Raw genomic sequence first — 144,179 nt, 5'->3', positions numbered from 1 at the left:
ACTTGATGTGAAGAGCTGACTCATTTGAAAAGACCCTGATGTTTGGAAAGATTGAGGGCAGGAGGAGAAGGGGACGACAGAGGATGAGATGGTTAGATGGCATCACCGACTCAATGGACATGAATTTGGGTAAACTCCAGGAGTTGGTGATGGACAAGGAGGCCTGGTGTGCTGCGGTTCATGGGGTCACAAAGAGTCGGACACGACTGAGTGACTGAACTGAACTGAATCCAGTCTGCAGCAAAGAGAAACGGAGAAATGTATGAAACAATAGGCAGGAAACATTTTATAGACTTGGGTCAAACCTTACCCCTCCCCTCTTCAATTGGCTTTCATTCCTCACATTCTCTAGATCACAGAAAAGCTAACACAGTTAACTTTAAACAATTTTTATTACACAAAGGTTGTCACATAATTGGGTATTTCTCTACTCTGTACACAATTGTTCTTACTCTCCACAGAAAGGCTGTTTCTTAACTTCTCATCTGGTGATAGCAAGCACTAAAATCCTGATTTTAACAGAATAGTAGTAAAAATGCCTCAGTGATTTAAGTTGAAAGCAGTACATTGGTACATGGCTCTTAAGCTCATTTATCAGGAATGTACAAATGTCTTTATTTAAAAATACAAAATAAATTATCTGTAGGCATGGACAATGACAGCAGTAAACCATTCTATGTTGTCAACTGAAACCAGTAACTGATGGTTATAGTTATTTTCTTAAACATCAGCCAGCCTTTTCTTCAGTCAGCTCCTTCAACTGACCTCTCCTGAAGTTATTGGTGAGGAACACTGCCTTGAGCTTCCTCTCACAGTTCATTAATAATGGCAAAGCACTATTCTAGGAGTTAGAACATGCCACCTCCCATGCCACCTCCCATTCCACCCATGCCACCCATTCCAGGATCCTTCTCTTCTTTAGGAATTTCTGTGACGACAACTTCTGCTGTTGTTAAGAGAGAGGCCACTCCGGCAGCATCCAGTAATGCAGTTCTTACAACCTAGGGAAAAGTTTTCATAAAATATTACTTTTCCTTAGTTAAAAAAAAAAAAAGAACAAGACTTAGCATTTTTAGACAGTGGTCAACTATTTACCTTAGTTGGATCAATGATTCCTTTTTCCACCATATTCACAAAATCTCCAAGCATAGCATCATAACCGACTTCTGAAGAACTCTGCATAATTTTCTCAACTATCAATGATCCTTCAACACCTGCATTCTTAGCAATGGTCATTGCAGGAATTTTGAGTGTTTTTTTAATTATTTCTATACCTATAAGGAAAATATATTTTAGCAAATTCTTTCCTTTTTAAGTATTATAGCACAGTTCTCCTTGTGAGAATAATGACATAGATAATTCCAATTGGGAGAACACCACAGGTCAAGTGATTCTTTCTGAAAGATCTCTGACAACAACACTGTTATTCTACTTCTGTTATTCTGGAAACTGCTTTGTGACTTCTTGTTCTATCTACTGGGGAGCAACAATACAACTCTAACAACTCTAAAATCGAGGTGCAAGTAAACTCATTTCTAAGGTAACTTTTTACCTGTTTTTTGATCTTCATTAGCTGGAGTTATTGACTCCAAGGCTGGAATGCACCGAAGCAGGGCACAGCCCCCTCCCAGAACAATGCCTTCTTCAACAGCAGCTCGTGTGGCATTAAGAGCATCTGTAACTCTGTCTTTCTTTTCATTCACTTCAACATCACTTGTCCCACCAACCTAAAAATCAAAAAAGAATTCCAGTTAGTATGGCTTCTCCTACTCAAGATGTTAAATGCCAAGAATCCTAGTTTACTTGGGCTCGGAACCCAAGCAGCTTATTTACAACAATGAACCTTACCTTCAACACAGCAACACCATCTGAGAGTTTTGCCAGACGTTCATTCAGTTTTTCCTTTTCATATTCACTAGTTGTGATATCTAACTGCTCAATGATCTCTTGGATACGCTTCTCAATTTGAGCCTTGTCACCTTTTCCTTTCAAGAGCATGGCATCATCTTTGGTCACAATGACCTCTCCAACTTTTCCTAAGTCATGAGGCTGAACATCTTCAAGATTTAGATTTAGTCCTTCTTCTCCAAATACCTATGAAAACATTTTTTTAAATGAACAAACCACAAAATAAAAAGAACAAATTACAGATTACAGGCATTTTTCATTATACCAAAATCATTAACATATGCTACAAGTGTTTTGATAAGAAAAGCATCTTGCAATACTGTTTCCTTGAAATCTGAAATTTCAAGACTATAGCTAGACCAAACAGAACTTGCATAGTTTTTCATTACATTTCCAACTTCCCACTTAATCCTCAATTAACATTAAGGTTTGAGAAACAAGTGAACTCAGAAAACTCATCTAAGGACATACTTTTGGTGAAACCAAGACTAGACCCTAGGCCTAAACTCTTAAATCCTGCCTTTTTCTATTATAATACATTCCTGAAAACAAGTTAAAAGACCACTCTTGGGCAAGACTCATGGCAAATTAAAGAAAGGGACCTTAGTGCTGTTTAAACCCAAACTCTGTCTTCTATTGAAAAGTAACCCAGATTTGTCAAAATGTGAATTCTACCTATAAATTTCAGACCTCGATGTATACATAACATTCAATAAACCAAAATCACATCTATTTTACTTACTGCACCACCAGTAGCAATAGCCATGTCTTTAAGCTGGTTCTTTCTATTGTCACCAAAACCTGGAGCTTTGACTGCCACAACTTGAAGACCAACTTTCAACCTGTTAAGAAGTTATTAATAAGATTTAAATTTTATAATAATGCCAGTCTACTTTAAGTTCTAGTAACTAAGGTTACTCGGGAAACTGCACTTTCTGCTTACCTTCTGACCCTACGTTCCACTTGAAAACATGTAAATTAAACAGTGATAACTTTTATAGACTGTGAAAATCAGAATTCAGTCAATTCAGTTCAGTTGCCCAGTTGTGTCCGACTCTTTCAACCCCATGAATTGCAGCACACCAGGCCTCCCTGCTCTTAAATTTGGGGATCATCTAATGAGCACTTACTCTTAACCATTTAGTATTAGATTAAGTTGCTATTAAAGTCAGTTTGACCAACCTAGATAGCATATTCAAAAGCAGAGACATTACTTTGCCAACAAAGGTCAGTCTAGTCAAGGCTATGGTTTTCCCAGTAGTCATGTATGGATGTGAGAGTTGGACTGTGAAGAAAGCTGAGTGCTGAAGAATTGATGCTTTTGAACTGTGGTGTTGGAGAAGACTCTTGAGAGTCCCTTGGACTGCGAGGAGATCCAACCAGTCCATTCTAAAAGAGATCAGTCCTGGGTGTTCTTTGGAAGGAATGATGCTAAAGCTGAAACTCCAGTACTCTGGCCACCTCATGCAAAGAGTTGACTCACTGGAAAAGACTCTGATGCTGGGAGGGATTGGGGGCAGGAGAAGGGGACGACAGAGGATGAGATGACTGGATGGCATCACCAACTAGATGGACGTGAGTTTGAGTGAACTCCAGGAGCTGGTGATGGACAGGGGGGTCTGGTGTGCTGCAAATCATGGGGTGGCAAAGAGTCGGACACGACTGAGTGACTGAACTAAAACTAAACTAAAGTCAGTTTGAGCAGTTTTTGCTTTTTTTTAGTGAGGGACAGTTGATTTAGAATACTATATATTTTGGGTGATTGACACATGACAAATTTTAAAGTTACGAGCTCCGTTTATAGTTATTATGTATTACTGCTGTATTCTGAGCAAGCAATGTTTTTAATTCAACTCCTTTATAAATGTAAATACTTCTGATATCATTAAGCTTACCTTCATTTTAATAAGGTAATGAATATTTAGAATATATAATTTTTAAAATACTCATTTGAAACCAGATTGAAATGGAAGTAATATATAAACTTTAAGACAGACCTGGTTTTATTGAGGAGCCAAATAAGAAGGTTAAGCTCTGATAATATGCCAAGTAAACTGGAGATCTAGCTTTACAGCAACCAGTAAAATGGCTCAATCAGAACTTTTCAGGCCTGTTGTTCTTCTATTTCTGCTTCACATCCCACTATCTCTAGGGCTTTTCATAACCTCAAAAGCATATCCAGGCTATAAACATTACAGGATAAGTAAACTCATTTAGGTCAGGTCAAAATATGCAATTCTGTAATATATACCTGATTATTTCATTTGTGCATTTCCATTATAATAAAAAGTGGAGAATCTCATTTCTGATTCACCCCAGCTGTAGGATTAGGAAGAATATGTATTTTAAAAATGCCCTCCTTGGTCTGGGAACTAAGATTTCACAGGCGCCAACCCCCCCCACCCAAAAAAAACCCCCTAAGAGTCTGTCTATAGCATTAACATTTTTGTCTTAAAGTAAAATATAATACATTATAGATCTAAAAAATTAATAGACCCCAACCTGAGTACCAATTTCTCTATTTTAGACTATTCATTAACAAAATTTTTCCTTTAGAAGATTATGTAAAATGCCAAATGCCAGATACATTTAGAATGGCAGTTGTTTACCTCTCCTCATGAAAAACTATAATTGTGAATATATCTTTTCCATAAATCTTTTTTTGTAAAAAATACAAAACCAAAAACCCATTTATCTTCAAAACAACTGTAAATACTTAGGCTATCTTATAAAAAGGTACATAAAACATTAAGGACTCAGGGACCCTATTCAAAAAAGACAGAATCATGACTGGACTAAAGGTTCATGACACCCACCAATATTATACAAACACAAGTGGTTCAAGGAGAATGTACATAAAGGAGATTTCAAACACCAATACAAATATCTGCCTTTCATCCAGAAATGTAAACCAAATACCACTGCCTATTACCTATTCAAAACAAGGGTACTTAGAGCTTCTCCGTCCACATCTTCAGCAATTATGACCAAGGGCTTCCGGTGAGCATTGGCAATTTCAAGAGCAGGAACAATGGATTGGACACTAGAAATTTTCTTTTCACTCAATAGAACATATGCATCTTGGAATTCACATTTCTGACCTGAAAAGCAAAGAACATTTCTCACCAACTTGAGGCCATTCTGCTGAAAATGTCTGCAGTTTAATTTAAATGAAAAACCACTAGAGCAAAGTTCCAGTACAGTTTTTTAAAGTGACTGATCAGTTCATGTTTTTCTTTCTCATACACACGAACATTTGGAACACATGAATTTACTTTTGAGGTATGACACTGACAAATGTCCTCAGGGTGTCACATATTAAACTATGCTTAAAAAAAAATTCAGTTACCCATTTGCTCTTACCTTTTGATGTATTAATAAAGTATGGAGAAATATATCCTCTGTCAAACTTCATGCCTTCAATAATTTCTAATTCATCATTCAGTGTTTTTCCATCCTATGAAAAGTCAAAGAATTCGTTATGTGAATTACATTACACAAAGACTAGTTTCAAACCAATTAATAAGTAATCCCCACTTCTCATAAGGAATTCAGATAGAATTATGCAAATATCCCAAGGCATCCAACTCCACTTTTGCAAGAATATGTATTTGAACTAATTTTTTACAGCTAGAAGCCAATATCATCTAAATCAGGACGCATTTACATCCAAAGCCATAGGTTAATAATTCACCCAAACACAATGAGCACATTATTCTGCACAGGTGCCAGTGTTACCTGCGAAGGAATGAAACAGAATACACTTTTGGAAACATATGTAGATCAAATTTTTGTACTTGTAAAACTCAGATTATCAGACATCTGTTTCCATCTATCATTAAAAACAAACTTACCTTTACTGTGATAACACCCTTTCTTCCAACTTTTTTCATGGCATCAGAAATGATGTTGCCAATTTCTTTGTCTCCATTTGCAGAAATTGTAGCAACCTGAAATAATCAAATTACTCTTTCAAATTAAAGGTAAGGCTATATTCCTCAATCACTCCCCTCCCTTTTCTCATTAACTTCCAACTGATATATCCTTGGTGGGATGCTAGAGGCAGGGTGATGGTGGTGGTGAGACAGGCAGAGGGGATTTTAAGCATAATAATTCTAATGAATAACTGATCCCATTGCAATTTTTAAAAAATTTGATTATTTTCTAATTATTTTTGAAAGAAATGAAATAAACACACAATTATTCTTTTAAACAAAAAGAAAAAAGAGGGAATTCCCTTGTGGTCCAGAGGTTAGGACTTGCCACTTTCATTGCAGGGGCCCAGATTCCATCCCTGGTTGGGGAACTAGGTCCCACAAGCCAGGCAGGGTGGCAAAAAAAAAGAAAGAAAGAGCCTAACGACCCGTTATCCTTTTTTCCCTTGGCAAATGTGGCAATATTAGAAAATTAAATTATTCATCTTTGATAAACAGCCAAATAACATTTTCCACACAAATGAGTTTTTACTCAGTCACGCAGAACTAAAATGACAACTCATTAAGACTCAAATTATGGGGACTTCCTGGTGGTCCAGGGGTTAAGACACCATGTTCCACTGCAGAGGTTCAATCCCTGGTGGGGGGATTTTTCAAATCTCTAGCAGTGAGAAAAATGCTTCAAATGTTGGTGACTGGGTAATACTGTTATCCTGACACTGTTGTGTAATTATAGGATAAAATCATGTTACTTTAAAAATCCATACCTGAGCAATCTCTTCGGGGGTTGTCACAGGTTTAGACTGCTTCTTAAGTTCAGCAATTACAGCATCAACAGCTAACATCACACCTGGTTCAAGAACACGTATTACAATGCTTATTCCCTCATGGCTCCATGTTAACTAAAATTCTGATTCATGTTAAGTGTATCAATGCCTCATGTTAAGTGTATCAATGCCTCAATGCTTCTGTACCAGTACTCTTCCTAATCACAAGGCAGTTGGATGGCATGCAATGAAACACAAACTTTAATAAATGAAGTACCACAATGCCAAAATTATTTTTAAAAACTGCATTAAAAAAAAAAGTGTACACTTTCAAGAATCTCACCATTCAACTCATTCTATGTAAACCTTTCCCGATTGAATCATTTCTTACAGGGTCATCCAGCAGACTTCCCCTCCACTGAAGGACACAAAGGACCAAAATGGATTACAGTCCCTTATTTTCAACAAGTGTAACTGTCAAGGATAAGGACTTTCTTGTGGCTATACCCCTGCAAGTTTTTAACTGGCTGAAATTTCCTCATTTAATATGTAATTTATGAACAACCACCTTTAACATTCAATGTCACCACAATACGGATTTATTTATGAGAGAATAGTCTTTTCAACTGAGACCAATGCTAGCTCTTTCCTTATTTTGAGAAACGTTACTTCGCAAAAATAATTGAGAGCAATTTGTAATAACAATGACTTTCTTTGGGTCAAACTGCTTTTAATGAGACACATTCATTTGGATCTCAAACACTGAAATAGATGAGATGATACCTCATCCCATTTTCGGAAGCCTAAGTCAGTTTTCACAAATTATTAATAGTATCTCCCTTTACTCTCATGTGCCTCCTAGTTTATGTCTCCTACATGTGGCTGGTAATACACCCCAGAAACAGACAGCAATTCCATGCTGAGGAGATCTTTAAACTGTGGCCTAACTCCCCCAAACAAGTAATAACAAACAAAATTCAGACTCATAACATAATATGTGCTGTTAAGAAGAAACTGCTTTATAAAAAATAAAAACCCATTCTGATATCCTGGGTGACATTTTCTTGAACTTATTGCTTTAGAAATACACAGTACATGCTGCAACTTACAATAAACTTGGTTTGGGGGAGAAATGAGCCAGGGGACAATGACACAGGGATGGATGACTGTGGACACAGGGCACAAGCATCTTAGTCAGTCTCCTCTTTGCCATCTAGCACAATGCCCATCCCATAGTCAGGAATTCAATCACTACTTAGGCATTTTTTTTTTTTAAAGATTTAAAAAAATTTTTAGGAGACAGGAGAAACAAGAAAGAATCAACTTTCTAATATAATTTAACAGATAACCTGACAGTTCAAAACACTGTGGTGACAATGAAGAGAGACATTCCTACCTCTCCTGATTTCCACTGGATTAGCACCTTTGCTAATCTTCTCGAAGCCTTCCTTGGCAATAGAGCGTGCCAGTACAGTAGCAGTAGTGGTGCCATCCCCCGCCTCTTCATTTGTGTTATTGGCAACATCTTGAACAAGTTTAGCGCCAATATTTTTATATTTATCTTTTAAATCAATAGACTTTGCAACAGTCACACCATCTTTTGTCACTTTGGGACTTCCCCAACTCTGTTCAATAATCACTGTCCTTCCCTATAATTGCAGAAGGAAAAAAATGCCACAGATTCACACGCTAAGTACTATTTAGCTTAAAATAAAAAGAGCATTTTTCATAATAGGCAATTACTTTAAAACCTCAATGCAACATCTGATCATTTTTATCAGACCTGCTGCATGAATCTCAAGGGCAAGTTCATCAATGTTCTTACAGACAAAATGACTTCATTGCCAAGTGCATAACCTTGGATGAGATGTTGTAAGAGATAAAATTTCTAAAGACTTAACCAACATTACCTTGGGGGATTATAATGAAATTCCAGACCACATAATTCATATTTAAGATTTGTTCAGTGCCTGCTATAATAATAATGTGAAAAGTCACTTTTGAACTTATTTTAAAATTTAGTTTCTAAAATACCAATGGCAAGACAAGAACAGTGCAGCCTTCCTGAGTTGTTCAACATTAAATCTTAAAATATGATGCAAACAGTACTGGTGGCTTGAACCAAAGCTGCTTCTTGTGAGGCATGCAAATGCCATTACTTTGCTCAGTTGGATCACTTTGATATTTGTATTGTCTTCAGCCTGAACTGAAGCATCGCTCCACCCAGTACGATCCATGAAGAGATCTCTTCAATTTACTTGTTACTCCTTATTCACCAATCTCTTCGTTAAATGAGACTTAAAAGCTCATACTTAAGGTACTGTGGATGTTACATTCTTCCACCTATGCCTAGTACTAACTACTGGGAAAGGATCCAAAATTTAACTCAAGCAGGCAAGGGAGATTAATTCTACCTTGACTATAACCATCCATCTTAAGCTAGGAGTTACCACTTGATTACATCACACTTTGTACAAAATAGTTTCACAAATTTGGCACAAGCAGTTTATGAATATCTAAGAACTGTTTAATAGCTTGGCGTGACTCTTGCCATCGGCAAAATGTTACTCCTTAACAATACTATAAATTACAACAAAATAAGAATACCTTTGGCCCCATAGTAACGGCTACAGCATCGGCTAAAAGGTCTACACCTTGAAGCATTAAGGCTCGAGCATCTGCACCGAATTTTACATCTTTGGCATAAGCCCGAGTGAGATGAGGAGCCAGTGCCCTGGACACTGGCCTCATTTGACGAAGGACTGCGGGTAATCGAAGCATTTCTGAAGGAAAAACAGACAGATCATCAGGACAATACTACCACTACCCGTGGGGTTACAACACAAACATGACACCCATGCAACAGAACGAGAAATATCAGAAATGAACTGGGCTGACGTCTGGCATCCACGATACCTGGGCCTCGGAACCCGCCACCGCCCCCACAACACCGGCTACTAGTGCAGTCTTTAAGAGGTCGCCCCATGCCTGACCTACAGAAAAAATGTACGCTCTTCTTCTTCCCCACGGCTATTACTTCCTACGCTAAAAATGAGTTAATATTTCACCGCTAAAATGGCCTTGAGAGCAAATCAGCTGCAAATGTCCCCTGGAAAACCAAGTCTACAAAAAAGGGGCAAGTTATAAACCCAAATGACCAAGGGAAGGAAAATACTCCTGACGCTGCAAAAATCCGTTTACTAAAATGTGTCTTCATGTATCCACTCGGGGCTACTGTATCAGAGCAGCGGGCAAGGCCACGATGCTGCGGGCGGCGGCCGGGCCCACTCCCAGTGGCCCCACGTGTCTTTCCATCAGGACAGCCAAGCAAGGTCAAAGGTGGAGATGCCATATCCCAGCAGTCCCCCAGGCCAAAAGCCGCTCCCACACGCTGCGACCACCCTCCCTGGCACCCTACACTCGACCACAAGCACAAAAGCCTTCACCGGAGGATCGATGTGAATACAATCGCCCGACTCCGCGCACACTCGTGGGCAAGCCTTCCCTGCTGTGCCCGGCTGGGCGAGCGATCCACGCCGCACGTGACGGGCCCCCGCGTGCACCCACGAGGCCTGGCTCAGCGGGCCCGGGCCTGCGGCGCCGGGGGAACCTCTGGCTCTCGCCGGCGGACCGGCTCAACGGAGAGGGGAAGGACGGCTCCGGAGTCCGAAACGCACGGGTGAGGCGGCGCGGAGCGGGCGCGTACCTGCGGGGCAGCGGCGCGACGTGCGAGTGACGAGACAGGCCGTCGGCGGCGAGTGAGGGACAGAGTGCAGGGCGCGCACGGCAATGAGCCCGTGTCCCCTCCCTCCGCCGCTCCCCCCGCCCCTCCGCAGCGCGCCTGCGGGCGGTGCCCACCCCTTCCCGGCCGCCTGGGCCCTGCAATCTGCACGCTCCGCGCGCCAGTCCCGCCCCTCCCTACCCGCGCCGGGCCAGGCCAGCGGGTTCAGCCCTCTCCGGCTCGCTTAGGCTAGTTCCCGGGCTGCGCGCCGTTCCAGAACGTTCCGGAAAGAGCCTGGCTCTATGTGGGTCAAGGGTCAAACGCGTCATTTCCGGGAGGGGGTGCAAAGGGTTAGTACTTTCACCTAGGCTGGCGGCCTAGAAAAGCCTAGAAAGAGTTGCTCTTTTCTTCCGCCTCCGGGTCCGCGCGTCAGTGGTCTGCGCAGAACCCAGGAAACGAATAGGGGTGCGCGCTGGTGCGGCCACCCCCCTTTCGCGGGGAGGGGCTGGGCGGGAGCGAGCGCGCCTGCGCGTTGGTCAGTTTTTTTTCGCGTTCACGTGTCCGGAGGGTCCGACAGCAGGTCTCTCCTTTTGCCTGTGGCGTGAGAGCAGAGTACGAACTGCGGCAGCCGGAGTCATGGTGAGTCTCGCATGGGCTGAAGGCCGGCGCACCCGGGTTGGTCTGGGGCTCATGGCTAGCAGGCGATTTCCTTTGGGCCTCGCGGGAGGAGTAGAGGTCAGAGACCCGCGCCCGCCCAAGCCCTGGAGAGGCGAGACCCCGCCGACCCTTTCCTCCGAGCAGGGCTCTCTGCACCCGAGTGTGAAGCAGCGCGTGGGTCGGGGGGCGGGAATCCCGACGCACGCCTCCTGCGGGACCTTGGTGGGTATGTAATGGTCTTGAAAAAAGCGTGGCCACAGGTAGAGGGACTTAAGTGTTTAATGACAATTTACAGAAAATCCTTGGAAGGATTGACCTTGGAAGAAACTAAGCTTGTCCTTGAAGCTTGTCTGGCTGCTGACCTGAGGAGCAACAACGACCCCTAACACTCATAGGAGTGGGAAATTAAACGCGGGATTTAGAACTGAATGTTCAGAGGTGTTTGCTTTGAATGGAAAATCTGAACATTGGCGTTATCTTTGAAAGCCACATGTGGCCTGTTTAGAATACATTGTGTTTCAAATTTAACGTTTTTCTCTCCAAAGGCAGGACAGGCATTTAGAAAGTTTCTTCCCCTCTTTGACCGAGTATTAGTTGAAAGAAGTGCGGCCGAAACTGTAACCAAAGGAGGGATTATGCTTCCAGAAAAATCACAAGGAAAAGTATTGCAAGCAACGGTGGTAGCTGTTGGATCAGGCTCTAAAGGAAAGGTAAATGCGGACTGAAATGGAACTCATTTTTATGTGAAATGTGGGGGGCGGGCGGTAGGGAGCCTTGGTTATTATTAAAAAGATCATTCCCCAGTGGGTTCACAACTAATCTGCTTTCAGCAAAAATAATTGTAATCAGGGAAGAAAAAAAAAAAAAACCTTAGTGTATATGATGGAGAAGAGTTACACGGCATTAAAATCAGTAGGTATAAATTAGAACTTTTAGTCTGACCTCTAACACACTGAAATTGCCCTAATCCTTTAATCCTAATCACTTTGTCTTGCGTGTAAGAACTGGCCTTCCAGTTAGTCTCCAACTGAGGGTTAGACCTCAGACTTCTGAAAGTGTCAGCTTCATTGCATTGTTCCAGGTACCGCTAAGAAAGTTCTAGCAAGGGGCTATTCTGGAGTTAGGAATTGGAAGATTTTGGGCATTCTACTTCAGTCCCTCTTCCCTAAATCTGCTTTGGAGGAACAGAAACTGAATCGCAAAAGTAAATGAAGTATATATTCCAAAGTCAGAAAATTAAGTTTTTAAGTGTTGAAAGAAGTTGAACATGACCATTGTACATACGGTTTTAAAACTGGTTTACCTCACTTGGTTGTGAAGTAACATATTACTTCAAGTATGTTAATATTTAACGATTAAATAGCTTAAAGTTACTTTTCCCAGTATAATTCTTTGACCCTTTAAACTGAAATCATGTTTTAGTTGAAGCCACTGTGTGTGCCTTATTTCAAAGTGTACCTCTACAGTGATATTTTTGAGTGAAGAACCATGACTATAAATTATACCACTTGGCCACCAAAGCCCTTTTTAAACATCTGATTGCAGTGCGCAGTTGATTAATAATAAAAGTGTAAATATTTGGTTTGATTAACTAAACGTCTTTACTAATAAACATCCTTGTTTTCTTAAGGGTGGAGAGATTCAACCAGTTAGTGTGAAAGTTGGAGATAAAGTTCTTCTCCCAGAATATGGAGGCACCAAAGTAGTTCTAGACGACAAGGTGTGTAAACTTCATAATATTAAGGATAGGTTAAATATTTGCTATTAGTTTTCTTAACTAATGGTTTCTCTGTTTGCAGGATTATTTCTTATTTAGAGATGGTGACATTCTTGGGAAATATGTCGACTGAAATAAGTCACTATTGAAATGGCATCACGTGAAGCTGCCCATTCCACTGAAGTTCTGAAATCTTTCATCATGTAAATAATTTCCATGTTTCTCTTTTATAATAAACTAACGATGTCCAAGCTAATGACATCCAGTGTCTAAAATTTAGTTTCACTGTACTGGTATAAACATTTCCAAATAAAAATACATAAATCAATGGTTAATTTTTATTTAGTGATTTAAGATGGTTCTTGGGCTTCCCTGGTGGCTCAGATGGTAAAGACTCTGCTTATAGTGCAGGGGACCCAGGTTCAATCCCTGGGTTGGGTCGGTCCCCTGGAGAAGGGAATGGCTACCCACTCCACTATTCTTGCCTGGCAAATCCATGGACAGAGGAGCCTGACAGGCTACAGTACATGCAGTTGCAAAGAGTCAGACACAACTGAGCAACTGACACATGCTTTACAGTTGCTTTAGGGTTCATGGTTTATGTGGGGCCAGATAGAGGTAACCTGCAGAGAACTGGAAAACAAGGTTTTCAATTTTCACGTTGAGGTTAACTTTACTAAGTATATAGTTGATGCTGATTCAAAGCCATGGATTTATGCTAACAACATTCTAAGGAGAAGACAAGTAGCAACATTCTGACTTCATATATATCAAATTTAAGTATAGTTCTTCACTTATGCAAATCTAGTATCATATGTCTTATTTAAGTTATATTTTGAAAACCTTAATGAACATTTTCACTACATAGTTAGAAATCCAAGCAAGGTAGGGTGTAATAGCTCACATTGGCTGAGTACCTTGTAAATTCCAGGCTAGGCACCGAGTGACAGTATAGCTAACACTTAAGGATCATTTTCTAGGTGTGAGCTACTGTTGTAGGTACTTGTCATATATCACATGGCTTAATCTTTCAAGAGCATATGAGTCAAGTACCATCAGTCACATCTTGCATATAAGGAAGGTGAGGCACAAAGGGGGTTAAGTAATAACAGGAAACTGCTGCTGCTGCTGCTGCTGCTGCTAAGTCGCTTCAGTCGTGTCCAACTCTGTGTGACCCCACAGATGGCAGCCCACCAGGCTCCCCTGTCCCTGGGATTCTCCAAGCAAGAACACTGGAGTGGGTTGCCATTTCCTTCTCCAATGCATGAAAGTGAAAGTAAAGTCGCTCAGTCGTGCCAGACTCTTAGTAACCCCATGGACTGCAGCCCACCAGGCTCCTCCATCCATGGGATTTTCCAGGCAAGAGTACTGGAGTGGGTTGCCATTGCCTGATTTGGAATAGGTAGTCTATATACATTTACATGCTGTCTAAACCATTAGGGCCTCTGCTTTGTCAGCCCGTTCTAAGCACGTGATAGACATTATTTCAGATAACAACTGGAAAAAGGGAAGGGGTACCTAAAAGTGTCTGACAGTTAGGTTATCTAGTATACAGTTGATTGATTTTAACAAATAGGAAACAGAACTGGACAAATAGCTTGATTTAGGAGCCAGGAGAATTAAGATTTGAACCCAAACAATCCTACACTGGAGTTCAGTACCAACTCCTAATCTTGTCTGTCTCTCAGCTACCAGCAATTTTGCCTTGCAGTCAAATCTGTTTTCTAGTTTTGGTTGCTCATAAGCTAGTCTATGATAATGTCTTTTAAAAGTTGTATTCCATATTTGTCTTGTGGAATCAAAGTCTAAATTTTAAGTGATAAAGGAATAATCTCAACTTTTGATAATATCCTCATCAATAAAATAGTATGTTTGTGTATTTATGATTTCTTTGGAAGCAATGATGCTAAAGCTGAAACTCCAGTACTTTGGCCACCTCATGCAAAGAGTTGACTCATTGGAAAAGACTCTGATGCTGGGAGGGACTGGGGGCAGGAGGAGAAGGGGATGACAGAGGATGAGATGGCTGGATGGCATCACCGACTCGATGGACATGAGTTTGAGTGAACTCCGGGGGATGGTGATGGACAGGGAGGCCTGGTGTGCTGCGATTCATGGGGTCGCAAAGAGTCGGATATGACTGAGTGACTGAACTGAACTGAGTATTTATGAAATGTTAGTGACATTTTGCTGTATAAGGCTTTTTTGTCATATTTAGGTTAAAAAAAGGAATGCCTATTTTTACAGAACCCATATGGGCCATCAGTTTCCTACTGTGTGCCAGGCACAGCTAATGTGCACTGTAGATTGTAATCCTGTAAGCACAGATTTGTTTTAGCAATGAGAGAACTCACAGAGGAAATGAAGAAACTAACTCAAGGCCATGTGGTCGGTAAACTGTAATTAGGAATCCAGTCCAAGGTCTACGACTTTCTCATTCGTGATTGTTTTCCCAGGACCCAAGGAAATACGAACGTTTTGAGATCTAAGAGGAGTTTACAAACCGTATTCATCCTCGGAATTACTTGCTATCTTAGAATTTCAGGGCTCTGTCCATAACCTAAATCAGAAGGATGGGAGGATTCTTTTTGTACCAGAGAAGTTGTCCTTGTCTAGCAGAACTGCTAAAGAATCACTTTATAGATTGTGAGATTATATTAAAAATTAATAGGGAAAAGAATTTTGGCATGAGAAATTTGGGCCCAAAATCTGGGAATTGGGGATGTGGACCCATGTGTTTTAGAGAGGTGTGTTGGCATTTACTTTTTGTTCAACAGGAAAATAGTAAGGAGAAAGGTAAAACAGGTAAAATTCTGACTGGAATTTTAATGATGGCCTTACCATTTTTGAGCTCTTGCCAGGCATTGTTCTAGTGACTTAACATAAAATCCTACTTACCTCTGTAATCATAGCAATACTGTTTGATGTTCTTTGCCTCACAGGAGAAGGATGCAGATAGGTAGAGGAACTTGCTCAAGGTAACATAAATTTTAAGTCATAGGTTGGAACTGAACTCAACCTTGTCTGACTTCGAAGTCTGCATTTCACTATTCTACACAAAAAATTTTTTAAAAAATTGAGAATAAAATTACCAGGGTGCTATTCTGCTGTGGAAGTCGTTACCATTATCAAGATTATGATTTTTTTCCTCTATTGCTCCAGAAACTATGCTTTACAGAAAGTTAATTTTAAAAATTGACATTATAAAATAGGTATTTTTTTCATTTTTTTATTGTAGTAAGAACACTTAGTATGAAATACACCTTAACAGATTTTTAAGTGTACATTAAAATATTGAATAAATGAAACTTTATGCCCATTGATTAAAAACTCATTTTCCCCTCCCCCTAGTCCCTGGCAACCACTGTCCTAGTCTCTGCTTCTACAGCTATTTTAGATACTTCATGTATGTATATACATGAATACAAAATACAAAATACAGTATTTTGTCCTTCTATGATTGGCTTATTTGACTTAGCTTATTGTCCTCAAGGTTCATTTTGTGTTGTCAAGTATTTAAAGCTGAGTAATAATTCCATTGTATGCAATACCATGTTTTCTCCATTCATACAATAGGTGGACATGATGCTTCCACAGCTTGGCAATTGTAAACAGTGCTACAAATTCAGATGAGGGTGCTAATATATCTCTCTCTGAGATTCTGATTTCACTTCTTTCAGAAAAATACTCAGAAGTGGGGTTTCTGAATAGAAAGAACTATGGTAGTTCTATTTTTAACTTTTTGAGGATCCTCCAAACTGCCACAGTGGGCACACCATTCTGTTTTACCACCAACATGGATTGTAAGGTTTTAGGGCTGTGAATCTGTCACATGTTTCCTAATTTGTGCAGTTTTTGTTTCTAGTAAAATCTCATTCTTCTAGTACACTTTTTTTTTTGAAATATAAGTAATTCATTGATCCATTTAGTGTACAGTATATGTGTCTGACTTTTTTTTTAACCAATGGTTAACTTTATTGGATTACCCACTCTTCCCACCTCCACTCCCCTGCCCCCAAATTTGAGATGTCACGTTTATCATACATTAAATTTTTAAACAAACATATTCCTGGATTTTGCAGTCTGATCCATTGATCTCTCTATCCTATCACAGTGTTTTCAATATAAACATATATTTGTTTGATACCCTATATGGCAGTTCCTCCCTGTACTCTCAATAGTGCACTTACCTGGCTGTGAGCATTTTTAACTTCTGGGTAAGGGCTGCCAGCGGAGAAGGCAATGGCAACCCACTCCAGTACTCTTGCCTGGAAAATCCCATGGATGGAGGAGCCTGGTAGGCTGCAGTCCATGGGGTTGCTAAGTTGAACATGACTGAGCAACTTCACTTTGATGCCCTGGAGAAGGAAATAGCAACCCACTCCAGTGTTCTTGTCTGGAGGATCCCAGGGACAGGGGAGCCTGGTGGACTGACGTCTATGGGGTCACATAGAGTTGGACACGACTGAAGTGACTTAGCAAAGGGCTGGCAGATTGCTCTCCAGCATGATACCAGGTCATGCCTCATCCAGCAAGTTAATTGCTGTTTTCTCTGGACCTACACCAAAATGGACTTTAGAACTTTTTATTTATGTGAAGTCTATTTAAATGCCTTTTTTTTTTTTTTTTAACCCTTAAGCAATCTGTATGAGAGAGCTCAATCAAACCTAGGTTCTAGACTGTGTAGCTTACATAGTCATTCAGTCAGTTCAGTCGCTCAGTCGTGTCCAACTCTTTGGGACCCCATGAACCGCAGCATGCCAGGCCTCCCTATCCATCACCAACTCCCGGAGTCCACCCAAACTCATGTCCATTGAGTCGGTAATGTCATCCAACCATCTCATCCTCTCTCGTTCCCTTCTCCTCCTGCCCTCAATCTTTCCCAGCATCAGGGTCTTTTCCAATGAGTCAGCTCTTCGCATCAGGTAGCCAAAGTATTGGAGTTTCAGCTTCAACATTAGTCCGTCCAATGAACACCCAAGACTGATTTCCTTTAGGATGGACTGGTTGGGTCTCCTTGCAGTCCAAGGGACTCTCAAGAGTCTTCTCCAACATCACAGTTCAAAAGCATCAATTCTTCGGCCCTCAGCTTTCTTTATAGTCCAACTCTCACATCCATCCATACATGACCACTGGAAAAACCATAGCCTTGATTAGTCAGACCTTTGTTGACAAAGTAATGTCTCTGCTTTTTAATATGCTGTCTAGGTTGGTCATAACTTTCCTTCCAAGGAGTAAGCGTCTTTTAATTTCATGGCTGCAATCACCATCTGCAGTGATTTTGGAGCCCAGAAAATAGTAGTTATGTGATAGTTGACAAATCATCTCAACCTCTCAGGGTTTAAGAATTAACTGTAAAAAAAAAAAAAAAAGGGCCACTAGATGTTCCTTAACATTTTGAGTCAAGCCTGATTTTTTTTTTCTTAAACTTTAATTGTATTAATATTTTTTTTTTGTTGTTGTTGTTTCATCTCCTGATTTATTAACTAGTCATAGACCCCATCAGTGACAGAGGCAGTCTCACTCTTGTAACAATAGTTTTAAAAGTATGATTTTAACCCAGCTATAGACATTAACATGCTGCTGCTGCTAAGTCACTTCAGTCGTGTCCGACTCTGTGTGACCCCATAGACGGCAGCCCACCAGGCTCCCCCGTCCCTGGGATTCTCCAGGCAAGAATACTGGAGTGGGTTGCCATTTCCTTCTCCATGTATTAATATTTAAAACTAGATAATCTGTTTGTGGGCTTCACAGGTATCTCAGTGGTAAAGAATCTGCCTGCCAATGCAAGAGATGTGGGTTTGATCCCTGGGTGGGAGAGATCCCCTGGAGAAGAAAATGGCAACCCACTCCAGTATTCTTGCTGAGATAATCTCATGGACAGAGGAGCCTGGGGGGCTACAGCCCAGGGGTCACAAGTCAGACATGACTGAAGTGACTGATCATGAACGCATGCAATGTGTATGTAGGTAAAAATTCAAAAGGATGTACATTGAAAAGATTCCTTCTCATCCCTGTGTAGTAGCCACCTGGTTCCATCCCTCGAGGCACTGGTATTACAGTTTCTATTCTTTCTTCCAGGGGTGTTTTATGTATACATATGTATTTGTGTGTGTATACATACGTATCTCATGCATATGAAATATATATATACTTTTCAAAAGTAAAATATTCTGTACACACCAATTGGCACCTTGCCTTTTATTTTTATTTTTTGTATTAACAATTTTGTCTTAGGAATTAATCTATAAAGTACATATAAAAGTTTTCATTCTCCTTATAGCTGTATGATGTTTCATTATATGGATGAACCTAAATTTAAGCATTTCCTATTGATTGATATTTAAATTCTAAACTTAGGCTCCTAGAAATAATTCTGAAATAAATAAAAATTTGCATAGATTTTATATCTTTAAGATAAACTGCTGGGCATGAAATTGCTATGTTCAAAGGGTCATTGTTACTTAGTTGCTAACTTGTATCTGACTCTTTTGCAACCCCATGAGCTATACAGCCTGCCAGGCTCCTCTATCCATGGGATTTTCTAGGAGTGGGTTGTCATTTACTTCTCCAGGGGATCATCCTGATGCAGTTATTGAGCCTGCGTCTTCTGCATTGACAGGCAGATTCTTTACTATTGAGCCTCCTGGGAAGCCCATGTCAACAGTTATGTGAACCTTAATCATATACACACACACACACACACAAACATGTTCAAGTTGCCCTTCAGAGAAGTTCTACCGATTAATAATCTTACCAGCAATGTATGAGATTGTTGATTTCCTCCCACTCTCAATAATATAGGATGTTATGAATTTTTATTTTTCCAAAGAAATCATTTTAATTTATCTTTATGGATAAGGGTGTTCTCATGTGTTTAAGAGCCATCTCTATTTTCTTTCCTGTTAACTGTTCCTATTGACTGTTAATATTTGCTGCTCACTTTCCTACTGGGTAACTGGCCTTTTATGATTTGATATCCTTATCATTCACGGAAATTGGTTCTTTGTGGTAAGTTTTTTCCTTCAGTTTATAATTTGACTTTGATTTCTTTTATGCTTTGAATTTGCAGGAAGTCATTTTGGTATAGCTGAATAAATAAAATTTTCCATTATAGCTTCTAGTTATTATTTCAAACTCTGAAAAGTCTCCAATAGAAGGTTCTTCCATAGTTTCTTTAGGTATTTTTATGGTTTTTGGTTTTTGTATTTTTTCAATCTTGAGATTTTCCTGTTATAAGAGATAAGAAATGGATCCAAACCCTTGTCTTACAAGTTAAGCCTCTTTCTTTAAGATGTTAAAATTTAGCCAAACTCTTAGAAAACACTTTTCAGTCTCATTTTGCCTAGAGATTTGACTTGGAAAAAACATCAGTGGGTACTTACTTTTCTGACTTGTTATTTCAAAAGACCAATTTATTATAGTATTTTTAAGTCATTCATTTAAAAAAGTTTTTTTTTAATTTATTTGGCTGTACTGGGTCTTAGTTGCAAGTGCAAACTCTTAGTTATGTCATGCGGGATCTAGTTCCCTGACCAGGAATCAAACCCAGGCCCCCAGCACTGAGACTGCAGTCTAAGCCACTGGACCACTAGGGAACTCCCCATTCACTGTCTTAGGCACTAGAGATACAGGGATGAATAAAATCAGTACAGTTCAGTTCAGTCGCTCAGTCATGTCCGACTCTGCGACCCCATGGACTGCAGCACGCCAGGCTTCCCTGTCCATCCCCAGCTCCTGGAGCTTACTCAAACTCATGTCCATTGAGTCGGTGATGCCATCCAACCATCTCATTCTCTGTTGTCCCCTTTTCCTCCTGCCTCCAACCTTTCCCAGGATCAGGGTCTTTTCAAATGAGTCAGTTCTTCACATCAAGTGGCCAAAGTATTGGAGTTTCAGCTTCAGCATCAGTCCTTCCAATGAATATTCAGTACTGATTTCCTTTAGGATGGACTGGTTGGACCTCCTTGCAGTCCAAGGGACTCTCAAGAGTCTTCTCCAACACCACAGTTCAAAAGCATCAATTCTTTGGCACTCAGGTTTCTTTATAGTCCAACTCTCACATCCATACACGACTACTGGAAAAACCATAGCTTTGACTAGACAAAGCTTTGACGGACCTTTGTTGGCAAAGTAATGTCTCTGTTTTTTAATATGCTGCCTAGGTTGGTCATAGCTTTTCTTCCAAGGAGTAAGCATCTTTTAATTTCATGGCTGCAGTCACCATCTGCAGTTATTTCGGTCCCCCCCAAAAGAAAGTCTGTCACTGTTTCCACTGTTTCTCCATCTAATTGCCTTGAAGTGATGGGACCAGATGCCATGATGGTAGTTTTCTGAATGTTGAGCTTTAAGCCAACTTTTCACTCCTCTTTCGCTTTCATCAAGAGGCTCTTTAGTTCTTCTTCGCTTTCTGCCATAAGCACAGTGTCATCTGCATATCTGAGGTTATTGATATTTCTCCCTGCAATCTTGATTCAAGCTTGTGCTTCAGCCAGCGCAGCGTTTCTCATGTACTCTGCAAAGAAATTAAATAAGCAGGGTGACAGTATACAGCCTTGACACACTCCTTTCCCTATTTGGAAACAGTCTGTTGTTCCATGTCCAGTTCTAACTGTTGCTTCCTGACCTGCATGTAGGTTTCTCAAGAGGCAGGTCAGGTGGTCTGGTATTCCCATCTCTTTAAGAATTTTCCAGAGTTTGTTGTGAATAAAATGGGCAGAAGTAAACAATTAAATTAATAACATAATTTTAGAAACTGGTGTCATCTAGAAAATAAAGGTAGAAAATGCTCCTAACTTCATGAAAGACATTAGGTGCCCTATGGAAAAAAGGAAATGATAACTATCTGTTGTGACTTCTGTCTTCTGATCATATCTTTCCTTCCTGAAGATTCAGGAACTACTGTATTAGTTATCTACTGCTGCTTAACAAATCATCCCAAACTTAGTGGCTTAAAACAACAGTATCTCACACAGTATCTGGACATCAGAAATTTGGGATCTGCTTATCCCAAATTTTAATGAGGCTACCATCGGCCAAAGGTTTGACTGGGATCTGCAAGTTATACTTCCAAGATGGTTACTCTTGCTGGCAAGTTGATGCTTGCTTTTGGCAGGAGCTTCAGTGGATCCCTTGTGGGCAACTTGAGGATCCTCACACATGACAGCGTCTTAGCTTACCCAAGGGAGGTGAGCTGAGAGAGCAAGGCACAATGTCTTTTATGGCCTAACATCAGGAGTCACACAACATCATTTTCAAAGTGTCCTATTTTGATTAAACAGGTCCGCCCTATTCAGTGTGTGAGAGAACCAAAGGTGTTCTTCATTTGGTTGTCTCTCACACTGAGGAGATGATAATCACTGGAGGACATCTTGGCAACTGGCTACCACAACCACTAATTGGTCAAATATTCTAGAGATAAAAATGAAGTGCTATGGAAGCTGAGTATCTCACTTATTTGTAGTCAAAATTGTCTTGTTTGAACTTTATAAATTCAAAAAATTTTGTCCATAACAATTTTTATGAAGAGAAATGAATTTTCAAATAATATGTTAAAAATGTACAAAACTACATATATAACTACTTTTTGTTCAGCTGTGAACATACATCTCCATACTTCACTGCTGCTTCAATTTTGCTTGGCCTGGAACGAAATTGCCTCTATGAAATGCCCTCAATAAATGCTATTTCATGGCACATTTCAAGTACTTCATGCATTGGTCAGTGCATCAGCTTTGCTCTTAGGCTGGCTTCCTTCAAGTCAAGAGGGTTGATGCAGCCCCAGACTTGACAAGGTTCAGCGGCACAAAAAAGGGACTATCTCTTTTACTGTCTCCTCAAGAGCAAGAAAACCTTTCCCCAAAGTGCTCCATCAGGTATCTTTTCATAGCTCCTTAAGCTAAAATGGAGTCATATGCTCACCCTTCAAACATTGGCTTAGGCCAACAAGGATTTATCCCTCAGCTAAAGATGGGTTTACCTTTCCCTGCTCAAATTGGGAGAGATGAATACCGAGCAACAGTAAAGTCTCTTCGCAAAGAGCATGTGTCCAGGAGTGTGGATAGCAAACAGGCAACCATCAACCAAAGACATTTTGTCTGTAGTATAGTAATTTACATATCCTCCTTTCCTATTCATTTTTAAACTTTTTGAAGAAAGGAGCTTATACATCTTATTCATGGTTCTCAGCTCTTGCTCAGTGCCCAAACACAATGGGCATTCACTATTTTAGCTGGATTTTAAACCTCCCCAAGGAGGATTTCATATTGCATAGATGGTTTTGAAATTGCTTATGATTTTTGGATTTACAGAGTATTTTCTTCTAAAACTTTTGAGAGACTTTAAAATTAATTAATTTTTGCTGCAATGGGTCTTCATTGCTGCAGACAGGCTTTCTCTAGTTGCGGAGAGCTTCTAGTTGTGAGCTTCTCACTGCAGTGGCTTCTCCTGTTGCAAAGCACAGGCTCTAGGGTGCCTGAGCTTCAGCAGTTTCAGCTCACGTGCTCTAGAGCACAGGCTCAGTATTTGTGCTCCACGGGCTTGGTTGCTCCATGGTATGTGAGATCTTCCGAGACCATGGATCAAACCCATGTTCCCAGCGTTGCAAGGTGGATTCTTAACCACTGGACCACCAGGGAAGCCCCCAAAAGAACATACTCTTATGTGCACTGGTTTCATTCCCCCCACCCCCGCTACAAACACACAAACCCTTTTATTTGATAAACTGTTCAAAGTCTTACAGTCAACAAGGAAGAGAATTTAGACTTCTTGAATCTCGGTCCAGAGTTATTTTCATTTGTTCATCTTGCCTTTAAAAAAAAACTACTTCTTTAACCAAAATATTCAAGTAACCCATTTTTACATGTTACTGTTATTACTGATCATGCTCTTTTCTTCTTCCCCCCACTCCCTAAATTAATTGTGGTTATAGAATTATTGTTGTTTGGAGGTCTGCAGACCTCCAATCTGCAGACTGACAGATTAAACGTCAGATTAAAATGTGAAGGTTATGAGCTAGAAACATTTCAACCATAAAGACCAAGGTTCTTCCTGTAAACAAGGCCAGAATTGACATCACAATGTAACACAATTAGACTTTTCAAAGAGATGAATATGCATTTTGTTCCTGAATTTAACACCTACTTACTCCCATTTTCTTTTGTTCTTTTAAGATGGGTTTAAACAGTATTTAAGTATTACTACCAGCCATGAAATTAAAAGATGCTTACTCCTTGGAAGGAAAGCTATGACCAACCTAGATAGCATATTCAAAAGCAGAGACATTACTTTGCCAACAAAGGTCCGTCTAGTCAAGGCTATGGTTTTTCCAGTGGTCATGTATGGGTGTAAGTTGGACTGTGAAGAAAGCTGAGTGCCGAAGAATTGATGCTTTTGAACTGTGGTGTTGGAGAAGACTCTTGAGAGTCCCTTGGACTGCAAGGAGATCAGTCCTGGGTGTTCACTGGAAGGACTGATGCTGAAGCTGAAACTCCAATACTCTGGCTACCTCATGCAAAGAGTTGACTCACTGGAAAAGACCCTGATGCTGGGAGGGACTGGGGGCAGGAGGAGAAGGGGACGACAGAGGATGAGGCACCACCAACTCGATGGACATGAGTTTGGGTAGACTCTGGGAGTTGGTGATGGACAGGGAGGCCTGGCGTGCTGTGATTCATGGGGTCGCAAAGAATCAGACACAATTAAGATAATGTTAAGATGAGCCCCTTCAACTATAGGTAACTGATATTTACAGCTTGGGGACTACCACACAATCCGGGAAATTATAACTGAATCCTTGGAGTAAGGGAGGTGAGGTTGTCCACAGACCTAAGAATCTGCTCTCTACAGATCCACCCATCTCTCTCTCAGGGTGGCAACATTTAGGGGCTGCTTGTCTTAGATTCTCACTGTATTTATTAAGAGAACTGGTGATTTGCACGGCTGTCTCCATTGCTAGACTCTAATCTAATCTATCCTTAAGGATGGGGCCTTTTTATACTTTTACCTCAGTGCCAAACACACAGTGGGGCTTAATAAACACTTGTTGGATGAATAAATTTTTAGCACTTATAAGTTAGTGATGGAGTTGTCCTTTCTCTTGAAAAGTTACCAGTCTCTACATCTTCCAGAAAGAAGAAATCTTTATTTAAAGGCAAATAGGCTTCCCATATTAAATGCTTCTGAACGAAATTCCAAGTCATGACAGTTATTCAGCTTTGCACTAATTTTAACCACCCTCTCATCCACTCCTGGCTTTCATCTTTGGAGACTCTGTTACATGTCTCAGCATTCTTAATACACCTTTAGGTGTACTTGATGGATGGGATATCTGATGCTTTCCTCTCTTGGAAATTACCCTACTATATGCATTGTTTACTAATTTAACTGTCTTCCCATCTGATAACCTAAGGCCTCCCTCATCCCAGATCAAACATTTTAAGATATCCAAGCAGGAACCAAAAAAAAGTTTGCTAATACGTCTGTGATTCCATGACTTAAGAGAAAACTTAAAACTTGCAACAAAGAAAAACTGAAATTCTGGGATGTACAACACCCACCGTCGATGAAGGGGCATTCATTTTCTCCTCCTGCTTCTGACTTGCAAAAAAATACAAGCTAATTTTGTCTGCTTAACACACAATACCCGATGTCCCCTCTACCCCCAGATAATTGGAATCTGGGTCTCTTATCTACACAAAGTGGTCAATGAAAGATCCTTGGCTTTGAAGTTAGCGGATGGCGGAAATACCGTTTTACACTCTAAGCCCGAGTTTGATTTGAAATTGGTCGATTTCATGCAGGGTCTGTGTAATTTTCCAAGACTGCTGACCTGTTTTTCACTTTGCACATCTAGGCAGATTTCGGGACAGACTTACGCTTCTCTAGTATTTGCTTGCACAACGGACAACTGAAACGGTCGCCATTGTGCAAGCTCCGTTCTTCCAGTTAACTAACGTAAGCCCAAGGAGATGCACAACGCGTTACGCCGAATTTGCACATTCCCACTTGGGGATGGTGGCTCTCTGCGCTGGCCGGCGGAATTCCCTTTGCTACTCACTCTAGTCCTTGGCAGCCGGGTCTCTCCCTCCTTCCACTTCGTCGTCAGTGAGTCGTCGGCTGTTCCTTTTCTTGTCCCCCTCCCTCCGCCAGCTGGCCCTTTCAGGGACTCCTCCGGTTCCTCCCACCCTGCCCCGCGCGGGCTACGGCTGTGCCGTCAGCAGTCGCCCCTCCCCGGCGCCCGGGCCAGGAACGCCGCTCCGCCCCGCCCCCCGCGCAGGCAGCCGTCCCCTACATCCGGGTACCGACTCCAGCCGCCCAGACTCTGGCACTATGGTCATGGCGGAGGGGACGGCTGTGCTGAGGCGGAACAGGCCGGGTACTAAGGCTCAGGTACTATCTCTGCACCTTTAGTGGAGGGGGAGGGGGCTCTTGGTGCCGAGCAGAGTCGCACTTTGAAGCTGGATACCTCTGAGAGGAGGATGGGCCGGGGGCGACCGGCGGACTGGCGAGGGCACTGGTGCCCGGCCTGCTCTTCCGGAGCCTCAGCCCCTCGGTTTGGCTGAGGCGGCGGCGGCCCGGGAGGCCTGCGTAGCTCCGACTGGAGGGTGGGCGTGAGGGGTGCGTGGGGGCGGCCGAGACCCGGGCTGGAAAGCCTGTTAGCAGCCACTGCTTGTTGTCGCCTTTTGCCTGATCTCCAGTGACCAGTGTCTGAGGGGTGCGGCCGGCCAGGTGGAGACCCTGAGGTTCTATGAGGGTCAGCTAGGGTGGGAGGGGTGTAAACAGCCTACCTTGTCCTGCCTTCCAGTTCCTATCTGGCTTGTGACGTGCCCGACTCCTGACATCCAGCTTGTCTAGCCGGCTCCGGGAGTCCATAATTCACTTTATCCTCCTCCTGCTGTTTGCTTTTGACCACTTCTCACTCTAGCTGTTCTCTGGTCCAGCAAGTTTTCATCATCAGGCTGGGACTTGTTAGATGTCATTCCTTGTGAATTTCTTTGTTATTATGTGTGAAGCATAAGGAAGGAACTGATTATAATTTTATCAACTTTTAGTAGGGCGGTACTTGGGGTGAGTTGGTCCTTGTGTCAGTATTGATTCTTGGGATTTGCAAAAGACGAGTGCTCTTCACATTCCTAAAACAAATCAAATAGGGTAGTTAGACCTCATCTGATTAACCTGCCAGGTGAAATGGTTTGCAATTGGGTACATGCTCCAAAATCAGAAGAGATGTTATAATGTGATTTTAAAGAAAAAGAGGTAAGTGTATGTGTGGGGTGGCGAGCAGGGTAGGGGACCAGATGCAACCGTGCAGCTACTACCTTATGCCAGATAATAGATTTTTAATGCCTTGCACAGAATTTGGGAAGGGATGTCCTTTCAAAGGGAACTTTTAGATCCAGGCATCTTCCCAGATCCATGTTACAGATAAGGAAACTGAAGCCCAGAAATTAGACTGCTTTTGCTAAAGGTTACAGTCTCCATATTCTATTTGTACTTAGTTCACTAGTGACCTTTTCTTTTTCACAAATTGCTTCTAGTACTGAATTTTAGAGAGTTCAGTTTGAAAGCCTTTTGTTTTTATAGTCATGTTTTATTGTGTCAGTTTTATTGGCAGTTTTATGGTCATCCTACTTGGAATTTGTATATTATTTGTGCTTTTTACTGTTTCCAAAATTTCTTTCTTTATAAATGATCTTTTCTCAGATGCTTTTAATTCTCATTCTGTGGAAACATTATTTCTGATTGTTTTAAATGATGAACTTTTATATTTTTGTATTTAGAAGTGAATTTTTTGTACTCACATAAGAATCATCCATTTTTACTGATTCAAAAGTTATTAATTTTGAAAGGATAGACAATCATAGATTTTAACTCAGTATTGTAACACGCCTATTTGCTATGTTATGAATAAGTCACATATAGAAAGCTCTTTTGCTTTTTTCCACATAGTCATAGATCACAGTTGTTAAATAAAATGTAATAGAAAAGGTTAGGATTTTTTAAAAAGAACTACTTAAGCAGCATTCTGCCTGTCTTTTGTATATCACACTGATTTCCTTCCTGAAATGGGTCTACTCTAAAATGATATATTTAGAATTAGAGTATCTTTCTACTTTTTTTTAAATTGGTTAGGTTGGATTATAGGCACATAGTTGTTTTTCAGTAAATGTTTTACTGAATTAGATGAGAATGTTCATTAAGCTGGATTTTTGGCTCCTCTTTTAAGTGTTTTAAGTATGAGGCAAGCATTTAATTCTTAATTAACTTTTTACATCTTTTCTATGTATTACTATATGTGTTTTCTAATATTTTAAAAACAGAATACAAACTATTTTTTATTTTTTTAAAAATGAAAAAATTTGCAAAGTGTAGTAATAGAAACATTTGTCACTACAAATCAGGAAGAATTTTAAAACTACTTTCTAATAATATGTGGATAATATCTAGGAAGAGACATCCTAAAACAATTTCCAGAAAGTCATTTTTATGTCTTAACTTTTAAAATAAATTTAGTTCATTTTCATTCAGAATAGGCAAATATTAAAAAAGAAAAGATATGAAATGCTTAAGACACTTAAATGGTATACCATACCCATCACGTACTCTCAGAACTAGGACATTACTAATATAGTTAAATCCTTCTGTATCACATTCTTCTGTCTTCTACCCACTCCTAGTCAGTAATGGTGATTATCATTCCTTTTTTTTTTCTTTAAACTTTTTACTGTTACATGCATTATATTTATAAATATCTTTTGCAATTAAACTTTTATTAATGTGATATCAAACACTGTATTCTTCAGTTTGCTCCAATTTTTAGAGACTTATTCACATTGACTGATGCAGGGTTATAGATTTTTGGTTTACTACTACCTTTTCCCAGACATTTATTGAATACCTACAATGTGTCACGAACACTTCGGTGAATGTCTGTGAACTGGGCTATCTATAGAGCAGTTCAGAACCAGTACAAGGTGATCCATAAAAATATTCCCCTTAAAAGAAGATTGTTTGGACTTTTCTGGTAGTCCAGTGATTAAGCCTGGCTGCCGGGCTTCCCTGGTGGCTCAGTGGTGAAGAGTCCACTTGCTGATAATGGAAGAGACACAGATTGCATCCCGGATTCAGGAGAATCCCACATGCTTAAGAGCAACTAAGCCCACGTGCCACAACTATGGAACCTGTGTGCTAGAGGCCCAGGATCTGCAACTCCTGAGCCCACCTGTGGCAACTACCGAAACCACAGCCCCCGCTCTCTGCAATTAGAAAAAGCCCGAGTGCAGCAACGAAGACCCAACACAACCAAAAAATAAATAAAATTTTGAAAAGTAGGTTGTTCTTTTTAAATGATTCATTTTTGATGGTGCTCACATTTTGATTTAGAAATTTAAAACATCATTTGCAATTAGAATTGTAATTTATTATAATATCCGTCTTAAATAATACTTAATGGAGTAGTAACTGCTATTCTAGCTATTCTCTTTGGGGTAAAAACTGATGAAGTTTTTTACTGCCTGGATATTTTTTTTCATTAGAACTTTTGGAAAAATATTTAACCACCACAAACAAAGTTGTGCTGGACTTGTCAATTAATAACACATGAAAGGTTTCTGAGAGCCATATTTGAGGGGTCTATGGTTGAGAAAACTGTAACTTAGAATTCAGTTAAATAAAATCTTGGTGTTCCTTTAAAACATTGAATAAAATTTCTTTTACTTACTAATAATCACATTGTTTAAAATATGAGAATTTTTCTTCTCCCCTGGTATAACTTTGGATCTTTATTAAGAATTGAAATTAATCATAATAGTATTGCATCTTCCTTGTAACTTTGTATATGCTTTAACCATGACATTTTTTCTTATAGGATTTCTATAATTGGCCTGATGAATCCTTTGATGAAATGGACAGTACACTTGCTGTTCAGCAGGTAATAATAATAGTTTCTTTTGCAACTCCAATAACCTAAGCATTTTATCTCCCTTGGCATAGTTAAGTATTCCTATATCTTTTAGCACAAACCAGAATCCATGGAATTATTGGGGTGCCTGCTTAAAACTTTTATCAAACCTCATTTTGTTTTAAGATGGCATATTAAACTATCATCAAACTTAAATACATTTTATTATCTATTAAAATATACCAAATTAGGGTATAAAATTTGACTTTGCTGCTGCTAAGTCGCTTCAGTCGTGTCCGACTCTGTGCGACCCCATAGATGGCAGCCCACCAGGCTCCCCTGTCCCTGGGATTCTCCAGGCAAGAACACTGGAGTGGGTTGCCATTTCCTTCTCCAATGCATGAAGTGAAAAGTGAAAGTGAAGTCACTCAGTCGTGTCCGACTCCTAGCGACCCCATGGACTGCAGCCCACCAGGCCCCTCCGTCCATGGGATTTTCCAGGCAAGAGTACTGGAGTGGGGTGCCATTACCTTCTCCGAATTTAATTCACAAATAATTGAATGCTTAGTAGAATAATATAAGTATAAAGAAGTAAAGTGTACTCATTATTCATTTGGTAATTGAACATTAGAGAACATGCTTGGCTTGCAGGATCTTAGTTCCCTGACCAGGGATTGAATCTTGGACCCTGGTAGTAAGACTACCACGTCCTAACCACTCTCCAGGGAACTGTCAGGGAATTCCCATAGTTACTACTACTACTTTTGTCTCCTTCCAATATATTTGAAAATTTGTTTCCACTACCAAATAGCTCACTAAGACTGTGATTATCCAGCAGGTGATAGCATGTTTGGTTTGAAAAACCCCTCAGGAGATTTTTAAGCATTTTTACTGAGAACCGTATTGTATACTATGTTGGGTTTAAAAAAAAAAAAAATTAATCCCAAATGAATAAAATCTGGAAACTGGGAGAAAAAAGTTTCCATAGCTAATTCTTAAAAATCACATTAAAGGTTAATAAAAGGATGACTGAAATTGGCTGTGCTAGTATATTAGTCAAGGCTGTTGGATTTTGATAGCTAGATAGTTAAAGTAGATAGCTATTTGGATTTATTGTGTTGTTTTAAAATATTGGAAAACAAAATAAAAATACAGTTGAATTCTTTGAGTAGTAAAAATTTGACAGGGATTTCCCTGGTGATCTGGTGGTTAGAACTCGGTGCTTCCACTGCGGAGGGCATGGGTTTGATCCCTAGTCAGGGAACTAAGATCTTGAGAGCCGTGCTGTGAAGCCCCTGCCCCCAAACATTTAATAATTTTAACAGAAACATTAAAAACCTTTAGAATGGATTCAGTATAGTATTTAGATACTTAGCACAGGAAATAGAAGAGTACTGATGATTGAATGGCTTTGCCCTTTGCCTTTTAAGAATGTATTGTTTAAAAAAAAATGTGTTGTTCAATAAACAAATATTTAATAGGTTAGTAAAGAGGCCTTATGGAGGATTTGGAAATAAAATCTGGAGTTCTGTGTGTGGAAATTGGCAAAAGTTAAGAGGAAAAATGTGCAGATATTTTTCCCTTTAAAGTAGAGTTTTGTTCTGATGCTATGCTGAATTTATTAGTCCTAATAACAATTTTTTTTGTGAAATCTTTTGGGTTTCTACATATGAGATTATTTCATTTACAAACAGCTTGTTCCTTTCTAATCTAGATGCCTTTTATTTCTTTTTCTTGCCTAATTACTCTGGCTGGAATTTCAAATACTATTTTGAATAGAAGTGGCAACAGCAGGCATCCTTATCTTATTTCTGATCTTAATGGAAAGCTTTCAGTCTCTTCCACATTAAGTATGATGTTTGCTGTGTGTTTTTCATATTTGGCCTTCATTATGTTGAGTTAGTTTCCTCTTATTTTAAGTTTTTTAGTATTTTTATCATAAAAAAATGTTGAATTTTGTCAAATGTTTTTCTGTACCAATTGAGATCATTGTGTTGTTCCCCCCCCCCCCATTCTGTTAACATGGTGTATTGTATTGATCAGTTTTTGTATGTTGAACCATCCTTCTGTTCAAGGAATAAATCTCATTTGATTATGGTGTATAATCATTTTAATTTGCTGCTGAATTTGCTAGGATTTTTGCATCAGTGTTCACAAGGAATATTGGTTTCTAGTTTTCTTAGAGTATTTTAATTTGGCTTTGGTATCAGGAATGCTGCTATAATGGAGTTAGGAAATATGCTGTTGTCTTCAATTTTTTTGAAAGACTTTGAGAAGGATTGATGTTAGTTCTTTTAATATTTAGTAAAATTCGCCAGTGAAGCCGTTAGGTCCAGGGCTTTTCTTTGGTTGCACGATGTTGTGAATACAAGAAAGCCACAGAACTGTATACTTAAAAATGACTATCCTTTCCTCATTGAATGGTTTTTGACACTCTTGTCAAAAATAATTTAACTTTATGTGAGGGTTTATTTCTAGTTCCTCTGTTCAATTCCATTGGTCTATAAGTCTGCTTATGTCAGTACTAGACCTTTTTTTTTTTTTTTCCATATCAACACCTACTTTAATTACTTAGGCTGCACTGGGTCTTAGTTGCGGCTCACAGGATCTTATTTGCAGTATGCACAATAGTTAGGGCATGAGAACTCTTAGTTGCGGCTCACAGGATCTTATTTGCAGTATGCACAATAGTTAGGCATGAGAACTCTTAGTTGCGGCTCACAGGATCTTATTTGCAGTATACACAATAGTTAGGCATGAGAACTCTTAGTTGCGGCTCACAGGATCTTATTTGCAGTATGCACAATAGTTAGGGCATGAGAACTCTTAGTTGTGGCATGTGGGATCTAGTTCTCTGGTCAGGGATGGAACTTGGTTCTTCTGCATTGGGAGAGCAGAGTCTTAGCCATTGGATCTCTAGGCTGTTTTGATTACTGTAGCTTTGTAGTAAGTCTTGAAATTGGGAAGTGTGCATGCTTCAATTTATGTTTTCAGGATTTTTTGACTATTTGGTGCCCCTTGGAATTACATATAAATTTGAGAATCAGCTTTTCCATTCTTGCAGAAAGACTTGGAATTCTGGTAGAAATTGCACAGAATCTGTAGATTGCTTTAGGTAATATTGATAACAATATTAAGTCTACCTATGGATGTAAGATAGCTTTCATTTAGGGCTTCTTTAATTACTTTTAACAATGTTTTGTAATTTTCAGTATGCAAGTATTTAATCTTCTGATTTAAATTAATTCTTCCATATTTTATTCTTTCAGGTACTGTTGTAGACGGAGTTGCTTTCTTTTTTTCTTCATATTTTTTATTGAAGTAAATAGTTGATTTACAATGTTCAGGTGTACAGCAAAGTGATTCAGTTACATATAGGTGTGGATATATATAGGAGTTGCATTCTTTTTTTTGCTTTCTTTTATTTCTTTTTCTTATGCTGGGTCTTGTTTGCTGGGTGGGCTTTTTCTCTACTTGCAGAGAGTGGGGGTGACTCTGTAGTTGCCATGCATGGGCTTCTCATTGCTGTGGCTTCTCTTGCTGTAGAGCATGGGCATTTAAGGTCCGTGGGCTTCAGTAGTTGCTGCATGAGGGCTGAGTAGTTGTGGTTCAGTTGTTCCACAGCATGTGGAATCTTCCCAGGTCAGGGATTGAACCTGTGTCTCCTGTGTTGTCAGGCAGATTCTTTACCACTGAGCCATCTGGGAAGCTCCAAGAGTTTCCTTCTTAATTTTCATTTTGAATTGTTCATTGAAGGTATACGCAACTGATATATATATATATATATATATATGTTTGTTATTGTGTTTGGTTGCTCTGGGTCTTTGTTGCTATATGCAGGCTTTCTCTGAGTTAATAATGCATGCTTGGTAATTGTGGTGCATGGGCTTAGTTGTTCCAAGGCATATGGAATCTTCCTGGACTGGGGATGGAACCCATGTCCCCTGCATCGATAGGTGGATTCCTATCCACTATACCACCAGGGAAGCCTGAAACACAACTTATTTTTTATATTGATTTTGTATTCTGCTACTTCATTGAATTCATTTATTAGCTTTATGAGCTTATTTTCTGTTTAATTGTTCTGGCTAGAATTTAAGTATAGTGTTGAATAGCAATGGTGAAAGCAGGCATTCTTGTCTCATTTCTGGATTTTTTTTGTTTTTGGCCTTGTGGGATCTTAGTTCCCTGACCAGGGGTTGAACTCTGTCCCTCAGCAGTGAAAGTGTAGTGTCCTAACCATTGGACTACCTAGGAATTCCCTCGTGTTTAATTTTAGAGCAAGGGAAACCTATCAGTTTTTCACCATTGAGTATGACGTTGCCTGTGGGTTTTTATAAAAGCCCTTCATCATTTTGAGGAACTTCTCTCCTATACCTGATTTTCTGTATTTTTATTATGAAGGATGTTGGATTTTGTCAGAGGCCTTTTCTGCATTAATTGAAATGACTGTGTGTTTTTTCCCTTTTAATATTAATGTAGTGTATTATATTGGTTAATTTTTTTTTTTTTAGTGTTGAACTACCTTTCATTCCTTGCAGCTTTCTTCTGATTTGTTTGTATGGTGTATTTTTTTCCATCCTTTTACTTCTAGCCTACCTATATCATTATATTTGAAGTAAGTTTCTTGTAAACAGTATAGTTCGGTTATATTTCTCTGTTCTTTCTGACAATCCTTGTCTTTTAATTAGTGTATTTAGGCCTTTTAACCTCAATATAGGCTTCCCTGGTGGCTCAGAATTCACCCGCCGATGCAAGATACATGAATTCAATCAATCCCTGGGTTGGGAAGAGTCTCTGGAGAAGGAAATGGCAACCCACTCCAGTTTCCTTGCTTTGGACATCGCATGGATAGAGGAGCCTGGTAGACTACAGTCCAAGGGGTTACAAAAAATCAGACACAACTGAGCAACTAAAACAACAACAGTGTTAATGTAGTTATTGATAGATATGTTTAGATGTAAAGTTACCTTTTGTTGCTTTTCCTTTGTTTCTTCTTTTTTTGTTTACCCTTTTCTGCCTTTTTAAGGGTTATTTGAGCATATTCTATTTTATTCTAATTTTGGCTATATTTCTTATAATTTTTTGATGATTGTTCTAGAAATTACTAAGTACATGCTTACCTTTTCACAATCTATTTAGAGTCAGTATTTTATTGCTTTGATTGAAATGCAAAAACTATCATTAGTTAGACTTCTTTACCCTCCTCCTTTATACTATAGCTGTCTACATTGCATCTATTAATATATACCTTGAAAACCCTATTGGAAAATGTTGCATATTTTGCTTTCATCTGCCAAATATATTTTAAAGATCAGAGGAAAATAGTCTAATATATATTTATACCCAGATATTTGTAATTGCTGTTGCTTTTGATATTCTAAGTTTCTTCTGGTATTTTTTTTTTTCCTTCTATCTGAAGAACTTCCTTTAGTAATTCTTTTAGAGCCATCTGCTGGCTAGGAATTCTCCTTAGTTTTCTTTACTCTGAGAGTATCTGTATCTTTATTCTTGAAGGGTATTTTTGCTAGATATAGAATTCTGAGTTGACTGTGCTTTTCTTTCAGCACTTTAAAAGTATTGTGCCATTTCTTCCTGTCATCTGTGATTTCTGATGAGAAAGCTGCACTCATTTGAATTCTTATTCTAAGGTCATGTCTTTTCCTCCTGGCTTCTTTATATATATATTTTTTCATTTTATTTTTTTTTAATTGAAGGATATTTGCTTTACAGAATTTTGTCGTTTTCTGTCATACATCAAGAATCAGCCATGTACACCCATGTCCACTGCCTACCGAACCTCTCTTCCATCTCCCTCTCCTTCCCAGCCTTCTAGATTTTCACAGAACCTGTTTGAGTTGCCTGAGTCATACAGCAAATTCCCATTAGCTATCGATTTTACATATGGTGTTACAAATTTCCATGTTACTGTCTCCATACGTCTCACCCTCTCCCTTCTCCCCTGCCCCTGTGTCCTTAGGTCTGTTTTCTGTCTGTTTCTCCATTGCTGCCCTGAAAATAAATTCATCAGTACCATCTTTTAAGATTCCGTATATATGAGTCAGATATATGATGTTTATTTCTATAATTTATTTCTCTTTCTGACTTACTTCACTCGGTACAACAGGCTCTAGGTTCATCCATCTCAGTAGAACTGACTCAAATGTCCTCCTTTTTTATGGCTGAGTAGTATTCCACTGTGTATATGTACCACAGCTTCTTTATCCATTCATCTGTCGGTGCACATCTAGGTTGCTTCCATGTTCTAGCTATTGTAAATAGTGCTGCAGTGAACATTGGGGTACATGTGTCTTTTTCAGTTTTGGTTTCCTCAGGGTATATGCCTAGGAGTGGGATGACTGGGTCATACGGTGTTTTTTTTTTCTATATGAAACTTTTAGTATTTTATTCATTTTCATAGTTTTACAATATTAGTAAAAATAATGACCCATTATAAATAAGTATAAAATGGAAGTCGATGAAAAAATAACCCCAAGTCTTCCTTGACTCCCATCCTCCCACCAAAAAACTAGCTAGTATATGGCAAATATCCTTTCACACATTATCTTTAGGCATATATTCACTTTGTAGTGGTGGATGGTTTACTCGCTAAGTCATGTCTGACACTTGAAATGCCGCGGACTGTAGCCTGCCAGGCTCCTCTGTCCATGGGGTTTTCCCAGGCAAGATTACTGGAGTGGGTTGCCATTTCCTTCTCCACATATGGTGGTTTTATTCCTAGTTTTTTAAGGAATCTCCATACCGTCTTCCATAGTGACTGTATCAATTTACATTCCCACCAGCAATGCAAGAGAGTTCCCTTTTCTCCACATCCATCCAGCTTTTATTGTTTGTAGAGTTTTTCATGGCCATTCTGACTGGTGTGAGGTGGTACCTCGTTGTAGTTTTGATTTGCATTTCTCTAATAATGAGCGATGTTGAGCATCTTTTCATGTGTTTGTTAGCCATCTGTATGTCTTCCTTGGAGAAATGTTTGTTTAGATCTTTTTCCTACTTTTTGATTGGGCTGTTTGTTTTCCTGATATTGAGTTGTATGAACTGCTTGTATATTTTGGAAATTAATTCTTTGTCAGTTGTTTCCTTTGCTATTATTTTCTCCCGCTCTGAGGGTTGTCTTTTCACCTTGTTTGTAGTTTTCTTTGTTGTGCAAAAGTTTTTAAGTTTAATTGGATCCCACTTGTTTATTTTTGTTTTTATTTCCATTACTCTAAGAGGTGGGTCATAGAAGCTTTGATTTATGTCATCGAGTGTTCTGCCTATATTTTCCTCTAAGAGTTTTATAGTGTATGATCTTACGTTTAGGTCTTTAATCCATTGTATCTTTGTGTATGGCATTAGGAAGTGTTCTAATTTCATTTTTTTGCATGTAGCTGTCCAGTTTTCCCAGCATCACTTATTAAAGAGGCTATCTTTGACCCATTGTATATTCTTGCCTCCTTTGTCAAAAATAAGGTACCCGTTGGTGTGTGGGTTTATCTCTGGGCTTTCTATCTTGTTCCATTGGTCTATATTTCTGTTTTTGTGCCAGTATCATACTATCTTGATGACTGTAACTTTGTAGTATAATCTGAAGTCAGGAGGGTTGATTCCTTCAGCTCCATTCTTTATCAAGACTGGTTTGGCTATTCGGGATCTTTTGTGTTTCCATATGAATTGTGAAATATTTTGTTCAAGTTCTATGAAAAGTACCATTGGTAATTTGATAGGGATTGCATTAAATCTGTAGATTGCATTTGGTAGTATAGTCATTTTCACAGTACTGATTCTTCCTGCCCAGGAGCATGGACTGTCTCTCCATCTGTTTATGTTGTCTTTGATTTCTTTCATCAGTGTCTTATAATTTTCCATATAGGTTCTTTTGTCTCCTTAGAGATAAAAGGAGATTCTCTTTATTCGTAGATGTTTTATTCTTTTTGTTGCAGTGGTAAATGGGATTGATTCCTTAATTTCTCTTTCTGATTTTTCATTGTTAGTATATAGGTGTGCAAGTGATTTCTGCGTATTGACCTTGTATCCTGTGACTTTGCTGAATTGCGATTAGCTCTAATAATTTTCTGATAGTTTCTTTTGAGTTTTCTATGTATAGTATCTTGTCGTCAGCAAACAGTGAGTTTTACTTCTTCTTTTCCCATCTTGATTCCTTTTATTTCTTTTTCTTCTCTAATTGCCATAGCTAGGACTTCCAAAGCTATGTTGAATTGAGAGTGGTCACCCTTGTCTTGTTCCTAATCTTAGAGGGAATGCTTTCAGTTTTTCATCATTGAAAATAATGTCTGTGGGCTTATCGTATATGGCCTTTACTGTTTTGAGGTAGGTTCCTTCTATGCCCATTTTTTGAAGCATTTTTATCATAAGTGGGTGCTGAATTTTGTCAGAGGCTTTTTCTGCATCTATTGAGATGACCATATGATTTTTATCTTTCAGTTTGTTAATATGGTGTATCACATTGATTGATTTGTGTATGTTGAAGAATCCTTGCATCCCTGGAATAAGCCCAACTTGCTCATTGTGTATGAGCTTTTTAATGTGTTGTTGAATTCTGTTTGCTAGAATTTTGTTGAGGATTTTTGCATCTATGTTCATCAGTGATTTTGGCCTGTAATTTTCTTTTTTTGTGTTGTCTTTGCCTGGTTTTGGTATCAGGGTGATTGTGGCCTCATAGAATAAGTTTGGAAGTGTTCCTTCCTCTGAACACTTTCTGGCTTCTTTATCTTTAGTTTATGTCAGTTTGATTACCTCTGGGCATGGATTTCTTTGGATTTTCTTGTTTGGTATTCACTCTGCTTTTTCTTATTGTGGCAAAAAATGCATAACATAAAATTGATCATTTTTGCCATTTTTAAGTGTATGATTTTGTATCCAGTACATTCACATTGTTGTGCAACCATCTCTGTCTCCAGAACTTTTTCATCTTTCCCAACTGAAAGTCTGTACCCATTAAACAATAACTCTTGTATGATTTACTGTGTAGTATGATATTTTAATTAACTGTAAAACTTGTTTGTTTGTAGTATATTCAACAGAACATAAGGGCAGATTGTTCCAATATTGACAAAATTCTTGAACCACCTGAAGGCCAAGATGAAGGTGTGTGGAAGTATGAACATTTAAGGTAGGTCCTCATGATATAGCAAAATAATAGTAGTACTTCTATTAGTAAAAATAACCTTTAATATTAATTATGATTATGAATCATAAATTATTTAACTATAGACCAAAAAGCCAGATTCTAAAGCTTTTATGTTTTCAGTGTTATAAAGTTTTCAACATTGTTATTTACTGATTGTTTTCTGTATTTATGGATTTGGGCCGTCTTATCATTTTACACAGTTTTCCTTAATCATATCCTTTAATCACAGATGCAGTATTTCCAAGTACCTACTCATTTTTACTGCCTACTACCTGCCTACTTTATTTCTCTCTAGAGGGCCTAGTCTAGACTTGGTAGCTGATGTGTCACCTGTCAACGAGTATGAATTTCCAGTCTTCTCTTTGTAAATGAAGATTAATTGTAATCCTGAAATAAGTTTTAGAGCTTTTAATAATAGTCTTTGAATGAAAAAATTGATTTCTAATGAATCATGAGTCAACTTTATTTATTTATTTATTTTTTTATGAGTCAACTTTAGAAGCAGCTGTAACCTGAAGTTACTAGGTTCTTTCTTTTTTTAAAATTAGGTTATTTCTTGAAGTTAAAAACTTCCCATTGTAAATGGGAATTGATAAGTTAGAGAAGGCAGCATGAAATACGTGTTCATCCAAGTTTGTTACTTTGAGTTGATTTTTAAATAATAAAGTAGAGATATGAATTTTCCTGCATAAATTAGACCACATTTCCTCTGATGAGTGCCTTAATTTGTAGATAAGGTACTTTTTCTGTTTTGTTTTGATGCCATAGGTTTGTCTAGATATTGTTAAGACAGTGTCTTGTCATAACAGTTCAGCTGTTTCAGGGACTTCTTTGTAAGCTGCCAGTTTTTTGGGCAAGTCACTTGACTACTTGATTGGGTTTTCTTTTTTAATACATCTTGATGGATGATCCTTGAAAGCTGATCATTGAAAGCATGATGGATGATCATGAGTATGTAGATCTTATGCCATTCTTATAAATATAGAAAACACTTTAGAATGATATATACTCTGCCTTATTTTAATCTATTTTGAAAATAACTACTTACTTACCTGTGGGATTAAGGATGAAAATAAGCAAGGGTTTTTTTTTATACTATAAGCCTAATTTCTAAAAAGTTAGGGTTCATTTTAATTTACAAGGTTTTTATTTCAGATCTAAAAAAACTTTTTCCTCCCTACTTAATTTAGACTGTGAAATATGCATTATACAAAACTTGTAAAATCTTTCTTATGCATATTCCATTTGTCCTGGTGCTATTGTTACTACTTTTGTTACTTTTTAATATAATTTTTTTGGTATAATTCACTTATTTTTGTTTTGTATAATTTAAATATTATACATCACATATATATTGTTTTGTGTCTTTATTATAGTGTATACATCTTTATAGTTAACCAAAAAGAGTTTTCAAAGTAGTTTGATTTTTTTGCATGTGCTTAATGTTACTGATTTGAGGCTTAATACTTGCTATTACTGATTAATGTAGTTGATTATATGTTAATGGGGATTGAATCTTGATCTCAGTGAAATCTACCAGTACTTCTCACTGAATATTTGTAATCAGGAAAAGATGCTGTTTCCTTTGAATGGCTGCAATCCCATGCCAGTGTATAGGGCTTAGTGACTAGAGGGGTAGTCAGCTCTGGTTTGACCCTTCAGCTGCATAACTATGTATGTGAGCCCTGTGTCGAATTAACTTGAAGCTGTTAAGTTTACACTGTTTGCCACAGATTGTACCTATAACACTGCCAGATCAGTTAGCTTAATTTTCCTGTTGGCTGTAAGTAGATTGGACTAGTGAGAAACTTTTTTGTCACCACTTGTCTTTACTACTTAGTGGAAAACAACTCAGAAACATAAAACATGTAACTTACAGATATTGAGCAGTATAGATTTACGTGCTGCTGCTGCTGCTGCTGCTAAGTCACTTCAGTCATGTCCGACTCTGTGCGACCCCATAGACAGCAACCCACCAGGCTCCCCCGTCCCTGGGATTTTCCAGGCAAGAACACTGGAGTGGGTTGCCATTTCCTCCTCTAATGCATGAAAGTGAAAAGTGAAAGTGAAGTCGCTCAGTCGTGTCCGACTCTTAGCGACCCCATGGACTGCAGCCTACCAGGCTCCTCCGTCCATGGGATTTTCCAGGCAAGAGTACTGGAGTGGGGTGCCATTGCCTTCTCCAATAGATTTATGTAGTGATTCAGAAATAGTGTTATTTGTGTACTCTTAGAACAACATTATTATTAGGCATCTGAAGTGGAAATAGATAGCTGATAATTTGACCTTTTTTGTTTTTTAATTTGCTTTCTTCTTTTAAAAAAAAATATTTCATTTCATTGCTGGCTATGCTGGGTCTTTGTTGCTGCATGGGCTTTTTTAGTTGTCGTGAGTGGAGGCTACTCTGTAGTTGTGGTGAAATGGGTTTCTCATTACCGTGGCTTCTCTTGTTGCACGGCACGGACTCTAGGCACACTGGCTTCAGTAGTCATGGCATGTGGGCTCAGTAGTTTCAGCTCTCAGTCTCCAGAGCACAGGCTTACGAGCTGTGCTTAGTTGCCCCAGCAGCATGTGGAATCTTCCCTGACCTGGGACAACTGTATTCAGATATATACACACATATAAGTTTTTATATAACTGGAATTGTACTGTGAATATAAGTATATATCTTTTGTATGTTTATGTAATATCAACATTTTACTATTTTCTAATTGCTAATTTATATTTCAAAGAAATTTTTTATGTATAGAGTTTAAGTGAACATCTTTGTACATATATCTAGATTGCAGTTCTGATTGTTTCATTAGAATAGATCCTTAAGAGAATGACTTAGTCAAAAAATACACACTTTGTAAGGTTCTTGGTAAATATTTTCAAATTATTTCTCAGAAAAATTATACTAATTTCTAGTGTTTAAAGTGATCAACTCACTGAAAACTGATATTGAATGTTATTATTAGGGTCGTTGGTTTTGGGTTTTGTTTACTAATGTGTATGTCTTTGTAAGGAATGTGCCATGTGAACTCAAGTGGTGTTGATAATAGTGATGAGAAAGGATGGTATTTTTTTTTTTTTTACAATTAATATTCTAAAAATAATATGGAGAATAGATAAGGCTTTTTCATTTATATTTTACCTTTTTAGGCAATTCTGTCTTGAGCTAAATGGACTTGCTGTCAAACTTCAGGTAATATTTTCTTTAACTTAAAACTAATTGAAAGTTCTGGTTTTTTTCCTGTTTTTATAAATTAATGTGCTTACAAAGACATCCAGAATTTGTAATTTATTCTAGAATTTTGCACAAAATGTAGCAACTCAATTGATAAACTTTTTCATTGTTATTTTACATGTTAATAAGTGTAACAATTTTTAACAGAGTGAATGCCATCCAGATACATGCACTCAGATGACAGCAACTGAACAGTGGATTTTTCTTTGTGCAGCTCATAAAACACCGAAAGAGGTGAGAATGTATAAAGTTGAATGACTAATAAATTCATTATAACCTAAATCTCTTCAAGACAATGATAGACAAATTTTTTTTGAGTTTTTAGGTCACTGTTTATTTTGCTCTTTGGTTTAGAGTTCTTTGATGCAAGGTTATTGTCACAGTGTTACTTTAGGATTTCTTTTGATTAGTATCTTTTGAAAATTTTTTAATTAAAATACCATTAACCTACACTATGTTAGTTTCAGGAGTAAAGCATACTGATTTGATATTTCTCTAAATTACAAAGTGATCACCGTGATAAGTTTAGTTTACCATCTGTCATCATACAGAATTACTACTGTATTATTGAGTGTTTCTTATGTTGTACATTTCATGCCTAGGGCTCATTTATTTTGTAACTGGCAGTTTTATACCTCTTAATCTTCCTCATCTATTTCATTCATTTCTATGTCCCCTCTGGCAACCACCTTTGTTCTCTATATCTATGACTTCTGTTTTATTGTTTCTTTACTTTTGTTTTTTTAGATTCCACTTGTAAGTGAAATCATATGGTATTTGCCTTTCTCTTACTTTTTTTCACATAGCATAATACCCTCTAGGTCCATCTACGCTTTTAAAAATGGCAAAATTTCAATTTTATGCCAGTGTGTATACATACCATATCTTCTTTATATGGACACTTAGATTGTTTCCGTATCTTTGTTGTCATTGTTGTTTAGTCGCTGTTGTGTCTGACTTTTATGACTCCATGGACTGTAGCCTACCAGGTTCCTCTGTCCGTGAGATTTCCCAGGCAGGAATACTGGAGTGGGTTGCCACTTCCTTCTCTAGGTGATCTTCCAGACTCAGAGATCAAACCTGCATCTCCTGCATGGTCAGGTGAATTCTTTACCACTGAGCCATCAGAGAAGCCCTGCTTCCATATCTTGGCTACTGTAAATAACGCTTCAGTGAACATGGGCATGCATGTATCTGTTTGATTAGTGTTTTTGTTTCTTTGGGCAAGTACACAGGAGTAAAATTGCTGGGTTGTATGTCGGACACGACTGAGCGACTGATCTGATATGATGGCAGTTTCTATTTTTCAATTTTTAGGAATTGCTGTACTATTTTCCATAGTGGTTGTACCAGTTTACATTCTGTCCAGCAGTGCAGGAGGGTTCCCATATCTCCTCAACAGTACTTATTTTTCGTCCTTTTTTTGGGGGGTGGGCCATATTGCACAGCATGTGGGATCTCAGCTCCCCAAGCAGGGATTGAACTCATGCCCCCTGTAGTGGAAGTGCAGATTCTTAACCACTGGACTGCCAGGGAAGTCCTTGTTTTTTTGATGGTAATCTTTTTGACAAATGTGAGGTAGTATCTCATTCTGGTTTGATTTGTATTTCCTTGATAATTAGTGATGTTGAGCATCTTTACATGTGTCTGTTGGCCATCTGTATGTCTTCTTTTGAGAAAATGTGTATTCAGGTCTTCTGCCCATTTTTTAACCTGATTGTCAAAGAGTGTACCCTTTTTTTGTTCTAGGAGTTTTATGGTTTCCCATCTGACATTTAAATCTTAAATCCATTTTGAGTTTATTTTTGTATGTGGTGTAAGTAATCCAGTTTGACTCTTTTGCATGTAGCTGTCCAATTTTCCCAGCACCATTTATTGAAGAGACTTTCTTTATCCCAGTGTATATATATTGCCTCTTTTGTTATAGACAACTGACCATGTAAGTGGGGTTTATTTCTGGGCTCTCTATTCTCTTCCCTATGTATCTGTTTTTGTGCCAGTACCATACTGTTTTGATTACTATAGCTTTGTAGTATAGTTTCAAATCAGGCACTTGGTATCTCCAGCTTTGTCATTACTTCTTAAGATTTTTTTGGATATGTGGGGTCTTCTGTATTTCCATACAAGTTTTAGAATTATTTGTTTTAGTTCTGTTAAAAATGCCATAAGTATTTTCATATGGATTGCATTGAGTATGTAGATTGCCTTGGGAAGTACCGTCATTTTAACAGTATTAATTCTTCTAATCCATGAACATGATAAATCTTTCCATTTGTTTGTATGGTATCATTTCTTGTAACTGGACAATTAAATTGGCTAGAACTTAACGATTCATTGACTAGGACATAATAACACCTGTCATATTGTGTTGATATCTAATGTGTAATGGACGAAATACACTTGTTTAGATATTTTGGTTTAGTTTTAATTTCTTTTTGTAAGAATAACTGTTGGTGATTACTAGTTGATACTAAATGATTACTAGATTACTAGTCTATCAAATAGAAATGTTGAGTTTTATAGGTCAGTGTTTTTTTTCTACATTAATATTTCTTACTATTTATTTGAAAGTGAAGTCGCTCAGTCATGTCCGACCCTCAGTGACCCCATGGACTGCAGCCTTCCAGGCTCCTCTGTCCATGGGATTTTCCAGGCAGGAGTACTGGAGTAGGGTGCCATTATTTGAAACCCAACATAATGATTTTCCTTCCATAATTGGTCTTATTGAAACCCAGCATAATGATTTTTCTTCCATAATTGGTCTTATTGAAAATCTCATTCATGTTGTTTTTTCCTTATTTTGCTTTTGTTAAGGTGAGAGTATAGGAAGTTGCAATTGTTTATAGAACATTTTTTGTTTTAAATAATTCATGTCATCTGACATGTAGTACACATTCATTTTTCCTTAGTTGTCTCAAAAATGTCCTTTATAACTGGTTTGCTTAAAAATATGCATTGCATTTCCCTTGATCTGCCTTCCCTTTTAATCTGTGGTAATTAGTTTTTACATGACATCGACTCACTGAAAATAACTGAGTTAGCCCTGTGCTGTAGGATTATAGACCTTTGATTATTATATTGACAGACCACTAAAGCTTAAAGCTAGTTAATTCTTTAGTTGGAAAATCAATATTTGATGCCCTTTTGTTTGAAAAGGTTAATTCTCCAAAATAAGAAGTATTTGATACCTATCTAAGCTAGTAGTACTTATTTTTCAATATTGACTTCACTCATGATATTACTTTTTTTTTAGTTAATAAGTTGAAGCAATATTAAGGTTGTGTATCATTCTGTATCTGGGGAAATCATAGCAGTTTCATTGATAATTCACTGGAACTGACTCCATAGCATAGTACATGATGTGATCATTCCTATTAGAAAATTGAATCCAAAAAGCTAGTGTCATTTTGGCAATAGTAAAGATGCATTACCCTCACTTTAATGTGGGAAGGCCATCCAGTGTGTCTTGTATTGTGAGACACATATATACCAAGTCATTACTACATGTACTTTTTTCTTTGTTGCTGTTGTTTAGTTGTGTTCAGCTTTTTTGAGGAGGACTAGAGGAGGAAGCCTGTGAGGCTCCTCTGTCTATAGGATTTCCCAGTCAAGAATAGAGTGGATTGCCATTTCTTTATCCAGGGGATATTCCCGACCCAGGGATTGAACCTGTGTCTCTTGCATCGGCAGGCAGATTCTTCATCACTGAGCCACCAGGGAAATTTTTTTCTTGAGTTATGTTAAATGTAAGATAGAATAATCATCAGAATTATATCCTGTGAGTGAATCTTAAAAGTGCAACACTGCTTGCTGAAGACCAGCTCCACTAGATTTTCCACGTTTCAAGGGATGGTGGTAGTGTATTTTCCAAATGGTAGTTTTGAGGGATGCTACTGCTACGTCTAAGTTGCTTCAGTCGTGTCTGACTCTGTGCGACCCCATAGACGGCAGCCCACCAGGCTCCCTGGTCCCTGGGATTTTCCAGGCAAGAACACTGGGGTGGGTTGCCATTTCCTTCTCCAATGCATGAAAGTGAAAAGTGAAAGTGATGTTCTCAGTCGTGTCCAACTCTTAGCGACTCCATGGACTGCAGCCTACCAGGCTCCTCCATCCATGAGATTTTCCAGGCAAGAGTATTTGAGGGATGGGATTATTGTAAAAATACAAACAAAAGAAAATCTTGAGAGGACACTTTTTGAATCCTTTCGAAATAATTGTATGTAGTTAGAAAATAATAGCAACAGAGATTAGTAGCTAAGAAAGGTGCTCTTACGAATTAAAAGCACTGGCAGATTCTGAAGTGGAAGAGGCGCAGAGTACTCAGCAACAGTGATGATTTAATCAAGGTCCTTCAAAATTACAGAGAGGCATTGCAGCAAATAGAGTTAACTATACAAACAGTGATTATAAGCAATGAAGATTATAACGTGTTATTATCCATTAGTCCTTTCAGTCATATGCAGATTGTGATTACTTACAGTAGCATTATAAATATATATTTGGTAAAATATAATTTATAAAAGTTTGAACATGTTACTTACTACTTGTAACATACTATTTTGGCCATATTTTGCCAAATGTTTGCTGTTGTATATGAGCAGAGTAGGATCAGTTAATTGAGAATTAATTGGAGGAGATGGAGGGAGGCAGCTAAATTAAGGCAAAACTCTTCCTCTTATTCCAAAAAGAAAAAATTCAGAAATCAATTAAATATCTAAAGTTATGCTGTTTGAAACAGTAGCCATAAAACATGTAGCTGTGGAGTACTTAATGTGGGTAGTCTAAATTGAGATGTTCTTTAAGTATAAAATACATACCGATTTCAAATATTTAGTACAAAGGGACAATGTAAAATATCTCATTGAGAGTTAACTGGATAACTACATACAAAATAATGAATTTAGACCCCCTACCTCACACCGTATACAGAAGTTAGCTTACAATGGAAATCAAATACCTAAATGTAAGAGCTAAAACTGTAAAACTCGTGGGGGAAAAAATAAATATAAATTTTCATGACCTTGGACTAGGCAGTGATTTCTTAGATATGACACCAAAAGCTCAGTGGTGGAAGAAGATATGTAAGTCAGATTTCGTAGAAAATAAAAATGGTTGTGCTTTAAAGGACACTTGTCAAGAAAATGAAAATACAATGTATATAACTAGAGAAAATATTTTTGTAAATTATATCTCTATTAAGGGTCTGGTGTCCAGAATATATAAAGAGCTATTACGAAACAACTAAAAGACAGCTTAATATTAAAATGAGCAAAGAATTTTTTTTTTCTGCTTGCTCAGTGCAGCTTATAGGATCTTAGTTTTTGAACCAGGGATTGAACCCATGCCCATGGCATTGAAAGCATGGAGTCCTAACTACTGGACTGCCAGGCAAGTCCCTAAAATGAACAAAGGATTTGAATGGCTATTTCTCTAAAGAAATATACAAATGGTCAGTAAATACATGAAAAGGTGTTCATCATCATTAGTAATTAGTAAATGCATATCAAAACAACATGAGAATGGAGAAATAAAAATGTGATGGATATAAATACATACAATGGAATATTATTCAGCCATAAAAGGGAATGAAGTTCTGATATATGCTGTATGTAGCATGAATGAACCTGAAGGACATTATGCTAAGTGAACTAAGCCAGACACAAAAGTACAGTTATGGTATGATTTCTCTTATATGATATATCTAGAAAGGACAAATTCATAGAGCCTGAAAGTAGATTAGAAGTTGTCAGGGCTGGGGATTGGGAATGTGGGGAAATTACTACTTAAATGGTTATAGTTTCTATTTGGAATGAGGAAAAACCTTTGGTTTCAAACAGATAGTATAGATGGCTGCACAATAGTGAATGTAACTAATGCCACTGAATTGTACGTTTAAAAATGTTTAAAATGGAATGGGAATTCCCTGGTGGTCCAGTGGTTAGGACTCTATACTTCCATTACAGAGGGCATGAGTTCAATCTCTGGTTGAGGAACTGAGATCCCATATGCCCATATGTGGCACTGCCAAAAATAAAGGTTAAAATGGCAAATTTTACATTTTACCACAGGTTTTTCAAAGTGGAAAAAACATCCACCCCTACAATGATATACACTTTACCCGCTGAAATGACTAGAATAATAAGTATTGGCCAGGATGTGAAGAAGATGGAACCCTTATACATAGACAATGGATTTGTAAAATGCTGGGTTTGGAAACAGTTTGAAAGTTCCTCAAAATAACAGGTATAGAGTTACTATATGGCTTACCAGTTCTACTCCTAGGTTTATACTCAAATGAAAAACATAGATCCAGACAATACTTGTGTACCAATAAAGCTCACAGTCACGTGAATCACAATATCCAAAAATGGAAACATCCAAATTTCCATCAACTGATGAGTAAATACACAACATGTGGTATATGTATATAATGGAATATTATTTAGCCTTAAAAAAGAATGAAGTCTGTAGAGGGAGAAACATTTTCAAGTATTTTGTATATATTAAAAGCCAAGTCTAAAAATGTTTTGAATTAAGAAAATAATGAGTACTGATTCATGCTGCACTATTCATGAGCCTTGAAAACATGCTGAATGACACAAAAGTCCACATTCTATTCCATTTTTAGGAAATATTCAGAATAGGTAATTTCAGAGAAGATAGAAGGTAGATCAGTTGTTTAGGATTAAGGGGAAGAGAGAAGAAGTAACTGCTAATTAGTATTGGGTTTCTTTTGGGGATGATGAAAATGATATGGAATGTAGTTGATAATGGTTACACAATTTTGTGAATATACTAAAAACTACTGAATTTTACACTTTAAAAGAGATTTTGTGGTATGTGAATTATATCTTATCTTTAAAATATCCCCGTTCTCCTGGGAACAGGCCCCTAAAAGGAGAAAGAAAGCACATACACTACTTGGACTTTTTTGTGACCTTAAGGGAGCAGCAGTGACCTGAGCACAGAAATTCTACCTCGTGACCTGGCATCTTGGAATGTATGTGGGGAGAGTCTTAGCAAATTTTAAGACTCTTCAGGGACTTTCCGTATATCCTCATGAATCAGGAAAACAGATTTCTTTCTTTTTTGTCCACCATATTCAAGAGTCAACATGTTATACTTTTGACTCTGCTGTGAGTCTTTAGGCACGTCTTTAATTCATTGCTTCAGTTTTCTCATCCGCAAAGTGGGAAACATAACCTACCTTGTAGGGTTGTTGTGAAGAATAAATAAGAGTTAATACATATAAAGGCTTTAAACAGTGCCCAGAGCTAAGTAGGTGCTATGTACGCCTTGGCTATTATCATCATAGTGTCTCCATTAAATCTTTCTCCTTTCCCAGTGCTATTTAAGCTGCGTTAGCAGTCAGGTCAGACTCTGCTGAATAGCTTCCTAATTTATTTCCTTATTCTAAATCCACATCTCCTCCAGGGCATCACTTGAATCTTTGAAAAGTTTACCTTTGGTCTTGTCCCTGTCTTATTCAGTGGTCTGTAGAGTTCATCAAATAAAGTCTAAACCTCTTCTAAAAAAAAACCACACAGAAGCTCATTAGCAATTTTTCTATCAATTATATTAAAATGATAATTTTGGCTATATGGAGTTAAATAAAATATATCATTAAAATTAATTTCACCTATTTTTTTTTTACCTATTTAATGTGGATACTAGAATATTTAAATTAAATATGTAGCTTGCATTGTATTTCCATGCTGACTTAATGATACATCCAAGTGACCGATATGAATGAGAATTACAATGACTTGGGATGTTTGACCAAATCACCTTGTAATCATATATATGGATAAAGATACTTTTTTCAATAAATACTGCTCTTGTTACTGTTTTAGGCAGGGAGTCTACTAGCCATAAAATTCCTGTGGATGTACATTTTTTTTCCTCTGAGGCATTTTATTTGTGTGCATTACATCGCTGGAAAAGAATCCAAGGATATTCCCTCCTGTGTGTTTCTGTCTTGCTTCTTCATGGTCAATGATGCCAGCCGAGGTGGTCAGTGCAGTGAAACCAAACTGACGGGACGGGCGCAGGTTACTCTGCCATTCTTCTAGATCTTTGAGTTGCACATCAAATCTGAGGCTGATCGCTCCACACTTATTTAGCCTGCCTGTGAGGTTCACAACAATTTCCCCAGCCCTGTTATCGTCGATGATTTCAAATTCTCCAGTGTAACCATGCTTCATCATCACAGTTAGAATCCTGACTGTGACTTTGGAGCACCTGGTATTAGCCTCTCCTTTTGGTATTGTTCATACTCTTGAGAGCGTCAGCCAGGACATACATGCACACCATTACGGTGGCACGGAAAGATGGCTGAAAGAGGATGTACCTTTTCTTTGGTTTAGATTCATCTGTATTTGCCATGTACTATACTTAGCCGTGTTGAGTAGTTACTTCATTTTAAAATGTAACTGATTAATGCTGCACTATTTGTGAGTAACCAATTTCATTCTCAGCACTTGAAAAATATTCTAATTACCGAGTAGAATTAGAGTCATTTTTCTTTCTTTCTCTAGTCTTATTTGTTTCTTTTTGGTTCCCTGATTCACTCTATGTCTTCATTTCTTTTGATGCTTCTCACTCCCTGCCCTCAGAAGAACTGAATGAGAATAATTACTTTGCAGTTTTATCTTTCCTTTGATTGATTTGCTGTGAGACAAATCAGTTTCATTTTCTGATAAATGGAATAGAGTAAGACAGGTTTATTAAAATGTAAAGAAACTTCAGATTTCATATTAAATTGCAAAGGAGGTTCAGGGAGAAAAATTTTTATAGAACTACTAGATTGGAATTAGGGTACCAGCAACATAGTAAGGCATACTTTTTCTGTTCAGTTCAGTTCAGTTGCTCAGTCGTGTCTGACTCTTTGCGACCCCATGAATCGTAGCATGCCAGGCCTCCCTGTCCACATCACCAACTCCCGGAGTTCATTCAGACTTACATCCATCGAGTCGGTGATGCCATCCAGCCATCTCATCCTCTGTTGTCCCCTTTTCCTCCTGCCCCCGATCCCTTCCAGCATCAGACTCTTTTCCAGTGAGTCAACTCTTCGCATGAGGTGGCCAAAGTATTGGAGTTTCAGCTTTAACATCATTCCTTCCAAAGAACACCCAGGACTGATCTCCTTTAGAATGGACTGGTTGGATCTCCTTGCAGTCCATGGGACTCTCAAGAGTCTAGATTGGAATTAGGGTACCAGCAACATAGTAAGGCATACTTTTTAGGATGTAAGAAGGCAGTGATCTTTGGAGGTATTTATGAAGAAGATGGCTGCTGGGCCACTTGGTAAAGTATAAACCAGTGGACTAGGAGTCAGTATATCTGGGTTATGGTTTTTAAATCCTTCTTCCTAACTATATCATCTAGTATAAATCATTGACCAAAAGTCAGGGGTAGTCCCTGTTGCTGTGCATCATTCTTCACGTGTTGTGTCTCTCATCCTTTAGAGTTGGGATATTTGCACGCTTGTTCACTTGAATTTCTGTTGTACAGAGTCCCCCTCTTCTTAGCATGCCTGAACAAGACTTTCCTAAGTTGGTCTCCTTGTTTTGAGGAATTCCTTATCCTTGCCTATAGATTTTTTTGTTTTATTTTGTTTTTTATGGCTGCACTGTGCAGCTTGTGGGATCTTAGTTCATTGACCAGAGATTGAACCTGGGCCCTCAGCAGTGAGAGTGTGGAGTCCTAACCAGTAGACAGCCAGGGAGTTCCCATAGATTTTTAAGTTCTGCTAAGAATCCTGTGCATCATTTACAAACTGACCAGTTTCCTCATTTGTAAAGGCAGAGAGTTAGATTAGATAATCAGGTGTTCTTCCTAACTTGACGGAAGCATTGTTTTCATCTAGGTACAATATTGAGAGTGAGAAATTGGGAGACTGATTCACTTATTTACTATAAGCTGGGTATTATAGTTGAAGGGGATAATAAAGCCTTATTTATTGACATAACATTGAATTTTACAGTCATTCTGATATTGTAAGGAACATTTCCTTAGAATATGCTTGGAGGTTTTGGATTAAGACACCTATCCAATAAATATACCTAATTTTAGAGGTAGAAGTCGTTGTTTATGCATTTTTATATCCTTTCTTTTATAGTGTCCTGCTATAGACTACACTAGACACACACTTGATGGTGCTGCATGTCTTCTGAATAGCAATAAATATTTTCCCAGCAGGTAAATAAAACCTTTAAATGTGGTATTAAACTTTTTGGATTTAAAGACTGATGTTTTTAAAACTAAAACTAGTTTGCTCATTAATGCATTGTATTCTGTAAACTTTATTTTTTATCTGTTGTATATTTGACTTGTCCAGAATTATTCACGTTTTGAAATTAAGATTGTGATTAAAGGCATCAGGGCTCAGCTCCCAAAGCTCACTGGCAGTTCAGTCATGGGTCGTTCCTGCTGCTGTGTGTCATTTTCCAGGGCTCTCCCTCTCAAGCTTCAGGCTTGGGATATTTACACACTTGCTTACTTGACACTTTGGTAGAGTGAGCATCCTCGTAGATAGCATGCTAAAGAGCAGACTTGCCTAAGTTGGACTGCTTATTTTTTTTTTTAAGTATGTTCTATGTATTTCCAGCCTGTTTTTTTTTAATTGAAGTACAGTTGATTTACAGTGTTGTGTTAGTTACTGCTGTACAGTGAAGTGACTCAGTTTTTACACACACACTCTCTCTCCTTCATATTCTTTTCCATTGTGGTTTATCACAGGATTCTGAATATAGTTCCCTTGTGCCATGCAGTAGGACCTCATTGTTCATCCATTCTATATATATCAGTTTGCATCTGTTATTCCCAAACTCCCACTCCATTCCTCTCCAATCCTGCTCCCCCTTAGTCTGTTCTCTATTGGACTGATAATTTTTGAAGGAGTCCTTATCCTTGCTTTTAGATGTTTAAGATCGGGGAGGAAGCCTGTGCATAACTGTAATATATTATTGGTGAGGTTTGTGACTGGTCTTTTATTCTCTTAAGATATTTGTTACCGAGTGGATAGATTTGGAGACTTTTTCACCTAAATATCACTGACTTCAAAGAGCTCACATAAAATATGTAAAAAATAATGGGTTTTGCCTTAGTATCCTGTATACATTTAAAAAAAGAAAACAAATAGGCAGTTTTTATTTCTCATACACACATTAAAAAATTGAGTTCTATAGAATAAAATGACAATTCCTTTTAGTGGTTTTAATTTGCTCTAGTGGACATAGTGTAAATATCAAAAACCTGTTTTTAGTAAGTTTTGCCAAGGTTTGTTTCAGTTGCATTGAACTTTAACAAAGTCTCAGAATTATAATTCTGAATCTCTTGGGTGCTATGGTTGTTTTGAGGAATTCCTTATGAATTCCTAGTGAATTTAGGAGTGAAGAACAAGAGTTTTGGTCTTGCCCTTGCCACTTACTAGCACTGTGAACTGGACTGGTCACTTATTTTCTCTGGTGTCAGTTTCTGCTCTTGTGAATTGAGAAGATTGGACTATATTGTTCCTAAGATCTGTGTAGCTCTATGAATCTATGATTTCTTTTCTATTTCTAGAGTTAGCATAAAGGAATCATCTGTAGCAAAACTAGGATCAGTATGCCGTAGGATTTACAGAATATTTTCACATGCTTATTTTCATCACCGGCAGATATTTGATGAATATGAAGTAAGTATATTTTACTAATTGTCCTGATACAGTCTTATGAGAATGACAATAATATATGTTGATATATGTCTCATTTATTTGGTTTTGAGTAGTAAGTTGAAATAAGTTTTTTTTCTCTCTACAGAATGAAACATTTTTGTGTCATCGGTTTACTAAATTTGTGATGAAATATAATTTGATGTCCAAGGATAACCTGATTGTACCAATTTTAGAAGAAGAAGTTCAGAATTCAGTTTCTGGGGAAAGTGAAGCATGAAGGGAATCATATAGAAAAAAACGTACTGATCACATAATTAACATTAATTATGTACTGTATATATATCATTTTAGACACATCAATCATGTATCCATATTATAGCTTCTTTGTTTAGTATAGGTTTTTGTATGCTGAGTGTTGCCTTTTAAAATGGGAAATACTTTTTAAGTTATTCATGAGCTGTATATTCACTTGTGTGGCACTCATGGTTTTTAAATAAGATTAGTATTATGTTTATAATGCCTGTTAATAAAAGAATTTACAGTTTGGTAAAATTGCTGCTAAACAATCATTGGATCACAATCCTCATCAAATAAACGCATCTAGAAAAAGATGAGTGAGCTTGAGGTTTCACACAAACCATTTATACTAAAGACATAGTAATGTTTTCCTTTGGTTTTATACCTGGGATTCTAGGAAATTCTGTAGCACATAGTTCTATCTTAATAAGTTTTCTAAAATGAGATAAAAGTTTTTAAATTCTGTTTATAGTTTTTGATATACATATAATTATGTGTATATCCAAGTATAAATGCAAATAAAGCATCAGTAATACTTAAGTAATCTTACTATGCTACACAAAGTATATTCTAGACCAGCATACTTAGAAAGGATTTACCTTTCTGCATCAGTGGATAGTTACATACAACATAGTGATAACAATAAAGAGTGTAAATGATGTTCCCAGTGGAAACCTGCCCTGTCCTTCCCTTCTCTCCATTTCCCTTACTCCCTCCTCAAACTACATACCTGAGAAGCTTTTCGCCAGACTGTGATTTAGTGGTGACCTATACCTATTTATATTTGTATTAATTGCTTACAGATTATACCTCATATTAGCAATTACATTACACTACAGGAAAAAATGTATTGGCATAGGCTCTTGCTTATCTTTGCTTTGCAAAATTGTTCTCACTACTTGGAAAACAGTCCTTGAAATAGTTTGACTAATAATGTTAGTAATATTAATCTTCACATCTAACCATTTAGGCAGCACTTAAATAGAGTTGGAAAATACTATAGTATTTATTTTACACCCCTTCTCCACAAAGTTTATGTTTGAATTATATGGACATGTAAAATTTTTTTGCAGTAATTCACAGGTTCTAAAGGTATTGTTGAATGCTCATACATTTTTTGGACTTGGTTATAATTCAGTGTCTTAAGAAGGATTCAACCATAGATTTTACAGTCGTACCTACTGAATGCAGTTTTCTAACAAAGCACTAGAGGTCTTATTGCTGAGCTGGTTGTAATGAGACACTTAGGTTAAAAAAAAATTGTACATGTAGTGAAGAAAATATTTAAATCCATCTTTTGAACAGAATTAACAAATGAACTTCTTTTTCATTTGAATGAGTTATTTTGAAATGAAGATTAAAATGTAGTATTCTTTTTTTTTCAAGTTAGAGGAAATAATTCATACCATACTATAAGTATGTATTGCAAAAACGTGGAAAACAGTAGCATCCTGAGAGTTTGTATATATATTTATGCTTTCTGATCCTGCCAGTATATTTGGCTTTGAACAGTGCTATCCCAGCAGCCAGTCATTATTTTGTCCCAATCCACACTCTCTTTAAGAAGTTTTATATTCACAGTGAAAGGAATATTGGCTTTGAAATTATGCATTTATATTAATGTAACTATGAACCAATGGGAATAGTCATTTTTATGCAAACTTGCTAAATATCGAGAAACTAAACCAAGTTAATAAATTATATATAGCAATGTAGCTCTTCTCTCTGTATAAAAGTCTCAGTGGATTTCTGTTGCTTGACTATTAGTGGACATTTGAACTAAGGCAGTGGCTGGGATTTGGTGATCTGGCTAAGTATTCTGAAACACATTTTGAATAATATGACTTGGTGTTAATGGGGAAATAAAATTTTTTTTTCTTACTCATTCCATCTTCCCTGTACTATGTGTTTGGAATTGATCATAAAAAAAAAAATACCCCAAAGAAAACATCAGTTTGTAGTGTTGCTTTTGTATTCATATTGACATTCATATTCTTGCACTGTAAAGTTGAGTCACTGAATCAGGTAAGACAGAAGTGAAACAATTACTGATTTTCCTTAAAAAAATTCACAGAATTTTGAAAATTTTATTCACAGAATTTTGAAAATATAAATGTATATGTGCTGTGTTATGCTGTGTTAGTCGCTCAGTCATGTCCAACTCTATGCGACCCCATGAACTCTGGCCCACCAGGCTCTTCTGTCCATGGGGTTTCTCCAGGCAGGAAGACTGGAGTGGGTTGCCATGCTCTCCTCCAGGGGATCTTCCCAACCCGGGGATCAAACTGAGGTCTCCTGCATTGTAGGTGGATTCTTTACTGTCTGAGCCACCAGGGAAGTCCATGTACGTACTTCAGTTTAGTTCAGTCGCTCAGTCATGTCCGACTCTTTGCGACCCCATGAATTGCAGCACACCAGACCTCCCTGTCCATCACCATCCCCCGGAGTTCACTCAAACTCATGTCCATCGAGTCGGTGATGCCATCCAGCCATCTCATCCTCTGTCGTCCCCTTCTCCTGCTGCCCTCAATCCCTCCCAGCATCTGAGTCTTTTCCAATGAGTCAACTCTTCGCATGAGGTGGCCAAAGTATTGGAGTTTCAGTTTTAGCATCAGTCCTTCCAAAGAACACCCAGGGCTGATCTCCTTTAGGATGGACTGGTTGGATCTCCTTGCAGCTGTACTTAGGTGGTACTAAAAAAACTGATGAGCCCAGCAAACCATTGATTTATAAAGTAATTGTTCTAAGAAGAGGGGAGTAGAAAACTACAGTTCTGTGTAATAAAGAAGTTAGGCTCCACTTACTGTTTGAATTATACAATATAGATCCAAAAATTAAATTTTTCTTTTCATGAAATTATTTTGACCATATAGTCAACTCATCATTTTTCTCATATCATATCTAAGAAAGTACCTAATTTTTAATAATTTATGTTCCCATAAGTATTACAGTTCTTTTGTGTGTGTCCATTTTCTTCTCTCTGACTTGAGGTATTAAATTTGCATTTCTAGAACAGTTTCTCAATTAAATTTAGAATGAATTTTTGTGTTTGGTTGTGTCACATGGCCTGAACCTAGGTCCTCGGCAGTGAAAGCATGGAGTCCCAACCACTGGACCACCAGGGGATTCCCTAAATTTTTAACGAGTTAATATTTTTAATATCAGAATAAAATTTTAAATCTGTGATTAATTGCATTATTAGCAAGAAATGTTAAGGTCTCAAACATGTTTAGTGATGTCAAAATCATTGTAATAGAACTAATTAATTTTTCCCTGGGTACTTTGCTCTATTTTTGCCCAAAGGTTTCCTATTTTATTGTACAGTTAAATGCTACATTTTATATACTTTTATTTTTAAATACTTCTTGAATGTACAAAGGTTTCTTGGTGTGGTTCTTCATGCTAGGCATGAAAGATTCTCATTTTTTGAATACAGCTGATTGTTAACTAAGCAGACACTATGGATATGTATTAGTACAACACATTTAGCAATTTATTTGAGGTTGTCAAAACATCCAAATGCATTTTCTGAAAAAACAGGCATTGTTAGTGTAGGGCACCCTATAAAACCAGATAACTTCAAGTAAATTCACTAAATGGTTAGATTACTCATCTAAAAGATTTAATTAGAAGCCTTTTAATATTTGGGGATACACGGATATTTTCTGTGGGCTAAAAATCAATTATAGTACTTTATTTGATTTTTTCTTCTGTTTACATTTCCTTTTATAGTACACAGAGCTTCATATGAAGTGTGAGAATCTAATTAAGCAAAGAGAATACTAAATTTTCATAAAAACAAATTTCCAAAAAAGAAATAACAGCTGACATCCTGAACTTCTATCCATGAAGACAGTATGTCAGTTGTGTTGTGTCAGTGTTTCTATGATTAATTACAGCATCAGCATTCAAAATTAGTAAAATACTCATTTTAAAATGAAATCATTTTATCCTGATTTGGACTTCAGCTATAAACCTTGGTAAAAACAGTTTATAATTCCATAAATGGTGTATTTACCTTAAATTTTTTTAAAATTTATTTTTGGTTGCACTGGGTCATTGTTGCTGTGCATGGGCTTTCTCTAGTTGCAGTGGGTGGGGGCTACTTTTCATGGAGGTGCTTGGGCTTCTTGTGGTAGCTTCCCGTTGCAGAGCACAGGCTCTAGGCAGTTGGACTTCAGTAGTCGCAGCACTCTGGATCAGTAGTCGCAGTGTGCAGCCCTCGGGCATGTGGGCTTCAGTATGCAGCACGTAGGCTCAGTAGTTGTGGCACATGGACTCAGTTGCTCTACAGCATGTGGAATCTTCCCAGACCAGGGTTGGAACCTGTGCACCCTGCACTGGCAGGCAGATTCCTATCCATTGCACTGCAAGGTCAGTTAGTCCTTTACCACTTTGTTTTGAATGGACCTCATGAAAGTCTGGAGGAGCCTGGTAGGCTGCAGTCTAAAGAGTCGGACACGACTGAGCAGCTTCACTTTCACTTTCCACTTTCATGCATTGGAGGAGGAAATGGCAACCCACTCCAGTGTTCTTGCTTGGAGAATCCCATGGACGGAGAAGCCTGGTGGGCTGCAGTCCATGGGGTCGCACAGAGTCGGACATGACTGAAGCGACACAGCAGCAGCATGAAAGTCTTACTCACTTAAAAATTGTAGTTTGTCACAGATAATAGGATTTTCTCTGACTTTGTATAACAGTGTCAAAGGAACATTCTCATTTAACATGATACTTTATGTAAAATAATTTTCTACATCTTTATAAACATTTGCTAATTTTAGTATTTTTGGTTTTCCTTAGTTATTCGTGAATGAAAGAAAATGTTAATTTCTTTTAAAAAACAAAACATTTAAAATATCTTGTTATAAAAATCAAGAGTTAAAAAAAAAAAATCAAGACTTATATGAAGCAGGAATGATAGGATTTTGTGCTATTTCCCCTACTTTCCTCAGAGATAGATTGAGGGGAGTCAAAGGAACAAGGCAATCTCCGAGATGAAGAAACACTGGATATAGTCATTATTGCACTAGCAATGACATAGCCGCTTGACCCAATTTCAGAAATTCAATAGAATCTTTTTTCGAGGGTAAATTTTATTTAACTCCCCTAGAAAGTGTGATTTTATTTTAAAACCACGTGTATATTTATAGACAGAAACTGTTCTTGCCTTGATTTGAATTAATATTTAAACCACTTTTAAAAATGTTTGGTGCTTTTAGATTTTTAAACATTTTACAAAACAAGTGCAGATCTTGGATTCTGATGGTTGAGAACCATGTTAGTGGTTATATTAGTTTTCAGTGTCTGCTGTAGTAAATTACCAAAGACTTAGTGGCTTTAAGAATACAAATTTATTATTCTCTTACAATTCTTGAGATCAGGAGCTCAAAAGTTTTACTGGGCTAAAATTAAAGTCCCCATTTCTTTCTGGAGGCTCCAGGGGAAATCTGTTCTTTTCCTCTTTTAGCTGCTGGTGGCTGCTGGCATTATTTGGCTTGTGGCCCCATCATTCCCGTCTCTACATCATTTCATTGTCTTCCCTCTGTGGTGCCATTTCTCTCCACCTCTCCAAGGAGACTTGTAATTGCATCATCATGCTCACCTGGATATTCCAGGCTAATTTTCCCATCTCAAGATAATCATATTTGCAAAGCCCCTTTTGCCATATAATGTTATCGTCTCGAAACAAGTGTGAAAGTATTAGTTGCTTAGTCATGTCCGACTCTTTGAGACCCCATGGACTGTAGCCCACCAGGTTCCTCTGCCCATGGAATTCTCCAGGCAAGAATACTGGAATGGGTAGCCATTCCCTTCTGCAGGGGATCTTCCCAGCCCAGGGAACAAGCCTAGGTCTCTTGAATTGCAGGCAGATTCTTTACCATCTGATCCACAGGGGAAGCCCAATGTAATCATCTTAGGGAGCCTTTATTCAGTCTACCATAGCAGTCCTCTTGAATTCACTCTGTTAATCTTAAAAAGTTCTCCATGCTATCAGTTCAGTTCAGTTGCTCAGTTGTCTGACTCTGTGATCCCATGGACTACAGCACGCCAGTCTTCCCTGACGATCACCAGCTCCCAGAGCTTACTCAAACTCATGTCCATAGAGTAGGTGATGCCATCCAACCATCTCATCCTCTGTTGGAGTAGAAGGATGTGTGCTCAGCTTCTAAGAGGACTCCAAAATTACAACGTGTTGCTGAACAACCATTGGCAGAATGTTGGATCCCACCAAAAAAAGATACCCCACGTCCAAGGGCAAAGAAGCCCCAGCAAGATGGTAGGAGGGGTGAAATTGCATTTAGAATCAAACCCCATACTTGCCAGAAGGGCTTGTGTGCACCAGAACCCAGAGACCCCACCGAGATTAGGCCAGAACTGTGTTTGAGTGTCTCCTGCGGAGGTAGAGGTCAGCAGTGAACTGCTGCGGGGGCAGGGGCTCTGGGTGCAGTAGACCTGGATGTGGCATAAGCCCTCTTGGAGGAGGTCGCCATTAACCCCACCATAGAGATGCCAGAACTTACACAGGACTGGGGAAACAGACTTTTGGAGGGCACAAACAAAAGCTTGTGTGCACCAGGACCCGGGAGAAAGGGGCAGTGACCCCACAAGAGACTGACCCAGAATTGCCTGTGAGTGTCCAGGAGCCTCTGGTGGAGGCGTGTGTTGGCAGTGGCCTGCTGCAGGGTCGGGGGCACTGAGTACAGCAGTGACTGCATGGGACCTTTCAAAGGAGGTCGCCATTATCTTCATTACCTCCACCATAGTTTGGCCTCAGGTCAAACAACAGGGAGGGAACACAGCCCTCTCCATCAACAGAAAATTGGATTAAAGATTTACTGAGCATGGCCCCGCCCATCAGAACAAGACCCAGTTTCCCCCTCAGTCAGTCTCTCCCATCAGGAAGCTTCCATGAATCTCTTATCCTTCTCCATCAGAGGGCAGACAGAATGAAAACCACAATCACAGAAAACTAACCAATCTGATCACATGGATCACAGCCTTGTCAAACTCATTGAAACTATGAGCCATGCCACGTAGGGCCACCCAAGACGGACAGGTCATGGTGGAGAGTTCTGACAAAACGTGGTCCACTGGAGAAGAGAATGGCAAACCACTTCAGTATTCTTGCCTTGAGAAGCCCATGCCATAGACTTAATGTTTACTCCAACACTGGTTCTTTTTATTTCTTGCATGTTATCTACTTCTTTATGCCTCCCAGGCACACATGCTTGCTTCATTTAAGTCTCTGACTGAAAAAGTTGAACTTGAGACCATTTTCTGTAGATTACCATTTACTACATCCTCCTGAGATGCTTTGCCCTGAGCTTCTGAAGACCTTGTGTGCTTAGTCACTGAGTCGTGTCTGACTCTGCAATTTGAGATCTTTGTAGGCACCAGAGTCCACCTCACATAACACCAAATATATTAAAATGTATCCCCATTTCATATTAAATATAATTTTTATATTAAAAATAAAAATTTAAGCAGCTTTTTGTAATTGATTTTGAAAATTTATCTCAGGTCTTCCCTGGTGGTGCAGTTCTTAAGAATCCAACTGCCAGTGTATGGGCCACAGTTTCGATCCCTGGTCCAAAGATCCTACGTGTTACAGGGTAGCTAAGCCCATATGCCACTGAGGCCATGCTCTAGAGTCTTCGAGCTGCAACTACTGATGCTGTGTGCCACAACTACTGAAGCCCGAGAGCCTAGAGCCTGCGCTCCACAACAGGAGAAGTCATTGCAATGAGAAGCCTTCACACTGCAACTAGAGAAAACCTGAGCACAGCAACCAAGATCCAGCTCAGCCAAAAATAAATAGATAAATCAATATAAAAAAAAAAGATTGGTTACTTTTTACAATTGGCTGTGGTTTCTCATTGGTCATCTCATATACCTTGGAATTGAGAAAAGCTAATCTACAAATTGTGTTCAAAGTTAAAAACATTTTTATGAATAAGAAAGGAAATAATGGTTTGATATATATTATGTCTTACAGCTGTTTAAATATTGCAGTTTTGCAGTTTTCATAGTTTAGGGCCAATATATTTTTTAACAGGTTTCAAATGTTTTGGGGGACCCCTGAAAAGTTCATAGGTCCTCGTTTTTAAAATGATCTGCTTATAATTTGATAACACAAACGATCTATTATTAGAATATTATTGCTTATCAACTATTTGCTCAGGGAAGTCTTCCCTGACCTTGAATATATTAGGTTTGTCTGTCATATGCTCTCCTAGCAAACTTTGCTTCCCATCAGTATTTCCATCAACTGTAATTACCTAATTATTTCTATTGTTATTTATCCACAATCTTTTTTTTTCTGCTAGCCTATTGAGAGCATACCTGCATCTTCTCACAGGAAATCTGTTCCAAGAGGAGGGTTTCATCCTGATGAGAGTCTGAATGCCAAAAACTAAAAAGCATTCTTAAAACATATCCTCCCTCCTCCACGTTTTATCTGGAACATCTGCCTTTAACATCGTATGTGCCTGTAGTGACAGTAGCGTGGTCTTCTGAAGACACAATTTGTTCTTGGCTGCTCAGCATCTGGTCTTGGGTCTCTGGCCCTTCTGGAGACCCTGTGAGCTACCTAATTTACTTGGCAAAATCGTGATGAATCTTTTTATTTACCACACAGAAATACATTTAAATGTTTAGCTGTTGTATTCATATGGGGTGGGGGGTTTGGGGGAGGTTCAACAGGGAGGGAACATATGTATACTTATGGCTAATTCACATAGTTGTATGGCAGAAGTCAGCATAATATTGTAAAGCAGTTATCCTCCAATTAAAAGTAAATTTTTAAAAAGGATGCTTTATATTTATTTATTCTGGAGTTTCCCCAGGTGTAAGGTTGTTCACCACACTAAACAGAACTTTGCAAACTTAAAACTAGACCTTTGGGTTGGGGGGGGAAAATGGTTTCAACTTATTGAGCACCTAACCAGGTGTCAGGAACTGTGGTACATTTCCCACACCATTGCACTAAATCCTCATACAATTAAATTCATTTGTTACCATCCCCATTTTACCAGGAGTAAACTGAACCTCAGAGCTTCCCTGGTGCTCAAATGGTAAAGAATCTGTCTGCAATGCAGGAGATCTGGGTTTGATCCCTAGGTTGGGGAGATCCCCTGGAGAAGAGAATGGCAACCCACTCCAGTATTCTTGCCTGGAGAATTCAATGGACAGAGGAGCCTGGTGGGCTATAGTCCATGAGGTCACATGACTTCCTGACTAACACTTTTTTCTTAAACTGAACTTCAAAGTAGCAGTTCAGTGTCCACAGGAACAAGCAAGCAGGGCCAGGGTCTAAACTCCGTCCTGGCTCCAAAGCTCAGATTTCTTCGTTTGATATCCTACCTCATATGTTTCTGAGCATTGCTGCTACCTATCCTGGAAGACTTCTTTCTTATAGGATTGTGTTAGGCAGGGTGCTCATAACCAAGAAATGGTGTTGAGGAAGGAGACCATGCCCCAGGGATGGTGGGATGGAAAGTCAGGAGGAGCCTGGGACACCAAGGAAGATGCTACTCAAGCCCAGGTCTGCTGATTTCTGGTCTTGTTACACAGAAAAGCAAAACCTTATTTGGTTAAGCCACTCCAACCCCACACATGCTGCCTAACCCACATCTATTACAGTGCCGGGAGTGGTTCTACTTTTGAAACTTTGAGGTGTTGAAAACAATTCTTTCCCTGAGGATTAGTATCCCCTTTATGACACAAAGGAGTTGAAATTGTGTTTCTTTTTTTTTTTTCGTAACCAACCTAAGAAATTCTTACATTAGAAAGCCTGGACTGTGCTCGCTTCGGCAGCACATAAACTAGAAAGCCTGGACTTCAAATTTCCCAGATGTCCGTGTAGGTGGTTCTTGGCTGCCCTGCCCAGAGCCAGGTCTCCCGCTGGCCAGGCACAGCAGTGATTAACGGGGAGGGCACAGTGAGTGCGTGATTGAAACTTGGAGGGTCAAACTTCCTTTGAAAGAAATGAAAAAAATTCAAAGTTTCTTTCCATGTAGGCAAATCTTCTACTTCCCCCAGCTGTTTTAGGGTTTTTTGGTCTGTGACATTAGCATTTCTAGATTGCTGGTTTCTTCAGCTTCCAAGTCTGAGATATATGAGCCAAAAATAAAACCAAGAAGTTCACCACTGGTTGTCTTATATTTGTTTTATGTCTAATCATGTCAGAACTGGCTTTATAAACTTTGGGCTCTTGCACAAGTAAAATTCAGTCTGCTAAGTCACTTCAGTCGTGTCCGACTCTATGCGACCCCATAGACGGCAGCCCACCAGGCTCCCCCGTCCCTGGGATTCTCCAGGCAAGAACACTGGAGTGGGTTGCCATTTCCTTCTCCAATGCATGAAAGTGAAAAGTGAAAAGGAAGTCGCTCAGTTGTGTCCGACTCTTCGCAACCCCATGGACTGCAGCCTACCTGGCTCCTCCATCCATGGGATTTTCCAGGCAAGAGTACTGGAGTGCGGTACCATTGCCTTCTCCGAAAATTCACTCTAGAGGTATGATAAATTGCCACGATTAATACTATTTAAATAGATATGGTTCTGATGGTTTGCATTTAGCTTGTTTTCCTACATATCCACCAGTGTATTTAGATTTAACATTCTTGGTTAGAGACTGTCCCCGCTGTTACCACCTACACCATTTCAGTGCTCACTTGAAATTTAGTCATCCCACACAGGGAATTGCTGGGGCCCTAGAAGTTGAGAGGAGGAAACCCTTCTTAATCATAATGCTGAAAGAGCCGTGATACTTCCAGCCCAGAGGAATGGTAGTGAGATGTCCAGGTAGTGAGGAAAGGCTAGGAAGGAGACAGCTCCTGAGCTCTTGCAGTACGAAAGAAATGCAAATGCATCTGGTACATTTATAGTCAAATACATAAACACCTGGTCCTGGTAAAATAAACAATTTGGAGATAGTTGTGATATGGACTTACCATAGCTTGCCTCCTGCTTCTATGGGTGTCTGAAGGCCCCTGAAAGCCCTGAGTCTCATAAAGAGAGTGATGTTTCTGTTGTCTTTAAGTGACATTGATAGAGCTGCTGCTTAGCTCAGTGGCTATTTCTCTGGTGTTAAATGCTGTCCATGGAAATAACAGGGGGATATTCAACCCAAATGGGATGGAACTAACAGGTGGCTGTGGAGACCTTAGACAGAAGTGCACATATGCTGTACCAAAGGGGGATGGCAAAACCTCCCACCAACATATATGATCTCCATACTTTCTCATCATTATAACTTATGCTAAGTCGCCTCAGGCGTGTCCGACTCTGTGCGACCCCAGAGACGGCAGCCCACCAGGCTCCCCCGTCCCTGGGATTCTCCAGGCAAGAACACTGGAGTGGGTTGCCATTTCCTTCTCCAATGCATGAAAGTGAAAAGTGAAAGTGAAGTCGCTCAGTCGTGTCTGACTCTTAGTGACCCCATGGACTGCAGCCTACCAGGCTCCTCCGTCCATGGGATTTTCCAGGCAAGAGTACTGAAGTGGGGTGCCATTGCCTTCTCCGATCATTATAACTTACAAGTATTAAAAAAAAAAAAATCACATGCCAGAGCCCCTAAGGAATTACATAGCATTATGAAAAGAACTGACTGTGCAACTGGCTGATAACTATAAGGTTAGTCACACGTAACTCCTTAGGCATATACAGTCCAAGTTTTGTTACTTTTTGTTTTTTAAAAGATAGAGTTACTTACTTATAAGGCTCTAGAACCACCTGGTAATTATTTATTCACTATCATACAAATTTGTCACATAACTTATGGGTGAATACTGGAGTAAATGCTTATAGGCTTTCAGGGTACAACTACTAAGACTATTCTAATATTTAAAAAAAAATAAGAACAGATTAAAAACAAACTGTGAAAAGAAAGCATTCTTATGCAAATTTAAAAAAATTAAAAGCAAGATTTCTGAGTTTTTCTTTAGCCAATATAAATTTCTATCTCTGTCTTTAATACATCAAATTCCTTCTGTATACTGACAGAATATATACCAGAATCTCTGCCTGTTGTAAACCCTGCCTTTGGGAAAAACGGTCCCATTTTCTTGAGTTTATTACCTGTGTTTCATAACTCATGGCATTTTGTGGGCTCCAGCAGCAGTATTTATTTCTACCAAAAATTCACCAACTCTTAAATATGGAACTCAGTTTCTCTAAAAGTAAAAAAAAAAAACATTTCTGCAAACAATATTAGTAGCTGTTTCCACAGAATAGTACTGAGCAGAATATTCTATGTTCCTTTATACATACAAAGGTAATGCTTGTGCATGGTAGAAGCAGAATAATTGCACATCAATCTTACCATCAATTCACGGAGATCAGTTACACCATATATTTGATAACATGTAATACATACCTGTCATATGTGTAAAACATATTATGAGCATTAATGTTCATTAAGACAATAGCCCAATAACAAATGACATTTTGTTATTCAAATGATCTTATAATGTCAACACCAATGCTAATAAAAATATATAATAGGCTGAACTCATCAACGGCACAGTTGTAATTCATTTGAAGTTTCCCACATTTCAAAGTCTTTCATAGATAAAATGAAATTCTTCTATTTTGTAAAATTTTAATCTTTACCTGTTAAAGGTTTGGCAAGGCAAAGGTTCCCCTGTTAGCAGAGGAAAAAAAGCAGAGATGGAACAAATAGGTCACCATACATTTCACATATGTTGTGAGCACCTCTTTACTCCTGTAGGACTGAAAATTCTGGGTTTCCACATTTTTCATGCTTTAGCAATCAAAATAAAAGCATAATTTACATCTAGATAGATGTAAAATGCTTCAGTTTTCATTTAAAATTGGTGTTTCCCTTTTCAGCTATTTACAATTTTAAAAAGAGAATTAATTCTGTCTACTAAGGTTTTTAAACATGGACATTGTAAGTTCTTTTCGTATTGAATTTTTAGGGATGAGGCTCCACTCTATTTCTAGACTATTAGATGCAAGAAAGTTTAAGCTTGATGAATCAGTACAATGTTGGTAACATGGTGACCCTTTTTTTAAGGCGTTAAAAAAAAAAAAGATTTTTTAAAGGATATTTTAACAAATAAGGATTTGCTTTGTTTATACATGCCATACTTAAAGACAAAACTTGGATTAATTGTTATATTCAGGAAATAGGTATTTTATTAATTAGCCCTTTATATGTGCATGAGAGAGATAGGGAAAGAGAAAATTTTCAGCTTAAGTAAGACTCTAACTTCCTGAGAATTTTCTAATTAGGTAAAAATACTGATTGAGATATTTAGTTGTCTTACCAGCAATGGTAAGAAAAATATACTTTGCATATTCATGAGAAACTGAAGTACATTATCGGCTAATATCCTAATGAGGCATCTGTTTAAACATGTTTTAGTTGAGAAAACTGTGAAACATGCTTCTAAATTTACAAACATGTTGGTTACTCTTCCTTGCCTAGGAGGTTGAACCAAAGTTTACGTAGATTAGAGGAAAGCCTGAGTCTGGAAAGATTCAAAGTATCCCATAAATGCAGATAAAGAAATACAGTAAAGTAACTTGGGAATTACTTTAATAATTATTTACAGAACGTCTGTCGCTTTCCTTCTTTGCTCACATACAAGTGACCTGAGTTACTCCGTCTTCCTGGTCAAACTGTCCATCATCTAGTTCCCGCAGGACGCTGTCACTGTTGCTGAACCCGGAGAAGCTGCTGGGCTGGGCTGGCCTCTTCTTCATCCAGCATTCTCTAGAAGGGGCGAGTAGGCACTCCTCAGGTGGGCTTCTGCTCTCTGCAGGCTGTAACAGGTCTGTGTCCAAGCTGACGCTCCTGCTTGGGACTTTACTCCTGTCTTCACCTTTCACGTGCCGACTGCCTTTCCTCTGAAACACAAGAGATTAGCAACTAGGAGTTAGTAAAAGGCTGGGTGTCGTCCTGCCCCTCTATTCTAGCTCTCTGCCCGCTTATCTTCCAAATCCTGCTCCTCTTCAAGGACCAGCTCAGCGCCACCCTCCGGCCAGGTGAAGGTGTGCTCCCCTCTCTGTTAATAACTGTCTGTGGCTTCCTGGCCCACCATTCTCCTTGTTGTCAGGTTGGTTGTATGGCCCTATCTGGGCCCTCAACAACACCTCTGAGGAGAGAGACCTGTTGAGATCATACTTTGGGGAACAAAACAGATAGAGATATACTTGAAGCTTCCATTTTTCATCTTGGTATTTGCTGGGATCTGAGCAGCAGAAAAAGTGCCTTAGAGGCCACCTCACCCCCATTTCTATAGGAATAGTCTGCACAGATAATTCAGATAGAGATCATATTGGAAGAAGGGGTGCCTTTCCAGGTGGGGTGGACCCCTCTCCTTGTCCTGCTACAGACCGCTTCTGCCTGGCATGGTAGGATTGTTCAGCGACAGGACCAGCTCATTCTGCAGGCTGTCTGAGAAGCTGTAGATATTTTCACTATGAAATATTACTGAGGCCTGACCACGCCCTTGGTGTGGTTCAGAATAAAAGGACATGGTTTTCCTGCCAAGGAAACGAAGTCAAACAAAGATATCTAAGTCAGTAGAAGAAGAGCTCAGGGAGACAACTTTCATGTTCAGACTTCTGATGAAATTTTCTTATGGGGGTTTCTTTAATACTGACAACATGACATATATTGGATCATGTGCATATACTTAGGCACAGAAACTGAATAAAGATACATAATAAAAGAGTGAAAAGTGAAAGTCACTCAGTCGTGTCTGACTTGTTGCGACCACTATATAGTCCATGGAATTCTCTAGGCCAGAATACTGGAGTGGGTAGCCTTTCCCTTCTCCAGGGGATCTTCCCAACCCAGGGATCAAACCCAGGTCTCCCGCATTGCAGGCAGACTCTTTACTAGCTGAGCCACCAGGGAAGCCCATAAGATAAAAAAATTTTAAAGCCCAGTATTTTCCATATATCAAGAGTTTATTTTCTTAAAGCTCATTTACATGTTAGCTGAGAACTGGGATTACATTTTCTCAAATGTGAGAGGTAAAATTACTAAAATAAATCAAAAAACCCTTAGGAAAAAAATACAGAAGTCAGATTCCTAGGCTAGTCTTACAAAAGTTTGTTAGACCACAGATTTGTTGAACTACCATGTATAAAATACAAAAGTATTTTCTACTGGTTTTCATGGCAAATACACAATACAAACAAGCAGCTGTATTGAATAGAATTTTATGCTAGGGAATCTAACCACGGTTGACGGTGACTGACAGCATTGTTTATATAGGGAGATGAAGGCTGCAGTGTGCTGTCTAGAAAGGAGTGTGTTGGCAGCTCATCATTTTCTTGGCTGGTTACCTGAGTCCTTGGGCAAGTTTAAAGGAACAAATCTGCCGTGGGACCTGCCTCAATAAAGGCCCACCCTCATGTCTCAAGTCAGATATAACTTGATGGTGGGGACATTTTCATTTGCATTCATCAAGTGCAAATATTAGATCTCAAATCTTTTTCTTTTTTATTCTCACTCACCAGATGTACCGAGTTTAACACAAGCAGTTGAACCTGACAGATTTACCCTTAAGGTACAGAAGTTGAGAATGGCATGTTCTCCCTGGTGTTGGAATGCTGCTGGGTGAGGACAGAGCCTTTTGGCTGCAAGCAGGCCTGATGGGTACTGCTCCTTTCTCAAGCCTGGCTGCTGGCTCCTTTCCCATATGCACAAAGGATACACTCACTCCGGAATGACCTCTCCTGTTGCCTGAATGAGACGGGAAGGAGGGGTGCCTGGGAGCACTTGGCAGTCTGGATCTTTCCTTCTTCATAAGCACCGGGGCCAAAGGTAAATTTTGCAATAAATTCCTTATTGTGTATCAGCCAATAGAGGCCTACTCTCACATGCTCAATGAGAAATTTCTTAATAAAAATTATGTATTAGTCAGGATAATAAGATAGAGTAATTCACTTTTAGATAAGAATTAATAAGTAAACAACCACCAAATACAAATTTCAAATATTAGAAGATAATTAAATACCTAACTCTAAAAAAGATTAGAAAAAACTCTGATCCTCAGAAAGGCTGAGGACAGGAGGAGAAAGGAGTGACAGAGGATGAGATAGTTGGATAGCATCACTGACTCAGTGGACATGAGTTTGAGCAAATTCCAAGAGATGTTGAAGGACAGGGAAGCCTGGTGTGCTGCAGTCCATGGGGTCACAAAGAGTCAGAAACAACTTAGTGATTGAAAAACAATAACAAAAAATGTCACAACAAATGCTTTTCTTTTTTTACTAAATGACTATTAATAAATACATCTTCAGCAATGATATTGGCTCCCTTACTCCACATGAGAAGACTCTTGAGAGTTCCTTGGACAGCAAGGAGATCAATCCGTCAATCCTAAAGGATATCAGTCCTGAATATTCCCTGAAAGGACTGATGCTGAAGCTAAAGCTCCAATACTTTGGCCTCCTGATTCGAAGAACTGACTCATTGAAAAAGACCCTGAAGCAAGCAAAGACTGAAGGCAGGGGGAGAAGGGGATGACAGAGGATGAGATGGTTGGATGGCATCACCGACTCGATGGACCTGAGCCTGAGCAGCTCTGGGAGATGGTGACGGACAGGGAAGCCTGGCGTGCTGCAGTCCACGGGGTGGCAAAGAGTCAGACACAACTGAGCGACTGAACAACAACTCCACATGAAATAATAGCTTTTCCAACAAATCAAATTGCAATGTTCTTATAACTTACAGTGTAGGAGACAGAAACCTGACCAGTCCATGAAGATCATCCACTCGAATTCCTCCTTCTACCAACATGGGACCCAGAAACAAGATGGTATTTGTCCAAGGTCAAAGGGTAGTTGGCTTTGAACTGGAACCTGAGTGTCTTATCTTATTCTTTTTACATTATTCACTATGCAAAAATGTGAGTAGATTTACGGTCAAAGATTTGTATGTTTCTCAAAGATTTCCAATTACAAAAATAATACATGCTTAGTGTAGAAAGCCTGGTAAAAACAAAGAAAAAAAGCAAAGCCTATCCACAATCCCATCTCACAGAGATACCACTGTTAATATTTGGCATGTTTTACTATGTATGTATGGGCTTCCCTGGTGGCTCAGTGGTAAAGAATCTGCCTGCCAATGCAGGAGACACATTTGATCCCTGGGTGGGGAAGATTCCCTGGAGAAGGAAAATGACAACCCACTCCAATATTCTTGCCTGGGTAATCCCATGGACAGAAGAGCCTGGCGGCCTACTGAAGAACTGATGCCTTTGAACTGGTGCTGGAGAAGATTCTTGAGAGTCCCTTGGACAGCAAGGAGATCAAACCAGTCAATCCTAAAGGATATCAACCCCAAATATGCATTGGAAGGCAGATGCTGAAGCTCCGATACTTTGGCCACGTGACACAAAGAGCCGACTCTTTGGGAAAGACTCTGATGTTCGGAAGGAATGAAGGCAGGAGAAGAGGGCAGTAGAGAATGAGATGGTTAGATAGCATCACTGACTCAATAAACATGAATTTGAGCAAACTTTGGGAGATAGTGGAGGATAGAGGAGTATGGCATGCTGCAGCCCATGGGGTTGCAAAGAGTCAGACATGACTTAGCGACTGAGCAACAACACTGTGTATTTGCATATGCACACAAAGAGATGTATAGCTCACTTTTGCACTTAGCACTCACTGTATTTTTAGTATTTCCCTATGTTATAAAGAGATTTTTCATGCTACATTGCTAGGCTTATTCCTATAGGTTCTCAGAATTCATACGGGTTCTCTTTCTTCTGATATTTCACTATAAATTTGGGGAGATTCTATCAAGATTTGCATGCAGATCTAATGCCACCATTGATAAAGTCAGTCAGTTTTGTTTTGGTTTTTTCACTGTGCTGGGTCTTAGTTGTGGTATGAGGGACCTAACTCCCTGACCAGGAATTGAACCCGGGCCCCCTACATTGGAAGCACAATCTTAACCTTTGTACCACCAGGGAAGTCCCCAACTGATCAACTTTTGAGAATCATCCTCATTTACTAAAAATGAGTTACCTGTTTCAAATACATGAGACTCAGTGACAAAGCAGTTGCATTTAGGGTGCCCTATCAGTCTACCTTTCACTTTCCATACATGATGTCTTAAAAACATAAGCAGAATTATACCAGCAATTATAAGATATCGCATGCCTTGTATAGTGTCATGATGGATAGAGTGGAAGAGTACCTAAAAAATATGATTTATATAGCAATAAAAACATGGAGTGGACATTCAGGATTTCTCCCCTTTGTGTGTTTCAGGCTTGAGGGAGGATTAGAAAGCCACTGAAAGGCTAAGTGTAGCTCTAGTACCAGTTAGAAGAGTCAGAGGCTTTGAATCACACAGAGAAACCCCACAGAATATGCTTGCTCACAAAGTATGTTTCTGGGTCAGGTCATCCAAGCTTGGTGCTGTAAAAATCAGTCAAGCCTGGGAGAGGAAAAGGTGTCGTGGACAATGACTTTTCCAGCCAGTTTTCTTATCCACCTTCTCTACTGCAGTGTAGGCCCATGACCCAATCAGATCCAATCAGAGTCCTTCTCTGGGATTGCTATATTGACTCCAGGATAATGAAGCTCTTTCTGGACTTCCCTGGTGGTCCAGTGGTTAAGAATCCATGGGTTCAATCCCTAGTACAGAAGAATTCCACATAGAGCAGGGAAACTAAGCCTGTGTTGCCACAACTGCTGAGTCTGTGCTCTAAAGCCTGCAGCATGTAGGATCTTATCTCCTTGACCAGGGGTTCAACTCAGGTCCAGGGAGTAAAAGTGCCAAGTCATAACTACTGGACCAGCAGAGAACTCCCTGAGACTGGCTTCCTTTAGTCAGCATGCTTTTTGAGATTGCTGTAGTTGTTCAGTCACTGAGTCGTGTCCTACTCTTTGTGACCCCATGGACTGCAGCATGCCAGGCTTCACTGTCCTTTACTATGTCCTGGAGTTTCCTCAGACTCATATCCTTTGAGTCTGTGATGCCATCCAACCATCTCATCTTCTGTCGCTCCCTTCTCCTTCTGCCCTCAACCTTTCCCAGCATCAGGGTCTTTTCCAATGAGTCAGTTCTTCACGTCAGGAAGCCAAAGTATTGGAGCTTTAGCTTTAGCATCAGTCCTTCCAGTGAATATTCAGGGTTGATTTCCTTTAGGACCAACTGGCTTGATCTCTTTGCTGTCCAGGGGATTCTCAAGAGTCTTCCCCAACACCACAGTTCAAAAGCATCAATTTTTTGGCACTTAGCCTTCTTTATGGTCCAACTCTCACATCCATATAGTATCGCTGGAAAAACCATAGATTTGACTATAGGGAACTTTGTCAGCAAAGCGATGTTTAGGTTGGTCATAGCTTTTCTTCCAAGAAAAGAAAGTGTCTTTTAATTTTGTGACTGCAGTCACCATCCACAGCGATTTTGGAGCCCAAGAAAATCTGCCACTGTTTCCACTTTTTCCCCATTTTTGAGATTAATCCACGTAATTGTGGCTATTAAGAGTGTATGTGGGGACTTCCTTGGCAGTTCAGTTAAGACTCTGGGCTTCCACTGCAGGGGCCGCAGGACTTAATCCTGGATGGAGAACTAAAATCCCACATTCTGCGTGGCCAAAAAAAGAAAAAGGGCACATATGTTTTTATTTCTAAGTAGTATTTCGTTGAATGGAAATACCACAGCTGTTTATCCATAAATCTGTTGGAGACATTTGGATTGTTTCCAGTTTTGGGAGATGATGAATAGAACATTCAAACTTTTATGTGTAGCTTTTTGTGTAAACAAAAGTTTTTCTTTCTCTAGGGCAAATGTTCATGAGAGGGATTGCTGGGTCATATCTCAGTGCATGTTTAACCCCATAAAAAGCTGCGAAATAATTTTCCAGAGTGGTTGTACTACATGGCATTCCCACCAGCAGTGTTTTATAGTTCTGATTGCTCCTCATTCTTGATAGTCCTAAGTGAGGAGGGAGGAGGGTTCAGGATGGGGAACACATGTATACCTGTGGCGGATTCATTTTGATATATGGCAAAACCAATACAATATTGTAAAGTTAAAAAATAAAATAAAATTAAAAAACAAACAAACAAAAACCTAAAAAAAAAAAGAATTGTCAATGTTTTTTTAATTTTAGTCATTCTAGTAGATGTATGGTTTCATCATGATTTTCATTTGCATTTCCCTTGACCGATAATTTAAATGTCTTTTTATGTGTTTACTTCTCTTCTACATATCCTCATTGGTTCAAGACTTTTAACTATTTTTTTAAACTGCATTGTTTATTTCTTATTTTTTAAGTTTTAAGATACCTTCTGGATACAAGTCTTTTGTCATATATGTGATTTGCAAAAATTTTTTTTTCTCCCAGTCTGTGGCTGTCTGTTATTTTCTTAGTGTTATTCACAAAGCAAAAGTTTAAATTTTGATAAAGTCTAATTTATCAATTTTTTAAAATGAATTACGCTTTTAGAGTCATATCTGAGAACTCTGCTTAGCCCCAGTTCATGAAGATTTTTTCCTATTTTTTTTTCTAAAAGTTTTCTGATTTTCCTAAAATAAACTGTCTCTCAATGCTAGTGCTAGTGCCAGGTTGCTTCAGTCGTGTCTGACTCTTTGTGACCCCATGATTGCAAAGGAGTGTAGCCTGCCAGTTTCCTGTATCCAGGCCTATGGATTGTAGTCTCCCAGTTTCTTCTGTCCACAGGATTCTCCAAGCAAGAATACTGGAGTGAGTTGCCGTTCCCCGCTCCATGGGAGCTTCCCAACCCAGAAATTGAACCTTCTTGTCTCCTGCATTGGCATGCAGGTTCTTTACCACTAGTGCTACCTGGGAAGCCTCAATAGCTTAAAGAAATTGAGGCAGAAATTGGGAGTATAAATATTTGAATTTATATTGACCATATTTTAAAATTTCTCAAGCTATCTAGAATATTGTATAAAACATCTGTGAAACAAACACATTCCAAAAGTAAAGGTCTTTATAACTTCAGAAGAAAAAATTCCTATGATATGTTTTCTTCATTATGCAATTCTCAATTCCCTCCTTTATAACAGAGGCATGAAATGGTTTTGCTTAACATAAAAGTACTGTTCCATGTTGAGTGCAATTGAAACAAGAAGTTTTACATATCTTAACATTAGTCTCAGTAAAAGAAACAGAAAATCTTTTTTCAAGAATTAAACCCTAGATCAATTTCCAACAGCCCATGAAATTTATAATTTTATTGAAAACTCCTTGACAATCATAAGGCAATGTTTGTAATGCTTCAAATTTTCACCAACTGGTTTTTAGAACCAAATACCTTTGAAAAAGTCTTCCCTGGTGGCTCAGATGGTAAAGAATTCACCTGCAGTGAAGGGGACCCAGGTTCAATCCCTGGGTTGGGAAGATCCCCTGAAGAAGGGACCCACTCCAATATTCTTGCTTGGAGAATTCCATGGACAGAGGAGCCTGACAGGCTACAGTCCATGGGATCACAAAGAGTTGCACAGGACTGAGTGACTAACAATTTTCACCTTTGAAACAATTATTTGAAAACCTGTATAAATGAAGCAATCCCCCATCAACCCTTCCCCAACAACAACTGATTTCAAGGTACAAGCAAAGAATGGTGCCATTATGGTCTTAAAAGTATATAAGAATTTTTTTAAGGCATGTTATAAATGTATATATAAGATTCCACTGCATAGCTTGTGGGATCTTACTATCAGGGACCAAGGATCGAAACTGTGCCCCCTGCAATAGCAAAGGCTTAACCACCTGACTGCCAGGGAAGTCCGACAGAATATTTCTTGTGAACTTGTTTGAGCCATTCTCCCCAGGACTGGAAGGCACTGCTCACTTGTGGGCTCTAATTCAGTCTTTCTGAAATCTTTGTTAACTTGATCACTCTGCTCTCCTCCTAAGGGAGTTATCATCCTATCCACCTACAGCCCCTCTACTTGCTTGCCTGTGGAACCAGCTAGAGTCTGTTCAAAATCAATGTGAGACAACAGCATTAATAGACTAACAGCTATTACATATACTGTTAGTCTATTAATAGCTTTGCTAGTTTAGAAAAACTTTGAAGTTTTCTAAAACATTATTTTCTTGATAATATGGAATCACTTTAAATAATTTTCTGGTCCATTTGCAAACTTCCTCTTTTGAAAGTTAGGCCTTAATTAATTGAGATTAATTAGGCCTTAATTACGAAGAAGGCAATGGCATCCCACTCCAGTACTCTTGCCTGGAAAATCCCATGGACGGAGGAGCCTGGTAGGCTGCAGTCCATGGGGTCACTAAGAGTAGGACATGACTGAGCGACTTCACTTTCACTTTTCACTTCCATGCATTGGAGAAGGAAATGGCAACCCACTCCAGTGTTCTTGCCTGGAGAGTTCCAGGGACAGGGGAGCCTGGTGGGCTGCCATCTATGGGGCTGCACAGTCGGACACGACTGAAGTGACTTAGCAGCAGCAGCAGCAGGTCTTAATTAAGATTAGTTCATTCAATGATACTATTCTAAGTGTGCATCTACTAGGAATCTAGTAAGAATAAGGTGACTTGAGACTCAGCAGAGCCCTTCAGCAAAGAACTGAAAAAATATGACCTTGAGGAGACAATACAAAAGTGCCGTCAGAAGTCAAGACTGCACAGATCTGTCATAATATCAGGCACATTCACTTATGAGGCTTATAACTGTAGGAGCGGAAAATCTTTTCCTCTGTCATCTTAGGTTCAGCATCTCAGACCTGCAAATTAAACTAGAAAAAGATTAATAGGAGAAAAGGTTTATTTTGGATGCACACGAGGGCTGCACAGAGAAGTAAAAACCCAAAGAGGCAGTTAGACCTGGGAGATGATTTTCATTTTACAAAGGGTGATACACTGTGGTGAAGTGACCAGACAAATAAAAAGGGATTTGGGGTTTTAGGGGCAGTAAACTGTGGGAAGTTAAATATTTGGGAATAGCTTAGTGGTAAAGAATCCAATCCACCTGCTGTGCAGGAGACCCAGGTTTGATCCTTGAGTGGGGAAGATTCCCTGGAGGAGGGAATGCAACCCACTCCAGTATTCTTGCCTGGAGAATCCCCTTGGGCAGAGGAGCCTGGCAGGCTACAGTCCACAGGGTTGCAAAGAGTCTGGATGTGACTGAGCATGTATTTGGGGAAACTAATGCAAGAGAGGGTTTAGTAAGTTGTGGGGACTACAGGCATTGTTCCCAGTGATGCGTCATCTTTGCGTTGTCTCTGGTACAGGAGAGGGAAGCAATTTTACAAAAGGAAATTTTTGTCACATTGGCATAAGGAAAATTTATGCCCTGCTTTTGTCAGAAAGGGAGAGGTTCTGTTTCATTGCCTTTAGCTCAAAATAGTAATCCTTACACCCAAATGGCATACTTTGGGGTCATATTCTGATTTCCTTCAGAACTGTCTCATGTTCCGGTTTGCTGGCACATTTCTCTTGTTGTATGTTGGTTCAGAAGGCTGTTTCCTTATCAAGTTCCCACTTCCTCATCTGTTCACCGTTTAGAATTACAGTGAGAGATTAAGGATTAAATGGTTCAGTTTAACAGTTCATAAAGCATCACTTTTACTCACTTCTGGTGTCTGAGCAGCTGAATTCCACATAACTGGTCTCTGAAGGAATACAACCTGCTTTGTAGCCAAATTCCCCTCACTGAAAATTAAAACAACAGCGTTAGCATTTCTAAATTAGTAATTCTCTATATTTCACACTTGGCTAGAATGTTCCACATGTATTCTTTGTAAAATAATCTGATCCATTAATAATTATGAAACAGTCTATATAAGTTGCAGCAGATAAAACAAGGGGAAAAAAATCCTAAAAGCTAAATATGGTCCTTATAAAAGAAATTCTTAATGTTTAAAACTTGTAATCTCACTGTGCTAACATACTTGGTTTTGCATACATATTTGCATTCTGTATTCTATGCTTATCTCTTTTCTTGTTTGTATATTATGGTCATATTCTTAATAGCTGCATGATATCCCAAAGAATTAAGATACCAAAATGTACTAAGCCTTTCCATTATTACTGGAAAATTAGGTTGCTTCCGGCTTTCTGCTAATTATAAATAATGCTGTTATAGAAATATGTATAGTCTTCTTTATTCTTTATGACTTATTTCCTTGAGATAAATTCATAGGCGTGGGATTATTAGGCCAAAAGGGTATGATTTAAGCTTCTTGGTATGCATTGTCAAATTTGTCTTATGAAAGAAAGAGACCAGTTTGGACTGCCACGTGTGAGAAATTTATATACATTTTCCACTGAGGGACTTGAGCCATAGCTAGTCTCATTTTCAGATGCTTCTTTGTAGTCAGCTACTCAATATTCTCCTTATTTAACTACCATCATGGCAAATTACCCCTTGCCAAAGACTACTTGGGGTTTGGATTTCTCTGAAATGCTTTTCACAGAGTCTCCATGGATTTATGGGGAGGAGTGTCTGTAGCTAATGTTGCTCAGTTACGACTTTTATTATGCAAAAAACCCCAACAAAACCTCACTATTAGCTGCATTTTATGCTGAGCTCTTTTTTCTGGAAAACAAATGAAACATTGAAACTCTGGCCCTAGTGGTCAACACCACACAATTTGAAAATCCCAAACTTACTGATACTGTTGAATTTTGAGAAAGAGCAAATCTTCCCACAAAGTGGTAATGAGAGATTGCTTCTTTTTTTATTAAAGACTGCTTTTAGTCTAATCTATTTTAGTTTGACTGTATCTTTGAAAAAAAGACATGATGTGAAATATCTCCTAGCTTTGGGGAACAGCTTGAGTCATCTGGAGACGTCAGCATGAGACAGGAAGGGACTGGCGGTGCACAGAACAGGCTGGCTATTTGGGCGGCAGGGAGAATACTGGAAAGGGCAGTGGCTTTAGAAGCAGACGGTCCTGGATTCAAGACTCAATTTTACTGTAAAACAAAGAATGTTGCTCACCATCTAGTTCTATAAGAATCAAGTCATTAGCCAATGCAACCATGGACTTATAATTCACTCTAAAAGGAATTCAGGTGAAGATCAGAATGAAGCACTTGGTGCTCTGAGAAAACAGGCCCGCACATAGCTAGAAATATTTTAGGATTTTTTTAATGAACCTGGTGACTTATATCTTCCCATACTTAGAAAAGATCTAAGGTCATGAACTGAGATACCTGTTCCTTATGACTAACCTTTTACCAGGGTGTGTGCTTGACTGCACGTAACCCTTTTCCAAAACTATGTACATGCTGACCTGTCTGCCTCACCTCTTGGGAGCATTCCTCAGAGCTCTCTGAAAGATTGTATCCTGCACTAGAATTCTTAGTAAGTCCCCCAGAACTCACAGCTCTCAGGTTGTGCCTTCCGCACCACCCCCTGCACCCGAGTTGACAGTACTGAAATGGCTGATGATACCACCTAATACCTGGTGACTTTGGCAAAGTTTTAAAATTCTCTTTCATTTCCTATCAAGGGCTTTGTGATAGATAAATAAGTCAGTGGGTATGAAGAGCCTCCACTGTGCCTGCCACTGGAAGGAGCACAGAAAATGGGATTTCCTCCCAGTTCCCCCATTCATTTAATGAAATGTGGGGCAGGGTCGAGTGGGAGGAAAATATATTAGAATCAAGAACATCTTCCAGAAAGAACAGTCAAGGGAAAGGGGGCACAAGAATAGAGCAAGAGGTTTCTGGATAATGTTCAAGGTATGTGATGCAGGTAGAGAATCACATGCAGGAACCAGGCCTAGAACTCTCCAAAGATGAGGAGTCAGGGGACAATTAATCTTCTTGAATGGAAAGCCTCCTGGAGCCCCGGGGTAGGGACTGGGGGTGACCCTTGATGAGTTTTTCCCAAAAGATTATAGGATGGGGCAATCTGAGTATACTAAGGTGTGATGTTTGGCCAACAGCAGGCTTCTCAACCTTTATGAATGGGGTAAAACAGTAAGTGTGGAGACAGTTACTCAAAGGCTGCCTATCTTAGGACAGTCTTTGGTTGCCCAGGTAAGACTTTGGAAGGTCTTTAGAGTTAGACTTAATTTGAAATATGTCTGAGACCTCACTGTCTCTGGTTTTCTAAAGGACATTCTGATTTAAAATAGGTCTTGCTGGGACTTCCCTGGTGGCGCTGTGGATGGGAATCCACCTGCCAAAGAGAGGTCATGGGTTTGATCCCTGGGCCAGGAGGATTCCACAGGCCTCAAAGTAGCTAAGCCCAAGTGCCACAACTACTGAGCTTGCGCACTAGAGCCTGTGCTCTGCAACAAGAGAAGCCATTGCAATGAGAAGCTATTTCATGGCCAGGAGGAATAGCTCCTGCTTGCTGTAACTAAAGAAAGCCCAAGCAAAGCAACAAAGACCTAGAGCAGCCAAAAATTAATTAATTAGTTACATGAAATAAACTGCTTTCTGTTAAAAAAAAAAAAAAAAGTCTTGCTATTTTTGGGCTACCCAGGTGGTGCCAGTGGTAAAGAACCTACCTGCCAATACAGGAGATGTAAGAGATACAGTTTTGATTCCTGGGTCTGAAAGATTCCCTGCTATTTTCAGAACATCTGTGAGATGTGGAATGCCTTTTGGTTTGGAGAATGGTGATCATGGTAGAATGAAAGGGAAAGAGGTCTGAAACCATACAGAAGGACAGCTTTATGACAGGGCAAGTGAGTCCTTCAGAGTCTCCAGGAGCTCCAGAGGTAACTCTGTTTACTGAGCTTGGATAGGACATTTGCTCTGTAGCACAGGTTCTGAAAGGATTTGACTGGTAAAGTCATTATGGAATCAGAGAGATCTCTAAATGCTCTCCTGCAAGTTCCTGGACAGAGCCTACACCTGCTATTCCCTACAGAAATTTTTTACCCAGAAAGTACTATTAGTTAACTGAGTAACTTAATACTTTTCTGTGAGAGTTAAGAACCTTTAGATTCTCTTTTAGAGTGTTATTAATGGGTGGTCATGCTTTGATATAATATCAAATCAATGCAGCTTTTGGAAAATGCTTGATTTCCGCATAAACTCTGTAAAAGTTATGGCACAACCTGCTTTGGTGAAGAGTATAGACTGCAAGTAGGGGCTTCCCTGGGGGTTCAGACAGTAAAGAATTTGCCTGCAATGCAGGAGATCTATATTCAATCCCTGGATCAGGAAGATTCCCTGGAGAAGGGAATGGCAACCCACTCCAGCATTCTTGCCTGGAGAATTCCATGGACAGAGGAGTCTGGCAGTCTACAGTCCCCGGGGTTGCAAAGAGTAGGACACGACTGCGCAACTAACACACACACACACATAGACTGCACGTATAAGCTGCTCAAGGGAATAGTCTTCAAAGAAGATGTGAAAACACCTGCTAGTCCTTGCTTCCTGAGGGCAGTAGATAGCTCCCTGGTGCCATTGTCATCATGAGGTACAGGTTAGCCAGGGCAGCCTGGGGGGCTGGGTTCCCTGAAGCAATGGTGGAAAGCAGAGTGAATGGATACAAGGGCCAAGAGGGGAAAGGAGGGTCATCAGTCCAGAATAATGTCCAGGAAATTACCACGACACCCGAGGCCAAAGCCTAGGTAGGATCTGGGACCCTGGACCACACTGAAGGAAGAAAAGTGAAGGTCAAATCAGTGAGGCTGACTGGAAAAGAGAAACTAGTGAGAGAAGCAAGGTCAGGTCCAGGTGTTTGACCAGAAGAAACCAGTTGAAACAAAGTGAAAGGCTGAGTCAGTTCTGGGGTCACACCCAGGATTAACCAAAGGTCAAAGGACAGGTACGGACCTGGGAGAGGCAAGAGAAGCCCCCAGAACTGCTGCTGTCCCTGGGACAAGGGGCTTCTTCTCTCTGCCTTGGTAGTAGGCAGATAGAAGTGGGCAGATAGGAGTGTGGGATCTGGGGAGAGTGAGCCAGGGATTGTCTTGACAGTACAGGCAGAGGAGCCAGAACACAGAAGGGGGAGAAGTGTGTTCAACCAGTTCTACAACTTTGTACTACACAATATCCGGACACATCATTTCTTTGTGATGTGTTTAACAGAGAGGCAGTGGAGTCTGGGAGAAACAGCATGTATGACTTTAGAGTCATACTGACCCTGGGTTTGCATCCTAGCTTTGTTGCTTACTAGCTATGTGACACTGATGAAGTTGTCCTATCTTTCTGAACCTCCTGTTCCTCTTTTGTAAAACAAAGATGGTTCTAAGAATACCAGTGGTGGATATAAAGTTCTTAGCACAGACCCTGGAGCATAGCAGATGCTCAGTAAATGTTTCCTTCTCCCTTTCCTGTCTTCTTCTATGCATTTCATAAGAAAACAAAAAGAAGACTCTCTACTTGGTTATTTTTAAGGGAGGGAGGTTTGCTACGGTGTCAATAAACAACCAAGAAAAAGACTAGCTTCCTGATAACAGAAAATCTCATGAACTAAACTAAGAATAATAACTCAATTTGTGCAATGCTTTCTGGGCAGAGGGCTTGGATTTGATCCCTGATCAGGGAGGAGATCCCCCATGCCACAACTAAGACCTGGTGCAGTCAAATAAATAAATATTAAAAACAAACAACAAACCCCTTAAAACAAAGACATCCATAAAGAGAGTAAAAAAGACAAGCCTCAGACAGAATTAGGGAGACCATCACAACACACATATAACAAATAAAAAGCCTCATCCAATATACATTTAAACACTCCTATAAATACAATTTTAAATGTGGGCAAAAGATTTAAACAGGTACTTAACAAAAGAAAAATCTCGGTGGTCAAGAAATGTATGAAAATGTGCTCAATTTTAGTAGCAATTAGGTAAGTACAAACTAAAACCACACTGAGATCACGCTATATATACAATCATCAGAATGGCAAAATTTAAAAGTATGACAATATTTTTTTGTTGGAGCAATGGGAATTTTCATGTTCTGCTGGTGGGAGAGTAAGCTGCAACATTCTACTTGAAAAGAGTTCGGCATTTATATCTATAAAGCCAAAGAAATAAACTATAACCCAGCAAGCAATTCCACTTCCTGGTCTACACGCTTGAGAAACTTGGGCATATGTGCTCAGGTTCAGAACAGCATGCTTGTCACAGCCAACACCTGAAAGCAACCAAAGCATCAGCAGCAAGACGGATAAACAAACACCTACACAGAGCTCTTACAGTGGAATCGTGGATAACTCTTACAGTGCTAAGTGAAAGAAGCAACATGTGAAAGACTAGGAAGAAAGTGAAAGTGTTTGTCATTCAGTAGTGTCTGACTCTGCGACCTCATAGACTGTAGCCTGCCAGGCTCCTATGTCCATAGAATTCTCCAGGTAAGAATACTGCAGTGGGTAACCATTCCCTTCTCAGGATCTTCCTGACCCAGGAATCGAACCTGAGTCTCCTACAGTGGATTCTTTATCATTTGAGCCACCAGGGAAGCCCATGAAAGAATATATATAATTCCATTTTTATAAAATTCAAAACAAGCAAAACTAAATTGTTTATTTAGGGATACAAACATGAGTGGTAAGACTATTAGGCAAAAGAAGGAAGTGATTATCCTAAAAGTTGGGGTCATGTTACCTCTGCATGAAGGGAGTGGGTATGATGGGGTAGTTCTAGGGTGCCACTGTCTTGTCCAGTGGTAATTACAGTGTTTTTATAATTATAATATGTATATTTGTCAACAAAGGTCCATCTAGTCAAGGCTATGGTTTTTCCAGTAGTCATATATGGATATGAGACTTGGACTCTAAAGAAAACTGAGCGCCAAAGAATTGATACTTTTGAACTGTGGTGTTGGAGAAGACTCTTCAGAGTCCCTTAAACTGCAAGGAGATTCAACCAGTCCATCCTAAAGGAAGTCAGTCCTGAATATTCATTGGAAGGACTGATGCTGAAGCTGAAACTCCAATACGTTGGCCACCTGATGTGAGGAGCTGACTCATTTGAAAAGACCCTGATGCTAGGAAAGATTGAGGGCAGGAGGAGAAGGGGACGACAGAGGATGAGATGGTTGGATGGCATCACGGACTCAATGGGCATGAGTTTGGGTAAACTCTGGGAGTTGGTGATGGACAGGGAGGCCTGGCATGCTGTGGTTCATGGGGTGGCAAAGAGTTGGACATGACTGAGTGACTGAACTGAACTGATATTTGTGTTTTATGCACTTTTTATATGTGTTTTATTAACAAAATTGTTTTAAGCGTATGTGTAATGCTGTATGTAGAATGGTTGTGGATTTACACATAATAATAATGCTCTCTCGACACAGACACAGAGAACAGACTTGTGGACATGGGGGAGGAGGGGCACCAGGGTGGGTGTTGGGAGGGGCGTGAAAGGAAAGTGTGGGAAGTAATGGAGAGTAACATGGAAACGTACATTACCATGTGTAAAATAGATAACCAATGGGAATTTGCTGTATGATTCAGGGAACTCAAACTGGGGCTCTGGAACAACCTAGAGGGATGGGATCGGGAGGGAGGCAGGAGGAAAGTTCAAGAGTGAGGAGACATATGTATACCTATGGTTGATTCATGTTGATGTTTGGCAAAAACCAGCACAGTTCTGTAAAGCAATTATCCTTCAATTAAATAAATTCAGTTCAGTTCAGTCGCTGAGTCATGTCTGACTCTTTGCGACCCCATGAATTGCAGCACGCCAGGCCTCCATGTCCATCACCAACTCCCGGAGTTCACTCAGATTCACGTCCATCGAGTCAATGATGCCATCCAGCCATCTCATCCTCTGTCGTCCCCTTCTCCTCCTGCCCCTAATCCCTCCCAGCATCAGAGTCTTTTCCAATGAGTCAACTCTTCGCATGAGGTGGCCAAAGTACTGGAGTTTCAGCTTTAGCATCATTCCCTCCAAAGAAATCCCAGGGCTGAAATTCTCCTTCAGAACTTCAGATCTCCTTCAGATCCAACTGCAAGGTTGGGTCTCCTTGCAGTCCAAGGGACTCTCAAGAGTCTTCTCCAACACCACAGTTCAAAAGCATCAATTCTTCGGCACTCAGCTTTCTTCACAGTCCAACTCTCACATCCATACATGACAACTGGAAAAACCATAGCCTTGACTAGATAAATAAATTTAAAAGCAAAACAAAAATTCTCTCTCCTCTTGTACATTTATTGTTTTGGTAAAATCAGTCTTGAATTCTATTTTTTTCCCCAAACCTTAAACTTCTTTATTTTGCATTAGAGTATAGTTGCTTTCTATTTTTTTTAAATTGAGGCATAGTTGATGTACAATATTACCTAAGTTTCAGGTATATAACACAGTGATTCACAATTTTTAAAGTTTATACTCCATTTATAATTACAATAAAATATTGGCTATATTCCTTGTGATGTACAATACATCCTCACACCTTATTTATTTTATACATAGTAGTTTGTATTTCTTAATCACCTATCTCTATTTATCACTCCTATCTCTATTTACCCTCCTTTCCATACTGGTATCCACTAGCTAGTTCTCTATATCTGTGTGGGCCTACTTTTTTTTTGTTAGATCTATGAGTTTTAAATTAGGAGAGGTCTTTAGGAATTCATTCACATGTACTTACTTCTCCTTGAATAAGTCCTGCACTTTGGTGACTCTGCTTTGTGCTTATGGTTGCCATAAAGAGGAACTATTTTGCGATCTTCATACTTCCACTTTTCATGTGCTCACTAACTGATTCCATTCTTTTCTGCTGATCCTGGTATTAGAATCTTTGTTTTTATGGTGTTTGGGCAGCTACTAACAACAGACCAGTGCAGCTATGTGAGATGACTCCTATTTACTGTTCCTGGTTAGCCCTATCTGGCACCAGGAATATCCTCTCTAAAACTACTTTTGGAAGCACTCTTCTTTCTTAACAGTCCCTACATCTCAGACTTCTCAGCCTCCAACGACCTCCTCTCCTCTTTCATGGATCTTTTCTACCCTATTCACTGGCCTGACATGCAACTCTTTTTGCATTATTGCTTCCCCAAGGAGCCTTTTAATATATTTTCTCTGGAATTCCTCCCCCTTCTCCCATTAAATTTTAATGACAAAGATATGTCATGTATCTGTTTATGTACTATGACATTTTGGAGGGCCCAAAGCCCTCCCATGTCCCCTGTTTCTTGTTAAAAAAAAAAAAGGCTTTAGTTTTCTAGGTCTTCCCTGAGTTCCAAAGAATTGCTGTATGACCCTGTGCTGTGCTTAGTCGCTCAGTCATGTCTGACTCTTTGTGACCCCATGGACTGTAGCCAGCCAGGATCCTCTGTCCATGGAGATTCTCCAGGCAAGAATATTGGACTGGGTTGCCATGCCCTCCTCCAGATAATCTTCCCAATCCAGGGATTGACTCCAGGTTGCCTGCATTGCAGGTAGATTCTTTACTGTCTGAGCCAGACACAGGCAGCTCAAATTTAATGTTTTGTGACAATCTAGAGGGATGAGAAGAGATACCCCATGTCCAAGGTGAGAGAAACCCAAGTAAGATGGTAGGTGTTGCGAGAGGGCACCAGAGGGCAAACACACTGACACCATAATCACAGAAAACTAGTCAATCTGATCACACAGACCACTGCCTTGTCTAACTCAATGAAACTAAGCCATGCCCTGTGAGGCCACCCAAGATAGACCGGTCATGATGGAGAGGTCTGACAGAATGTGGTCCACTGGAGAAAGGAATGGCAAACCACTTCAGTATTCTTGCCTTGAGAACCCCATGAACAGTATAAAAAGGCAAAATGATAGGATACTGAAAGAGGAACTCCCCAGGTCGGTAGGTGCCCAATATGCTACTGGACATCAGTGGAGAAATAACTCCAGAAAGAATGAAGGGATAGAGCCAAAGCAAAAACAATACCCAGTTATGGATGTGACTGGTGATAGGAGCAAGGTCTGATGCTGTAAAGAGCAATATGGCACAGGAACCTGGAATGTTAGGTCCATGAATCAAGGCAAATTGGAAGTGGTCAAACAGGAGATGGCAAGAGTGAATGTCAACATTCTAGGAATCAGTGAACTAAAATGGACTGGAATGGGTGAATTTAACTCAGACGACCATTATATCTACTACTGCGGGCAGGAATCCCTTATAAGAAATGGAGTAGCCATCACGGTCAACAAAAGAGCCTGAAATGCAGTACTTGGACAAAATCTCAAAAACAACAGAATGATCTCTGTTTGTTTCCAAGGCAAACCATTCAATATCACAGTAATCCAAGCCTATGCCCCAACCAGTAATGCTGAAAAAGCTGAAGTTGAACGGTTCTATGAAGACCTACAAGACCTTTTAGAACTAACACCCAAAAAACATGTCCTTTTCATTATAGAGGACTGGAATGCAAAAGTAAGAAGACAAGAAACACCTGGAGTAACTGGCAAATTTGGCCTTGGAATACGGAATGAAGCAGGGTAAAGGCTAATAGAGTTTTGCCAAGAAAATTCACTGGTCATAGCAAACACCCTCTTCTAACAACACAAGAGAAGGCTCTACACATGGACATCACCAGATGGTCAACACCGAAATCAGACTGATTATATTCTTTGCAGCCAAAGATGGAGAAGCTCTATACAGTCAGCAAAAACAAGACCAGGAGCTGACTGTGGCTCAGACCATGAACTCCTTATTGCCAAATTCAGACTTAAATTGAAGAAAGTAGGGAAAACCACTAGACCATTCAGGTATGACCTAATTAAAATCCCTTATGATTACACAGTGGAAGTGAGAAACAGATTTAAGGGCCTAGATCTGATAGACAGAGTGCCTGATGAACTATGGATGGAGATTCATGACATTGTACAGGAGACAGGGATCAAGATCATTCCCATGGAAAAGAAATGCAAAAAAGCAAAATGGCTGTCTGAGGAGGACTTACAAATAGCTGTGAAAAGAAGAGAAGTGAAAAGCAAAGGAGAAAAGAAAAGATATAAGCATCTGAATGCAAAGTTCCAAAGAATAGCAAGGAGAGATAAGAAAGCCTTCCTCAGCGATCAATGCAAAGAAATAGAGGAAAACAATAGAATGGGAAAGACTAGAGATCTCTTCAAGAAAATTAGAGATACCAAGGGAACATTTCATGCAAAGATGGGCTCAATAAACGACAGAAATGGTATGGACCTAACAGAAGCTGAAGATATTAAGAAGAGATGGCAAGAATACACAAAGGAACTGGACAAAAAAGATCTTCACGACCCAGATAATCATGATGGTGTGATCACTCACCTAAAGCCAGGCATGCTGGAATGTGAAGTCAAGTGGGCTTTAGAAAGCATCACTACGAACAAAGCAAGTGGGGGTGATGGAATTCCAGTTGAGCTATTTCAAATTCTGAGAGATGATGCTGTGAAAGTGCTGCACTCAATATGCCAGCAAATGTGGAAAACTCAGCAGTGGCCACAGGACTGGAAAAGGTCAGTTTTTATTCCAATCCAAAAGAAAGGCAATGCCAAAGAATGCTCAAACTACTGCACAATCGCACTCATCTCACACGCTAGTAAAGTAATGCTCAAAATTCTCCAAGCCAGGCTTCAGCAATACGTGAATCCTGAACTTTCTGATGTTCAAGCTGGTTTTAGAAAAGGCAGAGGAACCAGAGATCAAATTGCCAACATCTGCTCGATCATGGAAAAAGCAAGAGAGTTCCAGAAAACCATCTATTTCTGCTTTTACAGTCCTGTGGCCACTGCTGTTTTCCAAATTTGCTGGCATATTGAGTGCAGCACTTTCACAGCATCATCTCTCAGAATTTGAAATAGCTCAACTGGAATTCCATCACCCCCACTTGCTTTGTTCGTAGTGATGCCAAAGCCTTTGTGTGGATCACAATAAACTGTGGAAAATTCTTAAAGAGATGGGAACACCAGACTACCTGACCTGCCTCTTGAGAAACCTATATGCAGATCAGGAAGCAACAGTTAGAACTGGACATGGAACAACAGACTGGCTCCAAATAGGAAAAGGAGTACGTCAAGGCTGTATATTGTCACCCTGCTTATTTAACTTCTGTGCAGAGTACCTCATGAGAATCGCTGGGCTGGAAGAAGCACAAGCTGGAATCAAGATTGCCAGGAGAAATATCAGTAACCTCAGATATGCAGATGACACCACCCTTATGACAGAAAGTGAAGAGGAACTAAAAAGCCTCTTGATGAAAGTGAAAGAGGAGAGTGAAAAAGTTGGCTTAAAGCTCAACATTCAGAAAACGAAGATCATGGCATCTGGTCCCATCACTTCATGGGAAATAGATGGGGAAACAGTGGAAATAGTGGCTGACTTTATTTTTTGGGGTTCCAAAATCACTGCAGATGGTAAGTGCAGCCATGAAATTAAAAGACGCTTACTCCTTGGAAGGAAAGTTATGATCAACCTAGATAGCTAATTCAAAAGCAGAGACATTACTTTGCCAACAAAGGTCCATTTAGTCAAGGCTATGGTTTTTCCAGTGGCCATGTATGGATATGAGAGTTGGACTGTGAAGAAGGCTGAGCGCTGAAGAATTGATGCTTTTGAACTGTGGTGTTGGAGAAGACTCTTGAGAGTCCCTTGGACTGCAAGGAAGTCCAACCAGTCCATCCTAAAGGAGATCAGTCCTGGGTGTACATTGGAAGGACTGATGCTAAAGCTGAAACTCCAGTACTTTGGCCACCTCATGCGAAGAGTTGACTCATTGGAAAAGACCCTGATGCTGGGAGAGATTGGGGGCAGGAGGAGAAGGGGATGACAGAGGATGAGATGGCTGGATGGCATCACCGACTCAATGGGAATGAGTTTGAGTAAACTCCGGGAGTTGGTGATGGACAGGGACGTGCTGTGATTCATGGGGTTGCAAAGAGTCGGAGACGACTCAGGGACTCAACTGAACTGAGAGGGATGGGATGCGGGAGGGAAATGAGAGGGAGGTTCAAGAGGAGGAGGACATACATATACCAATGGCTGATTCATGTTGATATATGGCAGAAACCAACACAATATTGTAAAGCAACCATCCTCCAATTAAAAATTAATAAATTAAAAAATATTTCCCTCTCAGTGTAAGGTTATAATTCCATATTTCTGTAAGTGCATCAGAATCACCTTGGATTCTTATTGAAATGCACATTCCCCCTTCCTGCTTTGGATTATTACTGGAGAGAGGGGAGCTGATCTGAGGTGGACAGAGGGAGCTTTGTCTCCTCTTTTCATTTTTTTTCTTGGTGATTATTTTGAGGTCAGCAATATTAGCTGCTGGTTCAGCTAATCTGATCCCCTAACCAGATTTGTCCTCAAGAATTCGATGTAAATTTTCACCTCGATTTTTTTTGAAAAGGATTGGGCCTATTTGTTTAATTATATAGTGATACATATTAAAAATGCATTCTGGCAAGTTTTCAGAACTGATAACAATAACCCTGGAATGAGGTCGTGATATCAGATGACCACATGTTGATGATTCCATGATAGCACAGCTTTAAATCTCAGTGGTATGATCTTGCCTATGGCAATGAAGCAATAACTTTAAGGACACCCTAGGAAAACAACTTTATATCATCTGACAGGATATAGCTGTTCTTCAGTTCAGTTCAGTCACTCAGTCGTATCTGTCTCTTTGCGACCTTATGGACTGCAGCATGCCTGGCCTCCCCATCCATCAACTCCCAGAGCTTGCTCAGACTCATGTCCATTAAGTCAGTGATGCCATCCAACCATTTCATCCTCTGTCATCCCCTTCTCCTGCCTTCAATCCTTCCCAGCATCAGGGTCTTTTCCAATGAGTCAGTTCATCGAATCAGGTGGCCAAAGTATTAGAGCTTCAGTATCAGTCCTTCCAATGAATATTCAGAACTAATTTCCTTTAGGATTGACTGGTTGGATTGCCTTTCAGTCTAAGGGACTCTCAAGAGTGTTCTCCAGCACCACAGTTCAAAAACATCAATTCTTTGGTGCTCAGCTTTCCTTACTGTCCAACTCTCACATCCATACATGACTACTGGAAAAACCATAGCTTTGACTATATGGACCTTTATCAGTAATGTCTCTGTTTTTTCAATATACTGTCTAGGTTGGTCATAGCTTTTCTTTCAAGGAGCAAGTGTCTTTTAATTTCATGGCTGCAGTCACCATCTACAGTGATTTTGGAGCCCAAGTAAATAAAGTCCCTCACTGTTTCCATCGTTTCCACATCTATTTGCCGTGAAGTGATGGGACCAGATGCCATGATCTTAGTTTTTTTGAATGCTGAGTTTTAAGCCAGCTTTTTCACTCTCCTCTTTTACTTTCATCAAGAGGCTTTTTAGTTTCTTTTTGCTTTCTGCCATAAGGGTGGTGTCATTGGCATATCTGAGGTTATTGGTATTTCTCCAGCTTGTGCTTCATCCAGTCTGGCATTTCAAATGATGCACTCTGCAGATAAGTTAAATAAGCATGGTGACTGTTAGGTAGGTAGAATAGGGAAAAGGAGTCCAAAATGGCGGTGGCTAAAAGACAAGGAAGGGAAAAGCCCGCGAAAATAGAACAAAAGAAGGTCCAAGGACTGGAGTGAGGACCTCAGGTAAAACAAACAACACTCCTGGCTGGCCCAATTTACATAGGACAGGCCCAGGGAGAGATAAACATATAAATAGAGGAACCAAAGCTAGCTCGCTCTCTCTCCGGTGTGCTGCGGTGCTCTTCTCCTCGTGTCTTTGGATCGACCCTCATGCCTCGAAAATGGATTTTCCTGCTATCTTCTAAATAAAATAGAGCTGTAACACTGAGCTGTAACACTGATTTGTCTAAGAGCTATAACACGGTTTGTCCAAGACCCGAGAGCTGTGAAGCGCGGAGGGCTTTAATGTCCATTGCTCCAAATCTTTGTTGTGACGAAACAAAGAACCGAGGACATACACTCGCGTGACATCTATGGTGCCATGACTTGGATTTAACCTGGCCGAAACAATCTCTGCGCGGAAGAGGCCAAGCACAGCAGGAGCCCAACTCAGCAAAGCTCCCGTGCTAGAAGCAGAAGGCGAAGAAACCCAGCGCTGGGGAAGCCCCATCGTGCTGGAAAACGGGACAGGGAAAAACGAACTCAGCAGAAAGCTCACGTGGCCCAGTCTCAGATTCCAGAAGACCTCCGGTTAAGGTAAGAGGTCTTCGCTTCTATGGCTGGAGAGACCTTTACAATCTCTTGTTTCTTGTTTCCTCGAACCTCCCATAAACAGGCGGGTGGCAGGGGCACAATTGAGGGACTCTGGAGAGGCTACTCCTCAGCATGTCCCAAAGGCGCTATCTGCTGAGCCCCAGTAGCTGTTACCCAAGCCAGTGGGGGTTCTTCTGTCCTTTCTCTTCTCTGTGCCAAGGATCAGACCAATGAAATTGTGAGCACCGGTCAGATATTTAGCAAATTTTCCGGCGGGCTATGAAGGGGATTCTTTGGCACGTTTTTCCCACTGCTTTTTCCTCCTGTCCTTCAGCTCTCTCCCAGGACTCAAGCCCAGCCAAAAGTAATGAAACTCAGGCTCTAGGTCTCATTGCAAAAATTCATTGAGAGTCAAAGCGATAGATAAGAGGTAGACTTGTTAAGATTCAGAGAGAAGCGCCACACTCTACAGGATACAGGCCAAGAAATGCGGCCTGGCTAGGTTTTGCGAGGGTGAATTCATATGCTAATGAGTGAGAGGATCATCCCAGCCATTGGGGAACCACCCAGTCTTCCATCTTTTGACAGTGACTTGGAGGTGTCCTGCCACCTCTGGGTTTGTCTGTTGGCTTATAGATTGGGGATTAAGGTTTACTTGAATTTGACTTGTCATCTTGGATCCAATTGATTTTAATTGGTTTACATTATACCCTTGTGCTATGTCATTCTTTCAAAGGTTGTGCTCTGCCCCCTTCCCTCCTGTTTCATGCTCTTTTCCTGAGCCCCATCCAGACCCACAAGGTTGCCTCTACAGTCTTCTGGAGAGACAACCAGAAAATAGCTGGCCTTGGGAGGGAAATACTCTATAATATCCAACCCCCTAATCCTACCCAGTACTGGTCACACTGGAGGTCTTGGGGACACCAACTCCAGTCTGGGGGTCCCAGGAGGTCATCACGCCTTGACCTGCATAGGGATCTGGTCCTTGAAAGGTTGTCACACCTCAATCTGCTCAGGGATCCACTAGTCCCAGGGGTCCCAGGAGGTCGTCATGCCTGGACCTGCCCAGGGACCCAATTCTCGGGAGGCTGTCACACTTCGACCTGCCTGGGGATTCGATCTCTAGGAGGCTGTCACGCCTTAGCCTGACTGGGGATCTGCACCCTGACCCGGGGATGCCTGGCTCTCAGGTTGCAACAGTTCTGGGTAGGATAAGCTTCAGAAAGACTCACCCCTAAGGAAGTCTACTTAAGGAAACAAAAAGAAGCCTATTACTTGTGGGACTGTGCCCAGTCTCAACAATAACTCAGGAGCCCAATGAGAACCCCACTGCTTTTCTAGAAAGGCTAAAAGAGGCACTCCAAAAGTTTACCAATCTGGACTTAGACTCTTACAAGGGACAGGTGATTTTAAAGGACAAATTCCTGTCCCAATGTGCATCAGATATCAGAATTAAGTTACAACAGCTACAACAGCAGGATCCTGCTGCCTCTTTAGATGAGATGGTCCAGACAGCCACCAATACCTTTTGTAACAGAGAACAGGAGAAGGAAGCCAAGGCCCAGGAGAAGGAGAGAAAGAAAGAGACACGGCATGCCCAGATGCTGGCCACCCTTCAGGGAAGCCCTATGGCAAACCCCGAGTCCTTGAAGGACAAGGCACGAGACAAATGCCTGATCTGTAGACAGGCGGGGCATTGGGCCAAAGAGTGTCCAAACTGTGACAAGTCTCCTAGAATGGCTTGCCACAAGTGCCATCAACTGGGACACTGGGTGGCACTCTGCCCTGGGGACCCAAGAGCCTCAAGGTCAAGCGCCAAGCCTACCCTCACGATGCTTCAAGAGGACTGAAGCGGTCCGCTCCAGCCAGCCCGCCTGTCACAGATAACCATCAGGGGGCTGGAGCCAAGGGTGCAACTGGATGTGGCAGGTAGGTCCGAGAATTTCTTGGTTGCCACAGGGGCTACCTACTCTGTCTTGATCTCCTACTCCGGAGCCTTCTTCTCCCAAACCTGTACCATTGTGGGTGCTACAGGAAAAGCAACTACTAAAAGATTCACCCAAGCACTTCTTGGTTGCTGGGATGGACAAATATTTTCCCACCAGTTTCTGGTGGTCCCTGAGTGTCCTACTCCCTTATTGGGAAGAGATATACTCACTAAACTGGGAACCACACTTGTGATGGTAAGTTTTTTCAGCCCCTAGAGCTCTACAGCTCCTGGTTACTACTGAAGAACTCATTACACCTTCAATAGAGAGGGACCAAAAACTATGGGAAGACAAAATTAACCCCCAGGTGTGGGACCAGGGGATTCCTGGAAGAGCCCACCAAGTTGAACCGGTCATCATTGTCCTCTGAGATCCCACTCTGTTTCTTAACCGGAAACAATACCCTCTCAAAAGAGAGGCTCGGGAGGGACTACAGCCATTAATAAATAAATTCCTTGCTTGTGGGCTATTGGTCCCCACCAGTTCGCCATGTAACACCCCAAACCTGTCAGTAAAGAAAAAAGACGGAACCTGGCAAATGGTTCAAGATCTCCGGATCATAAATGAAGCTGTAGTCCCCCTCCATCCCACAGTACCCAAGCCCTATGTAATCTTGGGAAAAATCCCACCCAGTGCCAAGTGGTTTACAGTCGTGGATGTCAAAGATCCATTTTTTGCCTACCACTGGCTAAAGAATCCCAATATCTTTTTGCCTTTGACTGGGAGGTCCCAGGAGAAAAACACCAACAGATGACTTGGACAGTATTACCCCAGGGGTTCAGATATAGCCCCCACCTGGTTGGACAGGCCCTTAGCCGGGATCTCCTAGATCTGGACCTGGGACCTAATGGGAAAATATTATAATACATAGATGACCTACTAATCTGCTCTCCAGATGAGAAAAGTGCCCAACAACATGCAATTCATGTTCTAAACTTGGCAGAAAGGGGATATAAAGTCTCCCATGCTAAGGCACAGATGGTCGAGACAAAGGTCACTTACCTGGGAGTTCAGATTATACACGGGTCCAGGAGGGTCCAGGAGGCTGTCCTCTGAACGGGTACAAGGAATCCTCCAGTTGCCCTCCCTCACGACTTGAACACAATTGCGAGCTTTCCTGGGGCTAACTGGATATTGTAGAATCTGAATACCCAACTATGGTTTAATTGCCCCAACCCTTATATGAAAGCTTAAAGGGACGAGATGATTCAATCCCACTGATGTGGGAAACTCCTCAAAAGAAGGCAGAGGCTACACTAAAACAGGCCTTAACTCAGGCACCTGCCTTGAGGTTGCCAGGCCCAGAAGAAGCATTCCAACTTTATGTCCATGAAAGAGAGGGAATAGCCTTGGGAGTGTTAACTCAAAGGTTGGGGTCTGAGCCCCAGCCTGTAGCTTACTTATCCAAGAGGCTCGATTCAACCGTCCGGGGCTGGCCCCCCTGCCTTCGAAATCTTGCAGCTATTGCAATCATGATAGAAGATGCTTTAAAACTCTCCTTTGGGGGCAAACTAACTATTTTTACCAGCCACCAAGTAAAATAACTCCTAAATGGGAGAGGCCATTTATGGATGTCTGATCAAAGAATCCTCAGATATCAAGTAATGCTGATGGAAAATCCAGGCCTCACTATATCCCCTTGTGAGGTTCTTAACCCAGCCACCCTCCTCCCTACCCCTGAGGGCTCTCTCCCCTTTCACTCTTGTCTAGAAATCTTGGACCACTGGAAAAAACCCCAAGAGGGATTGTCAGAAGATCCTCTGACCAATCCTGAGGAAATCTGGTACACTGATGGAAGCAGCTTTGTCTTGGATGAAAAAAAGGAGAGCTGGGTATGCAGTAGTCTCCAATTTTGAGACCATAGAGGCTAAGCCTCTGCCAGGAGGTACTTCAGATCAATTAGCTGAGCTCATAGCCCTGACTCGAGCTTTAGAGCTGGGAAAAGGAAAAAGAATAGCCATTTACACTGACTCCAAGTATGCTATGCCTTTCTGGTGCTACATGCACAAGCGGCTATTTGGAAAAAAAGGGGCCACTTGACCACCTGAGGGTACCCAATCAAATATGGTGATCAGATTCTTCGACTCTTGGAGGCAGTCCACCTGCCCACTGAGGTTTCAGTCTCCCACTGTAAAGGACACCAAAAAGGGAGCACAGAAGTGGCATGAAGGAACCAAGCAGCTAATCAGGCAGCTAGGAGAGCAGCATTACAGAACCATGACCTAATAGGGATTGCCACCTTAGTTCCACAGACTAATTTGCCAGAAACTCCTTCATATACTGAAGGTGAGGCTCTTAAAGCTAAGAGCGAGGGCTTTCAAGAAGATCATATGGGGTGGTTCCAAAAGGAGGGACTCCTTTTTCTGCCTGGGAATCTCCAACGGAAGTTGGTTAACTCCTTACATGCCACTACTCATTTAGGAGAAAAGGCCCTCCAAAGATTACTAGGAAGGTCCTTCAGAGGAACAGGCTTCCAAACAACTATAAGACAGCTGGTCTCCTCTTGTCCCACTTGCCAATTAAACAACCCCCAAGGAGCTCGAAGACCCCAGCTGGCCCAGCCTGTCCAACGACATGAGGCCTACCCAGGAGAGGACTGGCAGATGGACTTCATCCAGATGACAGTTTCTCAAGGGTATAAATACCTATTAGTCATGATAGATACGTTCATAGGATGGATTGAAAGCTTTCCCACCTGGACTGAGAAGGCTGAGGAGGTGGTAAAAAAATTGCTCCATGAAATCATTCCAAGATTTGGTCTGCCCAGGTCATTACAAAGTGACAGTGGGACATCATTTACTTCTAAGGTCACCCAAGGGGTCTCGAAAGCATTGGGCATTACTTATTTCCATTGTGCCTGGAGGCCTCAATCTTCAGGGGAAGTAGAAAGAGCCAATCAATTCTTAAAATCAGTGATAAAAAAAGATAACCCAGGAGACCTCCCTGGGATAGAAGGAGGCTTTACCAATAGCTCTCCTCTGCACCCGCATTGCCCCTAAGGAACAGGTTGGTCTTAGTCCTTATGAGATGCTATATGCGAGACCTTTTGTTTATGTCAATGACCTCTTCCTATATCCAGAGGTTCAGACCCTCCAGTCTTATACCATGGCCATTGGGCAATTCCAACAGGATATACGCTTGTGGGGTATGAACCAGTACCCAAAAGATTCTAAAGAGTCACCACTATATGTTCCAGGGACTCAAGTCCTAATTAAAGTCTGGAAAGATGGGTCCCCAAAGGCTTAACTCCAGCCCACATGGAAGGGCCCCTTCCCTGTAATACTTTCTACCCCCACAGCAGTCAAGGTACCAGGATATGACTCCTGGATTCACTACTCACGAGTCAAGCTGTGGAAGAAAACAGAAGAGGACACTCAATACACCTGTGAGCCCCTGGGAGATCTCAGATACCTATACAGAACTACAAATGAGTGCCATTCCAATGAACACACCCAAAATCTGGTTTCTGGAGATAAGATTTCTCAGGGTAACTCTAAAGAGCTAACACAGCTTGACCGAGACTATACTCCAAAACAGACAGGAACCATCCTGGCCATGTGAATTTAAAATTGACTAATGTCCCTACTAGTCCTTGTTATTCCATATTGATGATGCTTATGATTATTCCATGTACTGTCAATTGTCTAACCTGATTTGTCTCTGCCCAGGTCAACAAGCTACAATATGCAGTGTCAGTTCAACAAAGATAAAAAACTACAGCCGACCACGGAAAATATCACACAACCTTAGGTGGACACCACTATAAGGACTCTGAGGCTTGAGACTAGCAAGAGGGGGAGGCCCAATACACCTCGCCATCCCAGTTCAGCAGGAAGTAGCCAGAAAGACCTCGAAGCCTCTATTCCCAAAGAATTGGGCCTCCCATCTCTTGAGGGGGGAATGTTAGGTAGGTAGAATAGGGAAAAGGAGTCCAAAATGGCGGTGGCTAAAAGACAAGGAAGGGAAAAGCCCACGAAAAGAGAACAAAGAAAGGTCAAAGGAAGGTCCGAGGACCAGAGTGAAGACTTTAGGTAGAATAAACAGCACTCCTGGCTAAGCCCAATTTGCATAGGGCAGGCCCAGGTGGAGGAAAAAACATATAAAAGGAGGAGCCAAAGCACTTTCTCTCTCTCTCCCATGTGTGTGTGCTCTTTTTCTCTCTCTCTCCCTCCCCCACATGCTCTTCCACTCTCTTCTCTTAGAGTCTTTGGGTTGGCATGCCCTCATGCTTCAAGGATGGATTCTCCTGATACCTTCTAAATAAAATAGAGCTGTAACACTGATTTGCCTAAGAGCTATAACACGGTTTGTCCAAGACCTGAGAGCTGTGATGCACCGAGGGTTTTCATGTCCGTCACTCCAAATCTTTGTTGTGATGAGACAAAGAACCGAGGAACATACACTCGCATAACAGGGACAATATACAACGTTGATGTACTCCTTTCCCAATTTGGAACCAGTTCGTAGTTCCATGTCTAGTTCTAACTGTTGCTTCTTGACCTGCATACAGATTTCTCAGGAGTCAGGTAAGGAGGTCGCATATTCCCATCTCTTGAAGAATTTTCCACAGCTTATTGTGATCCACTGAGTCAAAGGCTTTAGTCAATAAAGCAGATGTAGATGTTTTTGTGGAATTCTCTTGCTTTATTTTTGTTGTTGTTCTTACTGAAGTATAGTTGCTTTACAATACTGTGTTAGTTTCAGGTGTATAGAATAGAAATTTTAGTACTTTTGCAGGTCATATTTCATTATTACAAGATAAAGAGTATGTGAGCAGGTAAGGTGGGTGGGTGGGACTCCCCAGAAAAAGAGAACCAGGAATGGCTTTCTTGACAAAAAAGCCATCTGTGATCTAAGCCAGGCCACAATGCTTGCCCTTGAACAGGTCTCAGTAAATAATTAAAAAAATATATATTTTAAAACTTTTGTTACCACTATTTATTTTTCCTTCATAGCTCTCTTTCATTTAACCATTCATTCAATAAGTATTCATTGATTGCCTACTATTGTACAATGCGAGTAGTAAATAATGATTGTAAGAGAAAAAAAGAATGCAGGGACAAAGGAAAAGCAGTCGTAAAGCAAGAGTTCAGCGATAAAGATCAGATCAGATCAGATCAGTCGCTCAGTCATGTCCGACTCTTTGTGACCCCATGAATCGCAGCACACCAGGCCTCCCTGTCCATCATCAACTCCCGGAGTTCACTCAGACTCATGTCCATCGAGTCAGTGATGCCATCCAGCTATCTCATCCTCTGTCGTCCCCTTCTCCTGCCCCCAATCCCTCCCAGCATCAGAGTCTTTTCCAATGAGTCAACTCTTCACATGAGGTGGCCAAAGTACTGGAGTTTCAGCTTCAGCATCATTCCTTCCAAAGAAATCCCAGGGCTGATCTCCTTCAGAATGGACTGGTTGGATCTCCTTGCAGTCCAAGGAAATCTCAAGAGTCTTCTCCAACACCACAGTTCAAAAGCATCAATTCTTCGGCGCTCAGCCTTCTTCAGAGTCCAACTCTCACATCCATACATGACCACAGGAAAAACCATAGCCTTGACTAGATGAACCTTTATTGGCAAAGTAATGTCTCTGCTTTTGAATTAGCTATCTAGGTTGATCATAACTTTCCTTCCAAGGAGTAAGCGTCTTTTAATTTCATGGCTGCAGTCACCATCTGCAGTGATTTTGGAGCCCAGAAAAATAAAGTCTGACACTGTTTCCACTGTTTCCCCATCTATTTCCCATGAAGAGATGGGACCGGATGCCATGATCTTAGTTTTCTGAATGTTGAGATTTAAGCCAACTTTTTCACTCTCCACTTTCACTTTCATCAAGAGGCTTTTTAGTTCCTCTTCACTTTCTGCCATAAGGGTGGTGTCATCTGCATATCTGAGGTTATTGATATTTCTCCTGGCAATCTTGATTCCAGCTTGTGTTTCTTCCAGCCCAGCGTTTCTCATGATGTACTCTGCATAGAAGTTAAATAAACAGGGTGACAATATACAGCCTTGACGTACTCCTTTTCCTATATGCAACCAGTCTGTTGTTCCATGTCCAGTTCTAACTGTTGCTTCCTGACCTGCATACACATTTCTCAACAGGCAGATCAGGTGGTCTGGTATTCCCATCTCTTGAAGAATTTTCCACAGTTTATTGTGATCCACACAGTCAAAGGCTTTGGCATAGTCAATAAAGCAGAAATAGATGGTTTTCTGGAACTCTTGCTTTTTCCATGATCCAGCGGATGTTGGCAATTTGATCTCTGGTTCCTCTGCCTTTTGTAAAACCAGCTTGAACATCAGGAAGTTCACGGTTCACATATTGCTAAAGCCTGGCTTGGAGAATTTTGAGCATTACTTTACTAGCGTGTGAGATGAGTGCGATTGTGCAGTAGTTTGAGCATTCTTTGGCATTGCCTTTCTTTGGGATTGGAATGAAAACTGACCTTTTCCAGTCCTGTGGCCACTGCTGAGTTTTCCACATTTGCTGGCATATTGAGTGCAGCACTTTCACAGCATCATCTTTCAGGATTTGAAATAGCTCAACTGGAATTCTATCACCTCCACTAGCTTTGTTAGTAGTGATACTTCCTAAGGCCCACTTGACTTCACATTCCAGCATGCCTGGCTCTAGGTCAGTGATCACACCATCGTGATTATCTGGGTCGTGAAGATCTTTTTTGTACAGTTCTTCTGTGTATTCTTGCCATCTCTTCTTAATATCTTCAGCTTCTGTTAGGTCCATACCATTTCTGTCGTTTATTGAGCCCATCTTTGCATGAAATGTTCCTTTGGTATCTCTGATTTTCTTGAAGAGATCTCTAGTCTTTCCCATTCTGTTGTTTTCCTCTATTTCTTTGCATTGATCGCTGAAGAAGGCTTTCTGATCTCTTCTTGCTAGTCTTTGGAACTCTGCATTCAGATGCTTATATCTTTCCTTTTCTCCTTTGCTTTTCACTTCTCTTCTTTTCACAGCTATTTGTAAGTCCTCCTCAGACAGCCATTTTGCTTTTTTACATTTCTTTTCCATGGGAATGATCTTGATCCCTGTCTCCTGTACAATGTCATGAACCTTATTCCATAGTTCATCAGGCACTCTATCTATCAGATCTAGGCCCTTAAATCTATTTCTCACTTCCACTGTATAATCATAAGGGATTTGATTTAGGTCATACCTGAATGGTCTAGTGGTTTTCCCTACTTTCTTCAATTTAAGTCTGAATTTGGCAATAAGGAGTTCATGGTCTGAGCCACAGTCAGCTCCTGGTCTTGTTTTTGCTGACTGTATAGAGCTTCTCCATCTTTGGCTGCAAAGAATATAATCAATCTGATTTCAGTGTTGACCATCTGGTGATGTCCATGTGTAGAGTCTTCTCTTGTGTTGTTGGAAGAGGGTGTTTGTTATGACCAGTGCATTTTCTTGGCAAAACTCTATTAGCCTCTACCCTGCTTCATTCCGTATTCCAAGGCCAAATTTGCCTGTTACTCCAGGTGTTTCTTGACTTCTTACTTTTGCATTCCAGTCCTCTATAATGAAAAGGACATGTTTTTTGGGTGTTAGTTCTAAAAGGTCTTGTAGGTCTTCATAGAACCGTTCAACTTCAGCTTTTTCAGCATTACTGGTTGGGGCATAGACCTGGATGACTGTGATATTGAATGGTTTGCCTTGGAAACGAACAAAGATAATTCTGTCATTTTTGAGATTGCATCCAAGTACTGCATTTCGGACTCTTGTTGACCATGATGGCTACTCCATTTCTTCTGAGGCATTCCTGCCCACAGTAGTAGATATAATGGTCATCTGAGTTAAATTCACCCATTCCAGTCCATTTCAGTTTGCTGATTCCTAGAATGTCAACATTCACTCTTGCCATCTCTTGTTTGACCACTTCCAAGTTGCCTTGATTCATGGACCTGACATTCCAGGTTCCTATGCAATATTGCTCTTTACAGCATCGGACCTTGCTTCTATCACCAGTCACATCCACAGCTGGGTATTCTTTTTGCTTTGGCTCCATCTCTTCATTCTTTCTGGAGTTATTTCTCCACTGATCTCCAGTAGCAACCCCACATCCAAGGAGCCATGGCTGCGCCGGCGCAGGAGGGCCTAGAGGAGCTATCCCACTTTGAAGGACAGGAAGGGTGGCAGTGAGGAGATACCCCTCGTCCATGGTAAGGAGCAATGGCTGCGCTTTGCTGGAGCAGCCGTGAAGAGATACCCCATGCCCAAGGTAAGAGAAACCCAAGTAAGACAGTAGGTGTTGCAAAAGGGCATCAGAAGGCAAACACACTGAAACCATACTCACAGAAAACTAGTCAATCTAATCACACTAGGACCACAGCCTTGTCTAACTCAATGAAACTAAGCCATGCCCGTGGGGCAAAACAAGACAGGCGGGTCATGGTGGAGAGATCTGACAGAATGTGGTCCACTGGAGAAGGGAATGGCAAACCACTTCAGTATTCTTGCCTTCAGAACCCCATGAACAGTATGAAAAGGCAAAATGATAGGATACTGAAAGAGAAACTCCCCAGGTCAGTAGGTGCCCAATATGCTACTGGAGATCAGCAATAAAACAGAATCCTAATTCCTCCTCAAGGGATGTGGATAGCAATCTGATACAGATCTTAGGTTCAGCAGAAGACTCCACCCACATGGAGGGCTGTGACTATGTGCTTTGATCCCAGCCTGCTCAGAGCCTAAGGAAAGATGATAAGACCTTATCTGATCCTTGTGATTTCAATCAACTAAAGCTGGTCAAGCTGGAATCAAGATTGAAAGAAATATTGAGAGAAATATCAGTAACCTCAGATATACAGATGACACCATCCTTATGGCAGAAAGTGAAGAGGAACTAAAGAGCCTCTTGATGAAAGTGAAAGAGGAGAGTGAAGAAGTTGGCTTAAAGCTCAACATTTAGAAAACTAAGATCATGGCATCTAGTCCCACCACTTCATGGCAAATAGATGGGAAAACAGTGGAAACAGTGTCAGACTTTATTTTGGGGGGCTCCAAAATCACTGCAGATGGTGATTGCAGCCATGAAATTAAAGGACACTTACTCCTTGGAAGGAAAGTTATGACCACCTTAGATAGCATATTCAAAAGCAGAGACATTGCTTTGCCAACAAAGGTCCGTTTAGTCAAGGCTATGGTTTTTCCTGTGGTCATGTATGGATGTGAGAGTTGGACTGTGAAGAAAGCTGAGCACCGAAGAATGGATGCTTTTGAACTGTGGTGTTGGAGAAGACTCTTGAGAGTCCCTTGGCCTGCAAGGACATCCAACCAGTCCATTCTAAAGGAGACCAGTCCTGGGTGTTCATTGGAAGGACTGATGCTGAGGCTGAAACTCCAATACTTTGGCCACCTCATGCAAAGAGTTGACTCATTGGAAAAGACCCTGATGCTGGGAGGGATTGGGGGCAGGAGGAGAAGGGGACGACAGAGGATGAGATGGCTGGATGGCATCACCGACTCAATGCACATGAGTTTGGGTGAATTCCGGGAGTTGGTGATGGACAGGGAGGTCTAGCGTGCTGCGATTCATGGGGTCGCAAAGAGTTGGACAAGACTGAGTGACTGAATTGACTGAAAGCTTGGACTCTGGTCAACATTTACCCTGATTCTATGCAGAATTCTCCTCTGCTCAAGCCCCTTCATGAATACACATATACCAAACCACTCCCCATCTCACTACCACTCCCCCTGCCCCAGGCCAGTTTTGCTGTTTGGGGAGACACCACTTTGGAAAAGATCCTCCATGGTCTCCTTACTTGCTGTAAGTAATAAATCCTTGCTTTTCCTGATCTTTGGCTTCATTGTAACTTTTGACTAGATACCCACCAAGAGGCAAATGCAGTTTTTGGGTAACAGGTATAATTCCCTGGGCTATACAACATATCTTTGTTGGGTAAACCTATGGCTGATTCATGTTGATGTTTGGTAGAAACCAACACAATACTGTAAAGCAATTATCGTTCAATTAAAAATAAATAAAAAATATATCTTTGTTGCTTATCTATTGTAAATGTAGCAGTTTGTATCTGTTAATCCCAATCCCTAATTTGTTCCTCCTGCTTTCTCTCCTCCTTTTGGTAACCACAAGCTTGTTTTCTGTATCTAACAGGATATATTTGAGTAATGAAAGAAAATACTTCATGTAGAGACCATTCAAATTATGGCTTACATGATAGAGTAGAAAAAAATTGAAAGTTGCTTAAGACACAATTGTTGTATATGAGTTCAAAATATTTAGGAAGAAAGTTTTTACTGGTTCTAAGTTATGTTTTAAGACATGTGGGCCCAAAAAGAAAGATGATAACATTTGTTTTTCTGAGTGCAAGCATCATGTATAGGCATGAACTTTTATAGTGTCATTATTTGTCTTTTGAATTGGTTTTATTGGTTTGTAATACTCAGTGCTGATTTTGTATACAGTGAACTACAGTGTTTCCATTTTCTGAAATATCTTGATTTAGGACAGATATCATGCACAGACCCTGCTTTATCACACTCAAACATCATGATAATCCAGTGAAACTGATATTATTATATCATTTTCCAGATGAGGAAATTGAGACTCAAAGAAGTTCTCCAAGTCATATAGCTGGTAAATGGTGATGGTGTAATTCAGATGAGATCTGTGTATCTCAAAGCCTGAACCATTCTTCTAGTTTCAGAAACTAAAAACTTTTAGGCTCTATCCTCTACCTGGACCAAGATGAACTGTATGTAATATGTTTATTGATGTTTAAAGATGACCTGGCTGAAGGTGACTACTATTCTGTGTGTACTGAAGCAGCTAAGACCAGCGTGTGACTGTCACAGGGACAGGATATTTGGACAAGAATAAAAAGGCCCAACCCTGTGTGGAGGTTTGTGCCATACACTGATGGGTGAGGCTGGGTGACAAGTCTGCTGGCTTGCAGGGCCCTGGAGGGTCCTAGTAGCCCCCTTGCTTTTTTTTTTTTTGGTTGTGCCAGCTCAGTGTGTGGCACAGTTCCTCAATCAGGTTTTGAACCCAGGCCACTACAGTGAAAACACGGAAACCTAACCACTGGACTACAAGGAAATTCATGCCCCATTGCTAGTTTAATTGCACATAAAGATGAGCCTTCACAAGGAGGGCCTGTAAGGTCCATTCTGTCTCCACAGCATCTTGGTGGATACTGGCAGTACACTGGGCTTCCCTGGTGCTCAGTCAGTAAAGAATCTGTGTGCAGTGCGGGAGACCTGGATTTGATCCCTGGGTTGGGAAGATCCCCTGGAGGAGGGCATGGCAACCCACTCTCGAAATCTTGCCTGGAGAATCCCATGAACAGAGGAGCCTGACAGGCTACAGTACATAGGGTCACAAAGAGTCAGACACGACTGAGCGACTAAGCACACTAAGCACATGCACACACAGGGGTACAGAGGAAACTGGGACTGTGGTGAGGCAGCAGTGCTACCTCTTCCCCAAGGACAGCAGACAGCCCCTCCCCACTCCAGAGAGCCTCCTAATCACTTGATCTGGCCTGTGACACTTATGCTGTTTGACACACAGGACAAGGTGGTCAAGCAAAGCATCGCTCTGGCTCCACCACCCTCTCCCATCACAGTATACTTGAGATGTGTTCCTTCCCACCTGTGGTCTCAGTCCTGTTCTCATTCCCAAACCAAACAGGAGTTGCTCAGCGAGTGGCAGCCCATGTTCTATTGCTCAGCATCCAACCTTTTAGTCTTGCTATCTAATCTAGAGCCTGGCTGGTCATTCATATCACTTTAGGAAATATTTAGACTCATGGGAATCAAGTCCTGAGTTAATAGGAAAGAGGAATGATAAATATATTTTCCACTGGGAAAAAAAGGAACATGAAAGGTTCAGAACTTAGAGGACTTTTAGGAAGGGTCAATGATGCCCTAAATTATACACCTAGGAGAAATGAGGAGGCTAAATACAGAAGTTATTCTGAGGGAGATTGGAGGGTGAGTCAGGTAGACCACTGACTTGGCAGATGGAAGGTGAGGGGTGGCAGGGAAGTGGAATTTCTTTCTTTTTTCACCACCTATGCAAAGTTCCTCAAATGTTGATGAGATTCTGAAGCTTGTGAAAATGGAGCTTCATGGACCCTACCCTTGGAGCCTCTGACTGTCCTGCTGGGATAAGCCTCCAGCATGTGTATATTCCCGGGCATTTCACAGTGTTCACATCGCTTGGTCTGAAGGCCAAATCTTGAGAATTACTGCTATCCTGTGATCTGACAGATGTGTCACAGATTTAAAAAAATAATAATTAATTTATTTTTCGCTGTGCTGGGTCTTCATTGCTGCACTGGCTTTTCTCTAGTCATGGCGAGTGGGGGCTACTCGCCAGTTGTGGTGTGCAGGCCTCTCATTTCAGTGGCTTCTCTTGTTTCAGAGCACAGCTCTAGGGTGTACAACCTTCAGCAGTTGCAGCATGTGGGCTCAGTAGTTGAGCTCTCTAGAGCACAGGCTCACTAGCTGTGGCACTCCAGCTTAGCTGCTCCTCCACATGAGGAATTTCTCAGACCTGGGATCAAACCTGTGTCTCCTGCATTGGCAGGAGGATTCTTTACCTTGAGCCTCCAGGGAAGCCTCTATGTCACAGACTTTTAGAAGCTGAGTAATGATTCAGAGAGCTACCACTCACAATTTGAGAACAGTTACCAATAAATCTCTGAGAAGAAAAGATTGTTTTGCTTACTTCTAACCTCTCCTTTCGGAGAAGGCAATGGCACCCCACTCCAGTACTCTTGCCTGGAAAATCCCATGGATGGAGGAGCCTGGTAGGCTCCAGTCCATGGGGTCACTAAGAGTAGGACATGACTGAGCGACTTCACTTTCACTTTTCACTTTCATGCATTGGAGAAGGAAATGGCAACCCACTCCAGTATTCTTGCCTGGAGAATCCCAGGGACAGAGGAGCCTAGTGGGCTGCCGTCTATGGGGTCACACAGAGTTGGACACGACTGAAGCGACTTAGCAGCAGCAGCAACCTCTCCTTTTAAAGCCTGAGTGTCTTTACCCTGTATCCACTTTTATCCCTTTCCCCACCTGAAGAAGGTGTGGCTTTATTATATAACCATGTCAATTCAATGTTTTTAAAGTTTGTGGGGAGGTAGTGTTATTGGGCAGGGGTAAAGTTGCTAAACTAAAGGGTGGATCCTCCTCCTCGAGGAAGGGGGAGTTGCTTCCCTTAGCTACGCTATCAGTGTTAAGCTGTGGTCCAGTTGCCTCTGCTCAAAGGGAAGGCCCAGGCAACACTGTGCTGTCCTCTGCAGGTTGTACCAGCCCAGACAGGACAGCCTTGGCAGTCAGTCATTTTCTGGATGCCAAATAGAGCAGAGGGAATATCTCTGAGTCCAAGGGACAGCAAAGCACTTCATACAGAGGGCTTAATTTGTCTCTTTTTCCAAACAAACAAAAAAATAACAACTCGATCTTTTCCTTCCCCAGGAATAGGACAAAAGGAAAAGTTGGTATTTTTGAAGTTGTTCTAATGTAAGTGTTTATTTTAGTGGAAACAGAAAACAAGTTCATGGTGCAGGAGAGAGCTACCCTTCCCCCCACACTGGAGGGGCGGAATGGAGGCAGAAGCGCTGTTGTCTCTCCATCCCACCCTCTGGGCCCCATTGCAGCTCTAACCCTAGCTGTGTGCTGGACTGAGGGCAGTTTCACACAGGCAGTGCACAAGAGCAGGACGAAGGGTCCCGCAGACAGGGCTGTATTTTCTGTTTGCAGATTCATATCCACTCAATCTTCACTCTAGGGAAGAGTCAGCATCTCAAGTTGGAAAAAAGGAGGCATAGTAGTACGGCCTTCGAAGGGAGGGGCACCTCTGAGTCCTGGAAGCTGCAGTGAATTGGGAGTTGGTCTACTTTGCCCCTTCTCTGGCGCTGCCAATGTGAACTCACACGCCCTTGAGAAGGCGGTGCCTTTAATAATAGCTTGTATGCACAGTTGGCTCTCTGCATCTGCAGTTCAGATTCTACCAACTGTCAATGGAAAATATTCGAGAAAAAAATTTCAGAAAGTTCCAAAAAACAAAACTTGAACTTGCCAGCAATTGTGTACATAGCATTTAAATTGTATAGCTATTTCAAATAATCTAGAGATGACTGAAAGTATACGGGCTGCATGTAGATTATATGCAAATACTATGCCACTTTATAGGGTGTCCCTCGTGGCTCAGGTGGTAAAGAACCTGTCTGCAATGCAGGAGACCTGGGTTTGATCCCTGGGTTGAGAAGATCCTTTGGAGGGTGGCATGGAAACCTACTCCAGTATTCTTGCCTAGAGAATCCCATGGAGGTGTCTGGTGGGTTATGGTCCATGGGGTCACAAGGAGTCAGATGTGGCTAACATACTTTACCTTTATCTTTGGTGAGGAAAGGGTTACAAAGAACCAAGCAAACAGTTTTGGGCCCTGGAATAGACTGTCCATTACAAAACACCAGGACATGCTGTCAACCTCTCTTTGCCTGCCCCATTCCCTCCCCACATTTGAAAACTCCCTGGTGGCTCAGATGGCAAAGAATCTGCCTGCAATGCAGGAGACCCGGGTTTGATCCCTGGGTTGGGAAGATCCCCTGGAGAATGGAATGGCAATCCACTCCAGTATTCTTGCCTGGAGAATCCATGGACAGAGGAGTCTGGTGGGCTATAGTCTGTGGGGGTGGCAAAGAGCTGGACACGAATGAGCGAGTAACACTTTATGCCAATTTATACAAGGGACTTGAGCATCCCAGATTTTGGTATCCATGGGGGTCCTGGAACAAATCCCTTATGGGTACTGAGGGATATATATAACAAGAGAGGGTTAGATTTGCTGATCTCCAAGGCCCATGAAATCAGATTAGAAGTTCAGTGAAATGCTTTTCGTAGGCCTTATATAAGCACTGTTAGGTTGCATTATCTTACAGATGATCTCTGTTTTAGCATGAAATAAGGGTGTGTCAGGTACTTCAGCGTTACCTGTCATGTCTCAGTATAGGAGTAGGCAACACGCTTGTCAGGAGCCACCCAAACTCAGCCAGAGTGTGCAGCAGAGGACCATAATCTGTCTTGATTTCACAACCCTGTGTGAATAAGCACAGAGGTCATAGTCTAATGACACAACCAGCTACACAAATGATGACAATAAGGGTGAGGAGTGTTGGGATAAGGGGCATTCATGCTCCATTAAGTGCAGTTTCACTGGCTCCAGTCTTCTTTTCTGCTTCCTGCTGCTTCCCAACCATTCAACCAAGCTAGAAACCCTGGGGATCTGAGTGGAGCGAGGTTCTCTAAGGTTTGGGCCTTCCTTCCCTAGGTCTTATTTGGGCATCAAACTTTAATGTATAGGGTGGAGGTTAGGAATTTGCATTTTAAAAAGCTCCCTGGGTGATTTGGATCCAAGTAGAGGCCACACTTTCAGAAACACTGGTCTAGGGCCTGGGAAGTGAGGACTGGAGTAGAGAGTGAGCATTGAGGAGTCAAAGGTGAGAGAAGCAAAGAATGTTCACTGCTTTTCACTCACTTGGAATTGATTCTTACTTGGAGTTGTTCCTCTTATCCCACATCCTTGTGCCTCCCTCAGTGGGGTTTCCAGTTTCCTTGAAAATGGCCTATGTCTCTCTAAGCTGGGCAAGGCCAGAAAGGTGAAAGTGTCCTTGAGAGAGGCTGTCAGTGAGGGCCTCATACACCAGCAAATATACCTGAATTCAGTCTGTACACCTCAACGGCAGTCCATTTGGTGATACCTGAATTCAGAGCGCACAATGCTGACAGCAAAGTCACCTCTTATTAGGAAGGACAATGCTGTGTGTATACATTTGGTCTGCTGAGAGAGAGAATACCTTTGGATATTTTTGCCTTTGAAAGTCAATTCACAAGGTGAAAAAGTCAGTCACATTGGTTGCTCAAAGACAAAATTGACTGAATTTGTTTTCACTTTCATCTAGTTGTCTTGGCATTGTGTACAGAGAATCTCAGTGCCGAGGATGTTGTTTAGAATAAGAATGTCGAACGTTTGGGAATCTACTGCTATAATTATTTTGCTATCTTTAAACAAATCTGAACATTGAGTAAAACAAATCACCTTTTCCCAAATTTGCAAGAAGTTTGTTCAAGTATTTGTGATGAAATTCTGAACACTGAATAAACATGTGTTTGAAGAATATTGTCCGTGTTAGGCAATGAAGATCTAAATGTAAAACTCAATATAAAAGTAAAGCCAAATTATAAAAAAAACACAGTTTACCTCAATAACTGTCCATTGTTCTACTACGATGGCATCATTTCCTTTCCTGCTGAATCCTGGTACTCCAGACCCTTCTTCTTCATAGATAAAGACTCCTTCCAAAGATTTCGACAATTGATCCCCTGTGAGGAAAAAGATACAATTAAGGAGAGTTGCACATATTCAGTGTCTTTTCAGGTCATCTAAAATGTTAATAAACAACCCTTACAGGAAGCTGAAAGAAAAATATATCAATTAATAAATACTTGTTTTAGGTGAATCTATGACATTTCCCTTCTCTTTGAGGTAATTTCTTTCTTTTTTTTTTCAAAAGTTAAGACAGTTTTATACCTAACTGAATTAAAATCAAATTGTAAACATGAAGACTACAATAACAAACACAAGATAAAATAATATCATACAGTGAGAAGCAAGTGGATTTCCTAAGCCTAAAAACATCTGGAAATCACCTTCACCTGGAAATCAAATGCTGGTTTCTGTTCTTTATGATGTATGTATGTCAATCATACCACTAAGAAAAACAACATCAAAAATATTAATCTTTGAAATTACAAGTGTGATATCAAAACCAAGGTGAGGTAAGATTATTTTAAAAAACATAAATACAGAACAATTCTTTGCTTCAATGATGCTTAAAAAAAAAAAAAGAATGGTAACAGGAAGATCCTAAACAGAAGTTATTGTCAAAAGAATTCCTGCTGGGAAGGAAGTTTTGAGGGAGGGCCTCTCTGACATTTTTTTGAACAGTTGACAATAACCAGCTGGCCAAAACTAAACTGATTTTATGGAAATTCTTTTGTCTCCTACAATTTTCCCATGATCATGTGCTGGTTAAACATTTTGTTTTTATACAGCACATCAAAGTTTCCTTGATGGGCGATTATCCAAATAATAACCTACAAAGTTTTCAAAACATCTATTAAGTTTAAAAACCAAAAAACAAACAAACAAAAAAAAACAAAGTAATTCAAATGTAATTTTAAGTTTTCATTTTTATTAATGAGCTATAAAATTTTAAGAGAAAATCACTACTACTATTTTTATATCAGTTACAGTTCAGGCAGAATAACATGAAGAATTTACTTTGTTCGGCATGGTTCCCAAAACCCAGTAAAGTTTAATTTACTTGTTGAAATTGCTATTCTAACTACAATATATGTTCTACTTCCTTTAAATGTACTTGTCTACTGTCATACCAAAGTGACCCACAGAATTAAACCTGTTTTTGATCGTCAGTTTGGAGCATCCCAAGACCATCTTTAAAATTGTATATTTGCCTCAAGTCCTTTTTTAGAATGGGGGTATGAACTTTAAGAATAATTATATACTCTGATAATTATATAGTTAATTGTAATCTCTTCTTATTTACTTTAGGATTATATAGTTGGAGAACTATGGGTTTTGTGGTATCTGTTTTCTTGTTCTCAGTATTGAGATTCCTTAGTACTTCTAAACTTCTCTTGGTTTAAAAGAATGAAAATGTTGTAGACTCACACACTGCAATACCACCAAGAATAAAAAAGAAAGACTCACTGGAATACAACAACATGGATAACTGTCAGAGATACTATGTTGAGAAAAAAAGCGAGGAGATAAAACATACTGTATAGTTCAACCTACATGAAGTTCAAAACTAAGCAAAATTAATCTATGGTGCTGGAAGTCAGAACAATGCTTCTCTCTGCATGGGAGGATATTAATGGGGAAGGGCCATGAGGAGGCCTTCTGGGATTTCGGAAATGTTCTGTATCCTTTTTTTTTTTTTGCCTTTTACCCCTCAATATTGAGATATAGTAGTTGACATATAAGGAAATGTTCTGTATCTTGAACATTTGTCTTCTATTCAGTTGTACTCATAAGATTAATGCATCTTGTTCTATGTGTCTTATTCAGTTCAGTTCAGTTGCTCAATCGTGTCCAACTCTTTGGGACCCCATGAACCACAGCATGCCAGGCCTCCCTGTCCATCACCAACTCCTGGAGTTCACCCAAACCCCTGTCCATTGAGTTGGTGATGTCATCCAACCATCTCATCCTCTGTCGTCCCCTTCTCCTCCTGCCCTCAATCTTTCCCAGTATCAAGGTCTTTTCAAATGAGTCAGCTCTTTATATCAGGTGGCCAAAGTATTGGAGTTTCAGCTTCAACATCAGTCCTTCCAGTGAACACCCAGGATTGATCTCCTTTAGGATGGACTGGTTGGATCTCCTTGTATCTTACAACTTCAGTTAAAAACAAAAGACATTCCTTCTCACTTTAGATCTCCCCAAGTCCCCTGGCTAAGCTTTCTTAGGGACCATTCTGGTCCTCAGAGCCACAGAAGAATGATAACTTCCCAGGAGCGACTATTTCTATCTCTTAAGAAACTCTCCCTGACAGAAGCGGTAGCTGGGGAGGGGGGCAGGGAAGGCCTCATGGGGAGTGACCATTGGGGTGCTTGGTGTGTTATACTCCAGATTGGGGTAAGGTGACAATTCTGAACAATTACTTAACAACTGTCCTGAACTGACTCATCTCTTAACAGCATGTATCTCAGACCTTCCCACCCTTTGTGCCTTGGCCCACTGGTGTGCTTAGAATGGGGTTCAGATGAACTAAGGTACAGGGCGCCCCCTCCTGCCCAGAGCAGCTTTTCTTCTTCTATCTATGTGTCCTACAATATTGTTGTTCAGTCGCTCAATCGTGTCTGACTCTTTGTAACCCTATGGACTGGAGCATGCCAGGCTTCCCTGTCCTTCACTATCTCCCGGAGCTCAACCTCATGTCCATTGAGTCGGTGCTGCCATTCAACCATCTCGTCCTCTGTCATCCCCTTCTCCTCCTGCCTTCAACCTTTCCCAGTATCAGGGTCTTTTCTAATGAGTTGGCTCTTGGCATCAGGTGGCCTAAGTATTGGAGCTTCAGCTTCAGAATCAGTCCTTCCAATGAATATTCAGGATTGAATTCCTTTAGAATTGACTGGTTTGATCTCCTTTCAGTTCAAGGGACTCTCAAGGGTCTTCTCCAACACCACAGTTCAAAAGCATCAATTCTTTGGTGCTTAACCTTCTTTATGGTCCAACTTTCACATCCATACATGACTACTGGAAAAACCATACCTTTGACTATATGGACCTTTGTTGGCAAAGTAAAGTCTCTGCTAATGCACTGTTTAGGTTTGCCATAGCTTTTCTTTCAAGGAGCAAGTGTCTTTAAAATTCATGGCTGCAGTCACCATCTATAGTGATTTTGGAGCCCAAGGAAATAAAGTCTCTCACTGTTTCCATTATTTCCCCATCTATTTGCCATGAAGTGATGGGACCAGATGTCGTGATCTTAGTTTTTTTTAATGTTGAGTTTTAAGCCAACTTTTTCACTCTACTCTCTCACCTTCATCAAGAGGCTTTTTCATTCCTCCTCGTTTTCTGCCATAAGGGTGGTGTCATCTGCATATCTGAGGTTATTGATATTTCTCCCAGCAATCTTGATTAAAGCTTGTGCTTCATCCAGCCTGGCATTTCGCATGATGTACAACATTATCATTTTCTATGTGTGCAGAGGGCTTCTCAGATGGCTCAGTGGGTAAAGAATCCACCCACAGTGCAGGAGATGCAGGTTTAGTCCCCCGGAGGAGGGAATGGCAACCCACTCTAGTATTCTTGCCTGGAGAATCCCATGGACAGAGGAACCTGGCAGGCAACAGTCCATAGGATAACAAAGAGTTGGACACGACTAAAGTGATTGACGGAGAAGGCAATGGCACCCCACTCCAGTAATCTTGCCTGGAAAATCCCATGGACGGAGGAGCCTGGTGGGCTGCAGTCCATGGGGTCACTAAGAGTCAGACGCAACTGAGCGACTTCACTTTGACTTTTCACTTTCACACATTGGAGAAGGAAATGGCAACCCACTCTAGTGTTCTTGCCTGGAGAATCCCAGGGACGGGGGAGCCTGGTGGGCTGCCGTCTATGGGGTCGCATAGAGTCGGACACAACTGAAGCGATGCAGCAGCAGCAGCAAAGTGATTGAGCATGTGTGCATAATATTAAAAAGTTACAAAGAATTGACCTGATCCACTGCTTCTCAATTTTTTTTTTCTGGCCTTGCTGTGAGTAATACGTGAGATCTTAGTTTCTCCTGACCTGGGACGGAACCTGTGCCCTCTCAATGGAAACACAAGTCTTAACCACTGGACTGCTAAGGAAGCCCTGTGGTTAGCTTTTAAGAATAGGGAAGACGTCCATTTTGCTCATCAGTATAAACCCCATGTGCCAGGCCTACGGCCTGGTGTGTATATCTATATCTATATCTATATACATATGGAGTTTCCCTGGTGGCTTAGCAGTAAAGAGTCTGCCTGAAATGAAGGAGACTTGGGTTCAATACCTGGGTCAGGAAGATCCCTTGGAGAAGAGCATGGCAACCCACTCCAGTATTCTTGCCTGGAGAATCCCCATGGAGAGAGGAGCCTAGTGAGCTCAGTACATGGGATCGCAAAGAGCAGGACAGGATTGAGCAACTATGCACAGTAGCACATACATACATATATGTATATATGAAATGAATACATACATGTTTCAGTGCCATTACTCTACCCTACTTTTCATTCTGATACACCTCCAACTCCACACAAGCATTTTTATAGGAGTGAAGAGACTGAAATGACTATCAAGTGAAGTCTAAAAAGAATCCACAAAAAATGAAAGTGTAGCCTTCAGATGTGGGTATATCATAGGTAGGAAGAGGCTATGCTCTGAGGGTGGTGGGCATTGGTAGGCTAGTGAAGTGTAATAACCTCAAGTGTTGTGTGTGTGTGTGTGTGTGTGTGTGTGTTCTGTACCAGTTGGTAGAGTTGACCATCTCATCCATGTCAGCTGCCCGCTGGATCTCTACATGTTCTGGTAGAATAAAGTGCTTTGTCTCTATTGGCATAATTGGATAAGCCTCTTGTAGGCTCCTCTGGATTCATTTGGGAGTTGTAAGTGTGCAGAGAACCCAGCTGCAGGCCAGTTTGGAGAAGGCCAGATGCTGGAGAAGGCCAGGAACAGGAGAAAGTCATGCAGTGAGACCCTCGGGCCATAAGAACAGCAGGAGGGTCCCTGGGTGCCCCTGTGTGTGGGACTTTTCAAAACAGAAAAGGCTTCGAAAGTGAGTGGGAAAGGGCACTGAAGAGGAATTTCACAGACCTTACAAGATTTCCACCATGACTTTCCTGACTTAAATTTTTTTTTTTCCACTTCTCTCTGTTTCTGGAGAATTTTATAGAATGAGATTTGTGGAGTAATATATTTAAATTTCTGAGCAATATCTGGTTTTGTGCTTCTCCTCATGTGTGGGCTGGCTTCTGACAGTATTTTGGAAGAGGATGAGAGCAAGACAAAACAAAATATGCATTGTCCCCTACGTGTTTTGGATGTCAGGCATCAGATGTTCTAGGACAAAGTGGCCCCTTCAGCCTCTGACTTGCTTCTCATGGTGACACAGGCACAGGTCACAATTTCCCCTCCACAGCTTCCCTGTGTACTCCCAGGAAAGTCCTGAGTGACACACCCAGTCACCAGACCTTACAGACCATGGCTCATTAGGGCTTGGCATGGCCTGCAATGCAACACGCCTAATGAGACATTCCGGAGCTGCTGACAGGGAGAGACTCTCCCTGGGGCTCTCTAAATAGCTTCTGAGGCTTTAAGAACAAAAGCCCTAAAAAGCCTCTGGCTGGCAACTGCTGTGGCTAATTTTATTTCCACCAGGCAAGGCTCAAGGCAGGGATGCCTGAAAGACATTGTGAAAGGAGGATTTCTTTGTCTTTCCTTAAGCAATTAGTCATAATCCAAAATTTGGAATGGCTCTTTAAAGTTTTTTTTGGCCACATCACGCAGCTTGCAGGATATCCTAGTTCCCTGACCAGGAATGGAACCCAGGCCTTGATAGTGAAAGCGTGGAGTCTTAACCATTGGACTGCCAGGGAATTCCACACACCCCAGCCCCTGTTTTGAATGGCTTTAACTTAGACTCTTTGGAGGGAAGAGCAAGACATAGACACAGAGAGAGAAACATGTGAAGCATAAACTGACCTCCAAATAGCTGATTCATACTAAAAGTATTGTAAGAACATCTTGTAAGTGTCAGGAGAGAAGGCCAATCCCAGAAAATGAACGCTGACAGTGGGTGAGGCACTGTGGGAGTCACTTTGTACATAGTGTATCTTACCAAATTCTCACAACAGTTAGTAGAAATGTTTTTACACCCCTTTTAGGAAACTGAGGCTCAGTGAGCTCAACTAACTTCCCCAGGTCACACAGCTCTAAGTAGAAGACACAGAATTTAAACTGTTTAAATACTAAAGTCCACAGGCTTTATATCAGATCTGGCTGTTTCCATAAAAGATCAACTTGGAAGAAGTTTCCAATAACCAAAAATACTATTAAATCTTTATTGAGTACTTGCTAAGTGCCAAACACTATGCAAGGGGCTGTATTTTGGGGTGCTCCAATGAACTAGATCCTTACTCTTGGTTGCTAGTTAAATTTGGAACACGACTTGACAAATTTAAATAACCAAAATCTTTAGTTGTATTAGTTAAGGCATCACTAGGCTGATCTAATAATAATGAGGTTTATTGAGATCTCATCTGGTTTGCTTTTTCATTCCCCTCTCTCACCTCAGTGAATCATGGTCCCTAACTATCCTGATCTGCATAAACTCCATTCTTCTTAATGCATTTTTCCAGTCTCCTTACTATCTTTTTTTTCTTTTCTTTTAGCACTAATCTCTTTTGAAAAAAAAAAAACAACAAAAAACACTTTTCTTAGAAATAATTTTTGGAAAGTTTTGCTTGTTTTTGTGACAGACAAATGATTACATATCCATTATAACTAAAAGAAGATTAGATAGAGATGAAAGATAAGGGAAAGGCATAAATAAATACAGATCATTTTCTGAACCAAAGTTTATTTTTCTATACAAATTTTAGGAGGAGTCGGGTTTAGAGAGGAGGACATGGTAGGTAGTATTCAAAACTGGGCTGCTGCTGCTGCTGCTAAATCGCTTCAGTCATGTCCAACTCTGTGCGACCCCATAGATGGCAACGTACCAGGCTCCCCTGTCCCTGGGATTCTCCAGGCAAGAATGCGGGAGTGGGTTGCCATGTCCTTCTCCAATGCATGAAAGTAAAAAGTAAAAGTGAAGACGCTCAGTTGTGTCTGACTCTTAGCGACCCCATGGACTGCAGCCTTTCAGGCTCCTCTGTCCATGATATTTTCCAGGCAAGAGTACTGGAGTGGGTTGCCATTGCCTTCTCCCATCCGAAACTGGGCTAGTGTAATAAACTTGGATAGTAATTGTTAAATGCCATCATATGCCTCCTGATTGGGCTGCTGTAGTACATCTTACTCGGAAAATTCTACTAGTTGATCACACCGAGGTTTGTCTATTTCTTATCGTTACAACCCAACAGCAAACATTACAATAGTACCACACAGGATTGTTAAGATTTTACATTAAAGTTGCATGTGCAATTGCCAAATTCAGACTGAAATTGAAGAATGTGGGGCAAACCACTAGACCATTCAGGTATGACCTAAATCAAATCACTTATGATTATACAGTGGAAGTGAGAAATAGACTGAAGGGACTAGATCTGATAGATAGAGTGCCTGATGAACTATGGATGGAGATTCATGACATTGTACAGGAGACAGGGATCAAGATCATCCCCAAGAAAAAAAATGCAAAAAAGCAAAATGGCTGTCTGGGGAGGACTTACAAATAGCTGTGAAAAGAAGAGAAGTGAAAAGCAAAGGAGAAAAGGAAAGATATATACCCATTTGAATGCAGAGTTCCAAAGAATAGCAAGGAGAGATAAGAAAGCCTTCCTCAGCGATCAATGCAAAGAAATAGAGGAAAACAACAGAATGGGAACAACTAGAGATCTCTTCAAGAAAACTAGAGATACCAAGGTAACATTTCATGCAAAGATGGACTCGATAAAGGACAGAAATGATATGGACCCAACAGAAGCAGAAGATATTAAGAAGAGGTGGCAAGAACACACAGAAGAACTGTACAAAAAAGATCTTCATGACCCAGATAATCACAATGATGTGATTACTCACCTACAGCCAGACATCCTAGAATGTGAAGTCAAGTGGGCCTTAGGAAGCATCAAAGGTTCATAAGCATCTAGTTTATGAATAAAGCTAGAGGAGGTGATGGAATTCCAGTTGAGCTCTTTCAAATCCTAAAAGATGATGCTGTGAAAGTGCTACACTCAGTATGTCAACAAATTTGGAAAACTCAGCAGTGGCCACAGGACTGGAAAAGGTCAGTTTTCATTCCAATCCCAAAGAAAGGCAATGCCAAAGAATGCTCAAACTACCGCACAATTGCACTCATCTCACACGCTAGTAAAGTAATGCTCAAAATTCTCCAAGCCAGGCTTTAGCAATACGTGAACCGTGAACTTCCAGATGTTCAAGCTGCTTTTAGAGAAGGTAGAAGAACCAGAGATCAAATTGTCAACATCTAATGGATCATGGAAAAAGCAAGAGAGTTCCAGAAAAACATCTATTTCTGCTTTATTGACTATGCCAAAGCCTTTGACTGTGTGGATCACAATAAACTGTGGAAAATTCTGAAAGAGATGGGAATACCAGACCACCTGACCTTCCTCTTGAGAAACCTGTTCGCAGGTTAAGAAGCAACAATTCAAACTGGACATGGAACAACAGACTGGTTGCAAATAGGAAATGGAGTACGTCAAGGCTGTATATTGTCACCTTGCTTATTTAACTTATATGCAGAGTACATCATGAGAAACGCTGGGCTGGAAGAAACACAAGCTGGAATCAAGATTGCCGGGAGAAATATCAATAACCTTAGATATGCAGATGGCACCACCCTTATGGCAGAAAGTGAAGAAGAACTAAAGAGCCTCTTGATGAAAATGAAAGAGGAAAGTGAAAAAGTTGGCTTAAAGCTCAACATTCAGAAAACGAAAATCATGGCATCCAGTCCTGTCCTTCATGGCAAATAGATGGGGAAACAGTGGAAACAGTGGCTGACTTTATTTTTCTGGGCTCCAAAATCACTGCAGATGGTGACTGCAGCCATGAAATTAAAAGATGCTTACTCCTTGGAAGGAAAGTTATGACCAGCCTAGACAGCATATTAAAAAGCAGAGACATTACTTTCTCAACAAAGGTCCATCTAATCAAAGCTATGGTTTTTCCAATGGTCATGTATGGATGTGAGAGTTGGACTATAAAGAAAGCTGAGTGCCGAAGAATTGATGCTTTTGAAGCGTGGTGTTGAAGAAGACTCTTGAGAGTCCCTTGGACTGCAAGGAGATCCAACCAGTCCATCCTAAAGGAGATCAGTCCTGGGTATTCATTCGAAGGACTGATGTTGAAGCTGAAACTCCAATACTTTGGCCACCCGATGTGAAGAGCTGACTCATTTGAAAAGACCCTGATGCTGAGAAAGATTGACAGCAGAAGGGGATGACAGAGGATGAGATGGTTGGATAGCATCACCGATTCAATGGACATGAGAGTGGGTAAACTCCGGGAGTTGGTGATGGACAGGGAGGCCTGGTGTGCTGTAGTTCATGGGGTTGCAGAGTCAGACACAACTGGGTGACTAAACTGAACTATACTGTGCAATAATTAGAATCTTTTTTCTTAGTAGTAATATCTGTCCTTTTAGCCATTGAACTTGAGAGGCAAAAACATTTCCACCAACTCTGACACAGGTCAAATTTTTTAGGTATCAACATATCATAATATAAAACTTACCTTTAGATGTTTCCCAGCATACAAAAGAATCAATTAAAGACAAGCCTTGTTTATAATAAAATGTAGTTAACTCCAGCCAATCAGCATCAAGTGTACTAATGACAGAGCCTTTTCTTGTTACTTTCATTGACAGGATGCCTTCCTGATAGTTCCAGCAGGTTGATTCATCATCAAAAACATTGAAGACTGTATACAACTTGTTATCTGAGGATAGGTATTCAGAAGGAAGAAAAAAGGGAAAGTATTACTAAAATTGTGTTTTAAAAATTTAATTAATCCTGAGCTATTTCAAGCATATAGGCACAGAGAATAATAAATTACCTACCATGCAAGTTTTATCAAATGTTAACTTTGGGCCATGTTTGCGTCAGAGCTTTTTCAAGGAAATGAGAGATGTATGTAGATAAGGCTCACGATGTATCTCTCCTAATCCTATTCTCCAGAAATAGCTACTGTAATGAATTTGGTGTTAATCATTCTCATGCAAGTACTTCTGTTCTTTAAAATACATGTCTATACATATAAATGATGTTTTGCAATTTAAAATTTTTTAAAAATGGGGTGTTGTGTGTATCAATCCATAAGTTAATTTTCTTGTTCAATATTATGCTTTAGAAGTATAATTAATACATGTAGGTCTTGTTCATTTAGTTTAACTGTTACATAGCATTCAAGTTTACTTTTCTCCTATTGATGGAAATAGATATTATTATTGAATTTCTGTTATTACAAACATTACTCATTCCTTGGATACATATGTGAAAGTGACTCTAGAATGCATACTACTTTAAGTTAGCAAATTCTTAACTTGGAGGTCCATGGACCCACATCATTGGTTGTGCATTAGGAAGTCTGACGTCATTTTCATCACAGACAGTATTAGGGATATGTGTGTTATCTGTGTTTTTCTTGGTGAGTTTCCATGGATTTCACCAGACTCTCCAAGAGGTCTTTATTATGCGTCTGCTCCCAACCCCCTGCACCAAAAGTTAAGAACCAACCCCTGGCATAGAAAAGTTATCAGGGTTTTAAAATAATCTAAATAGAAGGCAGAATCTAAAGACTGATAATTAAGTAGCATATTTGATTTGGAATTTAAAAGATTAGGAATAGACATTTGATCTAATCAAAGTCAGGATGGGAATGAGCACGAGTTTAAAAGTAGCCATGGGCCTGGTGGGCTACTGTCTATGGGGTCACACACAGTTGGACACGACTGAAGTGACTTAGCATAGCATAGCATAGTATAGCATGGATACCAGGTGGCGCTAGTGGTAAAGAACCCTCCTGCCAACGCAGGCGATGCAAGAGACTTGGGTTCAATCCCTGGGTCAGGAAGATCCCCTGAAGGAGGGGATGGCAACCCACTCCATTATTCTTGCCTGGAGAGTCCCATGGACAGAGAAGCCTGGTGGGTTATAGTCCATACGGTTGCAAAGAGTTGGACTTAGCATGCAGCATACATGTGGATAGAATATAATAGTTGACCATATAACAGAATATAGAATAGAATATAATAATGACCATAATTCCAACACTCGTTCACTCTTACATTCCTAAATTTTTCACACTACAGGAAAATCAGGGTGGCAGTTAGCTAAAGAACTGGTTAAATAAAAATGGAATGGTGTTGGTGGTGGTGAGGTGGTGAGATGATGAGCTGGGAAATGCTCTTGGTTCTTTCTTAAGGAGGCCATGCTGACTGTGGTCCAATGAATGTCTGCCATGCACAAATACTGAGCAATCTCACCACAGCCCAGAAAGCTGATACCACCAGTGCATGTGGCCTCAGCACCAACCAAGACTGATCAAAGGATCAGTTAATAGCAGCTAACTTAATACAGAGTCTATTCTGTGCCAGGCAGAATAAGCACTTTGTAGACATCTCATTTCTATTTATCACAGGAACACCTTTCTTTAAAGACACTGAGGCAGTCTGACTGTAAACTCCTAATTCTAAGGTTTACACAGTCTTTGATTTTCTCTATTAGTGCTTTTTAAATCATGTCCATAAATGTATCAGAAAACTTAAAACAGTCCAAAATACTCTCAGTTTCTTGGGAAGACTTGCTAGCTGCAAAGAAGAATAAAACTATTGTTTAAAGTTATTTAAGGATGCAGGCACTATTGTTATATTAATTGTTTCATCATGATGTGCATTCTCATATTCCAGTTGGTGATTAAAGGAAGCCAATTAACTTCAAAGGTGAAAACCATCCATGAAATGGGAAAGGCCAAAACTAAAATTCTCACAGACTGTTTTTAGGGAAAAACATAAATCAGAACAGCTTTCTTTACAGAATCACTTTTTTGGTACACATGCACAGCCTTTATTTTACAGAGGTGTTGGTTCATGACTAAACAGAAGCCAATTTTTAACACAAAGTTTCATTACGTGGATGGTGTATGACCATGCCAGGGATAACTGTATGGAAAACTGCCCTACCTTACACCCATCTGTAATAATTTAAAAAAATCAAGACAAGTTTATACAAGTTTATTCATTAATCTTTAGAGATATAATTTGTCTCCTTTTTGTTAAAAACCTTTCAAAACATATTTTTGCTAAATTTAAAAGAATATAGATCCTATTTCTACTCTTCTTGTCTATTATTACCTTCTCCTTTTCTTGATTTAGAGAAACTGGGGCTGCCATCTCGTTCCATTTGACACTGTCCACTTTCACGATGCAGTTCTTCCTCGATTCCACTTTCAGACGATTGCCCACTTAATGTTCCTTCATTCCAGTTTTTACAGTTTTCCTCTGGACTACGTCTCACACGCAGTGTTGATTCAATGTCTCCATCGAGGTTGGTTCCATTGCAGAATTTAAGTGGTGGGTAATGCTGTGATATGAATCCAACAAATCTCATTCCTCTTTTAGCAGCTACATTAACCTGAGGTTTAAAAAGAGATGTTAGAACAAAATGTAAACTTCATTTACATTGATTACTTTATCAATTAATCTTTAGGCTTATTAAGGAAATCCATTAGAAAAGGAGTAAATCGACCAGTAACTAAAGGCCTATTCATAAACAAACTAATGACCTCTAATACAGGACCAGGCCTAAGACAGAGTCACACTATTATTCTGACTTCTTCAAACAGAACTAATACACTTTAGAAATTATGAAAACAAGAATTGTATTTTCTCCAAAAGGTTATTATTTGGGAACAACTAATAATTCTATAGCATGAATTTTGCAGCCCTGTTAACAATGGTTTCTCCAGTTGAAGTAAAATATAAAACTATTCTAAGAAATGCTCAGGGACTTCCCTGGTGGCCCAGTGGCTAAGACTGCATGCTCCCAATGCAGGGGCCCTGGGTTTGATCCCTGGTCGGGGAACTTGATCCCACATGCCACAGCTAAGACCCAGTGCAGCCAGATAATTAAATAAAAACTTTAAAAAAAAAAAAAAAAAGAAATGCTCAAAAATAACATTACCAAATACATCTTAATTAATAAAGAAGATACATTAATTTAAAAGCAGAAAACATGCAGTCTTGTTTGCTTGATGTAGGTAAAAGAAAAATGTTAAAAGACTTACTCTTGACAAATGTGTATGCATATACATAAGCCAAATTCATACTCCCACTCTGATCTGCTCATATCTTGAAGCTATTGTCTCCTTTCTGGGCCAAATACACATAATTAGATTCAATCTTGTCAGTTACTGAGTAGGGTTCAGAAACACATGACAATGCCAGTGAAATCATTTGAGAGCTTAAGAGTGATTATTTTCACACTTGGCACTTTTCTTTCTCTGCTTTTGCATCATTTCTTTGTTCTTTTTGTGTCATGTCTTTCTCCTGTGTTAAACACACTTCTTTTGAGGGTAGGCACTATCTTACTCATTTTTGTGTTGCAATGTTTTGTACCTATATGTGCTCTATAAGTATTCGTTAAATATGTTAAAATGAAGAAATAGAAACATCTTTTATATTGTCACTACTTTAAATGTTTTAAGTGTTTTAAATTTACTTGGAAGGGGAAGAAAGAGTTATGATGCGGATTGCAAGTGCAAACATCTATAGTCAGAAATGAAAGGGAATGAAAAAGGCCAGTAAGAAGAGTGGTGAGGGAATTCCCTGGTGGTCCAGTGGCTAAGACTCCGTGTTCCCAGTGCAGGGTGCCCAAGTTCAATCCCTGCTCAGGAACTAGATCCCACATGTCCAACTAAGAGTTTGCATGTTACAGCTAAAGATTCTGCATGCCACAGTTAAGACCATGTGTGTGTTCCAAGTCACTTCAATTGTGACAAACTATTTGCATCCCTATGGACTGTAGCCTACCAGGGTCCTCTGTCCATGGGATTCTCCAGGCAAGACTACTGCAGTGGGTCGCTATGCCCTCCTCCAGGGGATCTTCCAGACCCAGATATCGAGCCTGTGTCTCCTACGGCTCTTACATTGCAGGCAGATTCTTTACAGCTGAGCCACTGGGGAAGCCCAACTAAGACCCGTGCAGCCGAATAAGTAAATATTTTTTTAAAAAAGAAGAAGAAGCAGGGTGAAATCAGGCTGCAATATCCACTTAAAGGGGCCGACTGTAACTTAGCTCTGGCCGAAGAGGAGGGAATTCTGAGCCAGGCAGAAACTATGGGTATTTGGAGCTAGGACAAACACTGCTGACACAGTATCATTTACTCCTATAAATTAACACATTATGACTGTAGCATTGCAAGAAACCTCCAAAATAACCATAAATTGTCCTTTATATCAGGACTCCTGGGAGAGGAGAGGAGATGTGGTAAGGAGCCAGGTCAAAGTGCTTTTTCTAGGTTTTATTTGTTGATTTGGGTGAAAAAGTACAGAAGTCTTTCTCTACTACTAAAAAGTTTTGTCTGGAAAAGTTTGGTTATCTTATGGAATAGTACTGTCTTTTCCATTTTTAATTTAGAAGAGTGATGTTTTTAATGTTTTTTATTTAGAAATCCTAGGGAAAACATTTGTAAATCTAAATTTAAAAAAGAGCAAACATTGACATAATATTAAAATAACCTAAAATCTAGCTGTTCAATAATCAACTCTTTATATAAAGCGTTTGTTCAAAAATAGTATTTGGCACTTATCTATTGCTCTTGTTCATACACGGGGCAATGTTCAAACATTTCACATGCTATGTTTCCTGAAGCTGTTCTCTTCATAAAATAATCCCATTACTCTAATTGCTGAAATAATAGTACTTTCCTGTTTAAATAGATCTTTAACTGTGTTCAGGAAGTCAAATGCAAAACAAGGGCTCTCATGACGATCTATTAAGACTAAATTAGCAGTTTCATTTTTGTTTCTGGAGTGAATTTATTCCCATAAAAAATATTTCCCAGAATAGTAGCAGTAAATAGTGTATGAGTACCTTGTTTATAAAAATCTAGTTTTGAAAACTGTTCCTAAAAAACCTTAATGAATGGTGACTTTATATCTAAATGGGAAATACTTAGCTGCTATAACTGGCAAAACACAAGCCACAGATAGTCTTACACGGTCATTTAAAGCTTGGGAACAACACAATAGTAACAGTGAACAAATTTCACAGTTTCTTATTTGACAGGAAATGCCTTAGGTTTTTGGCTGTATTCATTTAAATAAAGCTAAACCTTACACATATGTCAATCCAACTAAAGTTAAAAAAATCCAAACTTTAGCCATCAAATCCTGTCAACTTCAAATACTTATGAATGTACAATTTTTCAATCAATATACATATAGTGTTTAATTTTTCATTTAAGGTTTATGAAGTTCTATCGAATAGATTTTTTTCTCTCAACAGCCAATGTACTTGTCATGTTCAATGCCCATAAAGTATTCTATCTTATTGTTAGACCATTGCCTCCTTCTCAGTTTTCCAGTTGTTGAGAATTTGGCCCCTGTTTAAGGTATCTTTGCATAAACATGACTTTTCCCTTTTCAGTCAATTTCCTGGAATAGATTCCTAAAAAGGAAAATAAAATAAGATTTATGATTTTTATAACCAAATTGATATTCACTGTACTAATTTATTCCAGTGCTAACTGCATTATATATGACTATATTTGAATTTTTTCTTAAAGGTCTTTACAGCACTGAATTTAATATTTTCAACTTAATTTCTCAGTTCATACTGGTGAGGTATTACTTCTCAGTTTTTACTTACATTAAAATTTATTAGTTAGGTTGAACCCTTTGCCAAATGTTTCTTCATTATTTGTGTTTCCTTTGTACTTTCTGTGGATTGTCGGTCCATTCAAGACTGAATGTACTTTCATGCTTTTGTGTTCATTTCCTATATACTCTGAAAATGAAGCTTCCGTAAGACACATTTCTTGACCATTTCTCCGGATTCTTTTTTTCCTAGTATATAATTATATTTATATATTCAAACTCAAGTTCCTCAACTACTGTTATAATTAAACATGTCCAGTCTTTCATTTTCTTTTGGATTTTTTAAACTTGAAAAACTTAACCCTTTATTTTATGTGAAATGTGTGGAGTCTATTTTCTACCGATCGATTGCCCATTTTTCCAGCACCATTCACTAAGTAATGGTTATTTCTCCATTTTATTTATCAGGTTTGTTATGAAACCTCTTATATATGTATTAATTTATTTCTGGCATTTCTTTTCTGTTTCACTGGCCTCTATTTCTGTTTTTAATTCTACAATTTGGTAATATGCTTTGTTTTAAAGCCTAGTAGACTAAGTCACCTATCATTTCCCTGTTCTTTTTAAAGTAGGAAAGGAAACTGATGAAGAAATATGAAATATTTCTCAATATCCCATGTAAAAACATGTATTTTAGTACCTTTTCTATCAGTTCTTTTGTTACGTCATTTGTTTGTGTCTCATAAGTTAAAGGACATTCCTCAATCACAAGCCTTGGGCGTCTTTGTCCACTGGGTGCTGTCGAATGCTTCGTGCTGTAACAGAGAATATGTTTATGGTTGGAAGCCAATTGTTAATTTTTAACTAATAAGCTCATGTGAAAATGAGTGAGCTACTCACAAATAAGGTCAAGGTATCCCTTTTTCTTTGTTATTTCAACTTTAATGGTTGTCTTCTTATGTAAAATTATCAGAAAAAAACATAATAATTTTTATTTAGATTACCTTGGTTAAAATCTCTAAGAATTTAATTTCTAATTTAACATGAAAGAAAAGCTACACGTCCATTGTTTTGATAAGTTATGAGAAATTATTTTAGATCACAGCTATACCTCATTATTGTGCAAAAGTGATCCTTCTTAAGTGCAGATAAGTATTGTCCTATCTTTTTCCTTTTTCTTCTTTTCTCACCTTCCCCCCTTGATTATTCTTAGCCATGGCAGGGCACTGCTAAATCTATTTGAAGTAGAGCAAAAAGAGAAAAATAACTTATCCATGGTTTATAAGATTTGTAGTTAGGACATAAAGTGTTGCTACTGTGTGGTAAGTGACCTATTTACCTAGTAATGCTTGAACTAGTAAAGACCTGATGTGGCACCCTGTCATGGATAAAGCTGGTTGTGTACATGTCCTCTCAGAATGTCCAAGTGGGCAGTTAGTTATTCAGTAGCAGACAGGGTTCCTAAAAGCACATTGGGAATTTTTTTTTAAAGCCTTTTCTTTTCCCCCAATCTTTCTGTTTCCTTCTCTCTTTCCCTTATTTCATTTTCCCTTCTCTGCTTAGTCCTTTCACAGTTAAAGTGATTATTAGTCCATCACTGTAAAGAGAAAACACAATTTCTACCTTGGTCTTTGAAATGATTTTGATACAGTTGAAGAGTTGTGTAACAAATATTTAATATGTGTATCAAAGACATTGGTTTGGTTATTTTTACTTTTCCACCTGTAAGGAACAACAGTATTCTGAATACTATCAAATGTACAAGCTAGGTTAGGAAAAACATTTGTATTGTCTGGAAAAGCAGCCATTAAAATTTAAAAAGCTAAAAAAAAAATCTAAAAAGGATGACTTTTATCTCCTAGTTTTTGGAAAAAGCTGGTAAGAGATCTATCCAGTTTATAAGAACTCAGCATGTAGGACTTTTTGCTGTAGAAGTTTTAGAAGTTAGTTTCTGTGGCTACTGTTAGTAAAACTACATCGGACACTTCAGAAAAAATGCTCAGTGAAAGAGGACTTGTTCAGTCAGCTCTTTCAGCTCAGTGATTGGAGGCAGCTAACTGTTACTCCCTCATCTGGTGAAGTTGCTACAGGAGTGTTCTCGCTCTTCTTGAGTATATTTTTCTTTTCTTCTGTTCACTGACATCCTTACCAAGGACCTATTTTTGTCTGCAAGGGGCTCAATCCTGAGAAGTTTTAAGGAAGGAGATTGACATTTTCTTCTCCCAATCCAAGTTCAACTTGTTGGAAAATCTGCCTTTAAGCCAAAACCCCTAATTATCCTTTATTCTCCATCACTGGGTTCAAACTTTCTTTTCTTTTAGCCAAAGAAAACTTTCTCTCTTAACAGCTTCTCAATATGACAGTTTTCTTGAGCACCAGCCTTACCTTAATTTCAAGCGCGATAGCACCACCCTGTATAGGTAACTTGCAGGCAAGTGTTTTTGCTGCCCCACAGGTTGTATAACAGGATGAATAGCTCCAACAATATATCCTTTAAGATAGTAGTCTTCCACTTTTGTTACTATATCAAGAATGGAATTTATCTTGATGACTTCTGGGTTTGGTGAAGCTGAAATATCAAATACAGAGACATTTGCACATTCATAAAGTTGAACTATACATTATTTCTATCTATGTGTGATGACACTAATGAATAGAAAACACACTCATGCATATGACTTAATCTCAAATAAAGTTACACTAACAGGGATTACATATTTTCTAAGTTAATTCCAGAAAAAAAAGCAAAAGTAATCTTAAAAGCTGGCAGATATATAGTATTACCAATATGTCTTAAAGTGGAAATATAATACCTTGTATATATATATGTATGTTTCAATTTCTATTAAGGCAGTTTTATATTTTAGGATTTCATTTGAGTGACTCTATTTCCATTAATAGATATAGAAGACATATATAGGAGAAACAGTATTAGGTTTAGAAGCCAATTGTTTTTATGATTCTGGACAAGATGAGATGTAAAATTTCTTAAGAGTGATATTCATACAAATCTAAAGACTAAAAATGAAGAAATGATATTTGTTAAGCAAGAATTGTTAAGTGCTTTCTTATTTCCAATTACACTTCAAAAACATCATGTTTTAAGTTTCTCTGGGAAACTAAAAATATGATTTCTTATGGCACTTAATAAATATTTGAGTAAAGAAACTGAAAAAGTAAAGGTACCCAGAAATTCTTTTTAATAAGCAAAAATTCTAAATATAAAGGAAATTTAAATGCAAAATTTGGTATGCAGTTGAACCATCCCTTTGAAGTAGGACAAATCTGTAGAAACTATAGAAAAGTAGAATCTGTATAGTTTTCAGTAAAAGGAAAAGGGTGTGTTATATGGGAAATGAATATTTTTTCAGTATTAATTTTAAAAACAACTTCATTTTCTGTAATATTATTTCTAACTTTCTGGAAAACCACCAAGAATTAATAGCTATAAATAGAGCTGTAATTTGGTTATCTCTTGAGTAACAAGACATATGAAATTAACTCCAGGTATGGGTAGCACTGGTTGTTGGCATTCTGTTAGTGTGGTCAGTGCTGTCCAGCAAAGAGCTGCTGCCAGCTGCCCAAACACAGGAAGTAGGTTAAGAAGCAGACAAGGAAGAAGGGTCAGAGGAAATCCCCACTGGCTCTTACATTCAGATCCACGTGATGGAACAGAAACACACCACTTGGGTTCATGTGGGTTCATGCCAACTTTTCAAATGAAAATAAAGCACTCCAAGAAAAGTTATATAAACCATGATGAATCCATTTACTCAAATGTTCATCCTTTTTTGGATTTAAACTAATCTATATACAATATATTTTCATCATTATGAATAGGAATAAAAACAAAGAGAGTGATCCTGGGCTTGGAAGAAACAGCTGGATTTCATTGCAAAATGACCCAGTTCTGCCTGCTTGTGTGGCAATCACTCTGTGATTCATTTGGTTTTACTTTTTTAGTATTTAACTACCAACGCTGATTTCCAAACAAAGGAAATAAGAAACTATAAAAGAGAATAAACTGTTAAGACTAAGGAATGAAATGTAGCCTAAACTTATTTTTAGACGTCTATACTAATCCTATATAGTTCTGAAGAAAATTTCAATCTTTTAATAGATCTCATTGCTTATTTGTAGAAAATGGAAATATTTAGCATAATTCAGAAGAATCTTCAGAGTCTGGCCTCTATCTACTTACTCAGCCTTCAGTCTTGTCGGTCTTTTTTTTGTACGTCTTGCTTTGGCAGGCCTGATTTACTGGTGTTCCTGAGCCAGGCACACTATTTCATGCCTACAGACCTTCATTTCCTTTCCTGCTCCCCAAGCTGAGTTAATCACGCCTTCCTCTGTGCTGTGCATCCTACTAGCTCCCTTACCAAGCTACATTATAGTTACTTGTTTATATATCTGGCTCTGCTGTTTGAGAATTCTTTACGGGCATAAAACCAGAATCACTTACCATGAGTAGAAAGTTACATATGAATAAATGCAACAAAAAGAAAACACTTATCAGAATCTATCGGGAGACTGTTATCTGCCAAAGGCTGAGCCACACAGCCCTAGTCTATCTTTGTCGAAAGGGAGAATTAGCCATCCAACTCTAAACTGATTAGATGGCTTAAAAAGAACTGAAAAGAGCACAGCTTTCTGGTTATGAGATTCAATGTTAGTTAATTCTGTCTGTGTGTACAACTTAAAGGCATCTTATGTTTAGTGCTAAGTCTTTTGGTAGAGGCTTGGAGCCCCTACTTGGACAGAAGTAGCAAGGAAAGGGAGAAGGCAATGGCACCCCACTCTAGTACTCTTGCCTGGAAAATCCCATGGACGGAGGAGCCTGCTAGGCTGCAGTCCATGGGGTCGCTAAGAGTCGGACACGACTGAGCGACTTCACTTTCACTTTTCACTTTCATGCATTGGAGGAGGAAATGGCAACCCACTCCAGTGTTCTTGCCTGGAGAATCCCAGGGACGGCGGGGCCTGGTGGGCTGCCGTCTATGGGGTCGCACAGAGTCGGACATGACTGAAGTGACTTAGCAGCAGCAGCAAGGAAAGAGTGATGGCCTGCAAGGGGGCAGAGGACATCAGAGGGAATAAAATGAATTGTGAAACTAGATAAAAGAACTATAAAAACTTTACAGTCTGAGGTCACTTAAAATACCTTCTACACTTCACTGGTCCACTTGATAATGAAGTCATTCCCTCCATTCTATTGTTTCAGAACACTGTTTTCAAAGGCAGACTTTTGTAGCACATTAAATGCAATCATGGAGAAGATGGCTATAACAAAATGACACTGGTGCTCAAAGAGATTTCCGTTCACTTAGAGAATGTATTTCTGAGGAACACCCTGTTCTCTGGTGATGTCAGAGAAATTTTGTGACAATGGAACAAATCCAGTTTTTCTTGTCTAATCTACATCCTCTTCTACTCTCAGTGAAGTAAGGTTATTGTCTTGAGTTCAATGCAAAATAATGTTAATGCACAAAACACAAACATACAAACAGACAGAAGTTTTGGGAGGAATTACAAACTAAGAAGTCCAAGAAAGCCACAAAGGGGGTAAAGAAAAGTTGTACATCAATACTTATAAGCATATCTTAGCATAAGTTTTTGTAAGGATCATATCACTTTGGGCCCAGTGCTTTACATTAATTATTCAACTGTCTCAAATGTGCATGTTCTTCTATTTGGAGGTCTGTGTGTCTTTTGATAAACTGCACTCAGCATAGACATGACAATTACTGTAAATGCTTAAAATATACTTATTAAAGGACCAGCTGTATGAAAAATTGGTTGTAACATTAACATATTCAGTGAACAGAGCTCCAGGATGCTCACGGAGCAGCAGTTTAGAAAATAGATTCTATGGGGAATTCCGTTGTGGCCCAGTGGTTAGGACTCTGCACTTTCACTTTCACTGCTGAGGGCCGGCAAGGTACTTTGCACCCATGTGCCTCAGTTTCCTCATCTGCAAGGTGAGAATAATAACAGTCTCTATAGGGTTGTTAGGATTGAATAAATTTATATTTATAAGTTTATATTTGTTCCTAGAAAGCATCTGGCATGTAGCTAGCATGTGCTATACAACTGTTGGCTGCTTTGTTAAATAAAGTCCTTTCCCGAGGAAAGAGGGGCAGCACACTATTCTCACTGTTAGCGTTAGGATCGGGAAGCAAATCACCCGGGCTCAAATTATGCCATGTACTAGATCTGGAATCAGTTACTTTGCTTCTCTGAGATGGGGACAAATTAACTTCATAGAGTTGCTTTGATAGTAACTATAAAACATGAGCCCAGGGCCTGGTACAAAATAAACACAGAGACATCAGAGACGTGTCTCTCTGTTGGTGGCCCAGCTCAGAAAAGACGGTTTTGAATGGAAGCTGTTCTCAGAGACAAGTCATTGTTGGTTTAAAAAAAAAATCTCCAGGAAGAAGTTCATTGTAGAGATCTGGACTTATTTCAAAAGCCCAGCCTGGGTCCGTCTGTAGAATTCTAGATCAGAGGCCCTTAACTCACACTCTAGACCTCAAATCCCTAACTCACCCTGTAGATTAGGTGTCCCCAGCTCACTCTCCAGACCAGGGTCCCTAACTCACACCGATCTATTCCATGGAGTCCCAGACTCAAATGTCCAAAGGTACCAGCTTGATTAAACAAAGAAAGGGGCTGTGCTGGAGAAGGGACCTGGGGAAGACTTAATACCTCATCTGAGAGTGCAGCAGCCTTGGTCCAGTAGTTGCCATGTGGGCCCAGTGTCACTGAATCTTCTTCTTAGTGGAGACAGGAGGATGGTGGTGAGAAGAGGGCTGTGATTCACTCTGTTGGCAGACTGTCTTTCTTATCTGACACTGTGACTTACTTTAAACATGCCAGTGTCATTCAAGAAAAGTAAACCCAGGAGCAAGGAAAAGAGAAATAAATCTGGAAGTTTTGTTGAGAACATCCCTTCATGTAATCCCCTCTATTCTTAATAATGCTTTAAACTGTGCTGAAAAGAGACTGGCAACCTGATTCAGCTTAGAGACGTGAAGAAGGGTGAGCTGTGCCCCCAGAGTGAGGTATTTTCATCAGCGCTCACTAGAGTGGATAATTACGTTTCTGTGAGAGGCTTGGTGTCTGCGTCAAGCCTTTGATTTGATCTCCTTACACTGGGGTGGTAATATCAGAGACTCTATTACTTTAAAACACAGGAAATTAGCGGGGAGGTGTGGTTGTTTTGGCTAGAACTGAAGAGCACAGGCAGTTAGCAGCAGCTGCGAGCCATCTTGCTCTTAGCTCCTCAACCACCAAGAGTTCCTTCTCAGTTCCTTGGGAGATGGAACAAACGTTGTTGACAGCATTAATGGGTGGGGTTGGTTGCTATTCAATCAATGCTACATGATTGGTAAAAGCTTTATTATACCTTACAAGGCCATTGTGAAGGAAAGTATTTTGTAGTTGCTTTGAAAACTACCCACATGCAGTGTGGATTTTTTTCTCATTAAAATGTAAACATATAGAAGGTTAAGTAACGTTCTGTCATTTTTCCTCATAGTTTCTGAAATAAAATATCAGTACACTTTTTTATGGTCCTTTGCTTAAAAACTTCATAGATAAAGATCTAATTTTAAAAATACAAAAAACTCACATTCTTTTAGTATAAAGCTAAGAACTTGTTCAATACCAAAAGCTTCGCTCTGATGATGTAACTCTATGAAAAAAGTCCAGGACACATAAATGTGTTTTTTTGTGAAGATTGGTATGTATTTTTGAAATATTTATGAAACATTATTTCCTCAGATAAAGATACGATGGCAAACACTGGCAAGTAATCTTACCATATTTTCAAAAGGGAACAGACTGTCAAAATCCATATTATATTTAGCAATTATAGTAAAAAATAACAAGTAACATATACCAGGGTATTCTGTGCCAGGCACTATGTGAAGTGCTTTACATGCCTAATATTAATAAGTCCTTACAAAAACTCCATAAGGTAGATATTATCACTGTTCTCAAATGAGGAAACTCAGGAAGAGAGAGGTTTGATAACTTGCCCAGATTGTTAGTGAGTGGTAAGGCTGTGCCCCTGATGGTGGGAAAGATTGAAGGCAGGAGAAGGGGTGACAGAGGATGAGATGGTTGGATGACATCACTGACTCAATGGACATGAGTTTGAGCAAACTCCAGGAAATAGTGAAGGACAGGGAAGCCTGGTGTGCTGCAGTCCATGGGGTGGCAAAGAGTCCAACACAACTGAGCAACAGAACAGCAACAACAACAACAAAGGCTGTGACTGTACCAGACAGAATGACTCCATGGGGGGCTTGGGCGTGGGTGGGGCGGGCAGAGGCCCGGGCTGCGCGCGCAGGGGGAGGTCGCCCGGCCCGCGAGGTCCAAAAAAAATTAAAAAAAAAAAAAAAAGAATGACTCCATGGAATTCTTCAGGCAAGAATATTGGAGTGGGTTGCCATACCCTCCAGGGGATCTTCACGATCCAGGGATAAAACCTGCATCTCTCACGTTTCCTGCATTTGCAGGCAAATTCTTTACCACTAGTGCCACCTGGGAAGCCCTTTTAGCACCTACAGGAAAGTAAAACTTCATTTGCAATTTTGTTAATTCGGAATTTGTGCAAATTCAGACATGAGCTGCACTAAAGCTTTTGATTTCTATAAATTATTAAGCAATTTAATGTATGGATATTAAAAGGAGTATCTGGTTTACGCTACTTGTCAAAATGTTTTGTTACTTAGAAATATAAACTACTATATAAGGAACATCCAAATTACATAACTTTTTGTTTTCAATAAAAGTTGCCATCTTTGTAGTCACTCATTAATATATTTAATTGAAGTAATACAGTTGTAGTTTTGAAATACACTCCAACTGGAGGAACTACATAGTTCATTATTATAGGCAGCTGTGCAAAAGATCACATCATGACCACTTAAAACTCTTGCAGTCTGTGTTCCACTGCTGCCTCCTTCATGTGCTGCACTCCACCTATTCTATTTGCAGTTCCCAAACCATGAAATATTCTCTTGTTTCTGAGTCTGTTCATCTTGTCTTTCAGCCTTGTCTTACTCCCACTTCCTACTTAGCTTTTTTTTTTTTTTTTTTAACCTTTAAAAAAATCTTGTCTGGGGGTAGAAACGTAACATACAGAAAGCACAAAACATATTTTAAAGTGCCAACATTTGGTAATGCCATCCATTCAAAAATCTGAAAATGACAGGCACTTCAGAAGCCTACCATTCCGCCCTTTACGATCACAATCCCTCTCTCCCACTCTGTGCTAACTTGACTTTTTCTTTTACTTTGACTTTTATGGTCCTCAATTCCTTGCTCTTCTTCTTAGTTAACTATGCAAGAATGGTGGCGCTCATGGTAAAGAACCTGCCTGCCAATGCAGGAGACGTAAGAAATGTGGATTTGATCCCTGGGTCGGGAAGGTCCCCTGGAGAAGGGCTCAGCAACCCACTCCAGTATTCTTGCCTGGAGAATTTCATGGACAGAGGAGCCTGGTGGGCTATGGTCCATAGGGTTGCAAAGAGTTGGACATGACTGAAGCGACTTAGCATGCATGCATGCAAGAATGTAAATAAACACTATAGTTCAGTTTTCTCAATTTTTGGAGCTTTATGTAAATGGAATCATACAATATGTGCTTTTGTGTTTGTTTTCTTTCACTGAACATTAAGCTCGTGAAATTCACCTGGTACAGCTTGTGCAGTTATGATTTGTTTTTCTCATTGCATTATAGTAGAGAACCACAAAAGTACTGCCTATGGCCTGTTTTGTCGCATATGGTATGTTGACTCTACATTGGCTGAGCTGAGTAGTCAGGACAGAGATCACATGGGTCACAAAGCCTAAAATATTTGCTATCTGGCCCTTTTCAGAAAAAGCTGGCGTGCTACGGTTCATGGGGTGGCAAAGAGTCGGACACGACTGAGTGACTGAACTGAACTGAGTCTTACTTCCGCAGTGTAGGGTTGCATTGTATGTACAGGTACATGTGCTCAATCGCTCAGTAGTGTTTGACTCTCTGCAGCCCCATAGACTGTAGCCCTCCAGGCTCCCCAATCCATGAAATTTTCCAGGCAAGAACTGGAGTGGGTTACCATTTCCCACTTCAGAGGATCTTCCTGATCCAGGGATCGAACCTGCATCTCTTGTGTCTCCTGAACTGGCAGGCTGGTTCTTTACCACTAGCACCACCTGGGAAGCCCTGCATAGTATGATATACCATAATTTACTTTTCCAATCTCTTGTTTGTAGATTTCTGAGTTGTTCACTCTTTTGGGGTTATTACAAGTAGTCCTTCTATCAGTATTTTTGTATGTGCTGCAGGTGAATGCGTAGTCACGCTTCCACTGGGATATGGATCTTTGCTAAAGAGATAATGACAAAGCATTTTTTTTTCAAAGTGGTTGTACCAGTTTACAAATACCTGGTATCAGCAGTCTTTTGACATTTTAGGGGCTTCCCTGGTAAAGAATCACCTGCAATGCAAGAGACCTGGGTTCCATCCCTGGGTTGAGAAGAACCCCTGGAGAAGGGAATGGCTACCTACCCCAATAGTCTGGCCTGGAGAATTCCATGGACAGAGGAGCCTGGCAGGCCACAGTCCATGGGGTCACAAAGAGTTGGACATGACTTTCATTTTCTTAACATTTTAGCTGTTTTTTGGATAATTTGTAGTGGTTTCTCACTGTGGTTTTAGCATGCATTTTTCCTGATTACTAATGAAGCTGAGCACAGTTTCATATGTCTGTTGGCCATTTGGATTTCCTATTTTGTCATCTACCTGTCCAAATTTCTTGTCTGTTTTTCTATTCAGTTGTTTTTTCCTTTTTGATTTTCAGTTTCATTTTATGTATTATGGATACAAATCTTTGTCTAAGTTCCACTCATTCTTTAGATGATAGGAGGTGGCACTTAAAAATTTTTTTAAAAACATTTTTTAGCAACAAAGCAAGCTTTTTTTCTTAAAAAATAATTTTATTTATTTATTTTTGACTGTACTGGGCCTTTGTTGCTTTGTGCGTGCTTCTTCTTGTGGTGAGTGGGGGCTACTATTCATTGCGATACGTGGGCTTCTCATTGCAGTGGCTTCTCTTGTTGCAGAGCACTGACTGTAGGGCACGGGCTTCAGTAGTTGCGGCACGTGGGCTTAGTAGTTGTGGTTCCCAGTTTTAAAGCACCAACCCAGTATATGTGGCACATGGACTTAGTTGCCACGATGGGCATGTGCGATCTGCCCAGACCAGGGATTGAACCTGTGTCTCCTGTATTGGTAGGTGGATTCTCTACCACTTGAGGGAAGCCTGAGGTGGAATGTCTTTTAAGGAGTCTTTCTGGATCTACCTATCAAGTGGAGGTGCTCTTCTTTCCTCCTCTACAACCCTCAGATTTCTAGCAAAGCCTGTATCACAGCATAGAGTGTTTGCACCATAAATGAATACCCCACAGCAGGATGCTCGCTACGATGCAGGTTCTTACAAGTCAAGGACTAGGGTTTACTTATCTCTGTATCCTCATTCTGAGCTCAGTAGGTGCTGAGTAAGTGTTAGTTCAGAGAATAAATAAATGTCCACCCAGATATAAGAAAAAACCCCAATATAATGTAGATTGCCAATAGGAATGTATTTTCCTCCCAACATCAATATTTATTCAAGTGGGTTGAAAAGTGAAAGTGAAGTTTCTCAGTGGTGTCCGGCTCTTTGCGACCCCATGGACTGTAGCCTACCAGGCTCCTTGGTCCATGGGATTTTCCAGGCAAGAGTACTGGAGTGGGTTGCCATTTCCTTCTCCAGAGGATATTCCCGACCCAGGGATCGAACCCAGGTCTCCCGAATTGTAGGCAGACGCCTTACTGTCTTAGCTAACAAGTGGGTTAATTGTATGCTATTATCAGAGATTCCCTACTCCCCCAGGTCAGAATAGGATCTTTCTCTTCTATAACAGTCTGAAATTGTGAGGTTTTATTATGTTTTTAAACCAAAATATCCCACCAATTTAAACATAAGGAAAGTCTGTATGCAGTTTTTCACCTGGTAGGAGTTTGCACGAGGGACCATGTCAAGGATTCTGTTGACGCTTGAGTAAATTTAGCAATTTTTGCTATAAATTTCTTTTTATGTAGCATTTTACATTTGAAAATCTTTTGACAGCTTGAGAAAATATTCAAGAACTTATGAGTCAAACAGATACAGAAAATTTAGTTGGACTGATCTTCCTTCTTTCCTTCCTTCCCTCATTTCTGACACTTTATTCATCTCTTGTTGATTTTTAGATGCATTCTCTTCAGTGCTGCATTTTCATTCTTCTTGAAAGTTCTCTAGTATTTAAAATTACTGATCATTTCTTCCTTTTTGAAGCCCTTCCTTCCCTTGTTTTCTCTGGTGCTATACACGTTGCAGTTGTCCTCAGACTGTGTCATTTTTGTTGGAGGTGGTTTAGTTGCTAAGTCGTGTCCAACTCTTTGCAACCCCATGGACCGTAGCCTTCTAGGTTCCTCTGTTCCATGGGATTCTCCAAGAAAGAATACTGTTGTGGGTTGCCATTTCCTTCTCCAGGGAATCTTTCCAACCAGGGAATTGAGCCCAGGCATCCTGCATTGTAGGCAGATTCTTTACCGACTGAGCTACAAGGGAATGACTTGTAGACTCCGTCATTTTTGTTGAATAGTCCTCAATACCATTAAATATGCCTGATGACTCAGCCCAAGACACTTATGCTCTGCCCATATTCTCCTCTTTAAGACTTTATTTACTTCAATTCCTCCTGGAAGTCATCATCTCCAGCCGTGTACCTGTAACTCTCTCTGCCAGGATGTTCCACTGCCACCTCACAGGCAGCGTGCCTGGAATGGAATTGCTGTTTCACCCACTGACTCTTTGTGGGATGCCCCTTGTACTGTGGGAGGCATGGTTATTCCCACAGTTACTCAGGCTCAGAACTGGGAAGTCATCCTGGATTTCTCATTCTTTCTGTCCCTCCCTATCCAGCCCACCATAGGCTAAGTTCCTCTTTGGTAATGTCTCTTACAAATGCCCCTTGTATCCTCTCCTCATTGCAGGTCCACACTGTCAGTTGTGTTCAACTCTTTGCGACCCTATAAGACTATAACTCGCTAGGCTCCTCTGTCCATGGCATTCTCCAGGTAGAAATACTGGAGTGGGTTGCCACGCCCTCCTCCAGGGGATCTTCCCAATCTGGGGATCTTTCTGATCCAGGGATCTTTCCGATCCAGGGATTGAGGCCGCTTCTCTTATGTCTCCTGCACTGGCAGGCAGGTTCTTTACCCCTAGCACCTCCTGGGAAGCCCATTATTTCAACACCAGTTATTGGCCATCAGTCTTGTGCCAAACAGTGTGCCAAACACAGCAATGCAAAGGTGGACACGGCATACTTCCTGACCTTAAGGAGTTCATAATCTTGTCCAGTCTGACCAATTAGAATTTAAAGTACCAGAAGGCAAAAACTATGCGTTATTTCTTTTTGTATTTCATTGCTTATCAGCATCTTCTATGGAATCCATACATCAATATATTTATTACTGTAACAATGATAACAAAAGACAATGAGAGTTTCTGTTCTCATAATAAGAAAGCTAGCCAGGGCCCAGCAAAATTTTTCTCAATGCGTTTTTACATAATTCTATTAGAAAGTCAAATAAGGAAGTTACCATCTGTCCTTCTTTTGGGTTTCTAATATTATAGAAATTTCTTTTTAATCATAAAGATATACATGCTCTAAAAATCTTTAAGGCCATGGTTATTCAGATTATTTTCTAGGATTGCACAAGAAGGCACACCAACCCTTCTGGATCATTTGCAGAGTTCATTGAACTTTTCACTAATAAATTCTGTAATATGTGTCAGAAATTCTGACACACACTCTCATTAATACACATGTATAGATTACTATACAATAATTCAGAAAATTTATCACAAAGACTGTGCTGAAATCTCAATAGTGCAATTAGTAGACCTGGCCTAAAGCTAGGGGGGATAATACTTAACTTTTATTAAGTGCTTCTTCTGTGCATGGGTGCTCAGTCACTCAGTCATGTCTGACTCTTTGTGACTCTATGGACTGTAACCTGTCAGGCTCCTCTGTCCATGGGATTATCCTGGCAAGAATACTGGAGTGGGTTGCCGTTTCCTCATCCAGGGGATCTTCCTTACCCAGGGGTTGAACTTGTGTCTCCTGCATTGCAGGCAGATTCTTTACCACTGAGCCACCTGGGAAGCCCTGCTTACCAAGTGCCAAGTACTTTTTCAAAGAGATTATTTTGTATAATCTCCTTTAATCCTTAAAACAATTCTATTATGTAAGCACCATTAGAATGCCCATTTCATAGATGAGGAAGCTGAGATACAGCAAAGTTCATAAACTTGCTAAGTTAGTGAGTGAAAGAGTATAGATTCAGAAGCCAGGAACTTGACTCCAGACCCTTGTGTGCTTAATGATTAGACTATTATTTCTCCCATAGGAAATAGCAACCCTCTCCAGTATTCTTGCCTGGAGAATCCTAAGGACAGAGGAGCCTGGCAGGCTATAGTCCATGGGATTGCAAGAGTCATACACAACTTAGCAACTAAACCACCACCACCACCAGAGATATATAAATAATGGCTCAAAGTCCCCACAACACTAAAAAAAAAGTGTGGGAAAGGCACACACACACACACACACACACACACACACATACATGCAGAGGGAATGGAACTAAATGGAAAACAAATTGTTCAAGATAATTATACCCACTATAACACAGGGCACTGAAAATTTCAAAGGGTTTCCTGCCCCACTGGGACTAACTCCCTATCCCATGTTCTCTGTTGGGAAAAACAGTGGAGAATAACGTAAGAGACAGACTCTTCATGAGCACACACAGCTGTCGCCACCAGACCATTTTGTTTCCTGGAAGGTTACTCACTGCACATGGCCTCTGAGAGGCAGAAGATGCCACTATTCAGTAGTCCTTACAGCAACTCCAGGTCAGAATGGCTGGGGCTAAACGTAGAAGGCTGGCGTGCTTTAACCCCCATGTGACTCACTTCTCTGTACACTAGAGGAATAGGTGGGGGTGAGATACAACAGAAGAGAAAAAGGTGATTTGTGGAGCTGGGCTGATACTGAGTTTTGGCTTTTGAAGCAAAGGCAGAGACACAAACAAAACAAAACCGAAAACATGTGGAAGAATCGGAGAGAAAGGGAACACCAGGAGACTAGGCGCCTGGACCAAATAGGAACCAGGTGCAACTTTAAAATACATGCTTGCTTTCTGAGTTAGCATTTGCAAACTATGCCCGTATCTCCACTTTATATTGTAATACTCTGTCATCTCATCCAAACACGTAGAGTGAAAGGTAGAAATTTTACTCCTTTCACAGAGAAAAGGGCTTCTAATAATAACAAAACCAAAATGACTTCTGAAGAAAACTGTAGATTTTTCTGATTCAAGGATGGTTGCATTTAAACAAATTTGTTTGACATTGCTAACACTGTTGGGAAGAAATAAATCAGAAAAAAAAATTAAGTTGCTTTAAGACCTATGGGGATTTGTGCAGCAAATCTTAAAGCACAGATCAGAATGGCTGTGGCCTAATCTTTATGAACAGATAAGGTTTTGAGGTTAAGGAAAATATGTATTTGTGTCCTTGAATTTATAAAAATCAGTCCTAAATAATTGACAACAATCAATGGAGAAAATATAGCACCACATTACAAATATTTTCTCAAATGATGGTTTTTGAAAAAGTATAGAAAAATTCATTTGAGTAGTTACTTCTCTGATTATCACCATTATCTTTATCTACTTTTAACTTTCATCATTAAAAAGAAAAGTAAGAATACTGACAGTTTTCCTTTTGGTAGCCTTAACCTTAGGTAAAAATGGAAATGTAAATACATTAAAAATATATGTACAGACTTTGCATATGTCTCTGGAAGGGAGTTTGCTGGCTAGCTCAGTTTTTGACAAAGAAAAATGGGCTGCTCTTGCTACTTGCACAAAGATCCACTGTTTACAGAACAAACCAAAAAATGGAGAATTTGTGTTTAAAATAAATTAATATCCAGCCTGATAATATACTTAGTATAAATCTATTAACTGATAAAATGTGCAGCTTATTAGAATTTAAAAGCATAACTTGCCAATAAGAACTTAATACTAATATCTGGAAATTCTAATAGCAAGCAAGACAGTCAACTTCATTTTTAGTACCCTATAATTAAAGATATACTTCTGCTTTTTAAAAACTCAGTTTTATCAATGTCATTGTACAGTAAAGTTTCCAAAAGGAGTGAGGTAAAGTATTTGTGAAGTCGAGCTGCCTCTGTTCTGTGCACAAGGCTGCCATCTGGGCTTGTTTATTTGTGTTTCCAACTTTCTGGAACAGGGAGTTTCTCTGTTAGGGACCGGGTATCAAGCAAAGGAAGTATCTTACAGAAGACTATAGTTTTTTCTTTTTTACTGTATTTTCAAACTTCAGGTTTAGTTTGGTCAAAAATATCAAATGACTAGCACAATACAACATTTAACACAGTTGGAGGCCTCAGAATCGTCTTAGCAAATATTCTTCCACATGATGCAAGTAACATTTCCTACATGCCACCTTCTTGTGCCTTTCAGATCTTTTTCAAAACATAAACTGTCATTAAGGCTATAGCTACTTGGCCGAGAAAGCAAGCGTTTTTCATGAATCCTTCTACAAATAAGCATTTGATTTAAAAGTGAAAGAACTGTTTCCAAGCAGTTTTTCTAATTTTATAAAGTACATATGAGCCAAATTTACAAAAAACAAAGCAAACAGAACTGAAATCTTTCAGAATGTAATTAAGAAACAAAGCATTATTGTTAGATTGATTGCACAATCTAATTATGAAGCACCATGTAAAAAGCCACAAACCAACCCTTTAAAAAACTAGTAGTCCTTTATCTTTGAAATCTTTCATTTAACAAATAAAATAGAAGCAAAAATACCTTGTAATGTAAAGTCCAGCAATACATATTCGTAAGCAAATTCTGTCTTTGTTTCCACTTGCGGTCTCTTCAGGGTAGAAAATATTTTTCCAGGGCTGCTATCATCAGGGTCTTCTAGCTTTCTAAGTCCGCACCCCATGGCAAAATCTGTAAGGAATTAAATTGCAGGATAGGGGAGGGAGACCAGCAAACTCTGTTGTTTAAGCTGCAAAAAGAAAGTTACAGACTTAACTGCTTGGATTTTTTCCTCTAAAACATAGATACTCAAAAAGAAAACATTTGAGTCCAAAGAAAGGAGCTGAAGATTTTTTCTATCCATTTTGCTGTAAAGTCGCTGAACCCATGATGATTAAGCTACAGCTCTGGGAGGCTGGGCTTGATCTTAGTAGAAACATGCAAGCTGCTACAACTTAGCGGAGAATTTCCATGCCACGTCAATTTACAGCCAGCCCCCTACCAGAGTTCTGTCGCTCAGGGCACCAACAGTGCTTTGTCTATTCCAGTTGGCTGGATGATAAAGAAGGTGTCCAGAAACGGAAATAAAAAGGCAAAAGTGCAAATCAGATGGAAATACCTACAAGTAGAGGCTATATTCAGACATAGTGGCATGCAATTCTTTTTCTGTTTTCTCTTTTCCCTCTTTCTTGTGCCCACCCCCTCCTTCCTCCCTGCTACTACCAAGAAAGCAAAAGGAGAGAGAGAGAGAGAATGAAAAAAATGGATTCTCAACGTGGTTGGAAACAAAAATCATTTCCAGAAAGGAAGTCAGGAAACTATTTCTGGAGTCTAGAAAGAAAAAAGTTAAAGTTAAAAAAAAATTCCATTCTTAGTCTTTAGATAGCACTTTTGAGGATTTCTTTTCACATGAAGGTTTTTTATTTATTTATTTTTTTGTTGGAAAAATCATATACTAAACTGCCACAAATAAAATGTTTATATTAAACATAATAAAAAGATTTAACTGCAAAGAGACATTAATGTGGATTATTAATTTCATTAACATCTACAAAGTTTAAAATATTCTACTGTTAGAAGACTTATGATAGTAACTAACACTTCCACAGGTCCCAGAGTATCCTCAATTAAAAAACAACAACTGACAACTTGATTCATTCAGCCTTACAAGTTGCTATTTACCTGAAGTCAAGAACAATTCA

General features: G+C 39.9%; 4 protein-coding genes and 1 pseudogene across 25 annotated transcripts; 2 read left to right on the top strand and 3 right to left on the bottom strand.

Annotated features, from left to right (window-relative positions):
- Window positions 1-373: 373 nt before the first annotated feature.
- Window positions 374-25,960, bottom strand: HSPD1 (heat shock protein family D (Hsp60) member 1). 5 transcript variants are annotated; one of them, XM_086347463.1, is made up of 12 exons: window positions 25,763-25,960; window positions 9,218-9,393; window positions 8,007-8,259; window positions 6,611-6,693; window positions 5,763-5,858; window positions 5,272-5,365; window positions 4,841-5,009; window positions 2,651-2,750; window positions 1,849-2,094; window positions 1,553-1,727; window positions 1,096-1,274; window positions 374-1,001 (listed from the first exon to the last, which is right to left on the bottom strand). In XM_086347463.1, exons 2-12 carry the CDS (start codon window positions 9,389-9,391, stop codon window positions 849-851), a joined length of 1,722 nt encoding a protein of 573 aa, XP_086203589.1. In that variant the 5' UTR covers window positions 9,392-9,393; window positions 25,763-25,960; the 3' UTR covers window positions 374-848. The 5 variants fall into 5 exon arrangements, with proteins under 5 accessions (XP_086203589.1, XP_086203583.1, XP_086203573.1 ...); XM_086347457.1 differs by lacking the exon at window positions 25,763-25,960 and adding an exon at window positions 10,696-10,848; XM_086347447.1 differs by lacking the exon at window positions 25,763-25,960 and adding an exon at window positions 10,533-10,625.
- On the top strand, window positions 10,881-13,033 carry HSPE1 (heat shock protein family E (Hsp10) member 1). The gene is made up of 4 exons (XM_086347739.1): window positions 10,881-10,970; window positions 11,534-11,698; window positions 12,619-12,708; window positions 12,788-13,033. The coding sequence occupies exons 1-4, from the start codon at window positions 10,968-10,970 to the stop codon at window positions 12,836-12,838; spliced, it is 309 nt and encodes a 102-aa protein (XP_086203865.1). The 5' UTR covers window positions 10,881-10,967; the 3' UTR covers window positions 12,839-13,033.
- Window positions 25,961-26,007: 47 nt separating the features above from the next.
- MOB4 (MOB family member 4, phocein) lies at window positions 26,008-55,823 on the top strand. 3 transcript variants are annotated; one of them, XM_086347677.1, is made up of 8 exons: window positions 26,008-26,094; window positions 29,573-29,635; window positions 38,638-38,738; window positions 41,901-41,943; window positions 42,133-42,219; window positions 52,106-52,185; window positions 53,551-53,662; window positions 53,787-55,823. In XM_086347677.1, exons 1-8 carry the CDS (start codon window positions 26,035-26,037, stop codon window positions 53,916-53,918), a joined length of 678 nt encoding a protein of 225 aa, XP_086203803.1. In that variant the 5' UTR covers window positions 26,008-26,034; the 3' UTR covers window positions 53,919-55,823. The 3 variants fall into 3 exon arrangements, with proteins under 3 accessions (XP_086203803.1, XP_086203813.1, XP_086203822.1); XM_086347687.1 differs by lacking the exon at window positions 26,008-26,094 and adding an exon at window positions 26,164-26,961; XM_086347696.1 differs by lacking the exon at window positions 26,008-26,094 and adding an exon at window positions 28,728-29,033.
- LOC147378082 (small ribosomal subunit protein uS8 pseudogene) lies at window positions 46,998-50,509 on the bottom strand (annotated as a pseudogene). The gene has a single exon (XR_015144482.1). The product of XR_015144482.1 is annotated as a small ribosomal subunit protein uS8 pseudogene (transcript).
- A 10,443-nt stretch (window positions 55,824-66,266) lies between the features above and the next one.
- Window positions 66,267-143,777, bottom strand: RFTN2 (raftlin family member 2). Of its 15 annotated transcripts, XM_086347520.1 has the most exons (11): window positions 143,601-143,723; window positions 143,023-143,227; window positions 140,974-141,105; window positions 128,421-128,604; window positions 126,736-126,850; window positions 122,571-122,850; window positions 119,954-120,157; window positions 110,183-110,304; window positions 108,916-109,019; window positions 77,505-77,583; window positions 66,267-67,813 (listed from the first exon to the last, which is right to left on the bottom strand). In XM_086347520.1, exons 3-11 carry the CDS (start codon window positions 140,978-140,980, stop codon window positions 67,544-67,546), a joined length of 1,365 nt encoding a protein of 454 aa, XP_086203646.1. In that variant the 5' UTR covers window positions 140,981-141,105; window positions 143,023-143,227; window positions 143,601-143,723; the 3' UTR covers window positions 66,267-67,543. The 15 variants fall into 15 exon arrangements, with proteins under 15 accessions (XP_086203646.1, XP_086203624.1, XP_086203613.1 ...); XM_086347498.1 differs by lacking the exon at window positions 140,974-141,105 and having other exon boundaries at window positions 143,480-143,777; XM_086347487.1 differs by lacking the exon at window positions 140,974-141,105 and having other exon boundaries at window positions 143,601-143,740.
- Window positions 143,778-144,179: the final 402 nt, after the last annotated feature.

This window comes from Bos grunniens, chromosome 2, assembly GCF_055505025.1.
Source record: "Bos grunniens cultivar Pamir isolate PY7600 chromosome 2, Bosgru_T2T1.0, whole genome shotgun sequence".
NCBI lineage: Eukaryota > Metazoa > Chordata > Mammalia > Artiodactyla > Bovidae > Bos > Bos grunniens.
The sequence above is the reverse complement of the archived record's forward strand: the minus strand, read 5'-3'. Positions and strand labels throughout refer to the sequence as shown.

Bases quoted from the DNA above. Each gene is read 5' to 3' on its own strand.
- HSPD1 (XM_086347463.1), bottom strand. From the start codon at position 9,391: ATGCTTCGATTACCCGCAGTCCTTCGTCAAATGAGGCCAGTGTCCAGG. The intron at 1,728-1,848 runs GTAAGGTTCATT...TTTGATTTTTAG, and splicing joins ATGGTGTTGCTGTGTTGAAG to GTTGGTGGGACAAGTGATGT. The intron at 1,275-1,552 runs GTAAAAAGTTAC...TTTTCCTTATAG, and splicing joins TAATGAAGATCAAAAAACAG to GTATAGAAATAATTAAAAAA.
- HSPE1 (XM_086347739.1), top strand. The intron at 11,699-12,618 runs GTAAATGCGGAC...TGTTTTCTTAAG, and splicing joins GATCAGGCTCTAAAGGAAAG to GGTGGAGAGATTCAACCAGT. The intron at 12,709-12,787 runs GTGTGTAAACTT...CTCTGTTTGCAG, and splicing joins AAGTAGTTCTAGACGACAAG to GATTATTTCTTATTTAGAGA.
- MOB4 (XM_086347677.1), top strand. From the start codon at position 26,035: ATGGTCATGGCGGAGGGGACGGCTGTGCTGAGGCGGAACAGGCCGGGT. The intron at 38,739-41,900 runs GTAGGTCCTCAT...TTACCTTTTTAG, and splicing joins TGGAAGTATGAACATTTAAG to GCAATTCTGTCTTGAGCTAA. The intron at 53,663-53,786 runs GTAAGTATATTT...TTCTCTCTACAG, and splicing joins AGATATTTGATGAATATGAA to AATGAAACATTTTTGTGTCA.
- RFTN2 (XM_086347498.1), bottom strand. From the start codon at position 143,161: ATGGGGTGCGGACTTAGAAAGCTAGAAGACCCTGATGATAGCAGCCCT. The intron at 109,020-110,182 runs GTAAACTGTGTT...TTATTCACACAG, and splicing joins AACAATGGACAGTTATTGAG to GGTTGTGAAATCAAGACAGA. The intron at 77,584-108,915 runs GTAACGCTGAAG...TTTAATTTTCAG, and splicing joins CCTATACTGAGACATGACAG to TGAGGGGAATTTGGCTACAA.